The sequence below is a fragment of the Varanus komodoensis genome, unplaced genomic scaffold, assembly GCF_004798865.1.
Source record: "Varanus komodoensis strain SLA01 unplaced genomic scaffold, ASM479886v1 scaffold69, whole genome shotgun sequence".
Lineage (NCBI taxonomy): Eukaryota > Metazoa > Chordata > Lepidosauria > Squamata > Varanidae > Varanus > Varanus komodoensis.
The window spans coordinates 2,079,901-2,208,654 of NW_025336334.1; the positions used below are offsets into that span (position 1 = coordinate 2,079,901).

Genomic DNA, 128,754 nt, shown 5'->3' on the forward strand with positions numbered 1-128,754 from the left:
AATATGCATGTGAACTGTAGAAGTGGAAGGGGAATTTGCATTTTCTTTCCTCTAGTGTGGAATGGGAATGCATGGGGGGAGGGGGGAGTGTCCATTTTTTTATGGAAGAGATCTTACTCAAAAGAATTGGCCAGCATCACAAACACACTTACCACTGAGTGTGCTTAGAACAATGATCCCTACTGATCCATTTGGAGCTGTGCTTTTCTTTCCTTTTTAAAATTCACTACTACTCTGTAAGATAAAAAGGCAGTAATTGTAATTTTTCTTTGAATTGGAAGCTGTTGTAGCACAATGTACTATAGTTTCTATTTCTTAAACACAGCTGAAAGGCACTAACACCACAGTATTTCCACTGGACCGTAGACTACACTATAAACTGGGGATTTAAAAAAAATGCTTTTGTTAGATAATGTAGTGCATGGGAAATGGCCATGAAAAACAATTGCATTGTGAGGAGACAGTTGACATACCACAAGCTGTCTTTCCCAGGCTGTGTCCTTTGGTAGAGATGCCATGGCTTGAAGTCTAAGCAATTTGCAACTGTTGTGTCTTATCAAAAAGAATGTGCTATTTTGGAATGAGAAAAGAATCTGTTACCTTGGAATGTGAAACAAAGTGACAACAACAAAGATCGTGGCATCTCCCCCCCCCCCCCAAGCCCAAACAGGCCCCCTCCCCCCCCCCCCCCCCCCCCCCAGCACGACTGAGATCGCACCCGTCATCCCTGCAGACGCCTGTCATTCCAGCACGTGCCCATCATCCCGGCGCACTGGGGGGTATGGGGGGGAGAGACAGGTGTGATCGCAGGCGCACTGGGGGAGGAAGAGACGGGTGCAAACAGTGCACTGGGGGAGGGAGAGATGGGCGAGATCTTGGCCATCTCCCCCCTTGCCCCCAGCACGAATGGGGAAATGGCCACAATCGCAGTTGTTTTCATGCAGGGAAGGCATGTGTGATCAGAGGTGCACTCCTGCAGGAAAGATAGGAGGAATCTCCGCCATCTCCCCCACGGCTCTGCTTTGCTGCTCCCATCTTTCCTGCAGCAGCGCACCTCTGATCACGCACGCCTTCCCTGCACGAGCGAACTGCGATCATGGCCATCTCCCCACTGGGGGCGGGGGGAGATGGCTGCAATCTTGGTTGCCACCCAAAGTGGTGTTCGTGACCCAAGTCAAAATTTTTCAGAAATTTTTGTTCGTGACCCAATTTGTTCATGAACCAAGGCGTTCGTGAGCCAAGGTACCACTGCATGTTCTGCAGAACCCCAGGGTTCTGCAAAAGCCTCATAGGGGTTCTGTGAAAAATCTCAAAAATTAAATTTAAAACAGATTTTAAAATAAAACCACACAAGGCCAACTATTCAATTGTCAGAACTGGTTAGATTCAATGTTTCCTTGTACCAAAATAAAAGTTTGTGGTTATATACAATATTTTTGTGCCTAGATAAAGGTTTGATGTTATTATTTAAAATGTTTTTTTCTTTTATTCCAAACCTACTATGTTATGCAACGCACTCAGTCTATAGGAGCAGAATAACATTAGCATGAAAGAAGGAATAACATTGTGAGTTCACAATGCTTAGTAAAAACCAGGGATAGGGTTAGGGTTCCATGGGGAAAGATGTCTTCAAAAAGTTTCCATGACCAAAAAAGTTTGGGAACCACTGGGCTAGAGATATTTGTGATATTTCCACTTCAACAGGGTTCCTACATCCCTCACACCTGCAAATGTGGAGGAGCAGCTATATGTGAGCCAACTTGCAAATTCAACTTAAAGAAGAATTTCCATTTTCTCAGGAACAGCTCATTTGTAACCTGGGGAGTGCCTGTATTGTGCTTCCAAGAAACCATAAAACAGACTTTGGTTTTTGTTAATGGTTTCTAAAGGCCAAATGTACTATACAGCAATAGTACAGCAGGGTTCAAATGGCATTATAAACAGCAGTACAGAAACCGCTGCAGCTTGTTGTGCTGCATGAACCTGCCCATGCTGTGATTTTTCCTTTGTTAAGATTTCACCATCACAAATTCTAAAGAGATTGATTTTTATATGTTCATTTTATTTAAGAAAGGGGAAATGGTTAGCCTTATTAGCACATTACTTCAACTTTTCTAAGTGCTTTGATTATAGTTCCAAAATTGGAAGGCGAAAATTAAGCTTGTGTTCCACACAAATGACATGATTTTCCAAGTGTTATAATTTATTGGTTGCTTCTGGCATGCAAGTACATGTAGTAAGAAATTACTAGCTGAAAAATTCCATGACTCTGATCTTGATTCCTCTGCCAGGGCATGTGCATGAAGAACAGACTATGGGGCCAAACAGAACATTCCCCTGCCCCATCCCCAGTCCCCTGCTTTTGCTTTTTTAGCGGGGGGTGGGGGGACGGCTGCCACCCTGCCAGTTCAGCTAACTATGCAAATTTGCATATTTACCTTATTTTGCTCAACAAATTGACATTTTTACTATTTTACATATTTTATTTTGATGTCTAAGAAGCTTTGGAGAGTATGACAAGATTGCATCAGGCAATTTCATGCAGCTGTTAGCTTATCAGTCATACTAGAAATGCGCTCTTCATTTTGAAATTAAAATTGGGATTCTATACCCAGTGCTATATTCTGAGTTTTCTGCATTCTACCGACACAGGGACAGACCAGTTTACAGTGGTTATCTGAGGGCCATAAAAGCACTTCATTATTCCAACTCATAGGTTCTGCTCTTGTACCTATAACTTAATCACACTTGTGTATATAAGGAATATAGTATCTCTATAGCATTGTTTGAACTGAGTCCTAAATACGTAAGCTCAGGATATAGAAGTATAAATTCATTCTGACCTTATTTACTAGAAACTTGCTTATCAATAAGGTTTTTGGCTTCTCGCTGGACTATACCACTTCCAAGTGCACAACATGAAATGATCCTCTACCTAAAGCAAGCCTAGATAAGAATCCCTTCACATTGAAAACTAGATGTCAAGGAGAAATCTAGAAGCCTCCTTTCTGACATGCTATATTTTAGGATGACCAGGTGCAAAACTGGACAAGGCTCCTGCTCTTTCAAGAGTTGCATTAGACATGTTACACCTGCTGAATTTCTGTCTTGTGACCAACTGCTGAAGGTGCAGGGACCTTGCCCTCTTTTGTATCTGGCCATCCTTGTTTGTGCATGTAGAGACCTGTTTTGTATGGTGCAGACGTTAATCATGGGGGTGCCCCTTCTGCACTCTCAGGCCAATCTAAGAGCCAGTCTGGTGTAGTTGTCCAAATGCTGGAGCTTGATACTAGAGAACTGGGTTCTAGTCCCCACTTGACTATGAAACTCACTGGATGACTTTGGACCAGTCCCTGGATCTCAGTTTAACCTACCTTACAGGGCTGTTGTGGGGATAAAATGGAGAGGAGGATTATGTAAGGCACCTTGGGTTCCTTGCAAGGGGAAAAAGGAGGAATATAAATAAATGCTCAATGTGATTGGACCTTGCATGCTTGGCTGTTTATAATAAATAGCAGAGTTGGGTATCCATATTGAGATGATGGTGATTTATGCTTGGATTCTGTCCCCATCTGAATTCCCCACCCCACCCAAAGGCAAAGAGCAGCTGTAGGAGGAAGCAGGCACATGGATAAGGACCACAATGAGGACTGAGAGTGAAATCCACCTGCCCACCCTGTGTCTGCTTGGATCAGGCCTTCTGAAGCTGTTACTTAGTAAACAAAAACAAAAATTACTAACATGGGCCAGTCAGGGCTTAACACCATGACTAGCTTTGCCCTTTGTAGTCAACGTATTCTCTTGATGTCAATTTTTTAAAGTGTAGACATGTTTTTTCAGTGAAACACTTTTTTAAAACATCTGCATTTTTAAAAGTAAGATGTGCATGAGCATTTGAAAGTGCCAAGATGCTGCCAAAACAAGGAAATGCAGGATGACAGATTGTCTTAAACATTCCTATCTCTATCAAAATGGCCCTGCGTGGCTTGAAATAGATCTAGCATTGGAAGTTACAGTAAAGAGAACAATGCAACTGTCTCCTCCAGCATTGCCACTCAACACCAGTTTCCTAATCAAGCATCCAGAAGAGAGGAATTCCCTTACAGACCACCAAACTGGTAGTGGTGCCACAGAAGGGATGGGAATTCTGCTGAGCTCCCTTAAGGTGCAGCAGCACCTCTTTGAAGAGGCACTTCCTGATGTTGCAATCCTTGTTTCCCACCTACCCTTGCTGGTTGCATGACAGCAATCCCTGTCAGAGGTAAACTGTCCTGGAGGGCAATCCTAGGCATGTTTAGGAAACAATCCACAGTTAACACATGCTTCTTTCTGTCTAAATATGCATTGGCTTCAACTCTTAGTGATGCTAAGACAAAAATATGTCAGTCAAGACTGTGTAATTCTCACTAAGCATGGAGAAAAGGGTCTCAATTGAGCTTCACATAATTCCAAGGCAATTGGCTGCTTAACTGCCAAAAGAGGGTCCATGTCTTGCTCAGATGGTTTGCATTGTTTATTATGATGCTTTTTTAGTTCATGTACAGGGTCCCATGACAGCTGCTTTCTGACAACTGCCAGGCATATTCCTTTCCACTCTTAGGAAGGAATCCTGTGTGATTTCCCATCTCTATCAAAATGGCCCTGTGTGGCCTGAAATAGGTCTAGCATGGAAGTTACAGTAAAGAGAACAATGCAACTGTCTCCTCCAGCATTCAACAAAAACAGACCAGATTCCAATAGAAGTATCCATCTCAGGTACCACCTATTCAAATATTGACGCTTTATAAATTTATAAAATTTATAAACATAGAAATGTTATAATAATAATAATAATAATAATAATAATAATAATAAGGTTCTGATCCACTGCAATATAGGAAGTGAGTATGTATTCTTCAGGAGTTGCAATATCAGTCTTTTAGCTGTCAAAAGGGCATGGAAAATCTATTTATGCTGGCTGCTTGTTAATTTCCATAAAGCATGTAAATGATTTAAAAGAGCATAAATATTAAAAATTGTGAAACATAACCTTCTTGCAAATAGAAGCAACTCCTGGATACTGCCAAACTATATGTCTAAAAGATATAGCTTTATTGCACTCCCAGCAATTAGGTGAATTAGAGAACCCCTTATGAAAGAGATGTTATAGGGACCCAAAGATGAAAAACAAACATTTTCACTAAATAGGATACTGCCTAGGAACCATAGATGTGACAGGTGACTATCCAATGATTAGGTATTTTAGTGCCTGCAGCAGTTTCTCAAATTCCAAACATACCTACAGGTCCAAAAAGATTCAAGTCCTGAACTGCAGTGTGAAGCACGGAGCTAAAAAAAGAGAAGGTATAGTAAAAGTAGCTTCAAATACTGAAAAACTTGCATCCAGTTTATGTTTGCACGGAGCGCTAACACAAAATTCACAGTGAAAAGCAGGTCTAAAGTCAAGAAGTCAGGATCTGCTTTGAAACAGAGGTGTGACAATGACACTATGACTTTCCAATGATATTCCTTCCTTCCCAATGTACATTAAACTGAACAGCTGTACTCTTTAAAACAACTCTGCCCTTCAGTGTTCATCTGGAATCTTCACCCCTGCTTCACAAAAGTCTTGCTTGATATCCAGATATGGGGAAAGAAAGGAGCCAGACTACTCTCCCTCCCATTACTTGGAAATAACAGATGAATCCAATTCTTCCATCAGAAAATAAAATGTTTGTTTTTAATCTCTAAAGTCAATGGTAGTGGTGGGAGAGAAAGCATTTCTGCGTCAGCATCATTGGCATCAATAATGTTTATGTAAAGAGAACAGATGGAGACAAATGAAACTTTTTGTCTGGGATCAACATTATTAAACATTTTAGGAACAACAGAGGAATTGGGGTTTGTTTGTTTTTTTGTGCTTGGGATATAATTCTTAGTCAGAGCTCACACTCAAAGCAAATGCTAAAGCAGGGGTGAGGAAAACTTTCAGAAATTACCGTACTACCCAGGAACTCCCATCATGCCTGGCTGATGGCTACAGCCCAGGCCAAAGAGCCAGCAACAGTGTCTCCACCTAGAGACTAATTTCCCCCAGACCCAGGCAAGAAGTCTTGGAGGTCCCCTGAGTGAACAGCAAGCAGTTTCGACAGGCTCTCCTTATTTCCTTTGGTCACCTACTCCCAAATGCAGATGGTATACTCAGAAAGAAATGTGCGTGCATGCACGTGCCTGTGTGCAAAAGGAAAATGCCAAGTGTTCCTACCCCCTCCAACAGCATGGCACAACATGGCAGATTAAATCATATCATTAAAGATGCAAAGTGAATCCAGGTGGACCATAAGTGATCATCTTGACTATTGGGGACAGGTGAGAGAGGCAGGAAGGTCGGATCTCCATCTTGATTCAAAACTGAGCTACCAGATTGCTGTCTGGGACCAGCAGAAGAGTATCTATTAAGTGGGTCCTAAATCAGCTATAGTGGCTACCAATTGAAGTCCAGGCCTGATTTAAGGTGCTAGTGATGACATATAAATGCTTTAGGGGCTGGCTATCTCCTTCCATATGAGCCTGCCCAGACCTTAAGATCATCTGTAAAGGTTCTCCAAAGAGGTAAAAAGGGCTAGTACAAGGAGAAGGGCCTTTTCTGCTATAGAGTCCCAATTCTGGAACTTGCTTTCCAGAGAGGTATCAAGCCAAAACCTTTTTATTTGCCCAGTTTTTAAATTAACTGACATTTTAATTTTTGTATCAATTACTGGCCATAAGGAATTTTTAGTTGTTGTATTGTTGTTTTTTAAATTATATAAACTGTCATGTGATTATTAATGAATGATGGCATTTAAATAAATAAAATTTATTTAAATAAATTTAAATAAATCTTCAGAAGCAGTATAGCTCTGAAAATGGCTCTGAACAATATAGTATAGCTCTGAACAACCAGCAATGGCCATCATCCTGGTGCCCAAGCAGCTTCTAGAGCAGAGGTCTCAGACTCAACTTACCTGGGGGCCACTGGAAGTAGAATCTGGGTGAGGCTGGGCCGCATCAAGTATTCCACCCCCGCGGTGGTGGTGGGCCACTCATCCTGCAGCCGGCCCGGGCACCACCGGAGCTTTGAAGGCTGCAGGGCCCCTCCCTCATGCCCCGGCGGCTGCGAGTTTGAGACCCCTGTTCTAGAGGGATCTGTATTAGTCATTATTGGAAACTGGGCCCTGGATTAGACAATTTAGAAGTGACCTAGGAAGGCAATTCTGCTGTCCAGGACACTCAGGACACAGTAGGCATCCAAAATCCTTCATATCTCCTGGAGACACCCAGAAAGATTATGTTTTGTCTCCTGTCTCTCGACAAAGTAAGACCCACTCAAGTGCCAAGCAGAGCCTTCACGGTCATGGGGCCTCACAGCATTGTCAGGGAAGCCTGTCATACTTTGGCTTCTACTCCTTGAGTAAAGAATGACAGCAAACATAATGCATCGGGGTTTCTGCTGCTTTTAATTGACTGCTGATGTTTCGAAGAACATAGAAACAGTCAGAAGGGGTCTCCCAGGCCATCTAGTCTGACCTCTGGCACCAGCCGGCTCCACTCACAACATGCCCACCATGTGCACGTCCAGCCTATCCTTGAACACCCTCACCGATGGGGCCTCAGCAACCTCTCGTGGAAGCCCATTCCACACCCTCGGGGTCCTGACTGTCAGGAAGTGCTTCCTGGCATCCAAATGGAACCTTGGTTCCCTGAGCTTGGCTCCGTTGGAGCGTGTCCTGCCTTCCTCTGCAGGGGAGAACAGGTCTCTACCCATCTCCATGTGACACCCCCTCACAAACCTGTATGTCGCCAACATATCCCCTCTGAGTCTCCTCTTCTCCAGGCTGAAGAGACCCAGTTCCCTCAGTCTCACCTCATACCCCATCCCCTGCAAACCGGCCACCAACCTTGTGGCCCTACGCTGCATTGACTCTAACCTGGCTATATATCTCTGCTGCATTTTTACTGCAAGTGTTTTATTGTTGCATTTATGCTACAATTGGGTTTTGCTCCTGCAGGTTGCCTTAGGCAATTTTCATCGGAAAGATGTGCCATGATTCAAAATGAGTAGAGGAAAAGTGAGGGAAATGGTATAGCGCGTGAAATTCAGCTTTCCAAGAATATTGTCTGTGCTTCCATTTAAACCAAAAGACAAATGCCTAACCTTGTTGTGCAGGTATACTTGTAAAGAGACGTGCGCATCTTGTAAATCTAAACATCTGTAAGGCCACAGGTGGCAAAATCCCTCTCCTCTGCTCTAGTTCATGCTGCAACAACTTTCTGCAGAAGTTCCCTCTCTCGCATATGCTCTCAATTTCCCTTCCAGGGCAGTATACCACCACACACTGCTCTCTGCCTCTTGGGCTCCTTTCCCACTGCAGATATTTTAAAGCTGATGAGCAGCAGGTCTCCTGTCTAGCCCACAGCAGCCTACAATAAAAGCAACAGCACAGCAAAGCTAGTTGAGAGCTTTACAGAGAGATTCTCCCCAGTTCAAGGTGGATGTTTCAAGAGCCAGAATGGTCACTAACATTTTGCTGACCAATCTGGAGTAGGGAGAGTAGATTGCCAATGTGGCTCAATGGTAGAGTGCTGAGCTGGGGCTTGGGAGATCTGGGTTCTATTCCCCACTAGGCCAGGCAGTTCGCCCTGGTGACTTTGGGCCAGTTATGTACTCTCACCCTAACCTACCTTACAGTGATGTTGTTGTGAAGAGGAGGAGCAAAACAAACTTGCAAGGCACCTTGCATTCCTTACAAGAGGAAGATAGGTGAGTATAAATCTAAAATTGCAAATGATGAGTATGATAATGGCCCCAGCTGAGTTTGAGCAGCAGCTGCAAAGAGAGACAGAAAGAAAGAACATGGCAGATAAAGGGCCACCCTTAAGGTAGTTGAGAGTCACCAGTGGCCTTTGGGCCTTGCAATGAAGAACAGTGCTCTATGGCATAGAACCATCTCAGGTAAAATGGCACCACTCCTGAGGAAAACAAATAACTGTTTGAGGTATCAGTCTTGCAACCCTCCCTTGCAGGATTTGTCCATCTGAGCTTTATGGCAACTGGGATGCAAGTGTGTGAGTTTAAGACATGTATGCATGAGTAGGAACTCTGACTGAGACTGTGATGGGGTCGAAGTGAGGAGTGGCTTAGTAGGATTATGCTCAAAGTTTAGGAAGCCTTCTGAAACAGCAGCTCAGAAGCCATCTCTTGAGGTAGGGCCTATTCCATTGACCTCCCTGCTCCCCATCTAATTACAGCAATGGTTTACAGCCAACTTAATCATTCAAAATAAACATAAGTGGATTTCAAAGAAAACACACAGAGTCCAACCTCCCAAACCCAGATAACTCCATACAGATTCTTCCTGTCCTTACAATTGGAAAGTGAGCTGTGCATATCAGCAAAATGAACATTGGCTCTGCCATCTGTCTCACCCCTCCTCACTCACTCCCTGTTTGGTTCTGGCTTAGCATGGCACACTCTGCCCTGCAGGAAGGAGGAACCAATCCCCAGGATCTTGAAGAGCTTGCAGAGGAAGAAAGGGAACAACAGAATTTTACACACTAAGCCATGGGTCCTCAAACTACGGCCCGCGCTGCCGTTCACCGCCCGTGCGCACACTTGCTGCATGGGCAGGGAGGTGGTAGCTTGCTCTCTCTGAGATGGTCTCTGAGTGAACGAGCCGCCACTGCTGCCTGCCTCCCGTACGCACGTGCTCACTGCTGCCTTGCAGCACAGGTGGAGAGGTGGTAGCTTGCTTGCTCAGAGATGGTTTTGGACTCGCTGGGAGATCTCTGAATGAGCAAGCCACCCCTGTGTGCACCCGATGCCGCCTCACATGTGCCCAACGGCACCTCACCGGCCCGCACCCCCTGGCATCCCCACCTCACCTGCCCACGACGGTCACTGCAGCCTTTCAACTGGGCCTCTATTCAAAAAGTTTGAGGACCCCTGCACTAGGCTAACAGAAGGAACTGTTATTTCCCAGGTGGAAGAGTCAGTGCTAGCAGGTGGCTTGGGAGTACTCTGGCCGACAGGGTTCCGTTTACTACTCTGCACATCACTTTTCTAACCACAAACCAAGCTTGTGCCACAACTGAAAAATGTGCATTCAGTTATTCTTCTAGATGCATTTGTTTTCTACCAAAGTTAATTGATTTCCATTTATATCCATTTAATAGGTACTTCTTAAGAGTTCAATAGCCCATTCTACCTTCAAGTTATGATGAAATACTTAGGATCTCAATAACTTCTAAGGCTATCAGTTGGTGGAACACATTACTAGGTGGTGGTGGTGATTACTACATTACATTTATAGCACACCTTTCTTCCTCTTACAAGGAACACAATACAAGGTTCTCCTCCTCAACATTTTTATCCTCAAACAAGAACCCTGTGAAGCAGGTTAGGCTGAGAGTCTATGACTAACACAAAGTCACCCAGTCAGTTTCATAGCTCAGTGGGGACTAGAACCCAGATCTCCAGAGTTCTAGTCCAGCACTCTTTATAGCAAGCCCACACTGCCCCTCAGAACTGATATGAAGTGAAAGGGACTGGGGTAGTATTCGTGTGTGTGTACACGTGTGCGTGCATGCATGAGAGAGAGGAGACATGTCCTATATGTCTATGACATATATATGTCTATATATAATATGAATACATGTATCTCTCTCACACACATTCTCATAGAATCATGGAGTAGTAGAGTTGGAAGGGGCCATGAAGGCCATTGAGTCCAACCCCCTGCTGTTGCAGGACACCAAGTTACACCATCCCTCTCAGGTGGCTGTCCAGTTTCTTTTTGGATGTTTCTAGTGTGGGAAAACCCGCCAGCTCTCTAGGAAGCTCTTGAATTTGCTTGAACTCTCTAGAAAAATTTCCTACTTTACACTGGCTTGCTTCACAAAATAAATAAAAATAAAAGCATTTTAAAAAACTAAATGCTATTATCTTTCCCCTTCCTTCACCCTCAATATTTCCAGTTATGGATGGTGATAGGTTTTGAAATTTAAATGTAAGCTTACAGGTTCCTCGCTGAAGGAAGCAAGCCAGGGTATACATGTTGCATAATTTAGTGTTGAATTTAGCCATTATACTGTGACTCTTTCTTTTTCCTAACTGTGCATCATTTGAACTGTACATAGGACACTCCCAAATATGAAAATATGTGGCTTCACCATGATTATCTTTTACCAATTAACTCAAACTGTTCCTGCTCATAATAAAATCAAAGTTGTGGAATATAAAATGTGCTTACCTTGGTTATCAAGCCCAGCTAGCTGTTGGCTAAACACACCAGCCTCTGTTAAGAAGTTGATAGTTCTTGCCATTTGCTCTTGTGCTATTACCTGTATTTTTTCCACCCCACCTCCTCTCCTTGCTTCTACCTTGTCCTGTAGCAACAATTCAACAGTTCAGTACAGCAGAAAGCAATGTAATCACCTGCACTTGATCTCTGGAATTGTGCTTATAAACTAGCAAGAACCAAAAGCAAAACCTGTTGAATACACAGCCTTACACAGAAACATACTTTTTATAATGAGAAATGTTTTAGTTTCCACAGTAAAGTAGTGACATTATTGTTCTTCAAAACATGCATTGCAAAACTTAAAACAGTAAGTTTGGGAATTAAAGCAAATGGTCAATACCAAGCAGCATAAAAATATCAGAAGAATCAAAGAGTTAAAAGCAATCTTAAATTTTACACATGCTTAAAGCCCTGGGGAAATAAGAAAGCATAAGAAAAGGCAAGTCCTCAAGTCTCCATGGAAATGTATTAAATATCCTGATTATCCTTATTTTTCTGAACGATTGTTGCATTTGTTTGCCCAATTGCACCAAATGCATTTTTGCACTTGCATTTATGTGAGGTGCTTGAGGCAAGGAAGGGGTTTCTGAAAGAGCAGTTGCACAGAACGATGTGCTTTACAGCACTACCTTCATTAATAAAAAGCGGGGCCTGCAACAAAATGTTGCAGAATGAATGCTTCTGGTCAGCATTCCAGCCATCATCTCTTCCATGACACTCTAGTCCACGTGACCAACCCACACTATTGTTTAAGCAGCAGCAGCTGAGGCCATGTGGGGAGGTGGGGTCTTCTCTGAGCCATGCGCTACTCAGTTCCCCTTCTGTCATTTCCTGGTTTTTGTTTTGTTTTTGCCACCCACAGTCAGAGAGTGTCCAGTAGCTACTGAATATGCTCAATTCTCAATGGATCCAGTTCTTCCCATACCGCCACTTAGGATTCACACATGCAGCTCCCCCTTTGGGGGTTCATTTTTCATATAGATGAGAATTACATGATTGCAGCACACATAATGAACTTATGCAATACACTGGATCAGGTTGTTATGATGGCACTATCTTTTTAAAGGGGCAATAAATTTACAGAGAAGAGGGCTTGCAGTGGCTATTAGCTCAGATAACTAAATGGAAATTCAGTGTACAGAGGCCATATGCCTTTTGAATATTAAACTGGCTTCTGAGTGCCCAGAATTACCTGGCAGAGTGCTGCTGGAAACAGAAATCTGATCTTGGTCTTAGCAAGAGTGTAGCTCTTATCATCTTTAAGTCTAGCTCTGTCCCACTTCACAGTCATTCTGTTATCACTCACCCCTTTTTGGAGATTTTTCTTCTCTTAAAAATCATGCACACAGGCACCTTCTCAATGCTGCTCTTCCCAAAAGGTGGGAGGGGGAGGGGGAGGGGGAGGGGAGGAGAAGCTACAACTTTCTGACCAAATCATGCTTTTATCTTTTGTCACAATGTTCCATCTAGTGCTTCTGTGGTTTGTATACATTGCAAAAGTGTGGCAGAATTTTCTTTTCTTTCCTCAGCAGAAGGAGAGGTTTTAGACAGGTTGGAGTGGAGGACAGGGAACTTGGTTACATTGGAAGTAGGTTACATTCCTTTTTGAAAACTTAATTTGGCTGCACCACAAGCAACGGCATTGCCTCCCTGCCTAACAATCTTCTATGTTCCTCTATAATGCCTTCTTCTCCCACCAACCAAGGAACATCTTTTTTCAGCCATGTAACTGAAATGATGCCATATCTGCAGCCTTCCTAAACTGTCCCTCCAGATGCTTTGGATTGCAGTTCCCACCATTGCTGAGCACTGGCTATGCCCCTTGCAGCAAATGAAAGTTGTTGGTCCAAAACATTGGGAGGGCATCAGCTTGGGGAAGGCACCCTACTGCTTGTAGCAACAGCCAGTATTTTTAAAGAGAAGGGAAGAAAGTGGCTGCTACTGCAAGTCAGTAATCCCTCTGCTTAAAATGTGTGTAATTTTTCTCCCCCATCCCAACCTGTGCTCAGATTCACACATTCCAAGACAAGACTTTGATCTCAGCTGTAGTTTCCATTGCCTTATTTTGCTTGATTGTCTTTGCAGTTTTCATTCTATTTTATTAGAATTTGTGCTATTGCACCTTAAGTCATCTATCTTATTAGAATCAGTATTGTACTACTCAGTATACTAATATTCTACCACTATTTATTAAATACTTTAAAAACAAGCACAATAAAGACCTTAGTATCCTGGGTGAAGGAACAAAGGTAAAATTAAATGACAGAAGAGAAAAATATAACATTAAAATACTTTGTTAAAAGTACCAGATCTACCCACGTTATAGTTGGGGAAACTTAAAGATTATATTATTATTATTATTATTATTATTATTGGCATGGGAATCACAATGTTTAAGCATTTTGCTATTGATCTGAAAGGTCTTCATGATGAAGGGCTTTTGCATAAGCCAAGCAGATCTGGCCCTGTAAGCTGCCAGGATGAAAGTCCATCTGGGAAATCTAGAGATTAAACATTTTAAAATCCTGGGTGCATTAGAGTGTATAAGGGAATTGGAAATGAAGAGTGGAGGAAGGTCAGTTCCATACACATCAGGTGCCACTTTTCCACAGGGTCAGCTTTACCTACGAGAGCCATCCCACATTTCAGCTTTCAGCAGAAGAATGAGGCTTCTCTACATGAGGCATTTATGGTCATTTTTGTCCAGTGCCTCTCCTTTTTTTCCAGTCATTTTTGCACATTTTTAGAATGAAGATGATGAGTTACTAAATTTCAAACTGTGACAAAGGCATCTTGCACCGTTGAAAATCCACTGTACTGCAGCTGTATCACAGTGGTACTTTGTGCTTGGTCACTGGAATGTATAGGAAGGCAGATAAATTCAGAAACACCATGTAAAGGATGCACTTTTCCTCCAGCAATGAAAACAGAAGAAGCTCAGTAAAGCATCAGGTTAAAGCTTTTCTGCAAAAAAAAAAAAAAAAAGCCTTAGTATGCTTTTAGAACAGGAGTGTTTCTGGTGAAAAAGAACAGCAATGTAGGGAGTCTTCTGTCAAGTCATTATGCCCCAACCTCCACCAAACTGCCCAACAGAGAGATTCTCCCCAGCTCAGAGTGGGTATTTCAAGGGTACCACTGAGCCAAAATGGTCACTATCATATTGCTGCCCAATCCAGAGGGGGAAAAATGGGCAACCAGTGTGGTACAATGGCAAGAGTGCTGGTCTGGGGCTCAGGAGATCTGGGTTTAGCCCCCACTCAGCCATTTAGCTCACTGGATGACTGGGCCAGTCACAGCCTAACTTACCTCAAACGATTGTTGTTGTGTGGATAAACTGGAGAGGCAGAGAACCTTGCAAGCCACTTTGGGTTCCTTGGAAGAAGAAGAAGGTGGAATAATCTAAATGTGATATTACAACAACAACTTACAGCATTTGGGGAGTAAGACTTGGGGGTGGAAGGTCACCATGAAAGCTGTTCCCAGCAGCCTGGGCTGCCATTTGCTTCCAAGTCTTTTGTAGGTTGGCCCCAGATAGGCAGCCTGGAGTCCTTCAGAAGTTTTGGGCTGCAGCTCCCATAATCCTTACCTTGTTGGCTGGGGCTGAGCTGTCAGCTGGGAGGAGCTCTGTGGCAGCTCCTTGTGCTGTACCCTAGATTTTCCCTCCTTCCCCCAAATTTGAGAGGATGTACTTGTCCTCCCTTCAAGCCCCTCCAATTCATATTCAAAGCTCTGTGAAAATTTACATCACAATGCTATACCTTTTAAAGATGTAATTTCCACAGTCAAATCCCATTTATTCCTTGATGAATAATCATTGTATCCAATGCAGTCCTGAAAAATATTCCCCTCTTGTGCCCCGAATTACAAGCATGAAAAAGTACATAAAGGATGGAGGGATATTAGAGACGCAAGTAATGGATGGCATAAATTTTTTATAAATAAATAAATATTAAACATAATTTGAGTCTAGTTCCTATACTTTATTCCCTGGGACTAAGTGCCATTGAGTTCAATGGGATTTACTTCAGAATAGACAGATTTTGCACAGTCATATTGAAAAATGTTTTTGCAAAGAATCAGAAAGAAATCACTAGAATTTTAGCAGGAGCAGCAATTCCTACTCCTGCAGGAATCATTGCACCTGTAGAAATGCCCAGTTTTGCATAACTAAGAAAGGCGCAGGATACCTGGCATACATTTACCCTCCATAGGAATTGAGGACAGAAGGAGGGAAAGAGCACCATGTATAAAATGGGACAGCTTTTGCTCACCTTACACTGGGATTCCTGCTGCAATGAGAACAAAGAAGGGAGAAGGAATGGACTGATCTTCCAGACAACTGATGGAGAAGAACTGTGATGCAGTGTCATGACCTTCAGCTTTAGTCATGGATGGAGAGACTTGCAGGCTCCACCAAGATGAAGGCCTGCTTGGCAGTGAGGCAGGAAGTGGGGTGCTGCCCCCATTTGGAAATCTGCCCCTTCCCAGACAAGAGGCAGGTGAGGTTGAGGAGGATGGCTGCTTTGAAGCAGAAGTGAGGGGAAGGATCCTGCTTCAGAGCCAGTTCCCCTTTATGCCAGGGTGAATCAAAGAACCTTGCAAGAGAAGCATACAAGTCAGTATCTGTGTGTGCCCCACCATGCCTGCAAGTTTTCTTGTTTAAATGGCAAGTGACATACATTGAAATAGCCTGAAATAATTTTTAGAAATAGTAAAATATAGGGTTCCTGATTCCTGAGCCTTTTAACCTAGCAAAAACAGGTATACACCTATAAATATCACCTGGTAGGTATATGGCTGCATAGGCCCAATTTGTGTAATCCCCCCCCCCCCCCCCCGAGAGAGAGAGAGAGAGAGGGAGAGAGAGGGAGAGAGGGAGAGAGAGAGAGAGGAAGGATGACGGTTTAAATGGAACAGATCTGGAGGCACTTAGTTGCGTGCCCCATTTGCGAGTAAAGGTTTTGGGAAGGCACACAATGGCAGAAGGGGTCACATATAAAAGACGGTTTTCTCCTTATTGTAGGACTTAATTGACTGGAGAGAGGCTGCGCCTCTCTTTCCGGATCACGACCCAGGCGCAGCCTAACACCTGTAGGGTCAGGACTGTCACGCTAGCTAGCGAAGCAGGGCACGGCAGCAGGCTGGGGGTCCCGAGGAGAAGAGACAGAAAGCACCCCAGCCACGAACGTCGCTTCTGCTTAAAAGTTTTTTCCCCGTTTGCACATGCGGAGGCGCTAAGCCGCCGCCGACGGTAAGGGGCAGCCCCAGAGCACACCGTAACCTTGAGCTCGGGCTGAAAGGAAGCTGCGCAGCTCCAACCGGTCCAGACTGCGGGGTGTGTCTTTTGCTCTCGTTTTCCCCTCCTCCTCTCCCGCCTTCCAGCTGTGGGTGAAGAGGAGGGGGCGGCGGTAGTAGCTGCCCGCCTCCCCCGCCTGCCCGCCTCCCCCGCCTGGCTGAGCTCCAGCCGCGGCCGCCTGCTCGTTCTCTCGCTTCCTTCCATTCTCTCCAGACCGGCGAAGCGCATCTCCGGCACTGCGTTGCGCTGCGCCGCGGCTTCGCGTTCAGCAGCCAGCCAGCCAGCCAGCCAGCCAAGACAGGCAGGCAAACGCAGCCCAAAGGGAGGCCTCTGGAGAGACCTGGACGGAGCGAGGGGGCGAGCCACGAGCCTCGTAAAGCGAGTCAGATCTGGGGAGGCTAAAATGGCAGCGAAAGGCGACAACAGCAGAGCCCGCCCCTGCAAAATACCCAACTTACGCAGCGTCTGATAAGCACCAACCGCCGCGCGAGGCTTTCTGCCACCTGAACAGCGAGGCTTCCGCGCCTGGCTTCTCGCCGTCGTCCGAAAGGCAGGGACGGTGAGTGAAGCGAGCCCTTCCTCTTGTATGGCTGCTTTTCTTCGTGCGCGCCTGCTCAGGTCCGGGAGCTGCTGTGTTGCCAACCGGCTGGGTGCGTGAGGGGAACTATTGGGAGGGAGGGATCACCTTTCCCCAGCGAGAGACCCTCTCTCTTCGCCTTGGCCGCGGTGCTTCGTTTATCCTAGGCATTGCTTTTCCTTGGGGTGCCTGGGTGGGATGCGGAGGTAAGTCTTAAGCAGATCACCCTATTTCTGGGGAAGCAAAGATGGAATCGTCAGCCGTGCTTTGCTTCAAAACTGCAGGCTTCGGATGGTTACAGGCAAGAGGGTTTAATTTTTCTCGCCCCGTTCCGTGTCTGAATCTGCGGTTCTTTTGCGAAGGTGAGCTGGTTACGCCTTTGGGGCGTAAATTACGGTGGGAGAAGCATAAATGGGAACACTCGAGAATCGTACTGGGATGTGGGGTTTAGCTGTTTTCGGAACATGGTGCCAGGGGCTTCTCCAGAGGCACTCAAGAGAGACACCTAATGGGATCCCCGTGAGCAGCTGAAAACTAATATTTCGTTCATTCGTTTTCCCCCAAAGAAGCAGCTACTGGATACCGCCAAAACATAGGTTTAAAGAAATTTTGCACCATCAGCAGTTCCCTGAAGTAGACAATTGCTTATTAAAGAGTCATTGTTGTGTCCTAAAAACATGAAACAAAAGTTTTTGCTGAATAAGCCTACAGCAGTTTCTCAGATTCCCAAATGCACCTCTCTTTTACAACGGGTTTTGGGAAGGAAGTTATTACACCAACATATTTTGTACTGCAGCAGCTTTATTCACAGATGCATTTGCTTTTAAATTATTTACCTGCTTCATGGGAAATGAAACAAATGGAAAGAGAAATGGATTCTTTGCACCCTTTTGACAACTGAAAGCCTGATATAACTTTGAAAAATAAACACCTATAATGGAAGGGACCATGCTTTTGCTATATGATAGAATAGAAATACCACCTTCAGATGGATACATGTTTGAATATTTGGTCTGCTTTTGCTGAAGCATATGTATAACTGCTAAAAAGTTAAATGTATTTCTTACAAATCCATATATGCATATTAAATACAAAAATATAAAAATGCAAAAATGTTTTTCAGGCACCTGCTGCGCCATTGGAGCTGCCTGTGAGTCCACATTGGGGAATACTTGCTCTAGAGAGTTTGGAAGCAGCTGCATTTTCCATACTCTGTTGCTTTCTGCTTATGTGCAGTTCAGCCTCTGAGAAAAGCATGCCACTGGCGCAGCCTCACCAGAAGTTAAAATGGAAAGCACCTACTTGTTCATTGTATATCTCACTTTTCTTTCAAGGAGCTCAGGGCAGCAAGACACCAACCAAGAAGCTGAGTAAAAGTGGCTTGCGCAAAGTCAGCTATTGGGTTTGATGCCTAGATGTTTTATTATTCATAGCAGGAATGGCAGCATAGCATGAATATAAGAGCATACAAAGTTATGCACAAAGAAGAGAAGGTACAGAGAACCTGGGCTCATCCCATGAAGCTGAGTACTAGAAGATTCAGGACTATTTCATGCAGCATATTGTTAAACTGTATTTTCTTCTACCACAAGATGTAGTGAATGGCCACCAAGTTGGACAGCATTAAAAGGGGATTAGACAAATTTATATAAGAGGCAGTGGTGGTCAGTGTCTCGCAGTCATCATGGCTTTTTGTTGCATCTAGTATGAGGCAGGATGTCTGTAAATATCAGTTGCTGGGAAACAGAAGCAGAGGAGTATGGTTGTATTGCTTGTGGGCTTTCCACAAGCTGGTTGGCTATACTTTGCACAAAATGCTGGATGCGATGGGCCTTTGGTCTAATCTAGCATCACTCTTCTTATGTCTGTAAACACTGCAGGGTGGCTGTGTGTGACTTATAAGAATGGTGTATGGTGATGCTGGTGTGCCCTTCTGGATTAGAGGCAGATTGAGGATTTAAATTAGAGAGATAGGAGCTGTTCATCTATTGGTCTCTGCTGAATTATTGATTGTTGAACCTTGGCATCAGAAATAATTTATTTCATTAGCATTATTGCACAATAGTCAAGTTTAGTTCTTCCTCATTCTTTTAAGATGATAGTGTTTCAGATTCTTGATAGGCATGGATTAATGAATTTCTAAAATAAATATAGAGGGGTTGCTGGAACATCTGTGAATTAAAAATTGTTAAGCTTTGATTGAAACATTTCATATTTTTTCTGAATTCATGACTATGTCCTGAATTCTTTTTTATGAATAAGAAATCATACCTACAGAATGACCAAAAGTTAAAAGTAATCAAAAAGTTGCCTGCAGGGTCACAGTCAAATCTGAACCCAAGCAAAGTCTAATAATTTATTTCATTTATTTGCAACTTACTTTTAAGACAACTATTGAAAGTGGTTTATATTAAAGCAGTCTTCCTTGATCTGTTGCCTACCAGTTGTATTAGAGTAGACAGCCATCTGTGTGGGATGGTGTAACTTGGTGTCCTGCAGCAGCAGGGGGTTGTACCCGATGGCTTCATGGCCCCTTCCAACTCAACTATTTTATGATTCTATGAGTCCCAGCATCCCCCAGGCAGCATTGGAAGGCTCTAGGGCTGGGGAAAGCAGAAACATTTTAACACTAAAACTCAGTACTCCAAAAGGAGCATTACGAACTAACAGAACATAGTAAATCAGTAGTGTAGAGTCAGTAAAATGTTTTCAAAGGCCAAGAATGGGAAGGGAAAGACTTTGTCCTCCATCTTGTCTCACCATTTTAGTTTCTTGACACTGGATCCAGAAGTCAGGCTTGCTGGTATTTCCTGCAGGAAAATCTGCAAAGTGTGAAAACCAAACATATCACCCTAAATTCTTGGGAATGGGCACTTAAGAGCCATGATTGGCTCCCTGTCCTGTATTCCTTGCCCATTTAGAACAAGTTACTCCTTCTAATTTCACGTATTTACTGAGGGGCAATACTGACATAGCATATTATTAATGAAGTTGGGAAATGCAACAGGGTGGGTTTCACTTCAGGCTTGTGGGGCTACTTTGAGGCCCACTCGAGACAGCTGGGTGCAGCATGGCAGCTCAGGGGAAGGATCTGGGTGCAGCATGGTGGCTGACAGTACAGAGCCAATTATCTAATAAATCTTCTGAGCCATACACTATAAATAGTCTGCATATAAAAGCACATACTTTTCTTCACACATAACAGAAATGCCTATTGTGCAATTACCTTTCTTACCTTGTGTTCTGTGTTTACACATTCGCACAAGAAGTCTCCAAGTCTCCACACCTTCCCTCCAACTGGTGGCACATATTTCATCAACCCCCCTGGCTGGGAACCAATCCCAGGGCACACCATTGCCTGCTTCTCCCTGATTGGCCCACATAGTCTCCTGGGCATGTTTCCAACTGACCAGTGTTTTCTTCCCCTCCTGCCTGCAGAGTCCCCATCTACTGATAGAGTAGCACAGTGGCTGCACAACCACAACAGAGGATGACCCTGTGGTCACTGCTGCTGTCCTCCCTTCTGGCACACTCCCTACCCAGCCTACCCACTGCTGCCCACCTACTGGTTAGGTTGCCCAGTTCACATGCCACTTGCCTAGATGTCCAGCTTAAGCACTGTTGCCACACTATCGTGCTGTGTGAACTCTCTTGGACTGTCCCTGTGGCCTTGCCCCTCATGCAAAACATGGGAACAATGCATGTGAGTGCATATGAGGAGTGGGCATCTGGGCAATTGGACAGGCAGTACATAAGGTAGATGACCTGTTCAGGAGGTGGGTACTTGGACAATCAGGTGGTAGGAGTAATCAGCCAGGCAGAAGACATGGAGGCTGCAGGAGTGCGGATTGGGAGGTAGGGCAAAGTGTGAGGGCAGCCAATCAGCACCCTGCCTGCTAGCAATTCTGCAATCACTAGTCAAACAGGCAGTGGAAAATGGCAGCTGAAGCAGCTGCTCCTGCCTCTGAACTTGGAAGCCAAATGGAGAAACCATGGAAAAACATTGTAATTAATCTTCACACATAATGAAAAGCAATGCCGAAAGATGGAAAACTTAGAACTGTTGGTTCTCCATAGTTATTCACAGTAACCAAACATACCGCTTCACCATGGTTCTGTAGCATAAATTGTCATTATGTGTGAATTCAGCCTATGTCTGAGCCACTGGAGATCAGAGATACTAGTAACTTACTTGGATAAAGAGAGCCAGAGTTAAGCAACAGTGAGTCTGAAACTGTGACTGATAAGTCATTTCCAGTGAGATTTCTTGAATTAAGGAGCAGTTGCCTAAAAAGAAGCTGGGTTTGGACACCTGCTCAGCAAGATCAAAGCATCTTGGAAATCTGGAAACCAAGTCATCTGCTAGCCTCAGAAGGCACTGGGATCATAGGAATACCCTGAGGTTTGTGACTTGCAGGTATGTGAACTTCGCTTCCCCAGATAGTTTTCTTCTAGTGTTTTAGGAAAATATGAACCCTTGAAAGATTTGTTTGACAGAAGTACAAAATGGGGTAAGTGTACACAGTGAAAAAAACCTGTTATCTGTGTCACTTGCACTACATATATGGCCCCAAAGGAATAATTGGGTTGCTTCTTGCCTATATGCTACCCTTCCTAATCACTTGAAAGAAACATTTATTTGCTACAGGCAGACATTTGCCATGAGCACAGTGCAGCATCATGTTCCTCATACAGGTGGCTAGCCAGGAAGTGACTGGCTGTGTTAATTGATCTTTTGGATATTCCTTAAATGACCATAATTTAACTATGTCTAAGAGCATTGATTTTAGTGGGAAAGTTAAACACAGATGGCTGTAACCCTATGTAGTTAATGGCCTACTTGTGTGTGCCATAAAAGTTTGGAAGGGGTTGTGGGCTTATGGTAGCCAGCTGGACTTTCCTTTTTTGAGCAGGAAGTTCTGAGGAGGGTTGGTCAGTGCATTCAAGTAAACCCACTTGGAAGGTTTCCATGCTTGGAAACCCTGATAAGGCTGATGAAATGAGTTTATACTTCATGCATCTGTTGAAATGGAGTGCAACCAAAACAATACAAAAGAGCCTGCCTTTTGAAGATTATATAAGGCCTTTTTATTTTTTGCTGTAGCATCTAGAACTCAAGAGTTTCATAGTCTTTCCTATGAACTGTTAATAGACATGCTGTTATTTAAGCACCATGCATCAAGCAGCTCCTTTTCAAGAAGAAAGGCCCTGCTTATAGAATATGTGTCTACCTGATTTTTGAGGATCATCTTTCCCCCACTCACCCCAACACATCCCATTCAGTAGGGACTTCAGACTTCAGAACTTGGCTAGAGGGACTGCCCTGGGAAAGCAAAGGGGCAAGTCTACTTCTATCAATATGATTGATCCAGTGGAAATCTGGATTCAAACCCATGAAAGGAAACCTGGGGTTTAGTGTTTCATACTAAACAGGACAACTGGATGCAGCTGTTATTAATAATCTAATTATAGGAAGTGCCTGGAAAGAATATTTAATTAAAGGATGTTCCTAGTAAGGCTTGCGATGAAAGTCAGCAGAAAAAATGCTTTCAAGGAGAGCAGCATATCCAGAATTTTCAAAAGAAAACTTTTTAAATAGTTCCCCAAATAAATATTTCATTGTAGCTTCCACTTTGCATGTTGGTTCTAAATATAATAATCAGCGTAAGTACAGTATCAAGAGGGAAATGCAAGAAAGAGTAGCTGAATTTTTAATAATCTCTTCCAAGGAGATAATGAAGAAGCCTGGTGAATATTTAGGGGGAAAGTGTTTCATACACTAGGGCCACAAGAGAGATGGCACAGATATGAGAATTAACACAAGAAAGTGAAGGCTTGCTCAGATTTCTGTTTGATGAGCAGAGGGACTAAGGAGGAAAATGGAGAGAGAAACATGGTCATTAAGAGAATGAAAGATTGAAATAAATATAAACTGTGTACAAAATAATAGAGGAAGAAAGTGAAGAGAGATGCACAGAGGTCTAACATGAAGACCCTCACATCCTAACAGTGCATGTGAGTTGGTCCTTTTCCCTTTGATTGTGCTAATATACCTCATGGTTAAGGCTCTGTCATTTGGCAACTGGGGTTAAATGCCTTATACAGAAAATGTAGACACACAGCTGAAGCGTTAAACCAAAGAAGAAATAAACCAAAAGAAAAGAGTTTTCATATATTTCCAAATAATTAATAACTAGCATATGTATTTAATTGGATATTGTTATGAGCTTGAAGATCAGTCAAAAATAGATGTGCTGTAAAATAGCATTCCAACGTACAGCTGCCAGATATTTCAAGTATATCTTCAAAAATATTGTGAGCCTCCCCGAGGCTTTGGCGAATAGGGTGGCATAGAAGTCCCCCAAATAAATAAATAAATAAATAAATATTTAATTATAAATATACAGTAATTTAGAAGGAATATGTATTTGATAATAAACATATGAAGCTCAAATTAGAGAGGTGTTCCTAATAATCTCAGTATTCAACTAGTGTGTTATATTTGCTTTTTCTTTATATTGGGAAAAGTACCACTAAGCAGGCATCTGTAATTGCTAATTAACCCATTTTTAACCATTTTCGTTAAAAGGAAATATAAACCAATGGAATGTTCCATCACTAGCATAACTGAATCTCATTTTTGGAGCTTTGCCTGTAATCTTTAAATCAAGAAGGTGTTCATTCATAATTTAAAACTTTTTAAAAAGTTTTTGAACCCATAGAACCCAAAATTCTTAAACACTGATCAATTTCAATATTCTTTTTTCACACAGCAATAGATTACTTATGAGCAGGGTCAGGAGTGAAATATAGGTCCATAGGTTGCCATTTCTCAGAATTTTGGAACAAGAGTTTGCCTCCAGGTTTTTGGGGGGCAGCTCCCTATAAAAAGCATCTATAGTTTGAATTTCCAGAATCTGAAAAATTGCATTATATGTAACCAACCTCGGGATATTGTGAATAGTAGAAATGCCCTACTATCTTGGAATGAGCTTCATAGGATAACTTTTGTCTGTACCCAGTTCCATACAGTAAGCACAATGTGCCCAGATCTGACTTCTGTGAATGAAACACTTCTCTCTGAGTTCAATTACAGTTACAACTCACAAGAGTTTTGTTGTTGTTAGTTGCAAAGTTGTATCTGATCCATTGTGACCCCACGGACAACATTCTTCCAGGCTCTCTTGTCCTCCACCATCCCCAGGAGAGTTTGCTGCTAACCAAATTTTGCAAGCCAGGCTTCAGACTTTGGTTTCAAATCCTCAGCAAGAACAAAACTTGGCCAATGTTAAGCATAGTTAAGATACCTTTAAACAGAATTAGGACAAGTCTGGGGTCAATTTACTCTAGAGCAGGGAGGGTTTGCACAATTCTTCAGCCAGGTTCTGCTTCCTTAGCTGTGGTTAAGAGACCACACCTAAGCTATCATGAGCAACAAGTAGCCCTATTTTATTGGAAATGAGTGGAAAGTTTCGTTGAGAGTTACTAAGCTAATGTTTGGGTAGATGCCAGAAATACCATATGACCCATTACCAATACCACAATTAATTATTTATTTATTTTTTACCAAGGAAATGGACCATGTGTGTTCTTTTTTTCTGACTTTAGACTGTAGATAAGCTAAAGCCTTTTGCTTTTTTAATGAGCAATAGAAAAGCTGGGAAGCGTGAACACAGGAAAAGAAAGGAGGAAGACCCCAGGTGCCCAGGGATAAGTTAGTTTTGTTTTAAATATAAAATCATGAGGGGCACTCTTATGCATGGCCAAATTCCGGCTGACAAGACTGGCGCTCCTGTCGAGGCTCTGGTCGAACTGTGGAACGGAGAGATGACCAGGGCTGTGGACACGATCGCTCCTAAGCGTCCTCTCCCACCGGGCAGAGTCCTCTCTTCCCCTTGGTATACACCTGAATTACGGGAGATGAAGCGAGTTGGGAGACGGCTAAAGCGTAGGTGGAGGAAATCACGGGATGAATCTGACCGAACACACTTGAGAGCCCACTATCGGGCCTATGCTGTGGCGGTGAAGGCGGCGAAAAAGAAGTTTTTTTCCGCTTCCATTGCCTCCTCACAATGCCGTCCAGCGGAGCTTTTTCGAGTGGTGCAAGGCCTGGTTCACCCGGGTCCTAAGGAAGATCCGATGCCACCCTCAAAGGCCCGCTGTGATGACTTTACCAGGCATTTCAGGGAGAAAATCGCTCAGATTCGTCACGAGCTGGACTCCACTAATGAATCAGAGGTCTCTGAGGAGTCGCCAATGCCACCGTCTGGTCCAAAATTATTAGAGGAATTTCAATTATTGCGGCCCAATGATGTGGACAAGGTGCTTGGAAGAGTACGTCCCACCACTTGCCTATTGGATCCTTGCCCGTCTTGGTTAATAAATAACTCCAAGCACGGGATTGGGACCTGGATCTTGGAAGTGGTTAACGCTTCTCTGAGGGAGGGTCGAGTGCCTGCCCCTTTAAAGGAGGCGGTAATACGACCGGTCCTGAAGAAAGCGTCACTGGATCCAGAGATGGCCACTAACTATAGACCTGTGGCCAACATCCCGTTTCTGGGCAAGGTGTTGGAGCGAGTGGTGGCGGGACAACTCCAAGCACTCTTGGATGAAACTGATTATCTGGATCCTTTTCAGTCCGGCTTCAGACCCGGGTACAGTACTGAATCTGCCTTGGTCGCCCTGTACGACGACCTGTGCAGGGAGAAGGACAGGGGGAGTACATCCCTGTTGTTTCTTCTGGACCTCTCGGCGGCTTTCGATACTATCGACCATGGTATCCTTCTGGATAGACTTGCGGGATTGGGGGTTGGAGGCACTGCTTTGTAGTGGTTCCGCTCCTATCTCGACGGTCGATTCCAGAAGGTAGGGCTGGGGTACCATGTCTCTACGTCATGGCAGCTATGCCATGGGGTACCACAGGGCTCCATTCTATCCCCTCTGCTATTTAACATCTATATGAAACCGCTGGGAGAGGTCATCAGGAGGTGTGGGCTGCGGAATCATCAATACGCTGATGATACCCAGCTTTACCTCTCGTTCTCCACTAATCCAGGTGAGGCAGTGGCTGTGCTGAACCGGTGCTTGGCCGAGGTAAGGGAATGGATGAGGGCCAATAACCTGAAACTCAACCCAGACAAGACGGAGGTCCTGTTGGTTGGCGGATCGGGTTTCGGAGAGGGTGGATTTGACCTGGTCCTGAATGGTGCAACACTCCCTCTTAGGGATAAGGTCCGCAGCTTAGGAGTACTCCTCGACCCGGAGCTTTCTTTGGAAGCTCAGGTGACAGCGGTAGCGAGGAACGCCTTCCTTCAGCTTCGGCAGATTAATCAGCTGCGCCCCTACCTGGAGTACGACTGCCTGGCGACGGTGACACACGCGCTGGTGACTTCCCGCCTAGACTTCTGTAACGCGCTTTACGTGGGGCTTCCCCTGAAGACAGTCCGAACACTTCAATTGGTGCAAAATAGAGCTGCCAGGTTGCTGACGGGGACGGGGCGTTATGCTCACATGACTCCAGTCCTCCGTCAGCTTCACTGGCTTCCCATTGAAGCCCGGGCCCAATTCAAGGTGTTGATTATGACCTACAAAGCCCTAAACGGCTTGGGTTCTGGCTACCTGAACGAGCGCTTACGTCCGTATATGCCCGACCGCCCTTTGAGATCTGCGGGAGAGTCTCTTCTCCGGGAACCCTCCATGAAAGAAATTAGGAGAGTAATTACCCGGAGGAGGGCTTTCTCTGCGGTGGCGCCCAACCTATGGAATTCACTCCCCAAAGAGGTCCGCCTGGCACCGTCGTTACTGGTTTTTCGGCGCCAGGTAAAGACCTTTTTATTTAAACATCATTTCAATTGTTAAAACATACGATCTGGCCTGGGCAACTTCTTCTTCCTTCTCTTTCTCCTCCTATATTTTTATTTTATACTGATAATTTTAATTTTGTATTTGTAAATCAATGTATTTTTTGTATTTTTATATATAATGGTAATTTATTATGTACTATTGTATTTCAATGTATTTTATCATGTTGTAAGCCGCCCCGAGGTTTCGGCAAGGGGCGGCATAGAAATGTCATAATAATAATAATAATAATAATAATAATAATAATAATTTGAACCTTTTGTCTCCAGTTCTGTCACAAAAAAACTCATTTTGAGATATGCTAGGCTCAGTAACCATATATCAGTGTCTTTGGAGCATCAATCTTTTTTTGCTTAGTTAATCAGTATCAGAATTCCTGCTTAGGCCACCTTAGCAAGTGAAACTCAAATGGTTCTCACCATTCAGGACAATGGCAAATTGATGAAAAATAAACATAAGGCCAGAATATTCTTTCTTTTTAAAACTGGCTCTCTTTCTGGCACATACTAACAGTGCTCACAAGTGACATGTCTCAGAGGCTGAGACAGTTGTTAGCTCTGGTCTAGTTGACATCTCAGTAGCATAGTAAAGTCACTCCTAAGGTGAATGAGGGAATGTTGATGCACGGGCAGGGCAATACTTCCCAACCCAGGGCTGGAGTAGTGGAAGAAACAGAGGCTACAACCCAGCAAAGATGCCTTATTTATTTATTTTGTATTTTACACTGTCCAAATCTCCTCTCTCCATGCCTGCTCTTCCAGGTAGCATATTTGTTTGAGGGGCTCCTTGCCTGCCTTCTCTGGGATCACTCACCTTCAGCCAAGACCAGTGGTTTGAAATAGCCAACATGGTGAGTTCCTCCACAAAGGTTCATAGTTTTTACAGTGAGCCACCCTCTGGTGATGTGGAGTACACCAGTGCTAGACTGGGAGGGATGGTGCCCAAGGGCCAGCACATCTTGACCAAAGCAGCACGAATGAAATGAAAACAAGGCAAACCTTGCGTAGCACTCCCAGCATATTTGCATTGCTTACATTTTCCAAGTGACACTAAAACACTTTTTAGAATTTGCCAGATTTGCTAGTATGAGAAACCGTTCCTCAAAAGTCATAACGTGAAGTCTGAATGAAAAGATGGGAAGAACTGGTATGGTAAGGCAAATTGATTTCAAACAGGCGCTCTTCAAGAAAAACATTCAATGTCACTGCAGTCTATCTGAATGGACCCAAACTAAACCTGTAATCCTATATGTAATACAAACTGGGAACCAGGTCCATTCAGAACAGTGGGATTTAGTGCTGAATCAACATGTGTAGGATTGTGCTAATAGTTACACTTAAGTGCTGTCAGTTTTAATGGGACCTAAGTTAGATGTGACTAACTTCTGACATTGATTTCGATGGGAGCTAAGTTTAAGCCCTGTTCAAGCCTCCTACATCTGAATAGAACAGGCATGAGCAGAGAGAGCACTCCAGCCACAGCCCCTCCATGGTCACTTCTATCGTCCCCTCTTTCCATAGGGTGTCTGACAAACTGAGCGTCCTCTAAGCTGTGGAGCCCATGCAAGACAGAATGCCAATTCTCTGTGAGTAGAAGATAAGAATGAGAATTCAGATTAGGAATAGCAACACAGTCTTAGCACGTGGGGAAAGTTTTAGTAAGACATTCAAGGGAAATGCCTTTTTAAAAGCAGTGACACCAAATATCAAAACCTATAAAGTAAATTTGGGGTTAGGGAACAAAGGAGCGCAACAACACAGACTTTCAAGTGAAACCTAGAATTTACTTTTTCTACTGCTTTCTGTTAATTGAGTAGACTCTTTGGTTTCAGAGCATGTGCATTGTTGCAGGAAAGAGGTTGTGACAGAGTCTAAGGTCTTATAGAGTATCGTTGCACACCTTCCCAGTGGTCCCAAGAATGCAAAAGAACTTAGGGGATGCCTGAGATATTTTACAGAGATCAATAAATGTCATCCCCTTCCCAGAGATGGATTTTAATTTGGACCAATGGTGAGAGAAGCTCCATATCTGATGCAAGTGATCAAGATCAGGGATGAGCAGAAGGTAGATTTCTAGATGTATTTGGTTTCAGTTCTGAGAAGTGGCTGCAAATGTGACTGGTGATGAGGAACATGAGGAATTTAAGCCCAAAACATCTTGACATTGACTATCTGTCCAGTCTTAATTTAGACAGCCAATCAGAAATTTATTAGAGGTTGGTCCCACCTTCTTATTCATGCTGAAAATCAATTATAAAAAACCTAGGCTATATAGGCCAGTTGTAAAAAGGGGATTAAATTTGGAATGTGTATTGGAGATAAAACTCTGGATGTCCGAGATTGCAGAACTAAAATATAGGACTTGGTCACAGAGCTCCTCTTTCCAGTGTTCAGTGTATGGAAGGTTCACTGATGTCCAGTTCTGCAGAATTAGTTGCCCTTAGAACCAATAGACATTGGGTGTAATGTGTATGAATAAGGTCTGAGTGGAGACTCATACTTCAGAATATCAGCTAATTTGACACAAGCTGTAAGTTAAACTTGTGACAACCTGGACAATCGAAAACTTAATCTGCATTTTTTAAAAAGGACAGATATTTAGGCTTCGTCTGTATCAGAAAAAGAACTGGCTGAAGGCAGCTGCAGATTCCAATTGTAAATAAGAGCAGGCTTGTTTAAAATCATCTGGCCATTGTTCTGTCTGTTTTTGGAATTTGGTTTTGTTGGTGGAAGAGTGTGTGGGTGTAGGCTGAGAGTTGAAAGAGAGAATTGTGGTTATAAGTATATCTCACTGCTCTTTCTGAACTACCAGTCCAAATTAATTTGCATTTACGTTTGCACACAAGCCAAATGTCTAAAACCAGTGCTGAATACTAAGTGCAACCAAGCAGCTAAACTAGAGAACATATTTCAGAATGATCGGGGCCTTCCCCTGCTAGAATAACAAGGTTGAATTCCTTGCCTACCTTCCTGTTAGACTTTGGTATAATATACATCTGATTAAAGGGGGAGGGCAACTTTATCTGAAGACTTCTCTTTCTGACAGGTTTTATAATTAAACCTAGGGCTGGCCCCACCATTAAGCTGCCTGAAGCAGCCGCTTCAGGCAGCAGATGTTGAGTGGTGGGGAGCAAAGGATTGGAGAAAGATCTGCATGTGCCCAATTGTTGCTCTTCAGCCCCTAAGCTAGCCTGTTGTCTTCACCTGTGATGGAGGATGCTATTCTGTTGCCCATATTGAAGCACATTTTTCAGAAGCATGAAAATAGTTTTGATACTAATGCCCAGTAGTATCTGTACCATTTTGCTTCTTGCCATGGATACAGTCTGGGGGGAAATATGTAATGCCCTTGGTTATAGTACATGCATTATACTGAGGATAAATCCTGGCCATCACCTGGGTTGCCAGGCCTTTGCAAACAGGTAGCCATTCCTTGGCCATGGTGCAAACCTTCAGTTGCTGGACAAATGCTAACTGGGGCAGTCAGTTGATTTTCCCTACTGTGGTCAGCTGTAGCCATCATAGCAATTCCTCAGCTGTAAACACATACCATACTTTTTACATGAATAAAAAGTCTATGGGTACTCTAGCGTTAGGAGACCTGTTGTGGGAAAATGTTGCATTTGGGCTTGAATTTTCTGTAAGGTATTTTGTATGATAACTTTTGCTATCATCTGTGTCCCTAATTACCTGAGTAACTTTTCTGAAAGAGCCTGTTTGCATATCATAGTGGCAGTCCCTGAGTTGTTTAACTAAGGACTGTAATAATTGTTCACACATATCCTGTTACTTTTAAGTTAACAGCAGTTTTATGACATCTGAACCCAGAAACTTGTAGAGTTGTTTAAAGTTAAATTAATCTTGAATGGACCCAACAATTTCCCATGGTTTATTGTTTGATAGAATCTTTAAGCCTTACACCTGGGTTTTCTAGGTTTAGACTTGATGAGTACAGAATACAGACATGGCTTGTGCATGGCTTTGTCATCACAATTCCTGGGTTAAAGCAGGAATTTCTAGTAGGTTAAAGTCATCTTAATGAGCAGTCAGTATGCAACCATCAGCAAGTTTTCAAGAGGCTATTATGCAGTAAGGCTGAAGGCAGTTTATAGCCCAGTCTTTCCCAATCACATTGGAGAATGTTGGTATTTCATACCACAGTAAATACCATGTGTTCCTTGATTTTTTCTATTCTGTATTCTCTCTTGTCAGACAGATTTGGAGCTCTACACAAAATTGCAAAACCAGTTTGACATGAGAAAAGATTGTCAAGGGGGAATATGAATGTCCACAGTGGCTCTATCAGAGCATAATTGTCTGTGCACACTTACTTTGAAGAAAGCCCTGTTAAACTTGGTAATTGTTGTTTGTGAGTAAACATGCATAGTGTGAGACTGTTAGTCACACACAAATATTGTTTTGAGTATCCAGCCATTCTCATTATGTCCAAAGAATTCAGCCCAATCAATGTTACTCAGCTCAGATTTGTACATCTAAAGAAAATTCTCTCTCAAAGGGAAGTACTAATCCTCAGTCCCATGCAGTATAGAAGTCAGCATTATTCATATCTTTAACATATATTTTTTTGATTTGAGATCAAACTAAGTAAGTTTGATTTGACACTGGTTGCCTAAGTTCTCTAATAGCATTCTGCCTCTTTAGTGCTTCCTAACTTCCCTTCTTGTAATTAAGTAGACAGCTGATGCACAGTGAATTCCTTATTTGATTTTCTATTAATTCTGGGTCTCTAAACACTTAGTAGGGAGGACTTATGTAGGCCCTGAACAACAGAAGAGGAATTAATTAGTGGGAAAGCAAGTGACAGAATAAAGTCTCAGTGTTACTATTTTGCAGAATGGGTATTTAATGCGGTACTGAATGTAAATATAAGAACACCTAAGCAGATGGTTTACACATCAGCTGTCATTTTAATAATGGCAAGTGGCATCTTCCCACATGCCAGAAACTCTCACTTTCCTTCTTTCCTTCATTGCTTATAAATTGATTGATAAATTGATGAAGGGGTTTAAACATTGAAATCCTGAGCATCTTGGTCTCAGACGTGCTTTCAAAGAAAGGTGTTGGGTTGTACATGCATGTTTGCAGCTTCTGTAATCTTGCTCTGGTTAAAACTTTGATGTGTTACACAGATGAGAGGGAGATGGGGAATCCCTCTCAAATGTAGGGCTTGGAACTTGTTAAGTACAGAGTTCTGTCTCAGAATGCATGCCAGAATGTAAAGTTCATATTTTAAGGCTGGTTGGTTTATGACATTGTAAACTTACTCTTCCAGAAGTTTCAGGTAGTATATATGGTGCTTTCAAGGCTAGACCTAAGGAGGCTATGTCGTGAGTCTATTTCCTGAGTGACCATTGGTGCCAATGGAAGATTATTTTTTCCTAAACTTACTGGCATGGGAAGGAACTCTCAAAAAAGCAGCAAAGGACTAACCAGTGTGTTGTGACCCTTCTCTGTCACCCTACATGGCAAATAAGCTTTGACAAGATCTTCTGTTGGCACCAGTGGAGGCTTCCCCCCCTCACCACCACCCCAAGAACAGTTGCTGGGATGGGGGTGGTTTTCTCTGGCGTGGCAAGAAAGTTAATTAGGAGAATGCCATGAAGAGATGGAGGAGAGACAATTACTTTATTGTCTTTATTGCCCTTCTCAATGATTAAAGAATTTGTACAGGAGGTCCTTCTTTAGGTACCCTGGGAGATCCTCTGTGTACTAAGAGAGAAAGAGGGAGAAATTGTCTGGTTCATCTTGATTTTTATGTGTCTCCTTGCCCTCCACTGGGAAGATCTGGAGCCCTCTGGTTGTGTGTGATGTATGTCATTGTGGGGTGAGAGGAATGCAACTAGCTCCCACCACACAAATAGAGACAGCCCCCAAAACTGTGAAGAAGGTAAGGAAAGGGAGAAAGAAAGAGTCAATCTTTCAGTGCTACACTGCTCCTGCTGCTTCTTTCCTTTTCCCTTTTCAGGCTGCTTCTCTTTTCTCCACCACCGGTTCTTGTTTCATTCTTCCCCACTCTGATCACCATCTCTGACCTGCCTGGTCCATCCACTCACACAATCTACTTTCCTTCATAGTGTTCTTTCTTGATCCTATTCCTCCACTTCCTCTGCCAGCTCTTCAATCTTTATTCTGCTTATCACCCACTCAACTTTTTGAAACCTCTTCCCATCAGAATTAGGCAGAATTTTATTTTGAATATAGGGAGATGGTTAAGATGATCAAATTTGGGGCAGGATTCTGTGGAAATAATTGGGAGTGACGTGATTTCTCTTGGCTTGCTTTTAGATTAATATTTTGCCAAAGTGTTGAAAATATTCATTTTCTGGTGTGAGTGCATGTGTTCATGGAAAAAACTTCTCCCAGACACTGTTTTTGTGCATTTTTCTCATCTGTCCATGGGCATTGCACATTAATTGCAGCTTGGAAAGAGAAAAGGAAAGAAGAAGCAGAGGCAGGGTGGAGGTGGAAGAATGACTCTCTTCTAGATTATTGATTATGCATGTTTTTAGTTGAAATTTTAGCTGCTATTGGTTTTAATCCCTTGTAAACTTCCCATAACCTGTGGCAATGGGGCAGTATATAAACATCTAAATAAGTTAATATTGCCTGGCTTTGTCTTTTTAGGAAAATTTCATATAGTCTAGTACTTGTTTCTAAATCTAGCCTAGAAATGATTGATAGATAATTAGTTTATAAATATATAGACATAAATCATCACATGCAAATAGTAGGCAGATATGTGTTCTGTAGACCTGAGTTCTAAATCTGTTCAGTGTCCCTGGTGCCCCTCTCATGTTATATTCAAAGATAAGGAGAACACAGCGGGCTGAGGGAAGATTAAAATACAGTTCTTGCTCATCTCAAGTCCATCCCTCTATCCATTACATCATACTGGTTGTGACACAAGATGCATGGTAATGACTACAATATAGCCATGGGCCATTTCTGTGGAATCCATAGTATGTCGGATAACCATGTTAGATATAACAGCCAACCCTTTAATCTCCTTTTCACCAACCTTTTGAGGACAAGATACCATCATTTACTATATTTAGGGAAAATGCTAAGATGGTGGGTATACTTTATCATATCTGTAATCATTTAAGCAGTTAAAGGCAGTTAAAAAGAAGTCATGTGCATGTGGTTAGCTAAATTGTGTGGTGTTTTTGTGTTCACATAATCCAGTCAACTTCAGAGCTGTGCAGGATACTCATTATTTTAAAAAGCATCTTGTGGTTACAATCTCTTTTAAGTTGACTGACTTACTCCATTCTGCACTTGAAAAAAATTAATAATTGCTGTTAGTTCACTGTCAGCATAGAATGTTTTGGGTTTCCTTTCTATATTACTGGTATTTTATCTTTATAATTGCTTGTTTTTAATTTTGTACACTGCCTTGAGGGTGCTTATGCCCAGAAATGTGGTATATAACTATATTAAATTGAAATAAAATAAACAGATGAAGCCATAAAAATCCAATTTTAAAACTGGTAAATCTTCCAGAGCTGTAACATATAATAATGAAACAACTGTTTCAGAGCCAGGCCAAGACCATGGTTTGTAATAAATGTATCTGGACTTGGAGATACATTTATTTGTGCTCTAGCTCAGGATCCGGGCTTCAGCTGTGAGCTGGAGCCACAAAGGCAGCATGTATGTGGCCTGCTCAGCTGCACAGCGCCATGGGCAGAAACAAGCTCTGTCCTGTCTGGAAGCTTTCCAGTGTGAACAAATGGCTGGGTTCTGTGCTTCACATCTTGGTTCCCTTCCATTTGTAAAAGGGACTTTGGGGTCTGTGTACATCCAGTCATGAGGGCAATCTTAGCCTTGGACCTGAAGCTTAGCAGTCAAACTTGACATCTCGGGCAGCACAATCCAGTGTGCCTGACTATAACTTTCTATAAGCAGAGAATTCCAGGCAACTCATGGAGGGCAGAAGCTTGCCTCTGTACTTCTCCCACCCTGCAAAACCCTTAAATGACCAATTTCAGCTAAGTGTTCCCCTCCAGATCACGAAAAAATAAGGCTGAGGCATTGCCAGGATACTGAGTTTCCAAAGTCTGAGCGGGGTCCCAAATATTCCTGTTGCCATCAAGACAGCATCAAGTAGCCATGGGTTTGCACCCTAAAGTTTTAATTTTATTACAGAATTAAAGTTTATAACCTTACTAAGGGAAGGTGGAAAACTGGCAGAGGACATATCTGAGGCTGCATCTCATTTCTCTGAGCCAATGGCATTTCGGGCTGTCTTATACAGCCCTGAATGTTTGAGTCTTAAATGAAATAAAACTAAAGCAATATTTTAATTTCTTTACTGGGATTTATAAGCAGCTTACATGTGGCAATTGTAAAATGGTGTACACAATTCATAGACACATAAAATTAAAGACTAGTACTTAGAATATGTTGTATTGGTGACTGCATTTCCAAAGGAAGCCTTAAAAACTAGTTAGATGCTACAAAGTAAGTAGCAGTACTTTAACCATAACTCTGTGGCAGAGGCTACTGTGATCTCTTATGTCCTTGTCATAGGAGGTGTGTCTTTTTTTTGCTTTCATGCAACACATTCTTAAATACTGTTGGGAGGCTCTGCTCTCAGATATTAAAACTGGAAAAGCATCATGGTTATATTTGGCAACATTGTCAATTACATGCTGTGTTAGGATCTTGAGTGAAAGGTTTTGGGGGTGCAATGGAGATACTCCATTCTGTTTTCCCATCTACTCCCATCATAAGCAGCTTTAAAAAATAATCAAATGTATACCTCAAACTTGTCCCATGGAGTCCTGCAGAGCCTAGCATCATCCCTGTACCAAAGAATTTTTATAGGAAAAAAAAATTGTTCATAGACACTATTCGTAAGAACAGGTGTGACTGTCATGTGTACTTTGTCTATGAATGTAGACTAATATTCCAATTGTTCAGTGATCTGCAGAGAGCTTTGGTTTAATGTGCTGCTGTGTGTTAATGCAACTTTGCAGTGCTAGAGCATTTTATTCAAAATTGAAAGGGTACCTATGAGTGATTAACACTGTTTTATACCCCAAATTATATTGGCCAGGCTCTAAAAGAGCACTTCATGTGTTTTTTGAAGTGCAGACTCTCTCCCCAATTCCATCACAGACCAGAACTGTTTTATAAAAGTCCCTTCCATTCCAGGAGCAATTTGCCACCCAGCATGTGGGATTATTACAAGAGAAACCTGAGTCTAAAGGGGACTGTTTGCAAAGTCTTTTAGTTCCTGGCTATTTGCCCCTTGTTTTTACAGATAGCATATGCTATTCTTATTTTGTATGTTTCAGATTTATGGAGATGTTTCTATTCCTGTACTTACAAGTCCAAGCTCTATCTTTCAGTCATCGTCATAGCATCTAGGTCAGCATATCCCAGCCTTATGAATATATCTAGAAAGATTGCTAATGCACAGGTTGTGCATGGCATTTACACACAGGTAAACCTTCATGGATTACTGCCTTCTTTGTCGTGGCCTCTGTGCATCACACATATGGGTGCTGTGCCTGCGCAGTGCCTAGGCCGGAAAGATTGAAAGCTAACGGTTTTTGGCAGGAAAACTCCGCTCCCCTCCCCCTCTACAGTATATATAGAGTGGAGTGTCCACCATTTTGTTCATTCTTTTGCGACCGCCATTCACTGTGTCTCGTGCCTATTCATCTCTCGCTTTGACCCTCAGTATTTGCTATTTTATTCTTATTGTTCTTGTTGCTCTTTGTTACTATATTCCAAGTTATTATTCCCTTTTTCTTCGTCTTTACTAAAACAAAAACAAAAACAAAAAGTATTATCTCTCTTTACTATCCTCTATTCCTTCTCTTTCTACGATGACACAGTGGGCAGCTTTCCGCAAATGTGTGTCCAAAATGTCCCCGGCGGACCCCCATGATTTGTGCCTCCTCTGCCTCGGCGAGGGGCACAGGACAGATAAGTGCTGCCATTGCCTTGCTCTTACCAAGCAGGCCTGCAAGAATAGAGAGAATCACTTGCGAAAACTCCTATGGGATCAAGCACTGATGCAGTTGGACCAGCCCGCTGCAAAGCCTGGGCCTGTTCATGATCCATCTGCCCAGCGCCCGGCTTCTGCCTCGACTGCGTCCAGCCAGCGATTGGCTACTGCTTCAGCCATGCCTGGCCAACACCCTATGACCACGCCGCCCATGCCTCAGCCGCACCCATCGGATGATGGAATTTTACCCTCGGGGGCCCAACGATCTCCCTCTCCTTTGCGTAAACAGCAGGAAAAGAGGAAGCATGGAGGGTCGGATCATTTGTCTTCCACAAAAAGGCAAAGAAAGATAAAGTGGCCAAAACGGCTCATAAGCTTAAGAGGAATCGGGATTCGGGTTCATCAGCTCCATCGATCCCGAGGCTACAGGCGGCAATGCAGGTTACCCCACCGGGATCTCCAGTGCAACCTGCTCCTCAACAGGGCCAGCCCATTGATCAGCCTGAGGAACCTCACTGCGAGTCTATCTCGGATGGAGAAATTCAAGACTCCCCTCCCATGGTTCGATCACCGACACCTATGCCTCCAACTAGAGCTCAGGATCCATCTCCCGCTTTTTCACTGCCACCTCGATCCCATATGGACGAAAGGCATGAGGAGGGATGGTTCCGACCGTATTATGATTATCCATCCGGCTGGGGTGATTACCACTCCCTTGGATTTCATACCTATCCAAGAGATCGTTCCCCGCCTTCCGCCCACAAGGATATGCCATCCACCTCAAGACGTGCGGAACTCAAACGTCCCACCTCACCAGGAAGTTCTTCCTCGGACCCATACCATCTTGGGCCCAACTCCAATTCCGAGGCATACTCCACCTCCCCTAATGTGGCGATAACATCCCAGAGCCCAGCATCACCGGATGAGCCTCACATCTCTTTCGGAGAACTCATGTCTAGACTTGTTCGGTCACTCGAGATCGAGGCGCAACACCAGCCAGATCCAAGTACTGACAAGTTCTATGACATTGTTGGGAGAGCAGTCACCCGCAATAGTCCTGCTGCTAATTACAACGCTGCGACAGGCGATGACTCAACCGTGGGACCTACCCTCGCAGGCACAGCCCACCATATGAAGATATGAGTCTATGTATCGCGTCCGGGAGGGTGACATACCCTTTTTGCTCCACCACCCCAAGCCAAATTCCATAGTCATGGAATCATCTCAAGGCAGAGAATCCAGGGGACATACCACCCTCCGGGATAAAGAAGGGTGCAAAATTAATACCTTGGCACGCCGGGTCTACGCGGCCGCTGGACTCGACCTTCGTATGTCCAATTACAAAGCCACCTTGGCCAGGTATCAATTTTTTATTATGCAAAGACTAAACAACGTCATTGCCGCTCTGCCAGAACAACAACGGGATTTGGCTAGGACCTTCATCAAAGAGGGTATGCAGGTAGCCATCCAACAATTGTCCACAGCTTGCCACCACATGGATATGGATTTGAGAGCTCTAGTTGGGGCCATTTCGCTGCGGAGGCACGCCTGGTTGAGGAATTGTAACTTTCCTGATGAAATGAAAAGGCGCATAGAAGAAATGCCCTTTGATGGCTCCAGTCTTTTCCATTCTCGAACGGACCATAAACTCAAAGCCATACATGAGTCCCGTATGATGGCAAGAAGGATGGAACTGCCAGGACAGCAAAAACGTAAGTGGGCTTGGTCACGTCCATCTTACTGGTACCAACCTCCACAGAGAAATACCAGCAGTGTCAACAACGCAGAAGGCAACAACCCCACCAGCATTTCCAACAGGGTCGCCGTCGCTTTGAAAATGGAAAGCATCAACGCTGATGGGATGGGTGAACCTCTCTTCCACCTCAATACCCACCTTCCCCTCTCCATTTTGGGGAACGGCTGCAAGGCCGACTCCCCATCTGGGAGTCCCATCACATCTGATCAGTGGGTTTTATCCATCCATCATCCAGCTCAGATACAGAATAAAATTCGAAACCGTTCCTCCATCAAGCCCGATTCGCTTTACATCGTATTAGTGGCTGAAGTACGTCAACTGCTTCATAAGGGCGCGATTCAATGACTCTCCAATTCCAAGGGACTTCACGGATTCTATTCTAGATATTTTATGGTTCCTAAACGGGATGGTGGTCTTCATCCAATCTTGGACCTCCGTAATATCAACAGATTTATCAAACCAAAGAAATTTTGGATGACTACCCTACAAAATACCTTGCCGCTGCTGAGAAGAGAGGATTGGTTCGCCTCACTGGATCTGAAAGACGCTTACTTTCATATTTTGATCCATCCGTGTCATAGACATCTTCTGCGTTTTACCGTCAGGACCGAATTATACGAATTCAATGTCCTCCCTTTCGGCTTAGCTACCGCTCGGAGGATCTTCACAAAATGTATGGCCCCAGTGTGCACACACCTATGGCTCCAGGCATCCAGGTGTATCCTTACCTGGATGACTGGCTAATAGTCTCACAGACCCGCGGTAGTCTTCTGTCGGCTGTCAAGGTGACTCGTGCGTTATTGGATGATTTAGGACTATGCATTAACCATGAAAAATCGCCCCTTGTTCCTACACAGGTGATAGACTTCATCAGAGCTCATCTCGATTCCACGGTAGCGAAAGCTTTCCTCCCTCCAGTTCGTCATGACAGCCTCTGTTCCTGTATTTCTCGGATCCTACAGGACAGAGTCATCCCAGCGGTCTCACTTCAGAGACTTTTGGGCCATATGGCTGCATCCGTTGCCATTGTCCCACATGCCAGACTGCGGTTATGTCCTCTTCAACTCTGGTTCAACAAAAACTTCCATCCGCAACGAGATTTCTCCAGCAAACCAATCCGAGTTCCTCAAGCTGTTCTTCGGACGTTGACTTGGTGGACTATCCATACCAATTTAGATGTGGGTACCCCGTTCCAGGCCCCCCACCCAACGCTGACTCTGTATACTGATGCCTCGCTGATTGGTTGGGGTGCGGTATGTATGGGACTTTGGTCCCAGGGCACGTGGAACCTACAGGAGTCGTCAAGACACATCAACTGTCTCAAACTCTTAGCAATTTTCAAAGTGCTTTGATCTTTTGAGGACACTGTTCATCAACACGTTGTCCAGATCACATCCGACAGCATAGTTGCGATGTTTTATATCAACAAGCAGGGCGGAACAAAATCCATTGCCTTAGCTCGTCTGTCCATGGACATTTGGGAATGGTGCATCCCGAGGAGTGTAACTCTTTTAGCGGTCCATCTTGCCAGGACTGACAACGAAGAAGCCGACATTCTGAGCAGGCACATGTCGATAACCCACGAGTGGGAATTAAACCGCCAGGTCTGCAGCCAGCTCTTCCAACTTTGGGACATTCGGACATAGACCTGTTTGCTACCCACAAGAACAGGGTATGCAACAGATTCTGTTCCAGGGTGGGAATAGGGCTGGGATCGATGGGAGATGCCCTTATGATCCCTTGGACAAATATCAGAATTCATGCGTTTCCACCCATTCCGCTACTAACGAAAGTCATCTCAAAGGTCGTACACGAAGGAAGGAAGGAATCCTGATAACCACCGCAGGAATCCTGTTAACACCTTGGTTGCCTCGTCAAGTGTGGTTCTTCACCCTCCCTCAGATTTCGGACAACACCTTTCTTCACCTCCCGGCGAGATCCGATCTCATAACTCAACAAGGCGGTGCTGTCCGTCATCTGGACTTGCCCTCGTTGAACCTCACAGCATGGCGAGTTCATTGGCTAACAATACGGGTTTGGTCCCGAGGTCTACTAGGTCACTCAGTACTTCAACTCACGAGCCTGTCGACTTCCTTAATCCCTCAGTACCAATAGATGTATTATCGGGACCGAGCTGTGTAGACCCAGACATTCAAAGGATTATCAAGTCTGCGCTAAGATCATCAACACAAAAGTCTTATGCAGCGAAGTGGCATTGCTTCTCATCTTTCGTGGAATCACGTTCATTTACTCCAGCGACAGCCTCAGTGGAAAATATCCTTCAGTTTCTCTTACAATTACATCACTCGGGACTTAAAACTTCATCCATTAAAGTTTATGCAGCAGCTGTATCACATTACCATGGTATGATACAGGGATCGTCGGTGTTTTCACAACCTCTTGTAAAGAGGTTTCTTAAAGGACTGCAAAATCCTTCACCCTTCTATTCAACCAGTCATGCCTACATGGAGCCTTTCAGTTGTTCTTCAAGCACTTACAAGACCTCCATTTGAACCATTAGCGACTGTTGATTTATGTCTTGTGTCATGAAAAACAGCTTTTCTTGTTGCAGTTACATCAGCTCGCAGAGCCAGTGAACTTTGTGCCCTTCGAATAGACCCGCCTTATCTCAACTTCCATAAGGAGAAGGTGGTTTTGAGAATGGATTCTACATTTTTGCCCAAAGTGGTCATGTCATTCCACCTGAATCAAGAGATCATCTTACCTGACTTCTTCCCATCACCGTTGAACCCGATTGAAAGATCCTTGCATACTCTAGATGTGCGACAATGCTTGGCTTTTTACAGATCGCACACAGAATCTCTTTGGCATTCCAGTAGACTATTTGTGAAGTATTCTGAACAAGACCAAGGATTACCTGTTTCATCTCAGAGACTATCGAAATGGATAGTTCAAACCATCATATTGGCGTACCAAGTTGCGAAGATTGACTTACCTGTTGTCCCGAGGGGCCACTCTACTAGGGCAGTAGCAGCTTCTTCTGCCTTTGCCATGGGTATCCTGATCCAGGAGGTCTGCAAAGCTGTAACTTGGGCTACTCCATGTACTTTCGCCAAGCACTACCGCCTTGATGTGCGTGCCAGAAGAGACTGTTCCTTTGGGAGGGCTGTTCTCTCTGCTGTTCTTCAATAACGACACTGCCCTCCACCAACTTTGGTAAGCTTGCTACTCACCCATATGTGTGATCCACAGAGGCCACGATGAAGAAAAGCAGGTTGCTTACCTGTAACTGATGTTCTTCAAGTGGCCATCTGTGCATTCAGACAACCCATCTGCCGGCCCCGCTCGGTGTCGGTGAGTGGATCTCTTCATCAGTACCATATTCTTATTCCATGGTACCGATGATACTTGCTGTAATGGTTTTCTCTCCCGCAAGGGGGCGAATGATCGGTCTTCCAAGGCTGAACAAAATGGTGGACGCTCCGCTCTATATATACTGTAGAGGGGGAGGGGAGCAGAGTTTTCCCGCCAAAAACCATTAGCTTTCAATCTTTCCGGCCTAGGCACTACACAGGCACAGCACCCATATGTGTGAATGCACAGATGACCACTCGAAGAACATCATTTACAGGTAAGCAACCTGCTTTTATCATGGCGAAGGGGCTCGCGTAGCTCAATGAAGCTATGAGCTATGCCGTGCAGGGGCACCCAAGACGGACAGGTCATAGCAGAGAGCTCTGACAAAAGCTGATCCACTGGAGAAGGAAATGGCAACCCACTCCAGTACCCTTGCCATGAAAACCAGAGAGAGGGAGAAAGGGGCATTTGTGGGGCAGGGAGGAGAGAGGACTGGATAGCCAGAATTTGAGTCACCCCCAGCTTCCTTCCCCCACTTCTTCCAGCTGCCAGGCAAAAAGCTCATCTAGCAAAACTGCAGGGCTGGAGGACAGGGAGGTGAAGATCCTATTTGCCAGTCCTCACATGCTGCATGGGATGACTGTAAGCTTTCAGATTTGGAGACATGCAGGCATCCTGATAGGATTGTGTCCTGAGCTGGCAGTCTTCCAGAGTTCAACTCTTCAGGGTGCTGTGAAGGTGCTGGTAGTGTTTGTATGCTGAAGTCAGCAAAGATGTAAAGATAACTTTGTAAAGGTTAAGAGGTCTTCTTCAAATTACATTCACTTGACTTTTCCTGTGGGTGTAGCTGTGGGTTGTTTTTCCACTTGTGACTAGTAATTTTTTAAATTTTTCCTTCTTATCTCTTTACTATAGAACAACTCTTCTCAACCCATGAAAGGGTTGCATGAAATGTTTCTGGAAGTTCCATGGGAGTTTGTGGAACATCAAACTGATTGGAACTATAGGATGCTCAGTATTAAATGACTAGCAACTATCCTTATTTTATATCATTCTTTCATCATCTTTGCCATTTACAGATGGGCACTGGTCACAAAGTGAAGGAATGAGAATTGGGCTTCATTCAGTGAGCAGTGGAAGGAGAAAGTGGTGGGCTACCAGTGAAGCCTCCAGGGGCAGAGGTGGTCTATCTCTGGGGCAGAGAAAGTGTTGGAACAAAGAAGAGGATGCAGCTACTACCTTCATGCCTGTCTGGGGTTTGCTGGGATTCCCTGACACATGAAAATAATTTCAAGGGTTCCTCCAAGGTAAAAAGGTTGTTGTAGAACATCCTAAGGTAAAGATAAAGTTTTTTCCCATACCATTAAAGTCCAGTCATGGCTGACTCTTGGGGGGGGTGGCGCCCATCTCCGTTTCCTAGGCAAGGGAGCCAGCATTTGTCCACAGACAGTTTCTGTGGTCATGTGGCCAGCATGACTAAATGCCGAAGTGCACGAAACGCTGTTAGGTTCCCACCGAAGTGGTACCTTTTTATCTACTTGCATTTGCATGCTTTCAAACTGCAAGGTTTGAAATGGCAGGAGCTGGAACGAAGCACAGGAACTCACCCTGTCTGCGGATTTGAACTGTCGACCTTTAGATCAACCAGCCCAGCTGCTCAGCAGTTTAACCCACTGATCCACCAGCAGTCCCCTGTAGAACATCTTATGAGGTCCTTTATTTCAGTGTTTACACCACTACAAAGTGATATGCAAAATGTGTTGTCCTAAAATATAATCCTTTTGTTGTTAATGTTCTGGTAAAAAGTTACTGCCAGCCAATGTGGATAACTTTCCCTGCTCCAGCTTCTAAGTTTTCACTAAACTTCCTTTATCCATAAGGGATAGACATGCAAAAACAAATACAGTGCAAATTTTTGAGGTAATCAAGAAAGATGTTCCAAAAGAAGCTGGGCTGAGGAGGTTTAGATCTAGGTGTCTGCATGATTGCAGTCTTGAGATGGAAGGGTGGTAGGGGTCTGAAGACATTCAGATAAGGCTCTAGCAGGTGATGTGATGGTTTCAGTTTTCACCTGGTATTGCTGGTAGCCAAAACCTGAAACTATCATATTATCTACTCCAGCAGACAGCTAAGCTGCCCGCTGGAGTAGATAATATGATAGTTTTTAATGAGTGCCACCAGCTGGTGAGAAAAAGCAATAGGTTCCAGTTCTGCCCTTCTTGCATCCTTCCCAATTATACAAGTGAAATCAAATTCTTAAAATATATGTGTGAGCCAACTGATTGTAACTGAACTATCCTCAAAAATGTATATCTTTTTGTCATTTTTACTTCCTACGTGGGAGAAAAGTGATAAATATGCAATATGTAAATATGTAAAGTAGCAGTGGGCAACTTTATGTATTAATTAGTCAAGTGGCTAAGATTGTCAGCCCTCTTTCTGCCAAATCAGCTGCTGCTGGAATGTCAGCTGGTGATAACATTTAGTTGCTAGTTCCTTGAGTGTCACTGGTTTTAGTTGGCTCCCAGTGGTGCTGCAGCACCTGCTAGTTACAGATCTAGCAGGCTTGCTCCCACCAAAACAGCTGTGCATTGGGAATGACCAGCTGCCCTGCTGGAGACCAGCCACTGCCACCAGTGCACAGGATTCAGGGAAATAATTTCATTAGCTCTTTTGTGGACATAAAAGCCAAAGTTGCATGGAAGGAGGCTTCTGTTTTATAATAAAATTATGCAGCCATTCATTTAGTGACAGTGTAGTGTGGAAGATTTACTGGATAAAGTTCAAGAATGGACATGCATTCTCCAAGGACAATTGTCCCTTACCTTTTGTACCCTGAATGGGTCACTTTTTTTGTGCAGCAGGAAGCTGAAGGTCTGAGTTGCCAAGGTTATGTGGCAGTGTGTGAAGGGTGCATATTTGCAAGCCCTTGTCCTTTTTTCCACATGTTTGGGAGGCCCTCCTGCCTTATGCTTGAGTCTATTTCTGTGCTTTCCTTGTCTACATGTACGTAAGGTATTATGATGGGTGACTTCACATGTCACAACAACCACCCTTAGAATAAGATAGGCAGGGCTGTTCATAAAACAACTCACAGTGTGCTCAACAGACAATCAAGCTCTCTGTCAGAGTCACGCACCACCAGAGTCCTCCAGAAAGTACCACTTCATGGTAGGATCTGCTTTTCCCTTGCCAGCCATGAGTCCTTTTGGACTTGCTGTGGTCCTTCCCCATTTTTTTCTTGAAGGCTATTGTTGCTTTTTGCAGTCTCTAAAATGAGAGGCACTGATAGCTCCTCCGATGTGCCAAAGTATTTGGAGTAGCTGTCATTTACTTGCCACCCATTTGTTCATTTGGCTGGATTTTTTGGCAGCCCAAATTGGTGCAAATATCTTCAACTTTAACAAAAATAAAAATGTTTTTAATCGTATTTGCAGGAGCATAGAACTTTGATTACTATTAAAGATCAGATTTATAATGGATTTTTTTTACATGACTAAGGGCATGTTTTTGTTATTATTTGCTTGTCTTTGATCGGAATATGCAAAATGTTGGCTAACCCTGTCAAGCATCCCATTTTAAGAAGAGGCTTGAGTTTTTACAGGTAGCTAGAAATGGCTCATACTTTTCCACCTTCCCATGCACCTGGAATAATAGGAATGGGTGGGATGGTATGAGGACAATGATCAGGTGGAACAGACCATCATGGACCCAGGGAAATGGAGAACACACCACTTGACATGACAAAGCCCCTTCCTGATCTTGGGGGACTCACCAAGGTCACCATCATGGACAGTTGCTCCGGCAAGTGCTCCAGTGGCACTTTGGAGCAACCATTATTGGCTCAGGGTCTCCCTTGGTGTCTTTAAGTACTTTTGTGCTCATTGCATCTTACTCTTCCCACTTTTTAAAGAGATTGTTATAACTTTTCATGATCTTCAAAGTAACAGCCACTGACAGCACCACCAAAGTCCCCATGCAGCATATTTGAGTGGCTGTCATATTTTTTATGTTCTTTTGCATCACGAATTCACATGGATATCTTCATCCTTTTTTTAAAAAAAATGGTATTTTGCAAGTGCCCACTCATGCACTACTGGGTGATCAAAATGAACACTTTGCCTTGTGATTATCCTGGGAAGTGGCTTCTGCCAATATTCAGGAAGTACTATCAAGGGCCACTGATGAAACAAGACTATAAGGAGGTTTAATTTTTACTCTGTGTGTTCTTGACAGCTGTCAAAATGCAACATGTTCAGGGAAAGCACTTTTTGCTTATAAATTGAGTAGTCACCTCCTCATGATTTCAAGATAGGCTTTTGTGGATAATGCCTCAAGCTATAAAATCTCTCAAATTTTCTGAATAAAATAATCCCCATGGTTTTATAAAGACTTTTTTTTTCCCCCAGGTGACAATCTTGGGAAATATTTAAAGATAGTATTTTCTGACTGGTTAGAAATGCCCTTGTTTACAAACATAAAGGCAATGTGTATAATTGAGCACAAAAGTACCACTGCTTGCTGCATATATTAAAAATGTAAAATATCAATGCCTTAGTGTTACATGTACAGTAATTATGAATATATCCACAGCATGTGGTGTCAGTAGTGTGTTGGTTCTTCGTCGTGGCCTCTGTGCATTACACATATAGGGGGTGCTGCGCCTGCGCGGTGCCTTTGGCCGGAAGATTACAAGCTAACGGTTTTTGGTGGGAAGCTCCGCTCCCCCTCCCCCATGGCCTATAAAGAGCGGAGCATCCACCATTTTGTTCAGTCTTTGTGACCGCCGTTCGCTGTGCTTCGTGCCACTTCCACTCTCGCTCTGACCGTTGCTCGTATATTCTCTTTTCTTCTCGATTATTCTCCCAGTTGTTATAGCCCAGTATTTCTTCTTGTTCCTGTTAGTTCCTCTACTTTGTATAGTTCTTGTAAGTTTCTCTATAATTCTACCTTTCTTTCGATCTATCTAATATATATATATATATATATATATATATATACACACACTTACCTTCTGCACTATCTCTCTTTTTTCCCTTTCCTGCGATGGCGCAGCGAGCGGCTTTCCACAAATGCGCGGAGTGTGGGTCAAAAATGTCACCAACCGACCCGCATGACCTATGCCTCCTCTGCTTGGGTGAGGGGCATAGGACCAATAAGTACTCTCACTGCCTGGCCTTCTCTAAGCAGGCCAGGAATAACCATGAGAATCGCCTCTGGAGGCTCCTCTGTTATTGGGCTCTCATGCAGTCCGATCCACTGGTTGCTGTTCCAAAGTCTGGCTCCGCTTCAGTGGCCCCACCTTCACGCCCTTCGGACGAAGGCACATCTTCTACAGTGGCTCCCTCTGCTTCTCCCAAGAAGAAGCACGAGAAGCGAAAGCATGCCGAACCCGACAAATTGGCAGGCCATAAGAAGGCCAGGAAGGAGAAAGTTTCGAAACCTTCCAAGAAATCGAAGGATTCGGAGTGCCCTCGACACCGGGACTCAGATTCGACGGCCCCCTCAGTACCGGCGGCACTTACTGTACCAACTCCACCCGACCTGGTCTTCAGGAGGCTATGCGGGTTACCCCTCAAGGGTGCCCACGCCGCATGGCTGACCTTCCCACTGGGCCTCTTCCAACTCTTCAAAGAGGCTCGATTTCTGATGGGGAAATTCAGGACTCCCCCCTAGGGCTCAGTCGCCTACACCTATGCCCGTGGCCACTATGGAGGCGGCTGTGGAGATGTCCCCGCCTAGGAGCCGGAGGAGCCATTCCATGGAGCAGCGCTCGGAGGGATGGCGTTGTCCCTACTATCACGCCTGGGGCGACCCGCTCTCCGTTGGATATTTTCCTGCTCCTAGAGGTTGATCTTATCCACCGTCCTGCAATCGACCGCAGTCTTCGGACCCGAGGCATGCATCTCTGATACCTCCTCGGGATGGAAGTAGCCACTCCTTCTCCCCGGTGGAGTCCTCGTCTTCAGCTCCCCCGTATTACGGTGCTGACTCTGATGATTTGGAGGTCAATTCAACCTCCCCTGACATCGCTGTGACCTCCCGGGGCCCTGCGTCACCGGACGAATCTCACGTCCCCTTCGCGGAGCTGATGTCCCGGCTTGTCCAGTCCCTTGATATCGATGCCGTCCAGCGTCCGGGACCAACTACGGACAAGTTCTACGATGTCATCCGCGGGGAGCAGTCTACATCGGTCGTCCTGCCGCTGATAACCACCTTACGGCAAGCGATGATGCAACCCTGGGACTTGCCCTCTCATCCTCAACCCAAGTCCCAGAGGTACGAATCCATGTACCGGGTTCGGGAGGAGGACATCCCCTTCCTCCTCCGCCACCCCAAGCTGAACTCGGTTGTGGTGGAGTCCTCCCAGGGTAGAGAGGCGAGAGGTCACACTGCACCACGGGACAAGGAGGGCTGAAAGATCGACTCCCTGGCCAGGCGAGTCTACGCTGCTTCAGGCCTGGGGCTCCAACTACGAGGTGACGTTGGCGAGGTTACCAATACTTCATCATGCAGCGCCTCCACAACGTCACCTTGACCCTCCCGGACCACCAGGGTGACCTGGCCAAGGTCCTCATCAAGGAGGCAATGCAGGTTGCTGTTCAGCAGTTGTCCACAGGCAGACATCATGTGGACACGGACTCAAGGGCCTTGGTCGGTGCCGTTTCACTCTGGAGACACACCTGGCTCAGAAATTGTAACTTCTCGGAGGAGACTAAACGTCGTATAGAGGATATGCCCTTCAATGGGTCCGGGCTTTTCCACTCTCGCACCGACCATAAATTGAAGAAGCTGCACGAATTCCGCATGACAGCACACAGGATGGAGATCCAGACCAAGGCCAGGTGGTCATGGACTCGTCCATCTTATCGATAGTCATACCAACCTAGACAGCAGCCCCAGCACCGACAGCAAGAGCAAACAGCAGCGCTGCGTCCACAGCCCCAGCAACGCTATCAACAGGGCCATCGCTGTTTCGATGACAGGAGACAGCGTTGATGGGACTGGCGAACCTCTCCTCTTCCTCCTTCCATACCCACCCCCCTCTCATCTGGGGATCGGCTGCGAAGCCGACTCCCCATTTGGGAGTCCATTACATCTGATCGGTGGGTACTGTCCATCATTCAGCATGGCTATTGGATAGAATTCGACATTGTTCCTCCTTCAAGTCCGATCCGGTTTACATCATGTTCGCCGGTATTGCTCAATGAAATACAACAACTTCTTCGTAAAGGAGCGATTCATCAAGTTTCCCCACCTGACGGACTTCATGGATTCTATTCCAGATATTTTACGGTCCTGAAGCGGGATGGTGGTTTACGTCCAATTTTGGACTTACGTAAACTGAATCGATTTATTGTGACAAAAAAGTTTCGGATGACCACCCTTCAAAATATTTTGCCGTTGCTAAGGAAAGAGGATTGGTTCGCCTCATTGGACCTGAAGGATTCCTATTTCCACATTTCGATCCACCCGAGTTATAGGCGTTTCCTTCGTTTTGCTGTTGCACCCCTTTTCTACGAGTTTACAGTTTTACCCTTTGGACTGGCCACGGCTCCGAGAGTATTCACCAAATGTATGGCCCCTGTCTGCGCCTTCCTATGCCTCCAGGGCATACAAATTTACCCGTATCTCGATGATTGGCTGCTAGGGTCCCATTCTAGGGAAGGACTCCTTGCATCCATCCGTACAACCTGTGCCTTATTGGATGATCTGGGCCTATGCATTAATACCAAGAAATCTTCTCTTCTTCCGACGCAGACTATTACCTTCATTGGAGCCTGCCTAGATTCGATATTGGAGAAAGCCTTCCTTCCTCAGGACAGACAACAGACTCTTGCTCGCCACATCCATCGAATGCGATGAGACGGGACGGTCCCAGCGAAGTCCATTCAGAGGATCCTGGGACATATGGCTTCCATGGTTGCTGCGGTTCCGCACGCCAGGCTTCGACTCCGTCCGTTACAACTCCTCTTCAACAAAATGTTCCACTCTCAGAGAGACCCACCATCGAAGTTAATTCAAATCCCATCCTCGGTGCTTCATTCTCTACTTTGGTGGTTGGTACCAGCCAATCTGACTGTCGGAGTTCCCTTCAGGGCACGATGTCCTTCGATAACCCTCAGTACCGATGCATCTCTTCTGGGATGGGGATCGATATGCTCCGGCCTATATACCCAAGGCACGTGGAATCGTCGAGAGTCCACAAGTCATATCAACTTCCTGGAGCTGTTGGCAGTATTCAAAGCCCTACGCTCTTTCTAAGACATTCTCCAACATCGGGTCATTCAGATAACTTCGGACAACGTAGCTACCATCTTCTATCTGAACAAACAAGGGGGAACAAAGTCACTGACTTTGGCCAGACTTTCAATGAAAATTTGGGACTGGTGCATTCTGAGAGACATTATGCTGATGGCTGTTCATCTAGCTGGTGCGGACAATGTGCAAGCAGATCTTCTCAGCAGGCACATGTTCATCTCTCACGAATGGGAGCTAGATCCTCACATACGCGACCATCTCTTTCATCGCAGGGGTTCCCCCGACATGGACTTATTTGCAACCCAACAGAACAAGGTGTGCAATGCTTACTGTTCGAGAGCAGGGATTGGAGACGGATCCTTAGGGGATGCTTTCATGATCCCATGGAACAACATGATCTTTTACACCTTCCCTCCAATCCCTCTTGTGATGAGAGTCATAGCGAAGATAGTATACGATCGAGCCTCAGGGATTCTAGTTGTCCCTTGGTGGCCACGTCAAGCTTGGTTTGCGACACTACTCGACATCTTTCATGGGGAATACCTTCATCTACCACTGCTTCCGTACCTTATAACCCAACAGGGCAGTACACTTTGCCACCCGGACTTGCTGTCATTGAACCTAACAGCGTGTTGAATCCAATAGCTACCATTGCGCCACCTGTATCGACGACAACTTCAAGTGAATCAAATCCTGCCGTCGAGTCCGATCGATTCGGCGTTTTCTCTTCCCTTCTTCATTCCACACCATCGGATTCAAGGCTTGACCCATTGAATTCGACAGCCTTTCATCCTGATATCCAACATATCCTCGATTCTGCTTTAAAGCCGTCCACATGGAAATCTTATGTGGCTAAATGGGGACGATTCTCTACCTTTGCTGAGTCTCATTCGTTCTCTCCATTTACATCATCTATACATCAAATCCTTCAGTTCCTATTAGAACTGCACCATTCCGGATTAAAGCTGTCTTCGATTAAAGTGTATACGGCAGCAATAGCCTACCATCGTGGCTTAGTTGACAGATCACCTATCTTCTCTCAACCTATTAAGAGATTTCTTAAGGGACTGCAGAATATTAATCAGACCAGTAATGCCTACCTGGAGTCTTTCTGTTGTTCTGCAAGCGCTTACGAGAGCTCCTTTCGAACCATTGGCAACAGTAGATTTGTGTCTGGTTTCCTGGAAGACAGCGTTTCTTGTGGTGGTCACTTCAGCCCGAAGGGCCAGTGAGCTTTGTGCTCTCCATATAGACCCGCCTTGCCTGAATCTTCATAGAGAAAAGGTCGTTTTGTGCCTTGACCCCTCTTTTCTTCCTAAGGTGACTACGCCTTTTCATATGGGACAGGATATTATTTTACCTGCCTTTTTTCCGCCACCGTCAACTCCATTAGAGAGATCCTTGCATTCACTTGACGTTCAGCGCTCCTTAGCCTTCTACAGATCGAGGACTGAATCTATTCGACGTTCAAATAGACTGTTCATTAAATATTCCACCAGTGATCAAGGCGATCCAGTCACTCCGCAGAGACTTTCCAAGTGGATAGTCCATACTATAACCTTATCCTATCAACTGGCTAAGATTGATTTGCCTACAGCCCCTCAAGGCCATTCGACTAGGGCTGTTGCAGCCTCATCCGCCTTTGCATCGGAGGTCCCGCTTGATGATGTATGCCGAGCCGCTACTTAGGCGAACCCTTGCACCTTCTCCAGGCACTACCGTCTCGATGTTCGGGCTCGGCAGGATTGCTCTTTTGGTAGAGTTGTACTCTCCTCCGTCCTACAATGAGGACACCTTCCCTCCTCCTCTATGGTAAGCTTGTTAATCTACCCATATGTGTGATGCACAGAGGCCACGACGAAGAAAAGCAGGTTGCTTACCTGTAACTGATGTTCTTCGAGTGGCCATCTGTGCAGTCACACAACCCACCCGCCGGCCCCGCTCAGTGTCGGTGAGTGGGCATTTTCGTCAGTACCGAACATTTCCATTTTGTCTTGGTACCGATATCGTTTACAGTAGGGATATTTTTTCCACATGGGGGCGTACGTTCGGTCGTCAAAGACTGAACAAAATGGCGGACGCTCCGCTCTTTATAGGCCATGGGGGAGGGGGAGCGGAGCTTTCCCACCAAAAACTGTTAGCTTATAATCTTCCGGCCAAAGGCACTGTGCAGGCGCAGCACCCCCTATATGTGTGACTGCACAGATGGCCACTCGAAGAACATCAGTTACAGGTAAGCAACCTGCTTTTTTTTTTCAGTTGGGAAAGTAAAGAGATAATAGAGTTTAAAGCAAGAAGCATCAATATTGCTATGTAGAGTAAAACCTTCAACATCACTGAAGTGACAAAGAGAAGTATGTACACAGCATGAACAACAATCCTTCCTTCACACTATTCCCAGCTCTCTTTCTGTTTCTAATGGGTCATACTCTTAAGGTGTATCCATCAATACACTTGAGGACTGTAATAGCCTTGCACTACAGGTTGCCTTGCATGAGTCTTGCTCAACTTGGTAGCCTTCCAAAGATTTCACCTGTAACTTCCAGCATCTCTGATGCTGCCTGGGGCTGATGGGAGTTGCAGTCCAAGGTCTCTGGAGGACACTCAGGAAGGGTTGATACACATAGTTACTATAAATCATTTTGACTTAATACTTTAAAACCCTGATTTAAAAAGCATTTCACTCATAGACTAAAAACAGGAAATAATTCCTTTAAAAAGTTAAACATTTCCCTCCAAATTTCAATGTCAGGAATCAGTTTTCAGACTTGTTTTGGTGCATACTGTTCAGTGTGCTTATTGCTTTACAGAGTAAAAGATAACAGAACCTGGTCAAAGGGACTTACAGTCTAAACTATGACCTGGGGAACAACAGAAAAAGTGCTAAACTAGGAGAGTGTGCACTTACTTCAGTTACTTGCTTGTAGGCCTGCTCAGAGTAGAGCCTGGGAAGGATGGGGCAGTGCCAAAGGCACAGAGACACTCCACTGGCAAACTAGTTTTACCTAATATACCTCGTTAAATCTGCAGCACTGCCTCTTCTACGTCATTTCATGCAACTTCTGTAGACCGCCAGACTTCTCCCATTGTGAGACTGGAATGTAGAGAGAGGTTGCGGCTTTTGAACACTTCTATTCAGTCCTCTTCTCTGAATCTTTAAGCAGGTAAGTTGTTTTAAATGTGTTAATATGGCTTTTCCAGTTGTAACAGCAGGCGCATTTTGTTCAGGGCAACCAAACCTACAAGGTAGGAAAGGTAGCTTCCTTGGGCAGTAGCATTTGGGAGTTCTGAGTTAACAAGGGAAGTACTCTTGAGCACACCATCTCCTACTTGACCCCAGAAACTTTGGACAATTGAAACCCCATAATCCCTGACAATTGCTCATGATGGCTAAACCTGCATCTGGGCAAGGGGGACAACTTGTGCCCATCATGCTGAAAACTACCTATGAGGTAAACCTCCTATTTGGGCTCTTTTCCTGGCACTGCATAAACATGTGTATCGTGGAATACTGGTAACTGTAGTTGGTGGCTGCAGTTGCCCTAGTGGGCCCCAAGCTAGGCAGACCTGACTTAGAGCATGGCAGGATAGGCAGTTGTGATTTTTTCTGTATTGTAGCCCTGATAATACCTTTCTCAGGCAACTCTTTGCAGTCATTTACTATTTGTGTTGACAGTGCTGATCCAACATTTCTCTTGATGCTGGTTTGACAAAACGTCTTGAAATTTTTCATTTTGCTTTTTCCCTAAAGCTAATACTTTTTGCTATGGGGTGGGTGTCTATTATTCTTCACCCCCGGAATGCCCTGGAATGACACTAAGCCTGCGGTATTGTGTTATATGCAAAAAGGTTGCCAGGCTGCAAACATAGCAGCTGCCATTGTTGTTTGCAGTAGCATTAAAAAAAAAAACCTATAGAAAAAGAGCACCATTGTTGTGCTGCCACCACTACTGATGTTCAGGCCCATCCCAAAAAACTTGTTGGAGAATGTCTTCCCTTAGCAGAGTATATTTAACAAAATGGTGCACACACAGCTCCCACCCAATTTCACTATCATCAGATAGGCTGGAAAAATACCGGCTAGGCTAGTCATTCATTCTAGGCTCTAGCATGAATGCTTTGACCATAAAGTAGAGCTATTTTTTTTAAAAAAGCAGAATATTCTTATTTAGGTTGATCAATATTGTACACTCTATGAAATAACTTAGGAAATCTTTTCTTGGGTGAAATTATGTGGACCCTGTATTTCTAACATTATTTACTAATAGATAATAATTACTGTTTTTTAAATGACTGTTTCATTGTTATTCTGGAAACATTTTGCTGTTCATGAGCTCCCAAAACATGGGGGGGTGGGGTGCATGCACATATGCAGTGATCAGTGTGTGAAGCTCATAAGAAATGCATGCCAGTGATCAGGGTCCAACCTATGTCCTATTTCCAAACTGATGTTTTGATGTGATAGTAGTCCTCTTGTGGATTCACTAATGTGTGAGCTGCAGGGAGAGGGAGGACTGAAATGGGCAAACATGCCCTGCCTCCTACATTACACTTAGAGGTGCTTCTGGCCACTCAATCTTGAACATGTATGCTTGCTTTACTGGGCTCTGCAATGTGAGGAAGTCTAGTTGTGCTTAAGGGAATATGAGTGGAGCTGTTCAGACCTTGCTGCTGGCAAGATTAGAAATTGCGGGGTTGGGCCATTGCGTATAAATGTGCGCTAGGTGTAATGGCTGAATGCCATCTTGTGCTTAGGAAGCTAATATTCTCAAAAGCTTGCATCTGATACATTCAGGTAATGTTGTTATCTCTTCATTGAATGGTAAATGCTCCTTTATTCACCCTTTGAGATGGACAGAAAGGCAGCATTGCCAGGTTTGTAGGGCCCAGACTCTAAGATTTTGGCTGGGTGGGTGATCCTTCTGGCGGGGTCATGGTGAAGCCTCTTGGCAGCTGGTGGAGACCAAGGTTGGCTATGCCTGGTTGCTCTGAGATGCAAGGAACTGGTGACTGCATGGGGATGGAGACAATAGGAAAAAGCTCTTGTTGAATCAACCATAGAATAGTTTGACTCTTTTTTGTTTCTGCTCCTCTCCCTGTCCGTGCTATAGTTGCACTGTTCCTCCTGGGTATCAGTAAGATTTGAGAGCCACAGGGAACTGGTGTGGTGTAGAGGTTAAGAGTGTGGAACTAGGACTCAAGAGATCTGAAGCCCCACTCAGCCATGGAGCTCACTGACTGACTTTGAGCTAGTTACAGACTCTGAGCCCAGCCTACCTCACAGGGTTGTTGTGAAGATAAGATTGAGATTGAATTATGATTTGCCTTGATTTTCTTGAAAAGAAGAAAGGAAGGACATAAATATTACAAATAAACAAGCAGTGCAGACATATGCAGATGCATGTGATGAGGTTTCATTTTATTTTATTAATGCAAAAATAAATAGAACAGCCAGATTCTTCCTACTGTGTACAACTAAAAATATGCAAGCATTTTCCAAAGTCTTGTAAAATAGTTTCTAAAATATGTGAATTTCATCTAAAACTGTCAAAAACTGATTTGTACCTACATTGATTGAAGCTAAAGGCAAAAAGACTAAATTGCTAACTTTTTCCTGTGCTTTATTGATGCCCAATCTGGAAAAAAAAATGTCCCTCTCCCATCTTGTTTAGCTGCCCTCTTGTCCTTGTCTTTCTTTTGCATCCCATGCAGTCCCAGCAGTAAAAGAACTGCTGCACAATGGGCCTAGGCATGTCCAATGCATGTTGGCTTTTTAGACTTAGTTTGTCTAATGTAGTGCTGTTTTGCCTAAGGTAGTGCTTCTCTAGAGGAATTATTCTAGGAAACTTGTTGGGCAAGGTGTGAGAGAAAGGAAAGCTAAATTTGTCGCCTTGGATCTGTGCTCCAAATTTCATAACTAAGGTGGGTGGACAGATGAGGGACTCCAGCTTAGATAGGTTTTGAAGTGAAAGAGTGGTTTTCTAATTCTTTCTTCAGAGACTCTGTCTGCTTCTGCACATGTGCTATTCCAGTGTTCAGGTCATTGCAAGAGATTCTGCGCCTGGTGGGCTTTGCTGTTTCCTTGAGGAGGCCACTTGAAACTAGTGTTCTTGTATGAAGCTTCGTCTGCCATTACAGTTCCCAGGAGATCTCCAGCAGCTAGGTGGAAGTAGTTTGTAGCCATGTAGTTAACATAGCAAATTGAGGCATGGTTGGTTTGATTTATTCCTGAGTGAGTTCATGAGGCCCTGACTTGGAACTGCTTTTCAGGTGGGGAGATTAAATCCTTCTTTTCACCATCATTTTCCCCTGAATGTCCCACATTGGCATGGGGAGCTAAGGAGGAGTCCCCATGGATGTATTAGAGCCTATTCTGTTTTTAATCTGGTGGAGGTGGGCACTTTCAAATGTAATTTATAAAGAAGCGCCTGATTTAGAACTTGGGATTTTGAATCACGGGTGAGACATGTTGCTGATACTGCTCTCCTCATATCTTTACCCACTGTGTGGACTGTGAAGTGTGGCAGGACAGCGCAGGCCAGGAGTGGGAATGTGTCCTTTTCTATTCCTCCATGAACTGTGATCAACCAGAAGAAAAAGCCCAGATAAGGCTCTGCTACACTCTAGAAGAGGTGTGTGTGCTGTATGTGTGTTCAAATCAGTATTTTCTCTTTTAAGAGGCACACGGTGACAGTCTTTCCCATTTGTCTCTTCTGCATATTTTAAGGAAAAGGGTAGCAATTTATGCACACATGCGCTCCAGAGCTGGTGCAGAGTGCACATGTGCCTGTATTACACCTTGCCTGACATATCCTCTGTGAAAATAATCATAGTTAAGTGGAGATTTTTGGGTGGCCAAATAGTCAAATTGACCTAAAGTGTGTTTTTTCACTGATGGCGTATGGCCATCATGAGCCATGCCATTTTATTTCTCCGGTGCTCTGCCGCAGCAGAAGGCAGTAAGAGAGAGGGAGCTGCCTGGTTACCCAGGCAACACAGCAGCTTTCCTGTCTTCTCGCACATGCTGCAGGCTGCTGGACTTTCTTTCTCCTATTTCAGAGGAGGGCAGTGGCTTAGATTGCTTGCCAGAGTCCTTTATTTGATGAGATTTTTTCCTGGTCAGGCATAATAGCCACCATTAATTTTTTGAATGTCTTCCTAATGAGGCATATTAGTGGGAGAGACAGGAGTTGTCCAGACAGCAAAGCAGTTTTTGCAATGTCAAAACTGGCAGTTGTTGAAATCTGTATCTAATGGTTCTGTCTGTATTATTAGGCAATGGGGGCTTTTGAAATTCAGTTTGAGGGCCTCTAAACATATTCCAGAATGTTTTAAAAGTGTATCTGCTGTGGTATATAAATGGATTTAAGGTTATATACCTATTGGTTGAATCTCTGGGAAGAAAAGTAATGCCAAATGAATTTTTCTCCATTTTCACCAGGTAGTAAAATAGTCAGGGTGGAAAGTTTGCTGTGGGACAATATCAGAAGCTTCTGTGCTGAGTTGGATTCAGATATAAGGAAAATAAGAAATTGTGCTCTCAGAGCAAATTTAGTAAGTCATATGTGAGCCTTTTCCAACTTCCAGATATTTATTAGCCACAGGCAGAATGGCCAGTGGTTGGGAATGTTAGGAACTGTAGTCCAAAACATCTGAATGTCATGACACTTTAACCATTTTTATCAAAAGTTGCTTTGGGGGCCATATGTACAAAAAACCTGTAAATTTTAAGATAAAACACATTAGAATTATATAAAGCCACAATACACAGTACATTAGAAATTTGTTCTTAACCATTGTGCATCACAGTGGAGACCCTATAACTATGCATGTGCGCTCTCTCTCTCTCTCTCATTCCCTTTCTCTCGCTCATCTCCCCCACCCACCTCACAGAGAGACGAGGGAGGGAGGGAGAGATTGATTCACCAGCACATCATGGCCTGCCAGCCAGTAGAGGAAGGCATTCTTAACAGGGAAATCTTAAGCTTGCTATCTGGAAACAATTGGTATTGTTAATGGCAACAGGAAAATAAATGTATGGGAGGAGAGATGGTTCATCCTTGAAAACAAAATAAAGGGGATGTTTTCCTGGAACAACATAATGAACCAAGAAAGAAATGTCCTCTGTGTGTGTGTGTGTGTGTGTGTGTGGTGTATCTCTGTGTCACCTTCACCTTATACATAGAAACAGAGCAAGTCAGAAGCAGCCTCCTGGGCCATCTACTCTGACCCCTGGCTCCGCTCATGACATGCCCATGATGTGCATGTCCAACCTATCCTTGAACAGCTCACCGATGGGGCCTCAGCCACCTCCCGTGGAAGCCCATTCCATAACCTCTGGGTCCTAACTGTCAGGAACTATTCCTGGCATCTAATTGAACCTTGGTTCCCTGAGCTTTGCTCTGTTGGAGCGTGTCCTGCCTTCCTCTGCAGGGGAGAACAGGTCTCTACCCATCTCCATGTGACATCCCCTCACATACCTGTATGTCACCAACAGATCCCCTCTGACTCTCTTCTTCTCCAGGATGCAGAGACCCAGTTCCCTCAGTTTCACCTCATACGGCATCCCCTGCAAACCGGCCACCAACCTTGTGGTTCTACGTTGCACTGACTCTAACCTGGCTATATCCTTCCTGTAATGAGGGGCCCAAAACTTAACACAATACTCCAGTTGTGGGCGCACCAGAGTTGTATAGAGTGGAAGTAATACCTCTCTCAATCTAGAAGCCACACTTCTGGCTATGCAACCAAGAGTGGTGTTCACCCTCTTGACCACCGCATCACACTGCTGACTCATGTTTAGCCTGCAGTCAACCAGTACCCCGAGGTCCCTTTCACAAGTGTTGCTCTCCAGCCACTTGTCCCCTAACCTGTACTCATGACACCCATTCCTATGCCCCAAGTGCAAGAACTTGCACTTACCCACATTGAACACCATCCTGTTGTCTCCTGCCCACTTCCATAATCTGTCCAGATCCTTTTGGATCTGGAATACCTGCTCCTCAGTTGTGGCCACTGCTCCAGTTTTAGTATCATCTGCGAATTTGATCAGCAGATTGCTCACCCCTTCTTCCATGTCATTGATGAAAAGATTAAACAGGATGGGCCCCAGGACAGAGCCCTGGGGACTCTGCTTGTCACTGGCCCCCATCCTGATGATTTCCCACTAATGGTTACCCTCTGCTTTCAGTGTGAAAAACCCTCCCTCTATAGCTTCTAGAAAGCAACATGACCTGGCTGTCACCGCTGAGTGAGTCTCTGAACTAATATCCAGGAGATTGAAATCTCCCATAATGACTGTGTCTCTCCCCCGAGATATCCTTAGAATCTGGCCTGTCAGGACATCATCCAGAGTGTCAAGTTGACCTGGAGGGCGATAACATACCCCCACTGTCAGATCTCTTTCCCTGTCAAAACCCCTGAGTTTCACCCAGACTGCCTGTACCGAATCCCTATCTGTGCTGCATTCTGTCTCACTGCATCCTATCCCTTCCCTGACATATAAAGCTACGCTCCCCACCCCTCTTTCCCGTCCTGTCCTTTCTAAACAGGTGACACCCCTCTATGTTCACATTCCAGTCTTGCCTTTCATCCCATGTTTCTGTGATCCCCACCAGGTCATACCCTCCTATTCCCAGGACAGCTTCAAGCTCTTCCTGCTTATTACCCATGCTCCTAGCATTGGTGTACATGCACCCCAACTCCTTCCCACAGCTTCCTTTCCTTGGAGTCTCCAGCCTTCTCCTTCCCCCCATCTTCCCTGATACTGGCCCCTCTCTGTAGGAGTCCTGTCAGTCCCTGAAGTGCCTCTAAAACCCTGCTCCCAGAGCTCTGATCCTCCCCCCACACCTGTCCAGTGCAGACACGTTTCTGGGGGGCCTGACCCCCGCCCAGCTCCGTTTAAAGTCTTCCAGACAAAGCTTGCTAGAACATCTCCAAAGGACCTTTTCCCCATCCTAGTGAGGTGCAATCCGTCCCTTGCCAGAAGTCCATTGGCAAGAAACCGGGTGCTGTGGTCAAGGAACCCGAAGTGTTCCTTCTGGCACCACACCCTAAGCCAGTTGCATTACCGGGCTAGCAGAGATAAACTCTGCAAAGCCTCAATACCATTACAGGGCATTTATACGTGCACAGGTGCAGGGCAATTGATGACAGAATGCAGAGATTACAATAAGATTCTGAGGTCATCACATACAGAACAGATAAAGAAATGTCAGTCAATCACACTGTAACAATGAGATTACAATATTTCTAATTGCCTGTATTGACACTTTAGTTGAGTAACTTGAATCCATCTCCAGGTCTGCTCAGACATGCAAATTCAAGCTACTAGAAACTATTCATGATAAGCTCAGACCCTTATCTCTACTCTAAACATTCTGCATGATCAGGGCACATGAAGCCCTCTGGGCTATCAAAAGGTTATTGCAAACTGAATTCCAACAATGACTATTTACAATGTATATTTGAGCTAAAATGGCCTGTCTACTGTAGCTTACAGCTGAAGGTGAGAGAATGGAGCGGGGGGGGGGGGGATGCCATTTTAAACAGTGACAGCTTGGTTTTGAGCAGGAAGACAGGATTTGATCCCACAATGCAAAAAAGCACACAGGAGTAATGCTTTTCAGACAGGATTTACCCGAATTTTCCCAACAATCCCCCTTTTGTCACTAGCTTCGCTGTGTGACACAAACAAGTGAGTCAGTTTGGATAAATCCTGTTCCAAGCTTTTTTCCATAAAACAGCTTCCATCTCAAAACCAAACTAATGTGAGGAGAAAGTTATTTCATACAATGGAGAGTTGTGTATTTGCTGAGAATTCAAAGAGTAGGAAAAATGGAAAACAATTGAAAAAGTAGCAGAAGAAAAAGAAAAAAAGAAAGTTCAAAACACATGATATGCAACTCCAATGCTAGTAGTCCTCCTGGGAAACTCCATGCTGATTTTGGCCCCCCTTTGGCTGCAAAGAACTCAGTGCCAGCCAGCTCTCATCCTCACCTGCTCCCTCACCTATTTCCAGTTTTGCTACTCAATTTTGAGGCCTGGTTCCTTTGCTCCCTAGGCCTCCTCTGATCCATTGCAGCCTTAAGAATGTCATCCTCGTCTGGGCTGAGGCCCTCATGGTGATGAATATCCTGTCTGAGGCCACCATCCCTTCTGGTCAGCAAACCTGGTGCTTTGCAAGGTGGGAGAAGTGTGAGGTGAGGCAATGACCTGATGTCCAGTTCAGTCATTTGTCTTGCCCTTTTAGGCAATTCTTCGAGATTTCGTTGTCTAGGCTTCACTCAAGTTTGTTAGCTGTAGAACTTGCATCTCACAGTTTGCCTGGTTAGTTCTTTCCCTGTGAATGATGCAATGGAGCAAGGCAGAACACAGGAATGGATCTCCATCACATTCACTGCAGTTCCTGGAGCCAGGACATAACATGGGATATGGAGGGCTTTTTCTTCCAGGACTGTAGAGAAAACGAGTCTTTTTTCTTTTCTGGGGGCCAGCATGGCTCTTTGGTTCCTGGAAAGGTGCAGCTCAGAAAAAAAGGTTAATTAAGAGGAAAAAAATGCTTTTACATTTCTTCACAGAAGCTGGTTGTAGGCAGTGGCAGAGAGATCCACATGAGTTTAGAGAGAAACCTCAAGATGTAAAGTCAATGTCCTTTTTGAGTCTCTTTAGCACAGTCTCCAGAAGAAAATGTTTGGGTTGCTGAAATGAATCCAGCCAATGCCAAAATGCACACAAAAGAAATCCTTTGTTGAACTTGTGTTGCACAAACCTGTTGCTTGCCTAGGCTAAAGATAAATGTGCTTTCTGCTGGACTTTGGACAATGAGAACAGTTTTATACAATTTCTTATTACAGAGATGATACTCTCCCACATAGATGCAAAATGCACCAACCCATTGTTAACACAAACAAACATTTAGATGAACATATGAGTGCTTATGTTCATGGAAAGAAGTTTTGAGAACTTGCCATTTTAGCTGCCCACATCCTTGGGCTGGCAAATGGGCTCAGTCCCCAACAAACATTAGGCTACTGTAAGGGAAAAAAATTTTTTTTAGCACCATCAATAACAACAGTAACAACAGTAATAACAATATCACTATCATTATCATTAATACTTGGCATCATTGCAAAAGGGAAAAAGGGAAACAAAACTTCATTGAACTCAAAAGGGAAAAGTAGCCTCAAGGATTTGAAAAGAAATTCTTCCCACTTCATGTGCGTGCGTGCACACATACACAGCCCCAGAGTTCCATCCATTCCCTCCCAATCCTTAAGTTGTAGCATAGCAATAACAAGATGGTATATTCAGAATGCAGAACTTATACACACACACACATATAAGACCCAGATCCATGTTGCATAGAAAAATAGAAGTTATTGGAGAAGGAAAACTCTTGATGGTTGACACAAATAATTGAGACACATGCTTACAAAATCACTTTTTTTTTTTTTTTTTTGGAAGGATTCCCTTCCTAAAAAAAAATCTCCTAGCTCCTCATTGAGAGTGCTTAAGGGTCTTTGTTTTAACCCAAACCTTCCCAGGCAGAATTTTTCTTGAGGCAATACAAGCTTTGAACACTCAAAGGGACCTCAAATGCCTTGCCTTAGTTACACCAAGATTTCTTTTGAGAGTTTTCTAGAGACTCAAATACTTTCTTTTGAGAACTAGTGCAAACCCACCTCCAATCTGTGGCTGGAAGCAGAGCCGCTTCCCAAAGTACTTTGAACTCTGTACATGCTCAGAGGCTTTGTACGTGCTGCTTCTGCAGTACTCACAAAGTGGTGGTATCTTCCTACTGGAGCATCCCCCCTTTTCTTGGCTCTGTGGAATAGCCAAGCCCACAGTCAAGAAATCCAAATTTTCCAGCACAAATCCCCCCTGAATTCAGTTGGCCAGACCAAACCCAGGGAAGAGGCTGCAGTTACTGTCTCTTTAAATAATGGGAGTGCTCTTAGCAAGGTAGACTATTTCTCTTTTTTTTCATTTGTTTTTCTTGTCTTTCCTCCAACAGTTACACATTTCTTTCATTTTTTTTTTCAGTAGAAAAAGTACCAAATCACCCATTTACCAAAACTCTTAAAATTCTCTCACACACCAAGCACCATGCACCCCCTGAATCAAGGAATTCCTGTCACTCTCATTCTCACATGGCATACACACAACATCCAGAATAAAAATCTTTTTGCCTTTCACTCACACCTCACATTCCAAACTGCTGCAAATTCAACAGGGGGAGAAAAACCAGCCAATTTGGCAGAAATATTTATTAATGGTTAACTGCAATCTGTCTTCCCCTGATTTTACACTCTGCCCTGTTGAATTCCAGCCTGCTATTGCTCAGGCTAATTGCTAAACACAACAATTTAAATTTTCAAGACTTTACCAGCAGTATGTTCCCAATATAAAACCCTTTTCTTTATCTCTCTGGGAATCCTTTTCAGGATTCCTACTGAGTATTCCCAACAGTATATACATTTTTTTTCCATCTTTCATCTGCCCATCAGCATCCCCTCCTGGAATTTCAAACACAATTATTTACTCTAACAAGAAAGAAATCTTCCTACCTAGGAGGGCTGTAAGGCAGATAGAAGAGGCAGAAAAACTTGCAAGATATTAAAACAGTGTTCCCGGTTTCTGACAAGGAAAGGACCTGCATAAAAATGTTTCTATATAACCCCTCTTTCACACAGGGCTTTTACACAGGATAGCTTATTGTGGATGTCCAGAAAACTGGGTAGGACCTGTGTTAGCCCAATTCAAGGGCCACACATTTCCTTACTTCCCAGTTCTGGCTCATACAGAAGGAATGGGGGAAGGAAAAAATCTCACACATTTCCCTAATCATCACCTTTTTCCCAGCCGGACTCAGCCATGCTTGGGCACAGGCAAATGGCCTCATGAATCTATTTCTCAATCAAAGCCAGGTTCACACATTCTCATCTCAGGGGCAAGAACACCCATCCACACCCTTGCTTTCAACCATGCCCTGAAGAGGACAGATTGGTGTGGCTGCATGGGGAGTTTCTATTTCCTGAGGAACCCCCAAAACCCACTCTGGGTTATGCTTACCTTCCAGAAAGGGGAACACTTTAAAATACAAACAGACAAGACAGAAAACACAGCAACAATGAACACAAGACTTTCACAAACAGTGAACATAAAACTTTACACAAACCCCAGCGCAAACATGTACTCACACGTGTAGATCTTTCCTGGTGCACCAATACCATATTAGCTAGCTTTTTTTCTCCACCAGCTTGGACCAAAGCAAAACTTATTCCATCTCCTTAGAATGTATTTCCGCCAAATGCTTTTGCAAAAGGTATAGCCAATTTCAGTCAAATGAGCCCTCTGAGGCCAAATTAGTTAGGTTTGGCCATGCTGTTTTAAATCAAAATAGCAAGTGCTTGCTTCCGCAACAACCCCTCAGGTGCCGCCCATGGCCATTCACACCACCCTGCAATTTGGTGCAGAGGTGTCCATGGGGTAGTAAGCCGAGATTCTGAAACCCCCATGCTTCCTGGGAGTCCACAACCGAAGCACACGTGCAATGAGGTTCAAAACCAGATCTAATTACAGTGACCTGCCTGCAAAACAGAAGAGATGGCCAGTATCTGTGCTCCCACAATGAAGAAAATTTGGCCGAACTTACCATCTCTCCTGCCCAGGATAAAGGGCCAAAAACACACGATCCCACCTTCGTCGCCAAATTGTCAGAATCCTGGAATCTCAATTTGAGAAGAGGAAATAAAACTCGGGGTCGTAGGAAAGATCAGTCGCTATGAACCTCCGCGTCTTTATTGTCTATCCCAGGTTCCCCCGGTTGACTCACGATAATGCATTACCGGGCTAGCAGAGATAAACTCTCTGCAAAGCCTCAATACCATTACAGGGCATTTATAGGTGCACAGGTGCAGGGCAATTGATGACAGAATGCAGAGATTACAATAAGATTCTGAGGTCATCACATACAGAACAGATAAATGTCAGTCAATCACACTGTAACAATGAGATTACAATATTTCTAATTGCCTGTATTGACATTTTAGTTGAGTAACTTGAATCCATCTCCAGGTCTGCTCAGACATGCAAATTCAAGCTACTAGAAACTATTCATGATAAGCTCAGACCCTTATCTCTACTCTAAACATTCTGCATGATCAGGGCACATGAAGCCCTCTGGGCTATCAAAAGATTATTGATGTGGTCCCAGGCTGGGGGTCCTGCTGGTGCCCCAAGGCCTCATCAGCCCCAGCCTCCCCAAGCGGAGAGAACCTGTTTCCCAACTCCAGATTGGTGCTAGGAGAAGGAGGAGGCCGTGCTGGCCTCCTCCTCCTGTGGGTGACATGCCTCCATGTCTCCCCGGCTGTTTCTCCTATGGCTCCTATGTCCTTATAACTGTTGGGAATGTGCATGGTAGTTAACAACAAGATATTGAAAGACTCAGCACCAAACCAGATTTTACTTTAACATTACTTTAAACCACACTTTAAAAAAATAGTGTTATTGACTCTGGTTTTTATCAGACCCAGGGCATGTAGGAGAGGCAGTTTAACACAGGTGATGTAGGCACTCATCTTGCCAGCTGGATAGCTATGCTTCCAAGCAGAACCCAAAATGCAGGTAGCTGTGTTCATCTGTATATGTGCAAGTGCATACAATGGACATATTTACTCCTCCCAAAGACCAGCAATGCATAGCATAATACCAAATTTATTATGATCAACTCCATGGGTGCAGCTGAGTAGTTTTAGGAACATGCACACTGCTTTCAGAGTTGCACATTCCCTCCACTCTCTATTGTCAATCCATGCTTTATAACTACTTAGATGCATTTCTGTCATAGTGCCGTCATGACTACAGGAATAAAGTAGAATTTGTTGTTCTTGTCCTGATGTTACCATGTTTAAAAATGTGCACAACTTTTGTCAAGTTTTTTCAAAGTAAAAATGAACAAATGAATATTTATAACCATGCAAGCTTTATATACACATGCTGGGTTTGGGGAGAGAATATAAATTTTGTTGTCAGAGAATGGCAGTGGAAAAACATTTCCTTTCTGCATAGGGCAAATAGGCTAGTCACTGTGTAGAAGAATAGACACAAATCTCTCATCAGGAATGAAAAAAATTCAGAAACACATAGGAGAATATTTCATCCTCCAAATGACCTTTATAGGTGACCATTTAGGTGACAAGGGAATGACTAAGACATATAGTAACCTGAAATTACTAAAGCAGAAAAGTAGAATTAATCAAAAGAGTCAGCTCTTTTTTCTGCCTGATTCCCCTCCCCTCCCTACTCTCTTTCTTGCTGTTTGAATAATAAAGCTTTTTAAAAATCAGACCACATATGTTAATCAGTTCACCATTTCAATGATATCCATGTTATTACCCAGGAACGTTTATAAATGGCATCTATTAAGTTAATCCTCTCTGTCTGCACTTTTTGTATTTCAATTTTCTTTGACAATGGTTTACATTCTCTACTCATCCCCACCCAGCATGTCACTATAAATCCACAAAAGCTTATGCCAAAATAATTTTTTTCAGGCTTCAAGGCAGCACAAGAGTCTTTGTTTCTGTAATTAAATAGAATAATTTGCCTTAGCATATCTGAGTTTAAAATAGTAAAGTTTGGTGCACTTCGGATTCGCCAGGGTTTAGAAGGCACTTCATATGTGTAAGTATAGCAGATAGTACTGTCATACTTTGGCTGCTACATCAAGGACACAGTGTTCAGAGACCCAATTAACATTCTGCAAGGTAGGCAACTTGAAGATAGCACTGAGGTGAGCCAGGAGTTTCCACTGTACTTATTTTAGTTGTTATTAGATGAACATATCTTGATCTTGTAAATCAGTTTAAGAATACCTGCCACTGAACTGAGTTTCTAAAGCATTAAATCAGAGGTGGGGAACTGTTTCACCCCTTCTGTACAAGCTGGATGACACTATCACTTATCCTGAGGTTGTTGAGTCCTTGAGGTAACCCTGGAGCCATTGGACAGAAGTGAAGGAGACAGAATCAGAGAGCAAGTCAGAAGTCAGGGATAAAGTGCAGCCAAAGATTCAAGACCATAACAGAGTTCAGAAAGATCCTGCTGAGTCAGGGCTCAACTGGAACAGACAATTCTTACACTTCTTCCTGTCTAGAAGAATCCAAAACCAGCCTGATGCCACTGCTCACCACATGAGGCAGCTGTCCATGTGAAACCATTCTGGAGGAAAGCATGGCTGTCAGGAACCCTCAACAGGAACACTCCTGTTAGGGTGTGAAGATACACTGCAACATTTTGTTTCGGGTCCTACTTTTATTCTCTAAGGAAAATGTTTTCTGAATGGAATTGCAGTGGTTAGTGGTGACCACTAGGTGATGCTCCTGCAGCAAATAGTTAAGGAAAGACAGAAGAAGTGATAGGTGAGGTGGTTGTCAGATGCAAAAGCCAAATTATGGGCAAACAACCATTCACCATGTCAGTAAGGAAAGCCAAGTAAGAGATTGCGGTGAAATTTCTGTGGTCAGTGGCATTTTTTTCACATTATCATAGCAATTACTGCCACTTGTCTCTGTGACCATTTGGCTCACGCATTAGATTGGTTGTGCAAATGTGTACCCAAGGTTTGCCTATAAGCCAAGAAAAGTGTTTGTGCTGTGGATCAGCCATTAGTCAGGCCCATTGGGAGAAAATTTAGCAGTAGAGGAAGATGCAGCTGCTTCAGAATGTTGTAGTGAACAGAAGGAACATGCATTCAGATAAGGGTTGGATATTTATGATAGAATTCAGCATTCTTTCTTGTGTACAAGCTCTTGTGTGACCTACAGCTTTAATGCCCAACATGTAGGAACCACAGCTTGTAGGAACACTAGATTACTTTTTAAAATATAAAAATTCATGAAGGATTGAGCAACAAACACAGTCAATCACCTGGGTGATCTTGGGTTAATCCAGTCAGAGAGTTCAAAGACAGATTTTAGCTACCCTTACCACACTCTGGATTGTTTAGTTATCAAACAACCCAGAGTTACCTTAACAACAGACCATGGCTTTGTTGTTCGATAATCATGAACTGTTATGTGTGAAGTCATGGGCATGATAGAAACTTGGTGCAATGGAAAGAACCAAGAAGTCACACTTATCTCTATATTAAAAAAGGCAAGGAAAGGCCTAGGAGTTGTGTTACTTTGTATGTCAGAAGGGGCATAGTGTCAAACAAACTAGAAATCTTAAAGGGCAGACTCCTTCATAGACAAAGCCAGGCCCCAATACATCCCAGTATTTGGGATGTACTGTTGGCTATCTTGACAGGAACGCACGAGGTAATCTTGAGATGAAGGATGAAATCAGGGAGGCAATCAAATGAGAAGATGTTCTAGAAGAGGGTGACTTTACCTTCACATAACCTGGAGAAATGTGTTTCCATTTATGATAAAGAAGTAAAATTTCTAGATGCCCAAAATGACTTGGCTTTAGAACAGTTGGTTATAGAACCAACTAGAATGGAGGCAACACTATATTTAAATCTAGGTGGTATTGTCCAGGATGTAGTACAAGAATTGGAAACAAATAGAAACAGCAACCACAGTGCTATCAGATTTAATTAAGAAGGAAATTGTCAGGGATCTCCAAATGTGGATAGATGGGGAGTGTTAGGCATTCAGGATTACAGCCATTTCTAAACCTCCTTTCTGGAGCACCCTGATGTATGTTGGCTTCCACCATTTTGGCTATTCTCATTTCAACCAGTTTCCTTTTCATTTAAGTTAATTACTCATAGAGGCTATCTTGTAATTTAGGTTAAATGTATTTTACTCAACGTGTGGGTTAACACATAGCAGAAGATCTCACAGTGATGGATATATACTCTTTTAAATAAAAGGAAATTAAAATCAGTCACAAGCACAATTTTAGCAAAGACTGAAAGTAAAAACAACAACGTGTAGCACATTAGAATTTAAAATACAGGTCAGCAAGCACACACTCTAGCTTTATCCATTCATTTGCCAAAGCTACTTGGTACGGTGCAGAAGAGAAATGCAGGACTCCATTCTCTTTGGAAACATGTCAAAACCTGATGCGTTTTTGTCAGTTCCTTATGACATAGGCAGGGTTTTCATAATTTAATCTAAATAGATGGTATCATATTTTTTATTTGTCTGTACAACTAACTATGAAGGATAAGAAATGTCTACAGACAATAAGACAGCATAGCTTGTGTAATTGGAAGAGTGTCTTTTCTTTAGATAGTCAGTATATTAGAAATGGCAATTATTGGTACATGTGGGGAAAGAGGCTGTGGAACTTAAACTTTCTTTTTAAAAAGTTTTAGGATTTTTAACAGTCCAATCAAGTAACAAATTACATGGAGTGTTGTACCCACTCTAGTCAGCTGAGCACAAAAATTAGAATGTAATCCTCTTAGTGTCTAATTGAAATAAAGTTGTGCTCTGCTCAGTAGGTCTTAGTCCATACAGTAATTTTTTTTTCTTTGCCCAGTTCATATGTTAGCTCCTGAGGATCACTTAATACAATTCAAAGGTGATGAAGCTGCCATGGGGGAGCCTGTTGCAATGCTTTGCAGCATAGGTGGTGGTGGTGGTTGCCTCCTAGTTTAATTTTTTCTCTAAAATAAGCTCATGTAGAATTGTATGTTTTACATTGCATTAGGAGGGTGACAAAGAAACTCAGGAAGGCGACAAATGCAATAACTAAACATATACATTACATGCTAAAAACAAGCAATTGTTGATAATGAGTAAAATTATTATTAATAAACACTGGACCACATGTAATAAAGTGAGCTTAAAGGATTCAACCTCTTCCTGCAGATCCACTAGCAAATAAGGCAATAACTACAAAAGCGCATGTGAATCCCTGATCTGTATACTACTCTCTAAAATGGGGAGCGACACTGAGAGGGTAAAGATGTTGAAGCTTACTTGTCAATAAATTGTTCCCCACAAGAGGCCTGTTCACATAAGCAGTGAACTACCAGAGAAAAGGATGTCCCTAATGCAAAGCCAATGCTCTTCTTTTCTTCAGGAGAGCCTTGTTATATAGTTGCCTATAGGCTGCTAACACCTGCCTGTCTACCTGGAAGTTTGGGCAAAATTTTTAGAAGAGAATGGAATTTCTCAAAATGCTATGATCCATGCCTCATTCTGAAAGCCTAGTTCTGAACACCTATAGGTGGGATCCATGAGAAATGTACAGCCTGCCTTAAAGTAACAAGTCAGATTTGGATTATATACAGTGGCATGTTCCCTCCTTCTTTTTAATTTTCAAGTGGAGTAATCTCTGGTTAACATTCAGACAAAATCTGTCTCAAATTGTAAGACTGTGTCCCTAAAGCTGTTAGGGCAGGTTGGAGCAGAAGGATGCCCCCCCCCCCCACATCCATACTGCAGCTGTCTCTGCAATACCTTTATAAAAAGCATCTGACTCTTTAAACAGGCTAGTCTGTCTCACATGGCTTATCTCATGCCTTCAGCTTAAACAGCTTCTTAAGCAACTAGCAGATTTGTTGTTTGCTGTAGTAAGAGAGAGAGAGAAAGGAAGAAGGCAAGCGACTGTATGTTGTAATGTGGGAAAACATCAGTAGTTATGAAATTTTCCTGTAAAATCTCTATGCATGTTGAATGGATAGATCCTCCCCCCCCACCCTCCTGTTACTAAAGAATTGGGGGCAAAGTCTGAGAATTCAGTGCATGATGAAGTCTTCACTATGCCAGGTGGAACACACATGTTGAATGATATCCTCTCTTGTCGTCAGAGGAGAAAAAAGTTTTATACAATGTTCTGGTTGAAAGGGCTACCTAAAGAACAGTGGCAAGATGTTCAGCTTTAAAAAACAACCTGGAGAAATTATTAACCACAATTTATGATGTCAGAGTTGATCTGATTAAAGGTTTGTTTTCTTGCTGGCTGAGCTGTGTCCTGTAGAGACTGGTTCTCTCTTCTTCTTTTTTTTGTGTGTGTTTTTTTTTTTTAAGTTTCATTTCTGAACAGCAAACGGAGAACTGCTCGCATTGGTGCTGCTACTCCAGCTGCGTGTGTGTGTGTTGTAAAAAGGATGGTGTTTCTCTAGCTGCCACGCACAAAACAGCACATTTGACCATGAGGACTCTTCGCAGGTTGAAGTTCATGAGTTCGCCTAGCCTCAGTGATCTGGGTAAGAGAGAGCCGGCAGCCTTGGATGAGCGGGAGACCCAGCAGCGACGGGCCTGCTCCAACGCCACCTGGAACAGGTAGGACCTTGCATACCTCTTTCCCCCTCCCCTTTCCCTCCTGTTCACCAGGAATTTCCTCATAATAGCTAACATGACTAACACTGCTAGTTGCAGAACTGCCAAAGCCAAAACATAACACAGTTTGCATTTGTGATTTGATTTGATTTGTAAATACCTTCCGGCATTCATTCTTCTCCCATTCCATTTGTGTTGATATGAAGGTTATATTTTTTCTTATGCTATTTTAATTCTGTCTGGCAGTGACAGTTAAGAAGATGGATGAACTTTAAAAAAAAATCTTGCTGGCTCTTGTTTTTCCTTGCTGCTTTGATCTTTATGAAAGTAGGTGTTGTGCAGTCAAGCCCCAATATCAAAAATGGAGAAATATTGGAATAGTTTGCTTTTTGGAAAGAGAAAAATTGTTTTCTCTCCTGATGATTGTCAAAAACTAATATTAAATACTTTAACCGAATTGCTAAATATATTTTTAGCTAGAAATGTAATAGCTAGAGAGATTTGCTGAAGGAATTGTGTCATTTTTGCTATGACAGCAAAAAAATTGCCATACTTCTCTATGTTGTTAGCATGATTCTTAACATGGGGCTATGTATATTTGTCAAGAAGAAAGGGACAAGCAGATAGAATTAAGTAATAATTCTCTGTGCATTTAGAGAATGCTATGAGTGTGTATAATGAAACTTTAGTGTGCTTCCCCCACCGTTTTTGCAGTTGAAAATAGAGAAGTATGATTTCCTACTCTGCTCAAAACCCTCCCTCTCTTTGGCAGCTTTTCGTTGCTTGTATGAATTTTCATCTGATGTAGTTGAGATCAGCTTGGAAGTAAACTCCCTGTGGAATCCAGTGGCGTTCACACATGGAATCACGCATAATGGCTGTAATCTGAAGGATTCCCATACCACATTGGGATGGTACAGGATGTAGGAAAAAACAGGAAGTGCACTTGATTTCATGTCTGTTTCTCCTACTCCTGGCATATTGTAACATCTGAAAGCATCTTAGGAATGATTTTAACATTCCTGTCTTTATGTGGATTCTAACAAAATACATTTCTCCACAGTACTTGTCTGGTTGTTAGACCTCTAGAAGCCTGATGTGTCTGGGATGGTGTAGAGAGACTGTTCTTGTTTATGCCAACAAACCAGCGAATCAGTTTTCAAAAGTTGCCTCTCTCATACAGTGCAGTATTGAGGCTAGTGCTTTTTGCACGCTCCATCTGTGACATAAATCTGGCACATGTTCCATTGATAACATCTGATTTTTCCTTCAAATAATTCAATCTATTGGCTTATTATTTCTACTTCATAAAGATTTAGTAAAAATGTATTTTTATTTATCAATGTATTTGTAAACACTGGATTATTAAAGTTATAAATAGTGTGTGAACTCTGTGCAGAGCTCATATGTGTGGAAATTGTTTGCTTTGAGGACGATATAGGTTTTGATGAATGTCTTGTTCATCCTAGACCTATGATTCTGAAGCAAAAAACTGCAGATACCTACAGTATCTATCATTTGTTCATATACATTAAGACTTGTACCCCGCTCCCTTTTTATGGATCTCTTAAGACAGTCAATAATAAATAAAGCAACTTATTAAAAATACAATAAAATCATCAGCACGCATCTACTTCAGATCAAAAAACCAATCAGCAAAGTAGGAGACCATGAAAACAGTTATCTAGTGTTTTTTATTCATTCGTTTTCTGTATTACCCAATAGCTGAAGCTGTCTGGGTGGTTCCTGCACCTATAGTGATGCTGAAATGCATGATACAAGATCCTTGATCCAGGTGGACATAGCATACATGTCTCCTTGCACTAAAATCTTGCAGTATCTTGGAAAGGTTTGTGGTGTTTTCCTGTACTGTGTGTTTATGAACCATTGTAACTCTCCCAGAGAGTTATTGGGCAATATAGCAATGAAATAAATCATGATTCTGAAATGAATACGAATTCTATTTGAAACCACATTGTATTTTACAAATTTCTTATAGAAAAGCTCAAGATATTTAAGAAACCATAGCCTCTTTTGGATTCTGTCCTGTCCTTAAGATCAGCTTGATCTAAATCCTAGCAAGTGATATTTCATATCAACATACTTGGAAAAAACAGTCTTTTGGAAAAACACATTTCACTGCAGGTAGGTATGGTGTCATAAAGTTTCCACAGTGACTTTTTGAGGGAGATGGCTAGTGATTTAGCAGGTTGAACAAGAACCTTAGAAAGAGAGGGCTCAGTCTTCACTTGGCACTGCAGAACATCACGGCACAAAACACCATCTGTGAAAGAATTCCATGAGCTTGAACATTTCCTGCTTACCAGTGCTTAAAGCAAACACATTCCAAACTAAATCTTGTTATCACAAACTAACACAGATGGCTTTTAATAATCCTATATACTATTGCAAGGCTTTATGTTTTTGCTTTTGTCTTTGATTTCTTTATAGATATTGGATGATTTATCAATAACTAAATTGGCATGCCCAGATTTAATATGATATATTAATCCATGTCATACTATTTTTATTAATAAGTGTATTTGCTTCTACAGGCTTAGATTATCACCCTTGGAAGGCTTTCTGGACCTTGTTAGCATTGCCATTTACCTATCACCAAAAATGCACAGCTTTCCATTATGTTGATTGTTGCTATTAGCAGCTTCCTGCCATAGCTGTGCATGATAATTTACAGTATAACAACAGACAGTTGGGTTCCTGCTCCCCAGAGGTGACAAAACATAGTGGTGGGCAGCCATAGAGAAGGGGGAGAAAAATGAGAAGAGAGCAAGAATATGCATTTTGTTCAGTTACATGACTTTGGCTTAGTTTCGGTAAGGCTTAAGGCATTGTGTAGAAGGGGGAATTTGAAGAAAGAATGACAGGAGCAGTATCCACCACAAAGATTTTCTGAGAGGGAAATCCTGCCCCTTATGCCTTGAACTTCCAATCACAACTTGGTGTACTGATGTATTTAGCAAGGATGCTTTCTTGGTTAATGTGCACAGGTGTGATGGGCGTGCCTCTACTAAATGTCTGGGAGAGAGTGAGTGTTTCAAGCATGGGAAACTTAGCCAATTCCAGCTTCTGATGAAGAAAGGCAGAAAGGAAAGGCCTCTGGCTGGATAGGACATCAGTAAGAGAGAAGGGAAGTATTCCCACTAGTAGTGAAAATGTGGTTTTCCAACAGCACTTAATTAAGCCTAGTTCTTACAGTGTTGTCTGCACTGGATCATCTCAAAATGCATGTGAAGACTTGCATGACAGCATGGTCCCTCAACCTTAAAACAACTCTTAACAGAAAGCACAGTCATCAGAAAGGAAAGTTCTAAACTAACTTTCTCCTGGGCATGTATGTAAATTTTCTATTTTGAGGCTTTTTTTTTTTAAATGGAGACGAATTCAGTCCTATAAGCAACGATCTTTAGTCTGCAGAGGAATACTCTGATGGATGACTTGGTCAATTTCAATTCCATTCCAGCTTCATCAGTGTTCACTTATACATCCATTTCATTCCATTTTCTGTGGCTTAACAATCACTACCCCCACCACCACCTTAATTGAATTCCACATTTTAATTGCATTCTAAGATATGAATTCTTAATGCATTTCCCTCTAAAATGTGCATTTTTGTGTGAATTTTCAATCTGATAGATGCCTATCATTGTGGAGTTAACTAGATCTTAGTTGGTTTGGTAGGTTTGGTATTAAAATTAGGCTACCCTGCTTTCTGTGTGCAGGACATATGAATCACTGAATGAAGCTTATAGAATTTTGAGCATAACTTTGCTAGCATGTGAAATGAGTGCAATGGTGCAATAGTTCAAACATTCTTTGGCATTGCCCTTCTTTGGAATTGGAATGTAAACTGACCTTTTCCAATCCTGTGGCCACTGCCGAGTTTTCCAAATTTCCAAATTGAATGTAGCACTTTTACTGCATTGTCTTTTAGGATTTTGACTAGCTCAGCTGGAATACTGTCTCCTCTGCTAGCTTTGTTGTTGCTCAGACTTCTTAAGGCCCATTTGATTTCACATTCCAGGATGTCTGGCTTGAGGTCAGCAACCACCCCATCATGGTTATCAGGGACTTTAAGCTCTTTCTTGTATAGTTCCTCTGTGTAATCTTGCCACCTCTTCTTAATCTCTTCTGCCTCTGTTAGGTCCCTGCCATTTGGTCCTTTATCATGCCCATCTTTGCATGAAACATTTCCTTCATATCTCAAATTTTCTTGAAGAGATCTCTAGTCTTCCCTATTCTATGGTTTTCTTCTATTTCTTTGCACTGTTCATTGAAGAAGGCATTCTCATCTCTTCTAGCTATTCTTTGGAATTCTGCATTCAATTGAGTGTATCTTTCTCTTTCTTCCTTGTCTTTCGCTTCCCTTCTTTCCTCAGCTATTTGTAAAGCTTCCTCAGACCGCCATTTTGCTTTCTTGCATTTCTTTTTCTTTGGGATGGTTTTAGTTGCTACCTCTTGTACAATGTTGCAAACCTCCGTCCATAGCTCTTCAGGCACTCTGTCTATCAGACCTAATTCCTTAAATCTATTTGTCACCTCTACTGTATATTCATCAGGGATATGATTTAGGTCATACCTGAGTGGCCTAGTGCTTTTCCCTACTTCCTTTAATTTAAGCCTAAATTTTGCAACAAGAAGCTCCTGATCTGAGCCAGTCAGCTCCTGGTCTTGTTTTTACCGACTGTATAGAGCTTCTCCATCTTTGGGTGCAGAACACATAGATTTCTGTGTTGACCGTCTGGTGATTTCCATGTGTAGAGTCATCTCTTGGGTTGATGGAAAAGAGTGTTTGCCATGACCAGTGTATTCTCTTGACAAAATTCTGCCAGCCTTTGCCCTGCTTCATTTTGTATTCCAAGGCCAAACTTGCCTGTTATTCCACTTATCTTTTGGCTTCCTACTGTAGCATTCCAATCCCCCATGATGATAAAGACATCATTTTTTGGTGTTATTTCTAGAAGGTGTTGTAGGCCTTCATAGAACTGGTCAGCTTCAGCCTCTTCAGCATCAGTAGTTGTAGGGTAGACTTGGACTACTGTGGTGTTGAATGGTTTGCCTTGGATTTGAACTGAGATCATTCTGTCATTTTGGAGATTGTATCCCAGTACTGCTTTTCCTACTCTTTTATTGACTATGAAGGCTACTCCATTTCTTCTGAGGGATTCTTGCCTGCAATAGTATACCTGATGGTAATCTGAATTAAATTCACCCATTCCTGTCCGTTTTAGTTCACTGATTGCTAAGATGTCGATGTTCAGTCTTGTCATCTCATATTTGACCACGTCCAGCTTACCTTGATTCATAGATCTTACATTCCAGGTTCCTATGGAGTATAGATCTTTACAGCATTGGACTCTCCTTTCACCACCAGATACACCCACAACTGAGTGTCCTTTCAGCTTTGATCCGGTTGCTTCAGTCTTTCTGGCACTACTAGTACTAGCCATCTGCTCTTCCCCAGTAGCACATTGGACCTGAGAGACTCATCTTCCAGTGTCATATCTTTTTGCCTTTTGATACTGTCCATGGGGTTTTCATGGCAAGAGTAATGAAGTGGGTTGCCATTTCCTTCTCCATTTGATCAGCTTTTGTCAGAGCTCTTTGCTCTGACCTGTCTGTCTTGCGTGCCCCTGCGTGGTATAACTCATAGCTTCATTGTGCTACAGAAGCCCCTTCACCATGACAAGGCAGTGATCCATGAAGGGGAACCCAGCTTCCTTACCCATAATTAACCTTAACCTCAGTTTATCCAGGTTCAGACTTGGTTAAACAGAAGCAAAGCTTCCAAACCCTCTGTAAGGTTCTGCTGGCGAAAGAGATGGGGAGAGTGAGGGCACATTTATTATTCTGCATTCACAACACATCCAAATACAGCCAAGGAATTAAGCACTTTATGCTAAGAAAGCTTTATCTGTCTCATTCCTGTATGTCAGGCTGGTGTTAAAGGTATAAGTGAAGTATTGGCGGGGGCGGGGGGGGGGTGACAGATTTGCTTGTGCATAAGCAAAAGAGAGAGGTCCCCAGAGAGGTCTGCCTGGCGCCATCATTATTTGCTTTTCGGCACCAGGCCAAGACCTGTTTATTTAAACGTCATTTTAATTGTTGATTTTATTTATTGATTTTAACAACTTTGGCCAGGATGTCTCCAACTGTATTTTATTGTATTAATGTTATTTATTTATGTATTTGTAAGCCGCCCCGAGGCTTAGGCGAATGGGGCGGCATATAAGTCTGCTAAATAAATAAATAAGCAAAGTTGTCTTCATAACACTCAAACCTGCAAAGAAAGGACAGGGTTAGCCCTTTCTGCTACACTAAGACTTTGGCCTGCTTCCTTTTAAAAAGCAATGGCAGAGATAAAGTGTAGCCAATTTTATTCAGGGGTTACACTGCAGAGAAAACTAATTTATATACTTTCTGTGGAATGAATGAATCACCTTTCCAGTTACCTATTCAGATTAAATATTTTACTTTGCCGGAAACCAATAGAAATCAGAAATAAATTATTAGGAAATACAGTTAAGAAGTTCATATACCTCATGTACACCAAACCATCCTTATGTTAAACCACAGTTCAGAAATGCAAGAAATTTTCCTTCCTAGCAGGCAATTTGGTGCTTTCCCAGGAAATATTCTAGTTACTTTGCTGGTAATTTCACCACCTGCAGCTAGGGCAGTAATATTCCTGGAAATCACGTTTCCACCTTAAAGGAAACTTTAATTATAACAGACAATATACCTTGGTTGCCTGGCAGCAATGTCCATCATCCTGTAAGCTTTTCAGCCCACAAAGCCTAGAGACATTCTGGCTTTGTTCAGTCTGGTCAGGAAGCCATGGCCCTTCAATATACAATATTGTCTAGATAACTATGAACTTCTTTTACTGGTCACCTCTCACCTGTCATATAACACCACATCAGAAGATTAACTTATTAATTTTCTGTGTCAGGCAAGACCGGTTTCATAGGTAGTTCTCTTAGTTTGGGTTTGGCTGATCATTCTTAACACCCATAAATTTTTGAGGTATCAAGGAAGTTAAAACTGCCATCAAATGGCTGCTGAGCATGTGCTGATTTTTCACATATATTTTGATTGTAAATTTGAAATCAGAATCAGAATATTATAACCTTCCACTGTTTTATTATTAATGTCTTCTCTGTTAAAGGGACACAGAGAATCCATTTACACTGAGCTTACATTAAATTACAGGAGATGGCTAGACAGCTAAGAAGAATATGCATCTCCCTAGCTATTAAAGAGCTTTCCATTGCAAACTTTATCTTAATTATTAGGTCCTCCCGAAAGGAAGCAGCTCTTCGGCCTTGGCAAAACATACGAATAGGAAGCATTAGCTGTATTGTGCCTCCAACAGTTAGTCAATTTAGCCCTTTCTGAAAAGATGTTATGGTAATCAGTATACTTGAAACATCAGTTATTGTAGAACTGAACATAAGATTCATTAACTCTTCTGAAGTAGATGCCAATGAATTACTGCATTGGTTGCATGAAAGGGTGCTCCATTCATTATTCCTGAAGATGCAAGATTTATTTGCAGGCAGACCTGAAGGAGGAGGGTGGGGTAGGAACAGAATGTTTACAAGCCCAGATTTTTTTTAAAAAAAAGGGGGGGGGCTTGAAACTGAACTTGAGCTAAAGAATGGACAAATAAAATACCTGGTAGTTTGGTACCCTTTCTGATGAGAGAATTTACCCAGTTGCATCTGAGATGGAAAGAGAGTAGTAAACTCTTTTATTACAGTATTTATCTCTGGATGTTGAATTCCTAACAGGGTTTATTTCTCTGCAGTGATCTAATTTTGCTTCCAAAGTTCAAGTGAAACTGTCAGATCAAAGCAAGACTGTTGCCAAGTTTCTGCTATGTAAATGTATACATTATAATTGCAAGCTCTTCAGCTTTCCCATGAACCCCAAAAACTGCTTAAGGTGCCTATTTCACAGCCAACACAAGACAATCAGACTACAAACATAAGCATAATTTGACTTTCTTTGTTTCATTCAAGCTTACAGTATTTGCACAGGATTAAAAGAAACAGATTTTCTTTCTTTCCTTGGCTGATAGTGTCTCAGGAATAAGCTCAGATTGCTGAAGTGAAAATTTATGGTAAAACAGTTACACAGGCATAATTCCAGAGTTTCTGACCTTTGGCCTGATCTTTGGGGCCCAAAGGGTAGCAGTCTCTCTTTGTATAAAGCAAGAGCAAACCCAACATATATTTCCTTTCTGTACTGCTTAGAAAACAGGGTTTACTGGAAGGATTTATATTCCAGTATTGGAGGAGGATGGAGACATGGAGAGGCAGCAAGGTGGAGAGATGAGAAACATAAACCTTCATAAAGACTAACATGCTAAAATGGCAATGTATAGCAATGTAAGTAGCCATATAGCTTTGTTCAGTATTTATGTGGACCAAAATTCTGCTTTCTTCTCTAAGCAACACACAGAGAGTAAAGTCTGAGCAAAATAGCCATTATAAGAGGACAAGTATTATCTCTCCTACTCAGTGCTCTTTTTGTAAAAAAAAAAAAAAAAGGTGCCGGAACTCACATCTTGTTAATCTTTTATTTAGGGTTTTTTTAGGGTGATCTTTTATTAGCAGGACCGGTGGTTGAGAAGTAATTAGTATTTTTTTTTCATTTTTAAATTTGGGATCACACTTTTACACTAAAAATTAAAAAAAGATTTTCAATTCACCAACTTTTTATAAAATAAAGACATTATTTACCTTTTGCACATAGCCAGTCACTCTACACACACATAAACATAATGGTCGCTGCCGGCAGTAAGCACTCAGCGCGTGACCATACGACCAATCCCAAGCCGAGCAGCGTTCCAAGCCAAGCAGCACCCTCACAATCAGCGTGGACATGCACTATTTTAATGATTTTTGCCGCCGACCCGCTATGCCCGACAGGGCGATTTAAAATCACTTGGAAAAATCCGTTGGAAAAATCCATCAAAAAAAGGTGCCGGAACGCTGTTCTGGTGCATTCTATGACAAAAGCTCTGCTCCTACTCATATAGCACCCTGTCCAGCATATCACTAAGACACTTTGCCATCCAAGGCCCGAATCTTTTATTTCCCCTGGGCTCTCACACATGCTTCTCTACTCTGACTTCTGTTGCTAATCAGCCTGAGGCAAGAGCATTTTCCTGGTGCCTTTAAAGTAACCTGGTGAGTAGCTTGCAATCAGTGGCATCTTATAGATTGGTAACTGCCTTACTCCAGGTTTTTTCTGTGTTAGGGAATCATGATTATGATTCCCGAGCTGCTTTTCCAGTCCTGTGCACAAAATCCAGGAGCATCTTCACCCCTGTTGAGCTGTCCAGCCTGGTGCTCTCTTGACGATACTGAACATGACCAAAATGCTTTGGGTAGTTATCTATAGATGATAATCTAGTTTCCTAAATTCATAGGAAGGCTTGTAATACCAGAAAAAGGGTGTCTACTCTCTTATATCTGCAGTCTCAGACCTGAAAGGGTTTGCTTTAACAAAATGTTCTACTGTTAGACTTCTACAACTTAGAAGGCTCTGTCCCATACCTACTGATAAGCTCAAAACAGCAAAAATAAAATCCTTAGCTAATCCCACATATCATGAAATCCTTAGTCTAATAGGCAGCTCACAAGAATGAAATAATCTGCTGTACATGGCTAAAAAGAAGTGGAACAAAGGGGAACATAAAGCAGAAACTCTTAGGAGGAGAGTGTACTGGTGTAGGACAGAAATTGCATCAAAGAAGCTGGGTGTGAATAAGCAAAGAAAAAAACTTTTTTTTTTCTGATGCAGAGAAGGCCCAAATAATGTAAGTGATGGTTTCCATTCATTCCTATTGGGTAACTGGTGAGTCCTCACATAACGATGTTGACTGTGTTCTCACCTCTATCACGCATTCTTTGCTACAGTCATTCACATTTCTTGTTGCTCTGCCCGCCTGACCTTCTTTCCAGCTTCCTGTCTAGATCCAGCACAAACACTTTGACTTAAAGGCACTCCATGCCCTTGTCCTCGTCTCCTCCTACTCCCATTTTTGACCTCTGCTTCCACTTTTGACCACTTTTGTTTGTACAGCTCTCTAGATTGTGAGCTGCTAGGACAAAGGCCTTTCATGCAGCACCCATGGGTGCCTGAGTGGCCACAGGGGCTTCCAGGGTCCCCACAAAGTCTTTCCCTCCTTGCCCTCCTCAAAATAATTCTTTTAATTACATTCTTGGAAGGTATTTGAGCAATCTTATTTATCTTCCTTTCTCCACTACTCTCAACAAGAAGCATATTGTATGTGCTTACATAGGTACAATATGAATAACACTGATGCTAATTTTGCTAGTAATTAATATTTTGCCCTTTTGAGGAATTTTTTACTTCAAAATGCTGATTGCTTACTAAGCTAGTACAAATCAATTTGTATCTGGAATAGAAAAAAGAAGTTTCTCCCTGGGAAGTGAAGTGCTGCCTGTTTCCCCACAGATTACTGTGGGGAAGATTACCTCTTCTGATGCAAATACATCAAAATATTTTGATCTCACACAGGCAGTATGATAAACAAAGGGAGTTTGTTTGCATTCCCCCCAAGATTGGAATTTACAGTATTTCTCAAGCTCTAGCTACTTTGGATGTATGTAGAAATTACATTGGGAAGTTTGAGAGCAGATAGGATGTTCTATTAGAACTCATTCTTATTGTTATTCTTGTGCTGTAACAGCCCCACAGTGTGTTGATATCCAGCAGCCTTCTAAGGGTTGAATGTTTATTCTTTAAAGCTGGACTTTAAAGTCCCACTTTTATGTTACTCTTCCCTGAGGCTATAGGAAGTAGATGTGTCATCTTCCTGTTCATGTCCTTCCTGGACACTGGTGTTATTACTAGTTTGGAGCAGAATGGAACCACTCCCATCCTGCAATGGCAATGCAAAACTCTGCCCATATTTAACCCTAGTTTTTTCTTATTCTAGGTACTAGGTACAATTTGTATTGTGTTATTTTTATTAGAAATGTTAGGAGGTGAAAATGGCTTTTAAAAAAATAAGTCTTATGGAAATTGGAAATTGTAGTGAATTCCATTTGGTAAATCCTTGGAGTAATTGTATTTCATTATTAGCATGCTATATGGTTCTGAAGTGAAGACCTACCTACACAGCTCTCCAATATCAGTGGGTACTACAACTCCTTGCAACCACAGAATAGCTCATGTGGCTGAGTAGACTTGGTTGCAGCAGCTCTCTCTCTCTTTTTTACTATGTATCAATTGCATAAAAACATACATTAGATTCAGCTGGCTGCAACTTATTCACTGGGGACCATAGCAGAACAGATTTGCAAATTATGTTAATCACAAGTGTCTTGTGTATACAAATGATCTAGACAGCTTACTTGCTTACTTCAGGCTTGTTGATATTAACATAATTTGTGCAACATTTCTAAATTTAGCAAATTAGCCTGCTAAATTCCTGCTCTGAAATAATTCTGATTGAATATGATTGATCATTTTGTATGGCAGTTAAAGGGCCCTTATTCCTTTACTGTGTCCTACCTTACTGACTTGAGCACAGGTAGGGATTGATATCTGTATCAATCAAAGCACAGCTAATGGGAAATTCTACAGAGAATTGTGCAGGCTGCAATGTCAACAATCATGTTTGTCTTCTCTCCTCTTCTTTTCCACCAACACTTCTTCTAGACTTCTGCCTGGCATGCCCAAGCTCAGATAAAACACTGGCAGGGAAAGGGCTAAGGAAAAGTGGAAAATGGTGCCAAAACATGCTGTTCCTCCCATAGACAGAGGAGTAAGGGAGGAATATGGGGCAGGAGACATCTAGGAGACTGAAAGTGCAATCCCTATTGAATGAGAAAAGTGTATTGGTGTTCAGAGCTAGCCTTGTTAAGGAGGCAACTAAGCTACATATAGGTCTACTTAGGAGGAGAAATAAAGTTAGGAGGCAGCAATGGAATACATAGATCTTTGTCCTGCAGGAAAGTGTTGGAGCTGACATTCTTCCATTCCCTTGTGTCCAGTGCATTGGAGAAAAGCCATGCCTGTCAACCTCTTATTGACTCTGTACCCCTAGACAGTAGAGTCCCAAGCTGGGGGAATAGGGGAAGGGGAAACAGGGTGGGCTTCATCTACGTAGATTTTTTTAAAGCATAGTTCTAGCTTACTTAGTTGTTTTTCTTTTGAGTCGTTTTATTTAGAATGTGTATTCTGCTACATCAGCAGAACACCATCAAAATATTTAGAAATTCAAATTCACTGATGTACTCCCATTGTAAAATCAATAATTATTTCTCCCCTGTCTTCTAAAGTCAGGGTGCCCTGAGAGCCACAGAAGGACCCTGGAAGCATGTCAGGGGCTGCATGCCAGTAGTGGGCAGGCCCACAGCCCAAACGTGGCAGATCTGTTTCCATTTCAATTTTGTGTCTTTCTTTCACACATTAGCAGACACATATACGTACCAATAATATGTACATACTCCTCCCTCTCTCTCTCTCTCTCTCTCTCTCTCTCTCTCTCTCTCTCTCTCTCTCTCACACACACACACACACACACACACCCCTACCTCAATCTACCCTAAAAAGAAACTTGTTCTTTCTCCTCACAGCAAGAAACATGCCAGAACCCTCAGCTTTCCATCAGCATCTCTTCTCTGTGCAGACAGAAAGTAGAGAAAGCATTGTGGGTGGTCTTTTCCTCCACAACCAGGTGGCTTTCTTGGAATGCCTTTCTGTGAGGGAAAGGGAGGGAGGTGGGGTCTTCACGAAGACCTCATGGGCTGCAGGCTTTACATACTACTTCTAAAGTCCAGCTGGACAAATTCGCTAATTCACTTGTTTATTTCCTTGATAAAACATGATAAGTTGTGTATCTTGTGACATGATGAATAGTGTTTGGATACATTCATGGGCATGAGTGCAAGTGCTTTACATTTTTTCTTTCTCTTGTTTTGTGCTTGTGGCGCATTACCATTGCCTGGTTTGCGGAACATCAGTGGCAATGGTCTCATCATCTCACAGGGAGGTGGGCTGTCTTCTCCTTCTTTTGGAATTTTACCACTATCTCAAGCTCAGGAACTGCTCATGTAGGACCCACATCTGTACCATATGATGGATGTCTTGGTATTCAAGAGTGGTGGCTATCTGGGGCTTTAAAGGTCATCAACAGTTGCATTATGTCCAGAAACAAATTGGAAGCCAGTATAGCCATTTCAGCACAGGAGGTACATGCTCCCTTTATGTAGGCCCTGTTAATAATACTTATACAACTGGGAATTATTTTAAATAATAAATATGAAAAACAAATATTGTATAAATGTTTATAATATGATATAGAAGAGCTTTTTAAAAAATAAAATAAGAAAGAAATTTAGCCAGTAGGTTATTGTAATGCTTTGGAGACTCAGTTCAAAATCCCTACTTAGCTGTGAAGCTGGCTGGGTTGCCTTGGGCAAGTTGCTATCTTTAAGCCAAAACTAAAATGGGGTAACCTTAGAGCACCTTGCAAGAAGAAAGAAATAAAATGTAATAGCCTGAAACTTTTTTGGTACTTTAGTATAAGTACACTGATAAAACACAAGATTATAGCAAAAATTATTATAAAAAAGACAAATTACCATGTGTGGAACATTATCATGTATTCAGTCGGACCAGTCTTTGCATTTAAAGATAGTCCATATAAAGTATATTGCGAGAAAATAAATTTCAGAGCAGTTACAAATTAGGGTTATATGTCTGACATGAGTCAAAAAGTATAGAAAAAGGACTGCGTACTGGGTTACTGAGTGCAGAATTCAGATTCCTAATAATCTCCTCTTCCTTAAAAGGAAGTTTCTAGCACTTATGGGTAGTGAAATGCTAACAGTATGTGTCCAACATCTGTTGAAATACCAGATAAATGACTGAATATCCTGAGTAGTTCCTTGATTTTTCCTTTTGCTATGCAAACAAAATTTCAGGAAAACTTTTTCCAGAAAGCAGATTCAGTTTGTATAATTTATATAAGTTGAAGGGTGGTTTTTCTTTGAACAGAATTTGGAATTGCCTGGGCAGAGAATTCTACAATTTAATGCCCATAGAGATCTTAAACTGGTCAAGTAGTCCAAGGATGTATGGGACATCAAATTTTGTTTTGTGATATTGTTGCAAGATGGTATAATGTACCAGCAATCCTCACTTTCTCTCACCAAGCAGTTGCTGTACATAGTTATAAAGGTTTGAATTCCACAACATGTTCCATATCATGTGAATTGCACCTACATTGCATGGCTGTGTATAGAGACGTTTAGCTGCACGTGTTTTTTAATGTCAGTGTAGTCTGTATCTTCATGGCAGCCCATACCCATTGAACTGTGTTTCCACGATGTCTGTCTTGGAGAAAGATATTCAAAAAGAGCTATTTAACCAGCTTGACTCACTCTTCAACTGAAAGTGGGGCATGTGAGTAAGGAAGCAAAATCATATAATGTTTTCTATTTCGGTCTGTGTTCATGCATGTTTGCATGGCTGGATAATGGTCTCACTGCCCCAGCCTGCCTGCCAGTAATTATTTCCTGTGACTGGTATGATGAGTCTGGAACCTCTTGTCAGTCTCTTTGCTGCTCACCATAATTTCTGAGGCTGTGCTCTGAAACAGGAAGCATGTTTTGGTGATGAGTGATAAGTTCCAGCGACCATTGCAGAAATTAACCGAAACACAACAACTGTTGAAACAAAGAAAAGTGTCACTTCTCTCTGCAATTTTGAAACCTTTACTTTGGAAAATAGCTTATTACCATGGAAAAGTCTCAAGGGAGTGGGGTGGCATGGAGAAAGGGCTTCTGTTTTTCCATTTCCCACTTGCGCATGCTGGAGATAGATGCACTGAGTTCCTCCCTTCATTGCGCTTTATGCCCCTGTAAGGTGTGCTGCATGGTTTGGGTGCTGATGGCATGGGCTTGCTTTCCCCACTGTGCAAAGCATATGTTGCGTTATTGCAGCATAACAGAATGAATGTTCTACTATTTCCCATACAGTCTAGAATAAGAGATGCAACTAGCAGCACATCTAGGGGTTCTGTTCCTTTTTAGCCCTGATCTTGCACTGCTTCTTTCTAGTTACAACAGATGCTTAATCCTGTGCAAGAAGCAATATGGGCAAAGACTTCCTTGTCATTATGTTGTAATTGATAAACTGGGTCACCCAATGCTTCCAAACCAAGATCTCTAACCTCTTGCAATCCTGGTTGGAAGGCATTGTATAAAGCATTCTTCATTGGTTTAGATGTAATGGTAAACTAGTATTTGAGAAAGTAACTAACTGAAGTAAAGAATTAAAATAGAACTTACAAAAGAAGGAGTGGGGAAGGGGGAGCATGCAAACTCAGAGCGCATTCATGCAGAACAGTAGTACATACTCTTAGGTGAGCTCTGTGTAGCCTCCATTTTCCTCATGCCTTTGCTGCCAAATCCTCTGTTTGTCACCACCAATTGGTAGTGTTGCTCCCTGCCACTAATAGCTAAAGAGTTCTTAGTGTACAACCCTACACACATACCATTTATGGGCACAGAATCAATCCTGTTCATCAGATTAAGCTCCCCCTTCCTCCTCCCCCCAGCAACTGGGCTGGTAGCATTAGAAAGACCAATGCCACTTCTTCTGGGAATAGGAGCAGTGCCAGCTTCTGGCAAGAGGAGGAGACTTGCACTGTTAGTGGCAGAGAAGCAGCCATTCTCATAAGGGTCCTGGGAGAGCCTTTTCCCTGTAGTGAGCCAGGAACAGCTTGCATTGCTGCTTCCACAATGCTACCATATGTATGTGTATGTGAGGGGCTCCCTTGCACCACCTGATGTGGCCCTTGGGGCAAGAAGGTCGTGCATTCATGATGTAGTGCCACATCATATATTAGCATTACAAGTCAATCATCCCTTCTCTGTTTCCATTGACACTATCCAGAGTTCTGTTGCGTTCAACCTGTCTCACCCTCTTATCACTTTATTACCACTTTGCATGTTTCTGCCTCGCATTTTGGTTCCCCAGGAGTATGCTGTGCTCTAGAGTTGAATGGAGGACGGAGAGTGGTGGTGGTGGCTAATATGTGGATTATCCAGTTCTGGAGTGGGAGTTGAAGTTAATGTTTTCTCTTCCTTCTTAAAAATGTTTGGAGAAATAAAACTCCGAATTGTGATATTAAAAATTGAGACACAGAATGGAGTGGCACCATGCAGTAGAAGTGCAGCTGGTATCCTCTCCTGGTTTCCAGTGCTACTTTTATACATATTACAAAATTTAACCCTCATGTATCCTGCCCTTATACAAAAGAGCACAGAACAATATGCAGGGATTTTATTATCTTCATAACACTGCAGTGACTTAGGTTAAGTTGAGAGAGGCACTCAATGCAAATATATTGTTTAACCATGGTTAGCTGCCTGAACCCTCATGAATACCCCAGATTTGCAGTGGAAATACAGATTTCCTGAGTCAGGCCCTCTATTTGTAAGTGCCCACAAGGATATCAGTGACATCTGCTTGTTACCCTACAAGCAGAAAGGCTTGGAAAGACTTAACAATGGTTTGTTTGATTCAAATGTGCTTAACCAATGTATGCAAACTTGTTCAGACAGGGAATTTTGCATCCTGCCTTATGCCCAACTTTTTGTCATGATTTAAGTATTTGTTTGTAGTGTTTAAACAAGAAACACTAAAATTATGGAAAGGAATCAGAATTGTGGATTATAACTGCACAGATCCAGAGTTTGTGATTGCAAATGGATCTTCCAGAGATAGTCAGATATTCTGTCCATTAAACTACAAGTTGCTCTGACCGCTTAGCATATGGAAATGGTAATTTGAGTTTCTCTTTCTTCCCATCTCACTGATGGGAAGCCTGCTCTGTCTATACTGGGTGACCACCATCCTATTTGTGAATTTTGTTCCATTCCTTCCGTGCTTTGGAAATGATCAATAAATAGTAGTGGTGTACAGTTTGTCATAAATGTGGTTGCATATGCGCCTTCCTGTCCTATTTGTCTAGTCTTGATAGCCAAAAATTATTTTGGCTGTGGGTAGCCCACAGAAATACAGTGACATCTGAACCCTTTGAACACATGTACAATGGCTATGCATTTTTACATAGCAAGTGTCTCTCCAAGAGAATTAGAGAGAATTTTCATCTATTCATTCATCTGTCACCATACCGCTGCAGCTCTCAGGACAGTGTACATAATTGAAGTGTACATAATTTTAAAAATGCAAGAATAGCACAAGTGACATTCTGCTCTATAAGCCTGAGTCTCCTGTAGTTTCTTTTTAAAAAATAAATACTGTTCTTATTTCCCTGGCAAACCCCAGTATAACACAGCAAACATCTGTTTTGAAAATCAGGTTTAAGAAGTCTTTCCTTCTCTCCCAAAGAAAGCCACTTCAGATATTTCTTAATTCCTGCACCACTTCACAGCCCAAAACAAAGGGAGTTAGACTCACTTCCCCTACTCTTCTCTTTTCCTGTTAAAGGTAAAGATAAAGGTAAAGGTTTCCCCTTGACATTAAGTCCAGTCATGCCTGACTCTAGGGGGCGGTGCTCATCTCCGTTTCCTAGCCAAGGGAGCCAGCATTTGTCCACAGTCTCCGTGGTCATGTGGCTGGCATGACTAAACACCAAAGTGCACGGAACTCTGTTACCTGCCCACCAAAATGGTGCCTTTTTCTCTACTTGCATTTTCATGCTTTCGAACTGCAGGGTTGGCAGGAGCTGGGATAGAGCAACGGGAACTCACTCTGTTGTGCAGATTCGAACTGGCGACCTTTTGATCACCCAGCCCAGCAGCACAGCGGTTTAAACCACTGCGCCACCTGCAGTCCCTCTTTTCCTGTTAGGAAAGGGCAAATGAGAGAAAAATATCAAGACAAGTAAGGCTAGGAAACAGGAGAAAGCTGCAGAGCCAGAATTCAATCATGTGTCTATCTACTTGGAAGTAAATCCCATTGAACTTTCTCCCATGATGTCAAATCAATTCGTTTACAAAGCAAAGCTTTTTTCTTTTCTTTTTTTAAGACTTGTTATAGGAGTGAAATGGTAGGAACTTGTGTCAGAAATCCCGGAATTTCAGTTCATGAGGAGGAAATAAAACTCAGGTTTGTGGGAATGATCAAGCGTTCAGATCAGAGCCAAGGTTTCATTTGGATGCCAGGAAGCACTTCCTGACAGTCAGGACCCCGAGGGTGTGGAATGGGCTTCCATGAGAGGTCATTGAGGCCCCATCGTTGTGGGTGTTCAAGGATAGGCTGGACATCTACATGGTGGGCATGTCGTGAGCGGAGCTGGCTGGTGCCGGAGGTCAGACTAGATGGCCCTGGAGGCCCCTTTTGACTCGCTCTGTTTTCTCTGTTTCTATGTTTCTATCATCTGTGGCTTTATTGTTTGGCCCAGGTTCCCATGGTAGACTCACAATAATGCATTACCGAGCAGGCAGAGGTAAACTCGCTGCAAGATTTCAATACAACTACAGGGTATTTTATACCCTCCTGGTCATGTACACAGGTACAGAGCAATTGATGGCAGAATGCAAATATTACAATAAGATTCTGAGGTCATCACATACAGAACAGATAAAGGAAGATCAGCCAATCATACAGTGACAATGAAATTACAATATTTCTAATTGCAGTGTATTGACACTTTAGTTGAGTAACTTGAACCCATCTCCAGGTCTGCTTAGACATGTAGATTCAAGCTACTGAGAAACTATTCATGAACTCATAAGCTCATCTAGACTCAGACCCTAAGTAATGCATCCACCCCATTCTGATCGGCCAGGGCACATGGAGCGCTCTAGGCTAGCAAAATAGATACTTCCCAGTAAACTGTGAATTCCAACAAGGATCACTTACCCATTGTGAAGGCATATAATGTATATTTGGACTGAATGGCCTGTCTACTGTAGCTTACAACTAAAGGTGAGAGAAAGGAGCGGGGGAGGGATGCCATTTTAAACAGTGACTTAGCTTGGAAAGCTGGCGCTTTTGAGAAAGAGTACAAGATTGATTCTGCAACGCAAAAGCACACAGAAGCAATGTTTTTCTGCCAGGATTTATCCAAATTTTTCCAACACTTGTAGGTTAGTATCTGGAAGAAATATATTATTACGGTAAAGGGGTAGAGGGTGTGGACTGCTGATATGCTTAGGAGTAGCTGCTGCTGAATTCCAAGAGATAGTGCTGGGGAAGAGAAGCAAAAAGATTGGTGGGGAGGAGAGCAATTTTACATGTAGAGGAGAGAAACTAGAACACAGGATGAACAACAATAGAGAGAGAGAGAGAAGGAACCAGCCCATATTCCTAGGTAGAAAAGCTACCATTCGGAACAGGCTCTTTCCCCCACAAATCTACTTCAGGACTTGTAGTATAACTTTTCTCCCTGAGAATTCTTGCCCTAAAATCCAAGGTTTTTTCACCCCATCTCTTTGTATAGAGGATTTGTAGTTGAAGGATCTTCTTGTTAGCAACTTAATTCCTTACTTCTTTCTTTCAGTATCCATAATGGAGTGATAGCAGTGTTCCAACGAAAAGGGCTTGCAGAACATGAGCTTTACAATCTCAATGAAGGAGTCAGGTGAGTAAAATAATCAGAATTGCCCACTTATCCCAAGACATATTCATCATCCTTGCAGGTTCTTCTTTCATAACTGCTTTATCTATTTTAGCATTTTACTGATTATACTAGCCTTGCCCAACCTAATGCCCTCCAAATGTTTTGGATGCTAATCCCCATCACACCTTGCTGCCATGCCCAATGGTCCAGGAGTCTGATGTATACCATACCATTAGTGTAAATGGCTATGTATAGAGCAGCATAAGCAGGAAGTGAAGACCATCATCCCCTTGTTCCCAAGGAATTCAGTGAGGTCATTTAGTAGGTGGGAAACCTCCAGTTCGCACATGGTTGGGCTTCATGTTACAGAGACTGTGTTTGCCAGAGCCAATCATTTTGTTTGCCTAACATGTATGTCTGTGCAACATGCCAGCATTACTATGGAGTTGAGAATAAACTTTTCCAGCCCTGCCCCCTCACACACACTTTGCAACCATTAAAATTAATACGTCCACTTATAGGGAGAATGGCTGAGTCATTTAAAAGAGTGAAGCTGGTAAAGCTGGAAAAGCAGTGCTCAAGCTAGAAATATTACAAGAAATATAGGGCAAAATATTTATTTAAAACATTTTTATGCTGCCCCCATCGCAATGAAGCCTCGGGGCAGCTCACAACAGAAACAAAATACATAAATAAATAACAATATAACAATAAAAAATTTATTTAAAAACCTCCAGTGCATCTTGGCTAAAAATTTAAAATCTTATAAATACAAATAATTTAACAATTAAAATAAGTTTTAAATAAAAAGGTCTTAGCCTGGCTCTGAAAAACAAATAACGACAGTGCCAGGTTGACCTCTCTGGGGAGGCCAGATTGGGTATACCTTTAAACAGTATGACTAGGGAATTCTTTACTTTGGATGGATGCAAGAAGGGATTGGGGCCCTGCAGGAGAGGAAAATAATTTTGGCCACAGTTTTAGATACATGAGAAACCATAGGAAAATTCCAGAGCAAGATCACAGAGGAGACAGTTGCAGTAGCTGCAGTGGGAGATAATCAAAACATGAACTAGATCTTTACCCAAGGGGTTGGGGCAAAGTAGATGGCATGTTGTAATGGGGTGGCAGAACAGCTAGGCAATTGATTGAATGTGAAGAACAAACAAAATAGATTATTCAAAGATTCCATTCATTTTGCTTTCTAGTTCAGTGGGGAGAGATAAAGGAGAATTTTTCTTGGTGGTTAATTCCTGAGCATGCTGAATTTGAGATGGTGATGAAACAAGCACTTACACGTGCAGGGCCAAGTAGGTGAGCAGACATGTAAAGAGGTATAGCTGGGTGCAATCAGCATGTTGGTAGCACTGAAAACATGGAGTTTTTCTACATGAAAAGAATGTAGAATGAATTATCAAACAGATGCGAGGACAAACTATCAGAGTTGCGGAAAGTGGAAGGCATGGAGGAAACCAAACCCGAAGGAAGTGATCTGATGTATTAAAGGTGGAAGACTCATCAAAGGGGACAGGGACAGCAGTAGAGAAGAGGCTGTTGGGTTGCCAGTGTCACCATCTGTCATCTTAGCAAGGACATTTTCAATATAATATATTGAAACAGTTGGTTTCAACCACCAGTCCATGGGCCATTGCTGGTCCCCAGTAGATTTCCTGCTGGTCAGTGGGGGAGCCATGGACCAGTGCAGGGGCCGGCTGTGCTCTACCACCTCTTCCTTGCTTGGCGTCGCATTCGTACAGGGTGCACTGGTGCCACTGGGGGTGGCCAGGGAGGGAAAAAACAGCTTGGTGGGAGCCAGCTGGGAGCCACGTTGTTCCAATATCAATATTTTATTCTTTTGTTGGTATTTTTTGTTGTTTGGTTTCTGGATGTTTTGGAGAATTTTCTTTTTGGGGGGGGGTATTGTGTTTGGAAACTTTTGATGCTTTTAGTTTCTGCCTCAGTGGACCTTAATATGGTTTTCCTGTTTTTGCTGGTCCCCAGCTGTGGAAAGGTTGAAAACCACTGATATAGAAGGTAGAAGCCAATTTGTAGCGAGTCAAGAATGGAGTTGAAAGAGAAAGGCAAGAGGGAGTGGACAGCTTACTTAAAAACTGAGGAAGACACGAAGAGAGAGGAAATTGTGACAAAGCAGGATGTCAGTGACTCAAGGATGGAGTATTTTTAGTTGCTTCCAGATGCTTAGTACACACAACACCGAGTTATTTTGCTATCCACTACTGCATTCCTTGCCTAATATATGGACCCTCTTGCTTCTTTTGCAGAAGTTGAGTTTTTCACTCTGAGTCATTTGTCTATGGCAAACAGTTTACTAAACTCCTAAGAGCTAATATTCATTTTCATTCTTTTTATTTAAAATTATTCTACTTGTTCAAAATTGGAGGTATAATTCCATCTTATATCACAAAAGGCTTACTTTAAGGCTCTTGCTTGCAAACTATGAGAATAAAACTGGATGTGACATGGGAGTCCAAAAAAAAGATCTTCCAGATCTTTTGTTTTTGCTTGTTTTGTTTTTAAAGTAATCTAATGATACGATGCTGCTAATTTTGTTCAGGAAAATAAATATAGGAAGTTGTCTTACACCAAGGTCAAGCGTTGATTCATCTTGCCCAATATTGTTGACACTGGCTGGTCATGGCTCTCTAGGATTTCAGGCAGGTTTCTTTCCTGACGCCTACCGGACCTAGCAGAGATTGAACCTAGCACCTTCTACATGCAAAACTCAGCCACTGAGCTGGAGCCCCTCCCCCACTGGCAATGTGAATGAGTGGAAAGTGATGTACATTATGGCAAAAACCCCCACCAAAAAACAACAAAACCCTAACAGATAGGGTTCTTCCAGATGAAACTTTGACAATGCCCTGACTTGCTCACAGAATTTTCCATGGTTTCCCCACTACTTCGAACATCTCTTTTCTTTATCCCAAGAATCTGTTTAAAAATGTGGTGTAGCTATTTCATCTTTTCTTTAAGTGTTAGTATTAGGGGCTGTCCATCTGGAAACAGCATTTACAAATGGTTTCTGAATTGGCAGTGATTAATCAGATATCTTGGGGTGCATCAGTGAAAACGACATCTCAGTGTGTAGTTCCAATGCCTACCCCTGCAAAACAAAAACAAACCAACAGATGCTGAAATTATTGGGAAAAGATTTGAATACATTTCCCTTATTTTAAAATAACTAACACAATGGCTTTTTATAAATCTGAAATGCAGCCGCAATAGAAAAGAGTGAACAAATATGTACATTTTCTTTCAAATAATGTGTGTGTGGGTGCATGTGCATGAACATGCATGCGTGCATGTGTATATAGTGCACCTTTCCCTAAATTGGTGCCTCCCAAATATTTTAGACTACAACCGTCAGCATACCTGAACCCTCAATCTTATTGGCTGAGTCTGATAGGAGTTGTCAACTAAAACCTCTGAAGGAGATCAAGCTGGGGAAGGCTTATATATACTATAAAGTGTAAAATGATATTATTATTATTATTATTATTAGTATTATTATTATTATTATTATTAAAGATCAGTTAACATGATCATGGCCTGATTCATTACCCATTGCTGAAAGCAAAGTATTGAATTGGTTAGATTCTCATTCTGATCTTATCTTTTGTGCCCTTCTGTGCCTCTTCCATATAACCTACACTTGGGATCCTTTTGTTGGTCACACTGAAGTGTTACAGAATTCTTGTTATATACAGGTTATATTACAGGTTGCTTTTATCAATAAAGTCAATCCATAAGATCATTTTGTGGTATGCCAAACACTAACACAGTGCATAACAGTGGTCTTAAAATTTATTCAAACCTGAAATGTTTGTTTGTTTTTTGAAACAGACAGCTTCTGAAAACTGAGCTGGGATCTTTTTTTACTGAATATTTACAGGTTTGTACAGTTTGCCCTTTTGTTGTAATTAATCATTTGCTTGATCTTGCCTGCTAAACCTGACTGCTAAACAAATTGCTGGTAGCCCCATCTTCCAAACTATCTCCGCTCTTTAAAAAATTAAGTACAACAACTTTATATGCTAGGTTATTTGAACTTTCATATTGGGCCTTGTCTTAGAGGTTCCACTCTTGAAATACATGTTTTCAATAAGGTCACTGGATACTTTATTTGGATTATATGTTCCAGTGATTAGTTCTCATTCGGATGACAGCTTGAGTCTGAACCATGCTACTTCTGATAGCAGGTATGTACTCACCCAAATTAATACTGCTTCATACTACTTCACTCTTGCCCATATCCCAGTGGACATCCCGGGGGGAGGGGGTTGCCCCAGGAGTACTGTGGGGCAACAGTGATGCCCCATGTAAGTTATGTGAGCACCCCAGAACATGTCCTCAAATCCTCTGTAGTATAGCACTTTCTTGACAGACATCAGTGTGGTAAGATGTGGACAGACATCAGTGTGACATCAGTCTGTCAATACAATGTTTAAAAATCAGAGAGAGCAGTACAGGTTGGACCCACATGTGATTACCTCCTGTGATTACCTCCTGCAAGCTGTACAGGACAGTAAGATGTACTCTATCTAATTCTGATAAATCTTGATTGTTTTAAAGCGTTATCTTGCCATCATCAAAGGTTAATATCTCTATTGTGATCCACTTTTATTTATTTCCCTTTTATACCACCCAAAGCTGAGGCTTTCTGGGTGGTCAGCAAAAATTAAGAAAAAATTTAAAACACAGCAACACACATACAAGGTAGAATTACCTTAAAACAACAAAAACATGATAGTAATTGAATCAGCATATAAGTATAGCAGCTGTACAGCATTAAAACTGATATTTTAAAATGACGTTAAACTGTTAGTTCAAAAGTCAAATCTATGAGCTACTTTTGAAAAAGAAACGCAGAGAGAGAATATCTCATGGTAAAAATGCAAGAGCAATAATCAGGACTATAGAATAAAAGAAATGAAGAGTTATTTTATGTTGTATTTACAGAACCAGCTGCTTACAAAAGGCATGGTGATCCTGAGGGACAAGATCCGGTTTTATGAAGGTAATCAGGACATATAGTATGTCCACTGAGCCTCATCCAAATGAACATCAAAATCAAAACTCTTCATTCAAATGGCATCAGACCAGAACCCCTAATAACAGCCTGCTTCTGCCTGAGCAGTCATGTAATGTTCCTGCCTGCTGAACGAGGAAATGAAATTTGTCTGGCGCAACAGCTGAGCAAGCTGCAGCCTCCAGGGTGGCCATTTACCTTTTACTCAAATTATAAACCTCTTTATGATTACATAGCCATGTGAATGTTAGGGGAAACTGGGCGAGCCAAGTTGCTGAAAATATTATTTTGCTTTGACTTTGCTCTTCTTCCATACTGCTTATAGGGCAGTCTCCCATCCAGGCAGACTGCAGTGGGAGTCTTGACATTCTGTTTTAGACTTTAGGGAGAGGGGTCTCAGCCCCTGAATTAGTGAGCCTCCCCAAATTAGAAAACAGCAGCATAAGCTGGGACAGACAATATGTAGTCTGTATGTACCAGTACCAATGAATCACCAGTTGGAATTAAGATTGCTGGGAGAAATATCAACAACCTCAGATATGCAGATGATACCACTCTAATGGCAGAAAGTGAAGAGGAACTAAAGAGCCTCTTGGTGCGGGTGAAGGAGGAGAGCGCAAAAGTTGGCTTGAAACTCAACATTAAGAAAACTAAGATCATGGCATCCAGTCCTCTCACTTCCTGGCAAATAGATGGGAAAGAAATGGAGGTAGTGACAGATTTTATTTTCCTGGGTTCCAAGATCACCACAGATGAGGACTGCAGCCAAGAAATTAAGAGACGCTTGCTCCTGGGGAGGAAAGCTATGGCAAATCTAGACAGCATACTAAAAAGCAGAGACATCACCCTGCCAACAAAAATGCATATAGTCTAGGCTATGGTTTTCCCAGTTATAATGTATGGCTGTGAAAGCTGGACCATAAGGAAGGCTGAGCACCAAAGAATTGAGGCCTTTGAATTGTGGTGCTGGAAGAGACTTCTGCGAGTCCCTTGGACCTCAAGGTGATCCAACCAGTCGGTCCTAGAGGAGATCAACCCTGACTCTTTAGAAGGCCAGATCCTGAAGATGAAACTCAAATACTTTGGCCACCTAATGAGAAGGAAGGACTCCCTGGAGAAGAGCCTAATGCTGGGAACAATAGATGGCAAAGAAGAAGGGTACGGCAGAGGGTGAGGTGGTTAGATGGAGTCACTGAAGCAGTTGGTGTGAGCTTAAGTGGACTCCAGGGGATGGTGGAGGACAGAAAGGCCTGGAGGAATGTTGCCCATGGGGTCGCGATGGGTTGGACGTGACTTCGCGACTAACAACAACAACCACTACCAAAGGGATGCATTGGCACAATGGGTTAAACCACTGAGCTGCTGGGCTGGTTGATCAAAAGGTGAACAGTTCGAATCCTCAGACGGGGTGAGTTTCCATTGCTCCATCCCAGCTCCTGTCAACCATACAGTTTAAAAGCACGCAAATGCAAGTAGATGAAAAGGTACCACTTCGGTGGGAAGCTAACAGCATTTCGTGCACTTTGTTTAGTCATGCTGGCCACATGACCACAGAAGCTGTCTGCGGACAAACACTGGCTCCCTCAGCTAGGAAACGGAGATGAGCACCACCCCCAAGAGTCAGACATGACTGGACTTTAATGGCATGGGGAAACCTTTACCTTATGTACCAGTACATCTTCAGTCGCCTTTCTCAGTATAATACAAAACAGTAAACAGCCCAGGAAAAAAGCTGACCAGCAGTTGGGAAAACAGGTTCATAGGAAAGTTTGGAGCCTTGGTGTTCAGACTCTAGCATTGGCTCATGCTTAGAAATTGGGCAGGTTACTTGTCCTTTGGCAGCTAAAGGCCCCTAGGACAGTTCTCAAATCTCCAAATGCCCTTTGGACAGCTAAAGGACTGATATTACAGTATTGGAAGGATTAATTCTCAACCTTTTTAATGAAATGGATTGAAGACTTAATGATGCTTCCAGCATTTGAATAGACAAATATATAGAGACCCCTTGCAAATAGATACTTTTATAGACATTTGGCCTGCATTTGTTACATTGTGTGTCCAATATGAACATTTCCTGTGCATATATTAAAACTGAGGGTGGGAAGGAATATATTTGATTTGAATTGATATACTCAAATTTATGCAGCTATAGTTTTTCTTTTCCTCTTTTATTTTGTTGACTTTTCACAATAAAAATATTTTGAAAAATCAAATGTAACCACAGAACCAAAAATGTTGTTTCTGCCTTTTCTAGGAACGATATACCTGTGGGTTTTAGGTACAATTGTCCAGCTTGATCATGGAAATGGTCAAATGGTGTACATACATCCTTTTAAAAAAAAATGGAATTCAGCTGGTCAATTCTATTTCAGCTTTTCAAAAAATATATCTATGCACATGCATCCTCAGCTGCTGCAACTACACTCTGACGTGTTGGGCAAAATGATCTGAGTTTCACTATATACAGCCCAAACAAAACCAACCAGATTGAGGCAGCAGTTGGCTCTTATTAAGGCTGAGTCACAATTTACTCAACAAATAACTCTTTCTCTCCATGAACTTTCCTTAATGACTAGGTGGGGAACATGTGAACGCCTTAATACTATGTCCCTCACCTCTGTAATGTTTTGAAGGAGATTCCCATATCTATAACTACAAGTTTTCCTAATGAATATCTACCATCCACTACATATGTCTTGTTAAGACCATTCACATGCAAAATGCATTCTGAATGCTATGCATATCTGTGCTTTACCTGATTGCCTCTTTAAAGGATATGCCAAGCACAGTCACAATCACCTCTCATGCATGTACTTTAAAGAGGGTGATAAACTTACACACTTGCACAGCTCAAAAGTGAGATGAAGTATTTGGCATTTTGTTTTTCTACCTGTATACTAACTATTTTTGTTTGAAACATCCTTCGAACTTTGACTAACTTTTTTCATTCAATTTTTAGGTCAGAAACTGTTGGATACGTTGGCTGAAACGTGGGATTTCTTTTTCAGTGACGTCCTGCCCATGCTTCAGGCTATATTCTATCCTGTGCAGGTAAACTATGACTCTATTACTTTAGGATCCAGAAAAACCAGAAGAAGCAACTCTGCTGGTTGAACAACAATGTTTCACCAGTCACAGTGGGAAAACAAACACTAATTTGGATGAGAAAGTACTCTAGCAAATCGGGGAAACTTTAAAACGTGGAAATTCCCTGTGCCGGCATATTTCTCTGTGTGATGTCACATCCCAGCTGTCAGTAGAAAATTGCAGCTTTGAGTTTCAAAAAGTCCACCCATTCTCCCTACCTAGCTATGCTCAGTACCTCCAGTTACTGGCCAAGATCCAAAATATTGTGCAACTTGTTCTGCATACCCAAGGAATATTGGAACCTGTGGCTTTTGAAGAGCTCTGCCTGTTACCACATCACGCAGTCTGGCAAGCCATTTGACATATATATTTACATTGCAAAACGACAGAAATAAGACATTTAATTACTGTGCAAATTTTTATATGGGAAGTAGATCAGTTTTTTCATAGATTCTAGCATAAATATGTTTTTCAATTGAAACAAATATTTCGAGAATACTTTGAATGGTGTTGTTCCCATAAATGCTTGGTTACTTCAAAAAGCTTCCTTCAAAAACTCCCAATAAAATATACATTATATATTTTTTTAAAAATCATGCATATAGGATGCCAATAAGGTTTGAGAAACTCTGCTTTTAACTTTAATGTAAAATATATTGGGTTGTATATTGTTCAAGAGTTGTACAGCACAGGATATTTTTTTACATTCTTTTGTGGACTTCTCCACTTTTCAAGGATTTGATGTGTTGATAAAAATTTGTATTGTAGAAGGTCATCAGAAGCATTTAAAAGTAGAAAAGTTAGATACTTTCTATAAATGCTTAAAACCTAAAACAGAACAAAGGAACATGATACCATTTCGCATCTCACTGGTTTCAGTGCGAATAGTTACGCAGGTAACAGTCTCCCAGTTAAATCAGTGGGACTTTGGTATGCTAAACTAGCTTCTACATAGTAAATTTCAAAGCAGTCTTCAGATTGTTTAAAAGTTCCAATGATTGTTTTCGTTTACTTAGGGAAAGGAGCCATCTGTCCGCCAACTGGCTTTATTGCACTTCAGGAATATTATAACTCTTAATATTAAATTGGAAGATGCTTTGTCTCGTTCCCGAGCAAGGGTTCCTCCTTCAATTATTCAGATGTTACTTATCCTACAGGTATGCATTTTTTTGCCTATACAAATCTGTAGCATGGGTATAAAGTGCCACCTGAAAGGGATTACTGATGTCGGAAACTTTTAGTTGTTGCTACTTGGAGAGTGCTTTAATGGTATGCACCACATAGTCTGTCTCCATGCAGCAAGCTGGTCATACACAAAAACGTGCCATGCAGTTTGTTTGCATTTCAGCCACTGTATGTTTCTTAGGATGTTGTTAGTGTCCATACTTCTATCTGAAACGCAGCACTGTCAATTGTTATCCATCTGAATTCCAATCCAATTCCAATGCCTGTGATGAGTAAAGAAGGGAAGATTTCATAAACTGAAAGCTGGTGTCTCCATCGTTTTAGGATTCACTGTGCTAATTATTTACTTAGGTATTTGCACAACAGGACTTTACCATTCTGTCATTCATAGATGGCTAACTATTTTGGAGCCTTCCAGTCAAGTGAAAACAACCATTTTTAATGAGTTTGATCCAGTTAAGGAACTGCTTTAAAGTTCTAATTAATTTGAGATATTTAAGCCTGTCATTAAATTTTCTGTTCATGGGATTTAAGGTGCTGATGGGGGGTGGGTGTGGATAGTGTCTATTCTCACATATGCCTTTTTTCCCTCTGCTTGATGAGTTATCATGGGGAAAGGAAACGAGATTTTCTTGGCATACTTGTTACCAAAGGAAACCCAGTATATTTTTCTCTCTCAGAAACTTTAAAAAAAAATATTAGTGGAAAAAATAATTCCAAACAGAGCATTTAAATAATTATACTGTACTTCATATTGAAGCTAGAGCAAACAAAGTTATGATAAGCAGCAACAGCATTTGGTAAAAATGTTCTATATAAATTATCTCATTACTGACAACCTGTTAAGGTGGCTCTGTATTATAATTCCCCTAATACGGATATTTCTGAGGAAGAGGACTATTTGTTGTTGTTACTCGCGAAGTCGTGTCCGACCCATCGCAACCCCATGGACAACATTCCTCCAGGCCTTCCTGTCCTTCACCATCCCCCGGAGTCCATTCAAGCTCACACCAACTGCTTCAGTGACTCCATCCAGCCACCTCATCCTCTGCCGTCCCCTTCTTCTTTGCCATCTATTGTTCCCAGCATTAGGCTCTTCTCCAGTGAGTCCTTCCTTCTCATTAGATGGCCAAAGTATTTGAGTTTCATCTTCAGGATCTGGCCTTCTAAAGAGCAGTCAGGGTTGATCTCCTCTAGGCGGTTTGATCGCCTTGCGGTCCAAGGGACTCTCAGGAGTCTCCACCAGCACCACAATTCAAAGGCCTCAATTCTTCGGCGCTCAGCCTTCCTTATGGTCCAACATTCACAGCCATACATTGCAACTGGGAAAACCATAGCCTTGACTATACGCACATTTGTTGTCAGGGTGATGTCTCTGCTTTTTAGTATGCTGTCTAGATTTGCCAAAGCTTTCCTTCCCAGGAGCAAGCGTCTCTTAATTTCTTGGCTGCAGTCCCCATCTGTGGTGATCTTGGAACCCAGGAAAATAAAATCTGTCACTACCTCCATTTGTTCCCCATCTATTTGCCAGGAAGTGAGAGGACCGGATGCCATGATCTTATGTAACAACAAATCTGGATTTGTAACCCAGGGCAGATTTGAAGGGCCTTTTCTAGCCCTCAGTCTCCAATATATGATGCAACTTTTTCCAAATGTGTGTGTATATCCTTTGTCTGTTAAATTTGGGGTTTATTCCTATAATGTGCAGTGGAAATCCTTAGTAAATCCTAGATTTCCTTACACCAACTAGTACACCCTTCCCAAAGCTAGTGCCCTACAGATGTGTTTAATTACTATCCCCAGTATCCCTAAGTTGGTTGGCATATACCAGTCTGAACTAGTATACCATGTGGTTGAACTGAGATTTGAACAAGAACCAAATAATGACTGTCTCTTGGAACCTATTTTTAGAGAGGAAACGTCCAGAGATAAAACCCTGTGGTTCCAAGACTTTTGTTTTCTTCTAGACCAATACATTTTATCTTCTGTTTGTCCTTAGAAAGGAAGCTGATAAGATTGAAGACTATTGATCAAAATGACTTGACAATTTGATGTGAGGACACAGTGAAACGGAAAAATGTTCTGTGAAATATTACAAATGTACAGTGTTTCTCAGGAGAAATCACAATATAGTCTACAGGCTAGTGTAGGTCTCTACCTCTTAATGAGGTAGTCTTTGAGAGTAGATTAAGAACATAAAGTTCACCCAGGGGTACCTTGACGCATCTTGGTGAAGCCCACTATGGGAATGCCCATTTTGTGGCCTACAGGCAAGACCTGGCCCCTGCAGCAATTTAATTGGTTGCCTGGTGGCACTGCCAGATTTGAATCAAGAAAAGGTGAAAATTAACTTTCAAGAAAAGTAGTGTCTTTGGACTGTAACAAAGATTCCATTCTTTTAGGCTTCATCTGTGGGTTTATTTATATAAAGTTCTTGTCCATACTTGGATAATTTTGCCTAATAAATTTGATTCCCCTCCTGCCAGGACCTTGACTTTTGGGTTGCTCTCTGGGAATTCCTGGACCTGGGTTAAAAGGAGCCAGCTGACAGGCCATGATTTTTTATTCTTCTTTTATATTTAGTTAATGAGTGGATGCAGGCGACTGTCTTCCAAATAGTGACTTGCCCCATTGGTTTGATTAAGCTTTAGCGAAAGGAAAATTTGTTTGCTTAACAAAACTAGGCTATGTTTGAATCTAAACGCAGTTATGAATGGCTATATTTAGTTCTTTTGAAGTTGCAGTAGAAAGGAAGCCACATCTAAAGCACTTTTTTGGTCCCTTCATTCATGTTTATTTCTCAATTATAAGACTTCAGAATGTGTGTATTGTATCAGCAGCAGTCATAGCTTAATGCTATGTCCTTAAGGTAAGGAAATCAACAAACAGTTGTAGTCCTAGTTTACACACAGTGACAACCCCAAGTATTTATTTAATTAGATTTTTATATACTTCCCCCTTCCCATAGACTCTGGGCAGTTTGCAAAGAGATTAAAGCCAACAATAGTTAAAATTTCAACTAAAAACAAGTGTAATAAATAAAATTAGTCTGGGAACTAATCTGGTAATGCCTGGTCGAAAATATGTCTTTAACTCCCTCTTAAAGATAGCAATTGATGATATCTGATGTATCTCTCACAGCAGCCCATTCCATAGTTTGGGCATGTATGGGTTGTTTTTGAATCATGGGATGTTGAATCATTGCACAAACACTGTACTAAGTTTAATTATGGGTAGTTTTAATTATGGGTTGTTAACTAAAAAAAATAGAAAGAAAAACTATAGTTTGTTATTGGCTTTTGAATGCTGAGTTGTTTGCAGTTAACTCATAGTGCTAGGTTTCAGCAACCCATAATTCAATGACAACCCATTGACAACCCATTGTCATTATATGTAAACCAAGTCATAAAGGCTCTCCACTATGCTTAGAAACTTTGATGAAGAAATTAATGAGAGGCCCTTCTCCGGGAACCCTCCGTGAAGGAAATTAGGAGGGTGAGTACTCGGAGGAGGGCTTTCTCTGTGGTGGTGCCCAATCTATGGAATGCGCTCCCCAGAGAGGTCCGCCTGGCGCCGTCGTTATTTGTTTTTTGGCGCCAGGCAAAGACCTTTTTATTCAAATGTCATTTTAATTGTTAATAGTATTTATTCATTTTATTCTTTGGCCAGGGTGACTTAATTTATACTGTTAATTTATATTATTTTAAGGAAGTTTATTTATGTTTGTGAGCCGCCCCGAGGCTTTGGCGAATGGGGCGGCATAGAAGTTTACTAAATAAAATAAAAATAAATAAAATAATAAAATAACACTTTTTTAAATGAACAATTCTACCAAAATTTTATATGGTTTATTACACCTGCACATGCTACAAAATGAAATGGAATTAAGTTCTGAGTTGGTAGAAGGTTCCATACTGCATTAGGTAGGAATCCTTATTCTAAATGCTTGAACTTTACCAAAATGATCATGTCTTCTACCTGCAATGATACAATCCATTTTACAACCCCACTGTGCTGTGTTTGTCAACCAGACTTCACTTTGAAAACTACCCTATATACCAGGATGTACTGAAGAATGGAAGTGAAATGGCTGCTTCAGAAATTATGAAATTCCTTCTTCTTATTTCTGTATAAGAAGAATCCCACTTAATACTTGCACTATTAAATATAGATCTGATTAGAGTAGTAATTTTCCACCTTTAGGTAACTCTTTTGAGCATTAACACATGTACTGAGGAAATTTTGAATTAAGTATAATTTATTTATCAAATTTATATCCCTCCTCTATTCTAAATTGGTTGGCAGAGATTATAAAGGAATTTAGTCACTACCATTCTGTTTAGGCAAAGTGTTTAAAAAGGCATTATATAAGACATTGGCTGCTTTCATGCATAAACTAAACCATACCATACGATTACCATGTGGCATGATTCATTACCTGGTTGTTGGGTTCAGACAGCTGGGTGAACATCATGTTTGCTTGGTTTCCACCCTCCTCCATCATCTCTCCTAATGGTGGCAGGGATCCTACTAGCCCCTACCACTGAAATTCAGTCCCAGGGTGCGCTGCTGCTGACTTTGCATGCCTCTCCTTCATTGGTCCATATTCTCCCCTGAGTATGTTCTCAGCCAGCTCCTCCTGGTGTGGCTGGTAGGTAGATTTTGACAGTGGAAGCTGTTCTTTTCATTGGACTCTATGATAGCATGGAAACCACACAAAAATGTGGTTTCTGAGTTCACACAATACAAGCCATAGTAAAATATGGAAACCATAGAACAGACTGTTGTTTCTCTCTGTGGTTACACAGAAATCAAATGTACCATGTGGTAAGTCTTTGACAAGGTTCACACAAGATGGCAGACCATATGGTGGTTTCCACAATAGTTTAGCATTATGTATGAACCTGGCCATTAGTTAATACAATACTCCTTTTATGTGATGACCTGTAAAGTTTTTTGAAAATTAATATCTCAGAGACTAATAAGGCAGCTTTCAAAAATCACAGTAAAATCCCAATATAACCACAAGATTAAAAAAACAAATTAGTGTTATCCCTGTTACATAAAAATAAAGTGCATGTTACTTTGAGGGTGTTTGCATAATAAACCATTTTGGCTTTTCAGTTGTATACTGAATGCACCTTTGTGGAGAATGTGTAGTGCTGAGCCAAAATGCTGAAGTCAGTTCTCCAAAATGAAGTGGCAATGGAACTGCCCCTGCACCAGCATTTTTATTAGTTTTTCACAGATTGCCACAAAAGGGTTAAGTGAGTGATCACTGATCATCTAGAATTGCCCTTTGCCTTTACTCTAAATAGCAACATTTGTTATTAGCAATGTCTACACTAGGGGTCCTCAAACTTTTCCACCAGGGGGCCAGTTGAAAGGTGCCAGTGCTGGGTGCGGGCCAGAAAAGTGGTGCCGGCAGTGAATGTGGCGCGGTGCGTGCGGGTGCACGTTCTGAGGCAGGGCCGGGTGTGCAGCGAGGGGAGGGGAGATGAGGGGAGGTGTGGGTGGGCACGTGTCGCGAGGTGGGCGCACGAGGCAGTGGCTTGCTCACTTGGAGAAAACGATCTCCAAGCAAGCAAACTGCTGCCTCCCCGCATGCGGGGCGAGGTAGGCTGCGGCGGATGCCCACATGGGCGCAGGCATGGGCACGCGCACAGCGGGTCCAAATGGGCATGGCGGGCCGGATCCAGCCCCCAGGCCATAGTTTGAGGACCCATGGTCTACACAGAACTAAATCTGGTTGGCTACATAGTCATGAGTAGCTGGGATGAAGAATAAAAACAGAAACGCAAGTTGCCATCAAGCAGCAGGAGCACAAACAGTGGATAAATGGTGGCAGTTGGAGGAGTTGCCATGGTAAAAGGTAGGGTTCAGGGATTTGATGAGGTCCTCTTTCCTCCACCCACTCAAATAACTCTTTTCAAGGCTAAGAAAAGAAAAGAAAAGAAAAGCCAGAGGAAATTCAACTGATGTCTACTTCTATATCCGTTGGAGCGCGTCCTGCCTTCCTCTGCAGGGGAGAACAGGTCTCTACACACCTCTGTGTGACATCCCCTCACATACCTGTATGTCGCCAACAGATCCCCTCTGACTCTCTTCTTCTCCAGGATGCAGAGACCAAGTTCCCTCAGTCTCGCCTCATACCCCATCCCCTGCAAACCGGCCACCAACTTGTGGCCCTACGCTGCACTGACTCTAACCTGCCTATATCCTTCCTGTAATGAGGGGCCCAAAACTGAGCACAATACTCCACCGCACCACACTGCTGACTCATGTTTAGCCTGCAGTCATCCAGTACCGCGAAGTCCCTTTCACAAGTGTTGCTCTCCAGCCACTTGTCACCTAACCTGTACTGATGACACCTATTCCTATGCCCCAAGTGGAAGACCTTGCACTTATCCACATGGAATGCCATCCTGTTGTCTCCTGCCCACTTTCATAGTCTGTCCAGATCCTTTTGATCAGCAGACTGTTGACCCCTTCTTCCATGTCATTAATGAAAAGATTAAACAGGATCGGCTCCAGGACAGAGCGCTGGGGGACCCCGCTTGTTACTGGCTGCCAGCCCGATGATTCCCCACTAATGGTTACCCTCTGCTTTCGGTCAGTCAACCATGCCCTGATCCACCGGACAGTGCCTTGGTGTATCCCAAAACTCCTCAGTTTCTCCACCAGGATATCATGGGGCACTTTGTCAATGGCCTTACTGAAATCCAGGTATATCACATCCACTGCATCCCCTCCATCTAGTCATCTTGAAAACTTGTCGTAGAATTCCACAAAGTTTGCCTGGAAGGACCTGTTTTTGCGGAAGTCGTGTTGTGTAGCTGTCAGCCTCCCTTCCCTATCTAGCATCACTAGATCTCTCTCTATTATGAGCCTTTCCATTGTTTTTTCTACAATTGACATAAGGCTAACAGGTCTATAATTCCCCACGTCCCTTCTACTACCCTTTTTGAAAAATGGGACCACTGATGCTACCCACCAGTCCTCTGGAACTTCACCCATTCTCCACGAGGCCTCAAAAATGATGGCCAGCGGGCATGAGAGAACCCCTGCCAACTCTCTAAGTACTCTCAGGTGTAACCCATCACAGCCTGGCGCCTTTGTAATGTCCAATGCCCTGAGAAGCCCCTTGACTTCAAGGGGGGGGGTGACTCTAATCTGTGCCCCTAAGTCCCCGGCCTCATCTAATCTCCTATGCGGATCTCCCCCGTCCTGCTTTGGGGAGAACACAGAGGCAAAATAGTCATTTAGCATCTGTGCCTGTTCCCTCATATCAGTCACTGGATCTCCTTCCTCCTTATATAGTGATCCCACTACTTGTCTCCCCTTCCTCTTCCTCTTTACATGCTGAAAGAAGCCCTTTTTGTTGCCCTTGATATTCTTGGCAAGTGTCAGCTTGTAAACAACCGTAGCCTTGAGAAGAATCCTTCTGCAACAGGCCTCCTCCTGCCAGTATACCCTTTTGTCTATTTGCCCCAGTACCCATTTCCTCTTTCGTCTAATCCCTCTAACCACCTCCTTTCACATTCATGGTGGCGCTCTTCTCCGACTCCCCACCTTACTGACTAGAGGTATCATCAAGTCCTGCACCTCCAAAACCTCCCTTTTGATTGCCATCCACCCCTCCTCAACTCGTCTACATTCCAGTAACCTATCCCAGGAGACTTTCCCCAGTCTGGCCTTCAGTTGGCCAAAGTTGGCCCTCTTGAAGTCCCAGCTTCTAGTGCTCGACCTGCTGCACATCCCCAGTCCTGATTTCAAAGCAAAGGATGGAGTGATAACTCGCATCCAGAGCTCCCCTAATCTGTACTTCATCTATCAGCTCCTCCCTATTGGTCAAGACCAAGTCAAGGATGTTAGTCCCCCTGCTTGTCGCCTCTCGGACTCTCTGTGTGAAAAAACCTCCCTCTATAGCTTCTACGAAGCGACGTGATCTGGCTGTCACCACTGAGTGAGTCTCCCAACCAATATCCGGGAGATGGAAATCTCCCATAATTACTGTGTCTCTCCCCCGAGATATCATAGAAACATAGAAACAGAGCGAGTCAGAAGGGACCTCCCGGGCCATCTAGTCTGACCTCCGGCACCAACCGGCTCCGCTCACGACATGCCCACCATGTGGACGTCCAGCCTATCCTTGAACACCCGCACCAATGGGGCCTCAACAACCTCTCGTGGAAGCCCATTCCACACCCTTGGGGTCCTGACTGTCAGGAAGTGCTTCCTGGCATCCAAATGGAACCTTGGTTCCCTGAGCTTTGCTCCATTGGAGTGTGTCCTGCCTTCCTCTGCAGGGGAGAACAGGTCTCTACTCATCTCCATGTGACATCCCCTCACATACCTGTATGTCGCCAACAGATCCCCTCTGAGTCTCCTCTTCTCCAGGCCGAAGAGACCCAGTTCCCTCAGTCTCGCCTCATACGGCATCCCCTGCAAACCAGCCACCAACCTTGTGGCCCTACGCTGCACTGACTCCAACCTGGCAATATCCTTTCTGTAATGATTCTGTCCTTAGAATCTGGTCTGCCAGGCCATCATCCCGGGTCTCAAGTTGACCTGGAGGGTGATAACATACCCCCACTGTCAGGTCTCTTTCCCTGTCAAAACCCCTAATTTTCACCCAGACTGTCTCTACTGAATCCCCATCTGTGCTGCATTCTATCTCACTGCATCCTATCCCTTCCCTGATGTATAAAGCCACGCCCCCACCCCTTTTTCCCTTTTTGTCCTTTCTAAAATGGTGATACCTCTCTATGTTCACATTCCAGTCTTGCCTTTCATCCCATGTTTCTGTGATTCCCACCAGGTCATACCCCCTTATTCCCAGGAGAGGTTCAAGCTCTTCCTGCTTATTACCCATGCTCCTAGCATTGGTGTACATGCACCTCACCTCCTTCCCACCGCTTCCTTTCCTTGGAGTTCCCAGCCTCCTCCTTCCTCCCATCTTCCTTGTCCAATGGATTAGGGCATGGGTCCTCAAACTACGGCGTGCAGGACGGTCTCTGAGTGAGCAAGCCACTGCTGCCGCTTGCGTGCAGTACGCACGTGTTCGCTGCTGCCTCGCAGTGTGGGGAGGGGGGTAGGTGGTGGCTTGTTTGATCGGAGATGGTCTCCGAGCGAGCAAGCCACCGCCACCGTCTGCCTCCTGTATTCACGTGCTCACCACTGCCTTGCAGCACAGGGAGTGGGGGGAGGTGGTGGCTCGCTCAATTGGAGATGGTCTCCAAGTGAGCAAGCCGCTGCCACTGCCTTCTTCCCATACACACGCGCTAGCCGCTGCCTGGCAGTGCAGGGAGGGGGGGAGGTGGTGGCTCACTTGATCAGAGATGGTCTCCGAGCAAGTAAGCCACCACCACGCGTGCCTGATGCTGCCTCGCGCATGCCCGACGGCACCTCACCAGCCCGCACCCCCACCTCACCGGCCCACGTGTAGCCGCCACCTTTCAACTGGCCCCCTATCGAACAAGTTTGAGGACCCCTGGATTAGGGCATGGCTGATTGACCAAAAGCAGAGGGTAACCATTAGTGATGGCGGCCAATGACAAGCAAGGTCCTCCAGGGCTCTGTCCTGAGGCCAATCCTCTTTAATCTTTCCATCAATGACATGGAAGAAGGGGTGAACAGTCTGCTGATCAAATTCACAGACGATACTAAAACTGGAGCAGTGGCCACATCTGAGGAGCAGGTGCTCCAGTTCCAAAAGGATCTGAACAGACTATGGAAGTGGGCAGGAGACAACAGGATGGCATTCAATGTGGATAAGTGCAAGGTCTTGCACTTGGGGCATAAGTACAGGTTAGGGGACAAGTGGCTGGAGAGCAGCACTTGTGAAAGGGACCCCGGGGTGCTGGTTGACTGCAGGCTAAACATGAGTCAGCAGTGTGATGCGGTGGTCAAGTGGGCGAACGCCAACCTCGGTTACATAGCCAGAAGTGTGGTTTTCAGATCGAAAGAGCCAGTGCAGCAGGCAAGGAGTAGCTGGGTGGGTGAAAGACCAGTGCTCTGGCCATTCAGACAGACAAGCTGGTGGCCTTTCTTGAATGTGTTTGCTGCGCTTGGGGCTACAGCTGGAAATTAATTCACTGGTGTACATGGGACAGAGGGCTTTCAAGCTGTCGTGTGAATTTCCAGGCTTCTGCTGCCTGCAGTTGCTGCCCGTGACCAGCCATGCCAGTAGTACAGGGGAGCTGATGTATAATCTGTATAATCCACAGGATTCTTGGTTGGAGCCCTATGACTTTTGATGCACAGGTTGTAATGGTGCAGTTCTAGTCAACTCGTTACTTATATTTGATAGACAATTCAAGTGTACCTGCTTGCTATGTGTAACATGAATGAATAATTTGATCCTAGCACTTAAACATTAATGGTTTCTCCACTCCCATCTGTTCTTTAGGGTGTTCATGAATCAAAAGGGGTAACTGAAGACTATTTAAAACTGGAAACTCTGTTGCAGAAGGTTGTCTCTCCCTACTTGGGCACATACGGGTTATACTCCAGCGATGGACCAATCACACACTCTTCATGCATTCTAGGTAACATTAATACAGATGTCTGGACAGGCTGTTTTTCTGGCAGACACAAATATAACCTCAGAGAGGTGGTTTCACCTTCTAAACAAATAAAACATGAATGTCTCTTAGATGGGATCCTAACACATGTGTTAAATCATGTTAAACCTCTCTTTAAGCCAGCCTCCTCCGAACTGGTAGCTCCCAATGTGTTGGGCTGCAGCTTCCATAATGCCACAGTCAGGCAGGTAGTTTCAGTCCAATGTATCTGGAAGCATCAGATCTGGTTTTAAATCTTCTTCATAGGAAAAGTCCAGCTTATCCAGGAGATTTCCCTTGGTGGACAAACAGGAGACTGGGCATACCCACTAACCTGACTGCTTTCCAGGTAGGCAGTAAACCTAGAAGGTACCTGGTAACCTGGTAAGCAGTGAACCATAAGCAAACCCAGCATGGGTTTTAGCAACCCCCTTTCTAGTTTATTTGGAAAGTGGTCAACTGGACAGGTCAAGCAGAGGAATGTCAGGTCACATTTGGCCTAATAAAGGGTAAGAGAAAACATAATTGTGATAACAGTTTTGCTTGTCTGCTTCTTTAAGTTGAGAAGCACATGAAAAAGACACTGCCCAGACACACAAAGTCCTCCCAGTCTTTAAGGAGCAAGAAATATATATGCTCTAATTTCCAGGTAGAGGGAGGGATGCCCTGCAGGAAATTCATGAAGCATTATTCTTTGATCCTGAAAGAAATGAACCTTCCTGTTCCCAAGACACTATCAGAAGCGCGAGCATCTGTTGACTGAACAGAGATCATTTTAGGCATGATTATATGTTACCACCACTAGACCCCAGTCGTTAGGTTGTGGCATGTGAGTGGTCCATGATGTGATGGGGTGAAGCATATCTCTGATGATGATGATTCCCCCCCCCCGTCATTGACTGTCATGGAGTACACAAATAAGAAACATGCATAGGGTGGGGGGGCAGTATCTAAAATGGCTACCCCAGGCACATTGGTGTTAGTGGCAACAATTTATTTATTCATTGTTTAGAATATTTTTATGCCTCCTTCTTAAAGAAAGACTTCAAGGTTGCTCACAAAAAGGAAGCACTGTAATCACCCTAGCTAAGGTACATGAGGTAGGAAGCACAAAGAAATCAAATGAGATGAGAATTTTTTAAAAATAGTGATGACCATGTTAAATCTTGTATTTAAAGATAGATCCTTGGTGTAGAAGAGTTACTAAACCCAATATTATAATTTCCCTTTTGAAAATTATCCCATGTCCAAAGGAAAAGTAAGTGGTTTTGCTAGGATTTGGTAAACATGCTTTTATGGTTTTCTAGATTCTCATAGCTCATTTCACTTTGTTCAAGTTCGTGAGCACAACCATCATTTTAATTTTTTTAATCAGGAAAAATCCACATTTTTAAAGGGTGAAAATTTTCCCTTTTGAAAAAATAAGCTTTTTTGGTTGGTAAAGACAAAATGCACTTTTCTCCTGGAGCTATATTGTGGAAATGCAGATTTGTGTACATGCATATTTGTGAATGCAAGTAGGGAAATTTCCAAAGAATTTTATTACTGTTCCTATTTGAGATTGTAAATGGGCTCTGTTCATATTATTTCCAAACAGTACAAAATTCTTAGATGTCTTTAGTAACTATAAGTAACATAAGCTCCCCAAGCAACAATATTAAACTGCTGTCACCTAGTGGCCAATATGAAAGAAAATTCCAGTGAATAGTCTGGTACCACCCCACTTTCTTAAAGCTAAAAAAAGAAAGGTAAATAGCCTCATATTCTGGATACAAGCTCCCCGGGAGTTCCATGAAAGTCCTTTCATGAAAAAACAGAATAAGAATATGAACTAATACATGTTTTAAAGCTGAAACTGATAACATAAATTTTAATCTATTTTATTGTTTTTTATACTTTGTTGTAAACTCCCCAGAGAGCTTTGGCTATGGGTGGTATAAAAAATTATAATTAATGATACTAATAATATAAGTTTCTGCACTTTTATATTTTATAAATATATTTTATATATTTTTTGCTGATAGCATTAAAAAGTTGGTGCGACGCTGGGAAAAATGCTTCACAAAGGAAGGTGACTATGTAGAAAAATGATGTAATTTGTTTTTGAAATCCTCAATAAATCCAGTTTTAAAAAGTGCAGAAACATTTTGAAGGACCTTTGTAAAATTTCCTGACTTACATGGCTTAGTTTTTTTGTTTCAACTACAGTCTGTATGGTCTTCTAAGAGCATGTCCAGGAACTAGCCTGTGTTATGTGATTGTGGGTTGGTAAAATTTGCCTAAGAGCATATGCCATGTTGGTCACATCAGAGGCCCACTTAATTCAGTGTTCTTTGCAGGATTTCATCAAAGCAGACCATGTGTGGATCATATGTGTGATTGCTGTGGGGAAAGTATCATGATATTAAGCAACAGTGCTAGAAGATCAGAATCAAAGCAAGCCAACTTGTGAGAAGTCCAATTTATAAAAAGCCTGACTCTCTTGAAGCGGGTAGTGGAGGGAAGGGATACTCAGCAACTGCTGCATGATAGAATTTATCAGTTACTACATTGACATTATCCATTATGGTTTATAGAATCAAGTCTTGATATGAACGGATAAATGAATCATCCATCATAGGCTCATAACTGCAGGCAGAACTTTCAGATCTTTCAGTGCCAGTCGATCTTGGAGGTGCTTCACACAGACAACTGAGCCTCCATGTGATTTCTGTTTCTATCCAAACCAGCCCTAATTTTAGGGCTTCTTTGAATGCTGATTTCACATGGGCAAAGCACATCATTTTGCTTCCCCTAGAAATTAATTTCATAGCAAAGCATAAATCTTACTTGGTTCACATTTGCACACAGCAGTGACATTTCTTGGCAGAGTTTGGAACAGCCACACATTGGAGTGTTGATTTCTAGATCTACACTTCTAGGGATATTTTTAGCATAAGAAAATTTTCGGAATATAAAGCACATTTCCAGGTAAATATTTGGCATCCATGATGGTATTGCTTTGATGCAAATCTGGGATTTCTCAGTCCAGAGAAACATTATTGGAAAGCACAGTGAAATGTTGTGGTGATTCAGGGTGGCTGCAGTAATGGAAAAACTTTCATCCAGAATTCTAATTTTACAGAGGGGGACAGAGCAAGTGGCCAAGCTGATCATGCCTTAGGGTTCTATTTATATCCTATGTACATGCAGATGACAAGAGGTAAAAAATTAATGCACAAGACATATCATAAGATTTTTTTTTAAGCAGTGGTAACATCTTGAAGGCTTTGGACAGAGGAGTGCTTTCCCATTCCTGAGCTTTGGATATTGCTCTAGGTGCATATGTCCTAGAGAGCCTGCAGAGAAACATTAGAAGAAGCAGGGCTGGGTGGGAAGGGGGAAAGGCAGTAGCAATGCAAAGTTAGGAAAAGAAGATTGTAAGAAGCAGCAATAGCACACAGCACTGAGGAAAAAAGGAGAAAAATCAGAGGTAGGAGACCAAATAAGTAGAGAAAAGAAGGAGAGGGAAGTGTCTGTGGCAGAAGTGAGGAAATGTGACACTCATGTAATGACTAGGTTGAGCATAGCTTCTCATTGAACTATCAGTTGCTTTTGAAATGTAAATTACTGTGCTAGATAACAAACCTTGGTGAAGAATGCAGTTCATAACCCATCAACTAACCATGGGTTTTTTCCATGGTTCATTCATGGTTAACAAGCAGCTGAGTTCAGACAACACAATAACAACCCACAGTTCAATGACAACACATAGTCAACCCATACTCAGCCTTAAGTGTGCGTTGTCATGTTGTGTGATGTTACCGGCCAAATATCTGGGTACAGCCTATTGATACTAAGAAAGAAAATACAGCATGAAGAATTTAATTGTTCCCTGTGTTTGTCAGCAGAAAAGCGCTTCTTCCGACGTTCTAAATCAGGGGAAATTCTTGCCAAGAACCCTGTGGTGAGATCCAAAAGCTACAACAATCCCTTGCTGACCCCAGTTGCTGAGTATGAAATGGAGGGTGCTGCCCCCAATGGCACCGGCATCCGACGACACTCTGTTTCTGAAATGACTACCTGCACAGAAATGCAGGGCTACTCCAACCTCACCACCATCACGGACAATGGTTCCAAGAACTCTATGACCACCATGAAGAACTCGCAGTCAGGAGAGTCAGAAAGGCTTTCTACCAGCTCTGTGCAGTGCAGCAGCAGCCTCAATGTACCTGATCAGCAAAGGGGACTTTGCTACCCAAGAGATGACCGAAACAGGCCATTTGAGCTGGCCAGGGACACAGATTTGATTGCCATAGCACCTACAGCCAGCCCTGAGAATATAGTGGACCAGATTTTGGAGTCTATTGAGTCAGATTCGGATGGGATTTTCATTGATTTTGGCCAGAACTGCTCCAGTTCATCAGGGTACAATGTGGATGTAAGCCGGCAGAGCATTGTCTGAAAGACTTTCAATAAGAATCCTAGTTTGTGCTTTTGAATTCATCTTTTATGTGGATGATGTAAGAGGTCCATCTCAGATTCTTGTGTAATCAGAAATTCAGATAAAGAGTATATCTCTCAGATCAGAATTGCCATAAGAGGAACACAAGAAAAAAAATGATACAAATTGGTTTGGATCATGGTATTTCCTAGTTATTGGAAAATCTCTCTCCTTTCTGCTAGCTTCAGTGGTGGCATCTGTGGCAGGCCAAGCTCATAAAAAGCAACACTTTGTTCCATCAGTGGCCAATGGTGGGGCAGAGGCAGCAGACATTTATGAGAGACCTGGACCGGAGTGCAAATGACCGGCAGCCAGGGAGGTAATGTTTTCCAGCCTCTCTCTGCCATGCTCTCCTGCTGCCTGCTCCATGGCTCAGCAGACAAGAGGCAGACCACCTGGGAGGCGGGTGCTCATGCACTGTAGTACTCCCCTGTACTCTAGACTTGACCTGTGGCACCCTTGCAAAAACAGTGGCTACCATGGTTCTAATCCCTTCCCACTGATTGGCTTCTTAGGCTCGATGGTTCTCACCTGTAATGTCAGTGATCAGGACCCATGTGCAGCCAGCAGCTGATGTGGCTGCTAGTTTGGGAAGTAACCATGCCAGTTGCCTGGCCTGCCTAGAGCTTTGGCTGCAGGGTAATATAGAAATGCAATAGAGAAATAAATAAACTCCTGTTGGCAAATGTTATACGAGTGATGTGGGGCCCAAAGAGATTAAAGTGGTTTTCATTCTTAACAGTGAGTGTATGAATTAGATTTATGGATGTGTCTGCATGAGCACTTCCAGAGAAAGTGGATCCTAAAATTAAAAGTGAAAGGGCAAGTTTCAGGAGGAACACAACTACTGGGAAGAGCTGATTTCCATGTCACTGCTGGAGTGGGAGTGGAAGGAGCCAATTCCTGTTTGTCTCATCTGCAAGCAAGGGAAACAGTCCAGCAAGCAGATGTGCTCACATCCCCCACCCAATCAGTCATCACTGGTGATTTGTCAGCACCAGAGAGAGATGACTGTTTGGACTGACCCCTTTAAAAAGCTACTGAACCTGATTCAGGTGGAATTAGTTAGTTGCGAGTAGCATTGAAATCAGAGAGCCTGACCCAGGGCAACTAAATTTTGAAGTGGTATACAGTGATGGGAAAGTTCATGATTGTGGTGCTCGGCCACTCATACCTACAGATCACCAGGTAATGTTGCAGTCTTCCCAAATGAACATGCATTTTGAAACCGTTCCCCCCACCCAATACACACACACACACACACACACACACACACACACACACAGGTCTGAGAATGCTGTGTGTAAATGTGCACTTGGACTTCTTTATGCCTTTGAATGTTCCCCAAAATAGGAAACTCACTCTGTTGTCAAATGTGGTGGACACATTTAAACACCCACATTTAAACACCCACATAGTCTAGTCCAGTCTTCCCCAACCTGATTCCTTCCAGATGCATTGGTCTGCAACTCCAGTCATTCACAGCCAGCATGGCCTTTGGCAACAAGTTGGACAAGGCTGTTCTACCCATTTTCATCACTTCCAAACACTTCCATGAAAGCAGAGACTATTCTTTTGAAAGTTAACATTTCTTTGAGATTCTAAAGTAATACATGTTATTTTCACTTTTGAAGAGGTTGTGCTGAATATTGCAGACTCTAATGATTTATAGGGACCATTTTTAACATTTTTCTCAGTACATCAGCACTCCTTTTACTGATCAATGAGTGAAAGTTTGAAAATAATTGAAATAAATAGTGTGCTACATAACATGGCTGAGAGCTTGTTTTCTGAGTGTTTTGTACAAAAGCAAAGTTATATTTATATGCCTAATCCTTGAAAGAATAGCCAAATGCTTCGTATGGAATGGAGGAAGAGCATTTTGCTTATAGTAGTGGAAGAAAATCCCTCCTTACCAATCTGTACAAAGAAATCTAGACATTCTTACTTTGTAATGCCATGCAGCCAAAATGAAAATCCTTCAACCTTCTGAGAAATCTCTTGTGTCTCCCATTCACCCTCTACCATGACACAGCACAATTGATGGCAGTCATCAGCCCCAGCTGTCTGATACAGTACAAGACAGGGGATGAGTTTGCTTCTGTACAGCTCTTTAATATTCCAGGCTCCATCCTGAAAACAGTATCATTCACAGCAATCTTCAAGCCGCACACAGCTGCCTCTTGTGGGGTCTCTGTGTAATACTTGCTGGGAGGAATGAAGTTTCTCATGAAAGAGTCCCTCACTTTTTCTGTGGTGTTCCTCAAGATGTCTGAACAGGCAGCTTGAGAAATACTGTCTCTTTCTCCAGGCATGGAAAGAAAGGAACTGAGAGGCAGGATTCCGTCTATTGTACTCAGAAGCCATTCTTCCATTCTTTCCTCAGAAACACATCTGCAGGAAAGGGCCAAAGAGGTGACTCTTTTTCCTCTCCTCCCATTTTTGAGAGGTATTGTTTAATGCAACTGACCTCCATGAAAAAAGGTCCATCAACAGTTAAGGATCCAGGCTGTTTGTGTAAATAAGAGGCACCAGCTTTGCCCTTGCTTTGCAAACTGCTTCACACATGAAGGGGCAAATCCCATTGCCCCCCTTCTCTCACCCCATTGCCAGGGGATTGAGAGTCAATGCCTAGCAGAGTATTCATTCACAAGTAATTGGCCTGCTTCATGCATGTGGATTATACTCTATCTCTCCAAAAGAACTATACACCCTATGAGAAAATTATGTCTTGCAAATTGATTCAGGCTGAAAATTCCACTTACTAAATACACAAATCTTACCTGCCTTGTCTGGCAAGCATTCTGTCCACATCCTCAGGTCACAACAATTAAAACTGGCCCCACAACCCATGACCAGATGGTGTTCTGAATCCTACCACAGGATTTGCAATAATAGTGGAGTTTGGTTGATATGGATGCAAGTTATTTTCCACTCAAAATGGAAAATACTTTTATGGAGCTCCTAGACTAGATCTCATTGGTTCTGTCACCACAGATAAGCTCTGGGGCAACTCATCAGGGATACAATGATGACCAAGATGTACACTCCCTTTGCTGCCAGCTCTGCCATATGGCAGGCATGATCATGTGCTCTCACCTGAGTGTGGTCACATTCTGCTTGAGGGTTACACTACATGCTCTCTAGCTACTGGCCAGTTAGATTCATTGCCCAGAGCCGCTCAGAAAACCAGGGATCTCTGGGCGAACACAGCAGTCCTACCCTTCTCCCATTCCATTGGCAGACAGGCTAGAGGAACATGGACCCTGTCATACTGTTTTCTGCCTCCACCTGCTCCTTCATTCTTGAATCCCCTATATTCCCATGAACTGCTCTAATTTTTTTCCTTCCTGTTTCAGTTTCAGCTAATTGGAGTACAGTCAAATGAAGGCTTTAAAACTGCTAATGGTTATTGATTTCACTTACCAACTGTGCTTTCCTTGCATAGGTATGCCAGATGAGGTGTACAGAAGCAGGCTTGTCATTCTGAAGGTTCTGGGGAGCCCCCCAAAAGTAGGGGAGGAGTTCTCCTGCATCCTAAGCCTTGGAAAGATAAAATTGTAAAACTTTTAATGTTGGTTGTTAAAATTTAGAGGGACAGAGAAAATTAGTTTAAAAAGCCATATGGGGGCAAGCTTGCCCAGTCCAGCCCTGGCCAAGGACTCTTAGAAAAACTTTTTCTTTTCTTACCTCTGTAGAAGTAACCTTTTGGTCATTTTTATTGGGTCATTCATAGGACTTAATTCGGGAGTCTATGAGGCTTTTGCAATCAGATTTTTGTGAACAGGATTATCTCTGTGAGTTCCCTCGAGGCAATACCTGGCAAGGGTCTTGGCCTTGATGAAAGAGTGTCAATAGCCTTTCTGATGTGTTTCCATGGAAGCTGATTGTCATATTTTTGCTCTGAACAAGGTAAAAACAAACCTTCCTTCATCAGCTAAGGATGGCTAACTCTAGGTATCATATGAATGGAAAAAGGAACTACAGTCCCTGATGCAGCCTCCAAGCCATCCCCAGTTGCACCTGCCATGTACCCCAGATCTGCTCTGGGGGGTGCCCAGCAGGTCCACCCTGGTGCAGCAACATCTTTGGCACAATCCTTTGCATCCTTTTCCTTTGGATTGGCAAATAATGTGTGATCATTTCATTGTGCACAGAGGATCCTGCTGCATGGACATCCATTGAATTATAGAAGAAAAAAGAGGGGCAGCACTAAAACCTCTGTTGTCAAAGGCCTTTATGGGCAAGGTAAAGTCGAGAATTGCATTGGCAGGAGGAGAGCTCAGGAAGAAAGGGCAAGGAGTGTTTTGCTTTCTCTCTTTCTTAGAAGAAATGCCATTCTGGAAGAGCCTCAGAATTGAAGACTCCCTGGAGACTGAGCTATTTTATCTATGGCACAAGGATAGTTCAGGCACAGTAACTGTAATTGAACTGACAATGTTAATCTGTCCTGACCTGGACCAGGAAGTTTACATTCAGCAACGGTTCATTGCCATGGCTGGATAGATGGCCCAGCAACACCAGTCTCTTGTGCAATGATGTTCAGAACCTTTACAATATATTGTATTGGCGTGTTAAGGCAGAGACTGATAGGGAAGAGTTAGAAAGTGTGCCCGCAATTGGAGTATTGTGTTCAGTTTTACAGAGACAGAAAGGATATAGCCAGGTTGGAGTCAGTGCAGCATAGGGCCACAAGGTTGGTGGCCGGTTTGCAGGGGATGGGGTATGAGGCGAGACTGAGGGAACTGCGTCTCTTTAGCCTGGAGAAGAGGAAACTCAGAGGGGATATGTTGGTGACATACAGGTATGCGAGGGGATGTCACATGGAGATGGGTAGAGACCTGTTCTCCCCTGCAGAGGAAGGCAGGACACGCTCCAACGGAGCCAAGCTCAGGGAGTCAAGGTTCCATTTGGATGCCAGGAAGCACTTCCTGACAGTCAGGACCCCAAGGGTGTGGAATGGGCTTCCATGGGAGGTCGTTGAGGCCGCATCGGTGAGGGTGTTCAAGGATAGGCTGGACGTCCACATGGTGGGCGTGTTGTGGGCGGAGCCGGCTGGTGCTGTAGAGGTCAGACTAGATGGCCCGGGAGACCCCTTCTGACTCGCTCTGTTTCTATGTTTCTATTATTTTGGCATGATAAATAGTCCTTTTCTGCATTTGTGCTCTTGTATAAACAGCACAAGTTGCATCTCAACAGGGTGGACGGCACTTTGCTGGTGATAAATGAGGGAGCCTCTCTAAATCAACAGGCAGCAGCAATGGCAACACAAAACAGGCTTGGCAGCAGAGATAACTCGGCTACATACCCACAGTCATTTTTCATTCACGCTTTTGTTTCTCTTTGCAGTGGGTAAGTCACAGGGAAACCATTCAATGTTTGCCATCGAATAACCACCCTCTGCTGGAGATTGGGGAATTGCTATTCGTTGTATAGTCAAACCACAGAAAGAGAGAGAGAGAGAGAAACTTAGGAGACTTGAAACAGAAAAATAGACTATGGAAGCCATTCAGCAGCTGAGCACCAAGATCAGGGTTCCCCTCTCTTAGTGGCTTGTGCTTGCTGACTGGGACCTTCTGTCTTACAGCCAAAATGGGTTCTGTTTTCTGGAAATACCATTAAGAATTTTCCCTGGGCCTTTCTTGCTCCAGGTTGTTTGTTCATTTGTTCTTTCTTGGTTCCCAGCCTGCCTGCCTGCCTGCCTGCCTGATAGGGCACACAAGGAAAAGGCATAGGAAAGGAAGAGGGGAGAGAAAGGCAATCGTCTTTCAGCAGAACTGAGGAAACGGCCTTGCACTCCCTGTGTTCTGGCCTGCTGGAATCACTGCTGGGCAGCTTAATGTTAAATGTATGGAAGAGAAGTAAACACTCCATGCCAGCTCCAGATTTTTGAGAGGCCTTGGCAGGATACCTTCAATAGGTCCTTTCTTTCAGCAAGTCAGCCTTCTCACCACCATTGTCACCAGCTGCTGTTTGCTCCTCATGCTCTTTTTATTGTTAATATTTATTTCATTTCTATAGTGCCCAAAAGCCAAAGTCTCTGCAACTATATAAAAAGCAGTACAATAAAATGCCTTAAAATCTTATAAAAAAGAAACGTTAAAAGTTAAAAACAGCTAACAGTATAACATTGTAAAAGGAAAATATCTAGGATGGAGAAGCCCCTCAAGGCCCTGGATATCCAAGAATATTTTTAAAATACTAGGCATAAAGGGCCATCTTTACCTGGCATTGAAAAATTGGTAAAGCAGACTGCAATGGGGAGGTCATTCCATAGATGGGGGCCAACACAAAAAAAAGCCTTCCCTTTTGTCATTACCTTCCAAGCCTCCCTTAGTGCTCAAAGGAAAACCCCAGATGCTGACCATCATGTCCAGGTAGATTGCAGCTAGGGGAGGTGCTCCGTCAAGTACTGTGGTTCCGAGTTGTCTAGGGTTTTATAGGTTAAAACCAGCAGCTTGAATTAGACCCAGAAGCATACAGGCAGCTAACGCAAGTGGGCAGAACCATAGGTTCAGACCTATGGCTCCCAGTTATTAATTTGGCTGCTGCATTCTGCATGAGCTGCAGCATCTGAACAGTTTTCAAGCCCCATGTAGAGTGCATTGCAGTCATATAACTTAGTTTACCCGAGTGTAGACTATTGAAACCAGGCTCTCTGTGTCCAGATAGGGAAGTAAGCTGGGCTACCAACTGAAGCTGGTGAAAGGCACTCAATGCCATTGAGGCCACCTGGGCCGCAGGTGACAAAGATGGATCAAGGAGCATTCCCAAGCTGTAAAGCTGCTCCTTCAAGGGGCATGCAGCCCCATCCAGAACAGGTTGAGGACCTAGGAAATAGCTACCAACTGCATCTGTCTCGTCTGTATTGAGCTTCATTTCACCCAGTACATTCCCACAGTCAGGCACTGGTTTAGCACATCCACAGCCTCACCTGCTGAAGATGAAAAGATAAATACAGCAGCGTATCATTGGCAGACTGATGGTAATGCATTCCAAAACTCCAGATGACTCCACTCAGCTATTTACCATGGATGTTGAAGCATAGGGACAAAACCAACCCCTAAGAAATCCACATGAATCTATTTTGGAGATAACCCAGGAATAGCCATCACACACTACCTTCTGGAACTGACTTTCCAAGCAGAAATGGAGCCACTTCAGTGCAGTATTCTCCACTCCCAACTCAGAGAATTGCCCCAGAAGAATACCAAGACTGATGGTCTCAAAGATTGTTGAGTACATACAGGGTGACTAAAGCTATTTTCATTCCAAAACTAGTTGTGAACTGCAAGTGGAATAAATCCAGGTAATCAGTGTCAATCAAGAGTGCCTGGAGTTGGCTGGAACCACCTGCTTAGGAACCTTGCCTGAGAAAGGAACATTTGCTATCAGCCTAAAGTTATTTGGGTCTTCAGGGTTGAGGGAGGTTTTCTTCTGATGTAATCTCATGCCACCTCTTTCAGGTTGCATGGGACCACAAAGAGGCATTTATCACCTCCACAGCCCATCCTGTTCCTTCCCTGCTGTCTTTTATAAATCAGGAGGGGCAAGGATCCAGTACAGCAACCACAAACCTGTCCGAGCACTTTGCCAGCATGTATACTAACTGAAATTTATCCAATAAAACTGGACCAGGTTCTACTCTGGTGTCTCAACAGATTCAACTGCTTCAACTCAGCTGAAGGCCCAAACATGTGCAGGAAATACATTCCAGTGGGCTTTTGATGAGGCCAAGAAGACCTTGGGGCCAGCATATATTTAGGTCCTGGATGCCCCTAAAAAGTTCCACTGGGCAGCAAATGGAAGACTAAATAGAGGCAGTGAGATGATGATTTTCTTCTGTCCTCACTTCTTCAAAACCAGTCTGATTGTGGGCACACACCAGGGCTCAATTACATCCACTAAGAGGTGCCCTTCCTCTGCACTCCAGCTGCCCCTGTATTGTTCCATCACTTCCATGGAGACATACGAGTGCTACAACAGAGGGGGCCCATAGGAGCGATCATGGCAGCTTTCATCAGTGCTACCACTGGCTTGCCTGACAGGCAGAGCCAGTGAGCCAGCAGGCAGCAGCATCTACCCCTCGTCCTTTGAATCACTGCTGTTGCCCAGCCAAAAGCAAGAGGTCACTGAAGAAACAGGCTTCCACAAAACAGAGGAGGAGCATGTCCATGGGGCTCTTGCCACCAGGTCCCTGCTGAATTGTGTGCCCTCCACCAGCTCAGCCTTGGTGCTGGCCCTGGAAGTGCACTCAGTGCTGCAGCAACCTTGTGAATAGGCATCATTTGGACATTTGAGTAAATGAGGTTTGCAGCACTGAACATTTGATTTAACTATCACCCAGTGTTCTTGGTACACATGCACCTCAGCTTGGCTTGAGGTCCCAGGCATGTGGAGGGAAATTCTGCATTTTTGTCTGTATTGCTGAGACTAGCAGATTATTTTTGGCTGGGCTCAAAGCAATTTGTTGTGATTGCAGTTCCTATTAACAGGTTGTACAACCTGAGTATAAATTAGTCCATCAATTACCTATTTGCCTCCACTGCCACCTGGGTTAGTTTGTGATGGCCTTTTAATCTGTAGATCAAGAGGTTTCTTTCTGCTCAGCATTTGCCACGGCAATGAGGACAGTGAAAACTGCACTGTGGCATGGAAACTCAATCCAGTAACCAGCAAGAAGTGTAATTCTGTTTTTCCCAGTACATCTTGGAACTGGACAAAATGAGTGTCAAGGCAACATAAACTTGTTCCAACTTAAATTTAGTTTAAGTTTATATTTCTATGGTATCCAAATACGACTGAACTGACTATAGATGGTTGGGTTGCACAGAAAGTGCTGGAATTCTACTGAAAGCTGATCAAACATTGTTCCACGTTCTCAATGCTACACAGCAGGTTTGGATGCTCATGGATGTCCCTCTGATAGGTGTGAAAGGATGATTTGAAACAAGGGAGTAAAGAGATTTAAAACGGTAACAAGGAAAATTACTTAGCCCAAAGGAGGGGAGGGGCTAAAATCAGATAGTACAAGGTATGGGGAAACAGGCACATAGGCAGGAGGGCCAAATACTTCCTGATTGTTCATTGACAAGCTGGGCAGAACAAAATGAGCCTATTGTAGCCCACCAGGGGCAGGGCAGGGCTGGATTGGGAAGGAGGGCTGGTGTTGGGGCAGTGCGGAGTAGGCGGGCAGAAAGAATGTAACCTCTCAGTACCCTATTACCCAATTAGGGGAAAGGAGGAGGGAACAAGTGGCCGGGAGCAGGGTTCAAAAGGGGTGTGTGAACATGTGCTCAGGTGAACAGAAGAGTAGGAAGGAAACCATCCTTTTCTGTTCCCTTCATTGCAATAAAGTTTCAAAAAGAACTCTGCATGCCTGGAATATTTTTCTCTTCCAACAGAAGGTAAAGAGTGATCATAACAAGCTCATGTTGAGATCTTGGCTTAATGCACTGGCTGAAGAACAAATTGGGAAGCTTACTCAGATTAAAGCCTCTGCCCTTGCAGCCTCGAGCCAAGCCTTGTGGTTTCCAGGTTGGAAAGCTGCCATATTTATATTTTTCATAGCAGCTGCCAGCAACTCCCTCTGAAGCACCGAATGCTCATATTCACTGAACAGCGAAAGCATCGCACACTTCTGTTCATGGCTTCTTTGACACAGCATGTCAAAAGATTACACATGGACACAGCTGATTTCTCTGCACTTGATTATTATTGTACACTTGATAACTAGTAGCATGAACTGACTTGAAAGGTATTGTATGTCATTCTTTTAATCATGTCATTCTTTTAATTATTTGCATTGTATTTTCTTCTTGTTACTATTTCTGGTTTACCCAGAGAATGCTAGTTATTGAGCAGATCAAAAATACATCTCAAAGCATTGGGCTTTGTGAATTCATACAAACTTTCCATGTGTGGTATGGTATGTTTGACAGCCCATCCATCCATAGAAATCACCATTATGAGAGGTGTTATGATCACTCTTTCCTTTCTGTCGGAAGAGAAAAATATTCCAGGCATGCAGAGAGTTCTTTTTAAAACTTTATTGCAATGAAGGGAACAGAAAAGGATGGTTTCCTTACCACTCTTCTGTTCACCTGAGCACATGTTCACACACCCCTTTTGAACCCTGCTCCCGGTCGCTTGTTCCCTCCTCCTTTTCCCTAATTGGGTAATAGGGTACTGAGAGGTTATACTCTTTCTGCCCACCTACTCCGTGATGCCCTAACACCAGCCCTCCTTCCCAATCCAGCCCTGCCCTGCCCCTGGTGGGCTACAATAGGCTCATTTTGTTCTGCTCAGCTTGTCTATAAACAATCAGGAAGTATTTGGCCCTCCTGCCAATGTACTTGTTTCCCCATACCTTGTGCTATCTGATTTTGACCCCTCCCCTCCTTTGAGCTAAGTAATTTTCTTTGTTACCTTTTCAAATCTCTTTACTCCCTTGTTTCAAATCAACCTTTCACACCTATCAATTCCTCCCTTTTCTTTCCTTCACCCTGATTTGAAACAAATCCCAATTCTTAAACTTTGATACCATCATCCTAATCATTTCCTCCTTGTCTGTACATTTTCCCCAAACGCATCCCCCTATTACATGGGGTGCAGACTAGTATACATTGTAGGCTAATGCAGCAGATTATGCTTATGGCCATTATCCCCAATATGAAAACACGTGTTCCAACCACAAAGTTGTGGAGCCATTATGTCAGCCATTCTCCCATTCCTGACTCCTGCCTTATTTTGATCCCTGGTATTACCTGTTGGATTGCTCTTAAGACTTCATTGACATCTGTTTATCTAACTCTATCTTGCAGGTGTGTCCAATCACCCCACAGGCCCCTCTTTTGGTACTAAAACACGATTCAGAGCCACCCTATTTTGTGGTGTATAAACCTCGATTTGTTGCATCTCTCCAGCCAGCTTCCCTAGTAGTATACTACTTCTATAGTATTTCCAAGAGCCACTATTGCACATGCCATTTGCTCCTGAAGATGTGCTAAATATATGTGGGTAGACACTGCAAAGGAGGCTATTCCAATCCCTATCACCTCTACTCTTGTTGGAATTGTCATCTCCTTTCCTGCGCCGCACTCCTCCGTTACTGGTATGTCTCTAGCATGTCTTCGTGAATAATGATCCTGGCAGGGTACGTCTCCCAATTTTATTATTCCTACTGCCACTCCTGCACCTTCCTTATGATAACTAGAGAATCTCACCCACACCCCTATTTTCAAGAAAAAAATATTCAGGAAGGGTTACACACCCTTCTTACATACATTGGTGCCAAGGCAGTGTAGCATGACTGCTTTCCAGTATCCACTGGGCCCCCTTTTGTGATCTGAGATATATCCCACTTCCATCCAGTCATGGTAACCAGTAAAAGACTCCATTCTCCTCAAACTGGAGCCCTGAGCACACACTCATTTACCTTTATGGTCCCTGGTGCATCCCCATTTTACACATTTAGCTTCCTTCTTCAAAATGCTCCCCTCTCACCATAGATCCTCTAACCTTTGAAAAGAGGTTCTCTATCCAAGCTACTTTTGACTGCCTGGAGCAGTCCTCATCTCCTGGTTCATTCCCCAATTTCTTGCTCACTCATATCCAAAATGCCCCTAAATTATCTTAATTATCTTTGATGTCCAAAAGTGAATTCCCCCTTATTTCCCTTTGCCAACCAGCATCAGTGGGCATCCTTGATGTCTTGCTGCAGGCTTTCCACTCTGGATTAGCTGCCCACACTTGCTCTATCCCTGCTTCCACTGTAACCCAGGTGTAAAATTTCCACTCAGGCACAGGGATCACTATGTGTTTTGGCATGCAAATGAGGGCGATCGCAATGCTGTTTATCTGGCAGCTTTATCTGCCCTACCTGATCAGCAAAACAATGGCCCCAACAGCCCCTATACAAGCCACCAATTCCCATCCTCTTGAACCAACAGCCAATACCAACAGAGATCTGACCTTAGCACTGAGGTGCATATAAGCAACCCCCCTCTGCCAGGATTTTCATATTTCTCCAACAGTTCCCCCTTTTGTGATCAACCAAACAAATCAGCCAGTTCAGATAACTCCTGGTGCTTCCTCTTTCTCAGGAAGCAGCTTCTATCCATGCAGTTCAGATGGGGATTGTCTTAGTCAAACCCCTTGATCTCCTTGCCCCCTCCTTTGGCTGCAAGGAACTCAGTGCCAGCCAGCTCTCACCTTTAACCTGCTTCCCTGCACTTTTGCAGCGCTATTACCCAATCTATTCTGAGGCCTGGTTCCTTTGCTTCCTAGGCCCCTCCTTTTGACCCATTGACCTAAAGATATCATCCTCATTGGGGCTGAGACCCCCCCCCCGATGATGAATACCCTGTCTAAGGCTATCATCCCTTTTTGATCAACAGACTTGGGTTAGCCTGCTTTGCAAGGTGGGAGCAGTGTGAGATGAGGCAATGGCCTAATGTCCAGTTCAGTTATCTGCTTTGCCCTTTGAGGCGATTCTTCGAGATTTTGTTGTCTAGGCGTCACTCAGTGTCTGGACTCAGCTGTACACTTGGCTGTAGGACTTGCCTCTCATGGTTTGCCTGGTTAGTCCTTTGCTTCCTCGTGGATGATACAAAGAGCAAGGCAGAACACAGGAATCACAGTCTTTGCAGTTCTAGTTCATCTGGTGTCTGGAAAGTACAGCTCACAAAACAGGTGGATTAGAAGAAAAAAACCCTTTACATTTCTTCAGAGACACTGGTTAACCACGTTAGCTTGGAGAGAAATTTGAGAAATCTTTGTCCCTTTTCAAGCCTGGTCTTCCCCACAAGTCTGTTCAGCACAGTCTCAAGAAAAATGGCTGAGATGTTGAAATCAAATCCAACCCATGCCAAAAGCACACACAAGAGAAACCCCTTGTTGAACTTGTGTGCTTCAAACCCATTGCTTGCCTTGGTTAAAGCAAAATCCGCCTTCTGATGGCATTTGTCCAGTGAGTACATGGTATCACACAAATTCTTACAGAGATGGTACCCCCTCCCCCACATACATAAATAACAAAAATGTTCCAAATCCATTACATATACATGTTACTTGAACTAGCACCCTTTACAATCAAATAATCAATGCTTGTTCATCTTGATGAGCATGGCTGCTTATGCTCACAGCAAGAAAAATTAAAAAAAAAAA

General features: G+C 43.0%; 1 protein-coding gene, 1 long non-coding RNA gene and 1 other non-coding gene across 5 annotated transcripts; 1 reads left to right on the top strand and 2 right to left on the bottom strand.

Annotated features, from left to right (window-relative positions):
• Positions 1 to 13,488: 13,488 nt before the first annotated feature.
• Positions 13,489 to 14,674, bottom strand: LOC123033937. Its single transcript, XR_006416671.1, has 2 exons — positions 14,625 to 14,674; positions 13,489 to 14,282 (listed from the first exon to the last, which is right to left on the bottom strand). It is a non-coding gene; the product is annotated as an uncharacterized LOC123033937 (long non-coding RNA).
• A 2,145-nt stretch (positions 14,675 to 16,819) lies between these two features.
• PRR5 (proline rich 5) lies at positions 16,820 to 117,338 on the top strand. Of its 3 annotated transcripts, XM_044450896.1 has the most exons (10): positions 16,820 to 17,173; positions 53,400 to 53,533; positions 71,507 to 71,620; positions 91,158 to 91,238; positions 95,082 to 95,130; positions 96,198 to 96,255; positions 99,227 to 99,318; positions 100,371 to 100,511; positions 110,951 to 111,089; positions 114,992 to 117,338. In XM_044450896.1, the coding sequence occupies exons 3-10, from the start codon at positions 71,517 to 71,519 to the stop codon at positions 115,546 to 115,548; spliced, it is 1,221 nt and encodes a 406-aa protein (XP_044306831.1). In that variant the 5' UTR covers positions 16,820 to 17,173; positions 53,400 to 53,533; positions 71,507 to 71,516; the 3' UTR covers positions 115,549 to 117,338. The 3 variants fall into 3 exon arrangements, with proteins under 3 accessions (XP_044306831.1, XP_044306829.1, XP_044306830.1); XM_044450894.1 differs by lacking the exons at positions 16,820 to 17,173; positions 53,400 to 53,533 and having other exon boundaries at positions 71,420 to 71,620; XM_044450895.1 differs by lacking the exons at positions 16,820 to 17,173; positions 53,400 to 53,533 and having other exon boundaries at positions 71,420 to 71,620; positions 114,995 to 117,338.
• LOC123033943 lies at positions 35,513 to 35,637 on the bottom strand. Its single transcript, XR_006416672.1, has one exon. It is a non-coding gene; the product is annotated as a U6atac minor spliceosomal RNA (small nuclear RNA).
• Positions 117,339 to 128,754: the final 11,416 nt, after the last annotated feature.

Bases quoted from the DNA above. Each gene is read 5' to 3' on its own strand.
- PRR5 (XM_044450894.1), top strand. From the start codon at position 71,490: ATGAGGACTCTTCGCAGGTTGAAGTTCATGAGTTCGCCTAGCCTCAGT. The intron at 71,621-91,157 runs GTAGGACCTTGC...TCTTTCTTTCAG, and splicing joins TCCAACGCCACCTGGAACAG to TATCCATAATGGAGTGATAG. The intron at 96,256-99,226 runs GTAATCAGGACA...TTCAATTTTTAG, and splicing joins CAAGATCCGGTTTTATGAAG to GTCAGAAACTGTTGGATACG.